A 118,989-nucleotide genomic window follows, 5' to 3' on the forward strand; every position below is an offset into this window, starting at 1 on the left:
GGACGGTCGGCACCGGACGTCTTCAGAAGAGCGCGGACCGGCCTTGCGGCCTCAGAGGGGCTCCCTTCCGCGCTTCCTGCCACGGCACGGGGCCCGTGAGTCACCGGGCACAGGTGAGGGTCACACTGCGGCCTCGTGTCAAACCCTTGTCTTACCATCCTTCAGAGCCAGGAGCCGAAGGGGCAGTCAACGGTGCCTTGCCTTGGGGTTTGCCGGAACGAACCGCGCTTCGGCGAGGTTTTGGTGCACACGGCCCATTTGACTTGTGTGTGTGTGTATGTGTGTGTACGTGTGCTCACGCACACGTCACGCAGAATGTCCCACAGTGACCGCTCGTGATCGTATGTTCACTGGCAGTGACCACATCCACGCTCTCGAGCCACCATCCCCACCGCCCGCCCCCCGAACGCTTTCATCGTCCCGTGTGACGATCACTCTGAGCCGCTAAATGATAGCTCCCCGCCCCCACCCGGGCCCCGGCAGCCACCATGCCGCCCCTCCCCCCCCCGTCCCCGTGAGTGAGCGGCGCTAGCCCGCCTCGTGTACGTGAACCGGTTCACGTCCCGGCTCACGTCCCGAGCGCGGTGTCCTCGAGGTTCATCCGGGCCGTCTCCTGTGTCACAACCGCCTTCCCTTTCAAGGCTACGCGGTATTTCATCCCGTGTGTAAACCACATTTTGCGGATCCCCTGGCTCGTCGGTGCACGGCACCTCGCGTGCGCCTTCTGGCCGTAGCGGGAACCGCCGGTGTGCACGTGGGTGTGCAAGTATCTGCCGAGTCCCTGCCGGCGTTCTTTCGGACTCACGCCTGTCGGCGGAGCTGCGGGCTCGCGTCCATCTGAGCTCGTGAAGGACGTACCGGTTGCGAGGGAAGGAGAAAGGGGGGGGCGGAAACGAGGGCTCGTTACCCACAGTCGCCGAAGGCAGGCTTTGGTTTCGGGATTGCTCCCCCTCTGCTCACACACGCCTCGGGGCACACGCTCACGTGCTCCCACACATGCACACACACGCGCACCGACACATCACACACGCACACTCACATACACACACACACACATACACGCACGCTCAATACTCGCACATACACGCGCGCACACGTGCACACGATGCACCCACACCACACATACACGTGCTTACGCATCACGCTTACACTCGCTCACATGCACGTATACACGCACACGCTCGTGCTCACACATACGTGCACTTATGCGTCACACTGACACACACACACACACACACACACACCCCTGCACTTACACACACACAGCCCCTGTGAATGTGCTGGAGCCTGACTGTGAACCAACCGACTGCAAGAGGAAAATGCCCGTGACCAGAACGTCAGTCACGGGCGACCCCTGCTGGTGCTGCCGCCTGGGACCCGAGGGGACCTGAGGCACAAGCCAGGTTGTGAGGACACTGGGATGGAGGGATTGACGGCGTCTGCACTTTGCCAACTTCTCTGTGACTGCGCTGTCCTCGATCCCTGTGACCCCACTCCGTGATCCCTGTGACCTCACCGTCCCGATCTTGGCCGTAGGAGGGGAGCGCCACGAACTGCTGTGGTTGATCGTCAAACTAAGGATGAAATACTGAGGGCCGCTGGACACGTGGACGCCCTCACCAGGCCCGGGCTCCTGCCTGCCCCTCCGTTCACGCCCGGGCTCCCCTCCCCCCGCCCCCGTTCACACCGTCACCGGGCCGGCACATTCCGGCACTGCCTCCCCCCGCCCTCAGGACGCCGCTCCAGCGGCAAGAAAGGCCAAGAATCACTCCCATCAGGCCCTTCATGCCCAAAGGCTTCTGGAACGCTGTGTCCCTCAGTGCCCACGTGGTGGGGACTCCCCGCGCCCTGGCCTGAGTCAGAAGCCACCATCGTGTCACCAGTGTCACCAGTGACCAGGAGACTGGATGTCCCCCCCTTCACAGAGGCACCTGCCGCCTCCAGCAGGGACCCGACCCGGTAGAGAGAGGGGCCCGGGCTGCAGTGACGTCCCGCCTGCTTGGAAACACGACCCCAGTCTCTCAGGGAAGCACAGGTGATTCTCAGCAGGAGGACCCCCTGTCGATGCGAGGTGCTCCCCCACTCTCTAAGGACTGGGGGTGCCCCCGAGTTCCCCCGACACCTTCCTCCCTCCCAGCGGCACACGGCAGCTCAGGGTCCTGACCGCCTGGAGGGAACGCTCGGACCCGGACGCTAGGCCCGGCGCAAGCTCGGGCTTCCTGGGCCCCTTTTCCTCTCTGGACCTGTCTTTCCACCTGTCACCCCCTCCCCTCGTGGACCAGAAGAACATTTCCAGATTTTCTCCCAGCTCCCCAAAGACACGGAGAGCCAGCAGGGGAAGGACAGAGAGGGAGGGGGAGAGAGAGAACCCCCAGCAGGTTCCTCGGGGTCAGCGCAGAGCCCGACGTGGGGCTCGGTCCCACGAACCGTGAGATGGTGACCGGAGCCAGACACTTAACTGACTGAGCCCCCCGGGCACCCCTCCCCTCAGGACTGCTTCCACTTTAGCAAAGGGAACGCGAGGTGCGGAGCAAGACGGAATGAGAGGGGCAACCGGTCAGACGCTAGTGACGAGTCGGGGGCGCCCGGCGGCCGTCCACGCTGCCCCATCTTGCAGGTACGAAAATTCCTCCCGGGCACGAATGTTTTGTTAACAACAGAAGCTCGGTTGCATTGGACTGTCTTCGTGACCTCGTTCTAATCGTTCTAATGAAGGTGACTTCCAAAGGAAACCCCCCTCCTCTGCCACCCCCGGAGCCCCTGCCTCCGCGCCTGCCACAGACAGCTTCTAACGCCGCGCCGGCATTAGAAAAGCTCGGGGGAGGGGGGTTTCCAGAACCTTCTCTTCCCACTTCCCATTTCTCGAGTCATTTGAACTATCACATATGTAAAGAAAAATGTCACGGGCGGGGAAAACACAAGCTCTCGGGGCCTGGAGGAGGGAAAGCCCAGTCCCCGGAGTTGAGCCCCCCTCTTGGCACTTGGTCCTGGGATGGAGGGGCTGGTGGTCAGAGGTACGTCCCCGTGTCATTATGGGGACCGTGCCCGGTGGCCCCGAGAAAGCACCAGGGCTCCGGAAAGTGGTCTGGAGGCCACGTGGCCTGTGCTGCCTCCTCACTGCTTGAGAGCTGCTCGCCAGTACAGGGCCACCTGCGCAGGGGTCCCCCCCCACCACAGGGAGCTTGGGGCCACTGGCGTGGACCCTCTAGGGGAGATGCCTGCACCCCTTTCCCACAAGTAGAGGGGCCGGCAGGATACAGGGACTCAGAACCCCAGACAGAGGGGCCCGGTCCCAGCCCCTGCCCTCTCTGGCCCCGTCCCCTCCCTGCCAGCCTGCTGGCTCCCGCCCACACCAGTGAGGGCTTGCACCCCGAGGGCTTGTGCTGGTGCGCACGGCCGGCCGGTGGGTCCCCAGCACAGGGCCGCAGGCCGCCTGCCCGGGGCCCCTCCAGGCTCCGGACGGTGCGTGCAGACGGGAAAGCCGCTGGGGTCCCTGGCAGCGAAAGCGCCAGCTCCGGCTTTGTCACGTTTCCCCGGTCGTGAGTTTGAAGCAACGATAGCCAAGCACGCAGACCTGGGCCATGTGGGTTTTTAACAGGCCCAGAAGGAGGCCCTCCCGAGGAGGACCGCGGGCCTCGCAGGAGCGGGTGCCAGGGGCAGAGGAGAGTCAGGTGCTGGCCCCAGGGACGTCCCAGGCTGGGATGCGGGCGAGACAGAGAGAGAAGCCACCGGAAAACAAAACAGACAACAGGGACTGTCAAGGACTCTGAGGGGATACAGGCATGTTTGAGGGAAACGGTATTCGCTGTACCCCCGCGTGGCCGGCAGTAAGAGGTACACCTCCTGTCACCTCGGTGTCACGGTGTCCCCTGGTGTCCAACACCCAGGACTCGACAGGCCTCACAGCCGACGCAGCAGAGTCGGAATTAAAATCCAGGACCGTCTGACTCCAAAACGCATAGGTGAGATGCTGTTTAGACTTTTTTTAAATTCACACGTGGACACGAGTCATGCAAACATTTGTCAGCTCTGTTCACCACGACCCACGGGCAGGGTTTCGGTGTCACCGCTGACCGTGGTCACGGGGGCTCCCAGAGGGCACCCGTCGTGCGGATGACATGCCTCGGGTTCCCCAGTGGGACGCAGCAGAGGCAGGAAGCCCTTCGTCTGGCACCTGCTGTCGGGCCGAGAGGCTGACGCTCAGACAGGCTGCTGGGCTGGGCGAGGCCGCTGGTGGGTGGCAGGGGCGTCCCCTCCCTCTGCGGCCGCCGTGCACCCCGCCAACGCCCCTCGTGGGTGAGGGACCCCCTCGCCTGCGACGCCTCCTGTGAAGCTCGGAAGTTCCCACGGGGAAGACCCGCCTTCAAGTCGCTCACGGCAGTGACAGTGACGGGACGGTGTGCCGTGTGCGGACAGACGGGGACACGGGCTGGGCTGGAAAGCCTCCCAGATGAGACGGTGACGGAGCTGACACTCCAGGCTGTGTGGAATTTGCCCAGAGAGACAGCCAGGCGGAGAGCTGGGCCCGGGGATGGGCAAGGTGCGGGGGCTGCGAGCAGCTCGGCAGAAACCAGCGTCCCGCAGCCGGGGACCGAGGCAAGACCTTATCCTGTTTGCGGGGGGCTTGAAGCAAGGCACCCACGCAGTCACATCTGCATTCTGGAAAGAACATTCCGGAAGCAGGGGCGAGTCCGGGCGAGAGAAGACCAGCGTGATGGAGGTGGGGTAGGATGTGCCCGTAGCCGGTGACACACGCTCAGGACCCAGACAAGGCAGAGACCACTGGGTGGAGAGGAGCAGGCGGTGGACGAGAGGACTCAGGGAGCAGAGGCACAGTGGCCAGTGGCAAGGGCATCGGGACACTGGAGGGTCACGTGGGTCAGGGACACTCGTGCTGCAGTGACACCCAAGAAAGGAGGGCACGTTTGGTGGGGAGGAGCAGGTCTGCCTGGGGCACGGCGCGGGTGACGCGTGGACGGGACACTCACGGGGGGCAATCCGGTGGGTCCGTGGCTCAGGAGAGACGTCGCGGCTGGACATCGGGACGCAAGGATTTGGGGGTCATTAACGCACTTCGAGTTCCAGGGTCCTGGGAGCCGCGGAAGTCACCCAGGGAGAAGGGGGCTAGAGAAGCGGTGGGGGCGGTGCCCACGGGAGCCTGACGCCGTCTGTGAGCTTGTGGAGCCCACGCAAGACCGAGAAGGCGCAGAAACCAGGGGCGACTCACGGACTCTCCAGGGTACCTGAGGGCTTCCCAAGGGCAGCCGGGCACCGAGCTCCAGGGGGGACCCTGCTTCATGTGCGCTCTTTGCCGAGGTCTCCTTCCCCTCCTGCCCCGCACCCCGGGCCTCCCTCGGTGGCGCGGCCCCCAGGGGGTGCAAACCTCCAGCAGAGCGACAGCTCGCAGGGTTGGTGTCTCTGCGGAGAAGGTGCTAAGAAGAAACCAGCCGAAAACCTCCACGTTAAAGACAATCCGAGGACGGATCACTATGTGCTTTTGGCGGATTACCGACCGAATGTCATTTATACAACAGAACTCCTTTCGCTCCTGCCTCCTTAAACAGTAACAAAATGGTTCTCGGTGCTGACGGCCGTAAAGGACATAAAATGAAAAGGCAGTTGGGGAGGAACCCTCGCAAAAAGGATAGTCATCCACGGGTGTACAGCGAAGATGAAATGATTTTTAAAGCCCTATTCGATTAAGAGATTTCCAATGGAAGGGCACACTTTTATATGAAGATTTATAGTATGTTTACGTTCTTTTGGGTGCTAGTAATTGTAGTAAGGAACACAAAAGAGGTTTTCCACACTTCGGATCCCAGACTTGCAAGAAATGCAAGAAGTCAAGCGTTTCAGTGGTTTTGTTGCTGACCTCTCCGTCAGAGGGTCTCAGACCAAAGTAGAGGAAGGAAGCCAGGCCAGAACAGGGCGCAGGGCACGGGTGGGTGGTGCAGGGTGTGGGCAGGTAGGCGGGCCGGGCACAGGGTGCGGGCGGGCGGGTGGGCCGGCGGAAGGTGCAGGGCCCCGGGCAGGAGCAGTTCAAGAGGAGCAGCCGGCTGAACGTTCAGGGTTCGGACAGAGCACAGGAAACGGGGTCAACATTTGACGCCCCCACAGGAGAAACGCCACCCGGGAGCTGAACGGGACGCACGGATGTTCACAACGGCACAAGTGGGGACCATCGTGGGATGCTGGTTGGACCAGCTGCCAGCCTCTGTGCCCATTTCATAGACGGGGAAGCTGAGGCCCCGAGAGGTGTCCCGCCTGAGCTCAGCGCTCCTCTCCCTGTGCCGCCCACTCCTCACAAGCACAACCACTAACTCACGGGGCTGCGGCCTCGCGCCTGGCTCGAAACCGGCCGGACCGACAAGGGGGACAAATGCGGGTCAGCGGGTGGTCATCAGGGCCATGGGGTGTTGGAGAGGCGCCACCGGCTGCTTCGCTCCAGCTGAGCCCGCGGCTCGGCGTGACCTGGGGCTGGGCCTTCCTCCCATCCGGCCTCTGGACTTGCTCTGGGAGAGGTGGTGAGCTGGGGACCCCCTCGAGGTCTGGGGAGCTGAGGGATGGGGCTCTCTGCTCCCAGCACCCCCACCTCCGCCAGAGCACCTCTTCTTGTCTGTGTGCCTGCTGGGCTGGGTGCCGCGAAGGGGTTCCTTCGAAAAAAGTGTTTTGTCACTTAAAAAAAAAAGCCGATATAGAACGTAGTGACCCCTCGGCTTTTCCTGTTCTGCTGCTATTTGTTCTGCCTGAAGGATTTACTAATTCAGTTCACTGAACACTTACTGAACACACACTACATAATGACAGTCTCTATAAACAGAGAGATAAGCACGATGTGCCCCTCTCCTCAGTGGGCTTAAAATCTGGCAGGGGAACTGCAGGTGGGAATGCAAGCTGGTGCAGCCGCTCTGGAAAACAGTATGGAGGTTCCTCAAAAAACTAAAAATAGGGGCGCCTGGGTGGCTCAGTTGGTTGGGCGTCCGACTTCGGCTCAGGTCACGATCTCACGGTCTGTGAGTTCGAGCCCCGCGTCGGGCTCTGGGCTGATGGCTCAGAGCCTGGAGCCTGCTTCCCATTCTGTGTCTCCCTCTCTCTCTGCCCCTCCCCCGTTCATGCTGTGTCTCCCTCTGTCTCAAAAATAAATAAAACGTTAAAAAAAAAAAATTAAAAAAACAAAACAAAAAAAAAAAAACTAAAAATAGAAGTACCCTACGACCCAGCAACTGCACTACTAGGCATTTATCCACTGGATACAGGTGTGCTGTTTCGAAGGGACACATGCACCCCGACTATCGACAATAGCCGAAGTATGGAAAGAGCCCAGATGTCCATCGATGGATGAATAGATGAAGAAGATGTGGGAGATACACACACACACACACACACACACACACACACACACACAATGGAGTATTACTCTGCGATCAAAAAGAACGAAATCTTGCCATTTGCAACCACATGGATGGAATTGGAGGGTATTATGCTAAGTGAAATTAGTCACAGAAAGACAACAATCATATGACTTCACTCATATGAGGACTTTACGAGACAAAACAGATGAACGTAAGGGAAGGGAAAAAATAATATAAAAACAGGGAGGGGGACAAAACAGAAGAGACTCGTAAATACGGAGAACAAACGGAGGGTTGCTGGAGGGGGTGTGGGAGGGGGGATGGGCTACATGGGGGAGGGGCATTGAATAGGACACTGGTTGGGATGAGCACTGGGTGTTATACGTAGGAGAAACATCAGTGGCATCTACTCCTGAAATCATTATTGTACTGCATGCTAGCTAACTTGGATGTAAATTCAAAACTAAATCTAGCCAGGGAGACAGAATGAGAAGGGATGATTATGCAGATCATGAAGTAGGGAAGGACTTTAAAGAGGAGGTGACATTTGAGCTGGGCTTTGCAGACTACATAGGAGTTGGAGCTCCATGCCCAGCGATGGTGCACTGAACGACCCACCAAAGCCCACTGAACGCCGGCTCTGTGGGGGCAGGGAGGTAAGGAGGCAGGAACCACGACTGGGCCCAGATACAAGATGGGGACAAAACCGGGGAGTCTAAGCATTTGGGCCCGTTTCTCGCAGGGGAGCATTTACCCTTCTGTCCTGTCTCAGGACAGCGGAGAGGCTAAGCGTCACTGTGATATCCACACGCGGTGTGAAGCTGAGCTCACCCCGGGAGTTCAGAGTCGGTTTAATGTTTTTAAAATCATTCAGAATATTTTCCCAAATGGACGTAATAAAAGGAGCAGTTGTGCGATCACGTCAGTCAATGCAGGAGAACCTGTGATAAAATGCAGTATCCGTTCTGGATGTTCTGAACCGTCAGCTAATAATAGAAGGGACGCTCCTTGCTCTGATGTAGAGCGTCGACACAAATAGCCCCGGCGGACGCGGGACGATGCCAGGACCCGCACTTCCGCCCCAGGTATACACTCAAAACAGGCGGGACGGGTGTCCAGACAAAACCGTGGTGCGCCCAGCAGCCGAAAGGTGGAGTCACGACAAACGTCCGTCAGCTGAGGCGCGAGCAGGAGAAACGTGGCCTCTCCAAACGGTGGGGCATCATTCGGCCATCTGAAGGAAGGGGGCGCGACATACCCACACGGCGACCCTGGGAAACACGGAGCCTTCCGGGCGGAGAGCAAGAAAGCAGGTGGGGTGGGCCACGTAGCATGCGACTGCCGGGCGTTGGGGGAGGGAGCACAGTGGCGGCCGCCTGTTGGGGAGGAGTCTCCATGACGGGTGGCGAGGTGTGTGGAATTGAGTCCTGGTGACGGGCGCAGGGCGCTGCGGGAGCACGGAGCGCGCTGAGGTAAGTTTTGTTAGGTGCGTTTACCGCACAAAAGTTAGCGTGACCAAATGTGGGCGAGAAGGGTAACGGCCGGGATTGTGCGTCGCTGGCCAGACTGTAACACGGCGTGGCCACTCTGGAAGGCAAGCTGGGCGCTTTCCTTCGACGGAAAAGGGCACACGGCTCGCGTTCCCACTCCGCCGTGTGCACTCAAGAGGAACGACGGCGTGTTTCCACGAAGTTTCGTAAAGAACATTCACAGCGGCTTTTTCCATGACGGCCCCAAACCAGACACGGCGCGGGGGTCCTACTGAATAAACAAACTGGAGTCCACAGACCCATGGAGTACCGATCAGGGATAAAAAAGGATGGTCGGCTGAGCCAGTTAACGACGTGGATGGATGTCAAAAACATTAAGTGAACAAAGCCTTCGAGGAAAGGGAAATGCCGTATCATGCAACGCACAGTTTTCACTGTAAAAAACAACAACGGAAAAATTGTCTCAGAAGAGCAGACGTACGGAGTGATGGTAACACTGGGGTGACAGCAGTGGGGTCTGGGTTACTACGCATTGGTCGAAATTGAGCACAGGTGCACACGTCAGGAGGAATCTCGTGTGCACTTGACCGTCTGTAAATTCTACGTCGAAAGGAAAAACTCTAAGCAAACACTGAATTCTAGTTCATAACATGCAAGCTGCACCATAGGGAAGGAGTGCACTGGGGTCTCCAGTCTACTGGAAACAAAATGGGTTCGTCGTAGCCAGAGGGACAACACGACGGACAGCTGCGTGACAAAGTTAACAACAGCACGCACACACTTGCTCCCGTTTCCCTTAAAATGCTCTCGATTCTGTGTACACTTGGGATTTTTCATAATAAAATGTTAGGAGGGAAAATCCTCTGACCCAGCAATTCCACCCAAGGTATTTACGAAGGAAAAATGAAAACGTATATCCACAAAAAGGTCATCCGCAAGGCCATTCGTAACAGCTTTATTCGTTTCAGCCCAACGTGGCAAACATCCCAGACGTCCACCAACAGAGAAATGCACGGAGCGTGGTGTATCTGTACGACATAAGCCAGTCAGCAATAAGAGCGATCGACGGCTGGTACACGCAGAGGAACTTCACAGACATTCGCCGAGAGAGAGAGAAGCGGGACGTGCGGGAGTTCGGAGGGCGCCTGGGTGGCTCAGTCGGTCGAGTGTCCGACTCTTGATTTCAGCTCGGGTTATGACCTCACGGTTCGTGAGTTCAAGCCCTGCATCGGGCTCCGCGCTGATAGCACAGAGCCTGCTCGGGATTCTCTCTCTCTCCCTCTCTCTCTGCCCCACCCCGGCTCGCACTGTCTCTCTCTCTCAAGATGAATAAGTAAACTTGAAAACAAACAAAAAAAGAGTCTGACAATACCAAGTGTTGGTGGGGACGTGGTCTTTGGGGCGTAAACTGGTACAGTCACCGTGGGAAAGGTCTGGTGCTCTCCACCATCAACACCACGACCCGGCCGTCCCGCTCCTAGGTATGCAGCAAACACCCAAGAGAGACCCGTGCTCTGCCCACCAGAACACATGTGCCAGAATGTTCACAGCAACGCATCCGTAGAGCCCGAGACCGGAGTCTGAGGCTCAGAAGTCCAGCCACGAGACAAAAGAGGAACAAGCAGAACGGTGTTTGTCTTGGGGGAGGGGGCCGTACCTGACCGGACACGGAAGCCGTCTGGTTCGCCAGAAATACCTATCTGGAGCCGAGTGTGCCGACCGGAGCGTATACCTGTGTGAAAATTCACCGGGCTGCACAGTTAAGCTCGCACGCTTTACACACTTTACACGTGGTACACCTCGATTTAAAATAGTTTTCAGGGGCGCCTGGGTGGCTCGGTCAGGTGAGCATCCGACTCTCAATTTCAGTTCAGGTCATGATCCCAGGGGTGTGGGATCGAGCCCCGTGTTGGGCTCCACACCGAGCGTGGAGCCTGCCTGGGACTGTCTCTCTCTCCTTCTCTCTCTGCTGCTCCCTCACTCGTGCACAATCTCTCCCTCTCTTTCTCTCTCTCTCTCTCTCCCCAAATTAAAAAAAAAAAAGATCTGATAGAATGTCTCTAAAAATGTGATGCGGAAGAACATATCATAAAAAATAAAATAGTTTTTAAAAGCTCCTACTAGATACTATCAATAATGTATTCATGACAAATACTTTTTAAAAATTTTTTTAAAAAATTTTTTATGTTTATTTCTGAGACAGAGAGAGACGGAGCACGAATGGGGGAGGGGCAGAGAGAGAGGGACACACAGAATCCGAAGCAGGCTCCAGGCTCCGAGCTGTCAGCCCAGAGCCCGACACGGGGCTCGAACTCACAAACCGCGAGATCATGACCTGAGCCGAAGTTGGTCACTCAACCGACTGAGCCACCCAGGCGCCCCATGACAAATGCTTCTTAAACAGGACATCAAAGCACTACCAATCAGGAAAAGATGGATACATTTGACCACATAATAATTAAGCACGACTCTTCATCAAAGGATCTGTTAAGGGAATGACGGGCCTGAGTGGTGATGTTTGCAATACTGGTAACGCAGAGCATCATATCCGTGTTACACAGAGAACCGATTACACGCGTATATGCACACCTTACACACGTAAGTATAATAAAATGCTTATATATATAGATGCATGTGTATACACGTATAAGCATAAAATAGAAGTATATTTTATTATACGCGCCTTATGTATACGTATTTGTATAAAATACGTGTACGTTTTCCGTACGTACGCATATACATATACAGGTGCAGAATATGGAAAGAAAAGGACAGCACGCACAGCAAAAAATGAGCAAGAGCCTAACCGTCAGGGAAACGCTGGGTGAGGCCACTCACGCCCCCCAGAGTGCCGAAAACGTAAAAGGCCCACAGCGCCAAGTGTTGGTAGGTGCAGACAGCGGCGGCTGACTGGTTTGCGGACGTGTCAGACCCTGAACCCGAGAATCCCACCCCGAGGCCCACACCCGGCGGGACGCCCGTACGCGCCGAGCGGGAGACAGGCTCCGGGCTCACAGCGGCAGCGTTCCTAACTGCCGGAAACTAGAAACGATTCCATGTCAAGCACCGTAGAATAGGTCAGAAACAGGGGGGTCTGTCTATACAACCGGAATCTACACAGCGGTCTACGCGAACCGCCACAGCCACGCACAGCGACCCATATGAGTCTCACAAACGCAAAACTGAGCCAAAGACACAAAACACAAGGGTGCACGCTGTGCGAGTCCATTTACAAACGGTTCAAAACAGGCGACGCTAAGCCGTAGAACTCAGGCTGGCAATCCTGTGTGGTGAAAGGAAAAAAGCCGGGAAGAAATTTCCCTAAAAGTCGGCATGATGGAGACGACTGTAGTCAGAGAAGGCTCTGAGGGAAGGGAAGCGGAGGGGGGAGAAGGCCCGGAACGTTCCATCTCCTGCGCTGATTGCTGGTTGCTTGGATATCTGCTTCATAATAATTTACAGAACCGGGAATATATGTTTTCTACGCTTTTCTGAGGGAGTGTTACATTTCACAGTATTTTTTAGTATTTTTTTATTTGAAAACATTTTTTTAATGTTTATTTTTGAGAGAGACAGAGCATGAGCAGGGGAGGGGCAGAGAGAGAGAGGGAGACACAGAATCCGAAGCAGGTTCCAGGCTCCCAGCTGTCAGCACAGAGCCCGACGCGGGGCTTGAACTCACCGGCCGTGAGATCATGACCTGAGCTGAACTCAGACGCTCAAGCGACTGGGCCACCCAGGCGCCCCTCACAATATATTTTTTAGAAGAGGCTTAAAAATTACCGGGTCGGGGTGCGGGGCAGAAAATATGTTGGTCCTCCCGGGCAGCGCGGGGGAAGCAGGAGAGTCACAGCCGGGAGAAGGGCATCAGAGGCCGAGGATCCAGGCCCGGTGGGGGCGGGACGGCCGGCTGCTGGCCCCGCAGCAAAGAGGGGGGTGACACCAGGAGGAGAATTCCAGGCCAGTTGTGAAGGCCCGTGAGCCACCACGCGAGGCCCTGAGCTGTGCCCAACGCGGGCACCCAGCCCAGAGGGCAAAGGTGTTCACCCCCGCGCGCGCCGCCTCTGCGGGAGGAAGGGACGCCCCTTCTATTTTGCACAAAGCTCCACCTCCTGGAGGGGGCAGCATTTCCCAAATCACTTTTCCCTGTAACTTTCAAGTTAAAAATATAAATATACTTACTGTAGGGACCCGGGACTTTATCCCGGAGACGTGCGCGCTGGCAACGTCAGACTCGAGCAACGCTTCCTTCCGCCCCGATCGGAGGGCCCCCAGGGGGCGCCACTACCAGGTCTCTGGCTTCTCCGCCCCGCCCCCAACCGTCCCGCCCCGCACCCCCACCCGGTGCCGGGCAGCCCCGAGAGCGCGCTCTGCCTGGTGAGGGTCCCTCACGCGTCCCCGGCGGACTGGCTCCACGCCCCCACCGCAGTCGTTACTGAGTCCGCGCCAAGGCTGGCAAAGGCTTGAAGACATTTAGGGCCGTTGGCAACAGGACCAGGTGATGTCGTGGGTGGGGCAGGTCCCGGCGGCTGCCAAGCGTGAAAAGGCCAGACCGTTCAGGGCTTCTGCCAGGTGGGCCCGGGGACGGTGGCCCCAAGAGGGACAGCAGAGGGGCACGCTGGTGTGCCAGAGGCCTGGGGCGGTCGGTGCCTTCCCCTCCTCCCCTGCACCTCGGCCCCTCAGCACGGACTTCCCGGACTGGCTGAACCCCTCGGAAGGCTTCGTCTCTCCGTCTCCCGTCATTAGATGAGCAAGGAGTGTAAACAAACACCCTTCAAAGTGGCTGGAAGGTGAGCACACACCTAGGGGCAGGAGCCGGTAGTGTTCACCATTGTCTAGAGCGTGTCAACAACCGCCAGGCTCCCTGCTGCCTTCCTTCCCAGACGGGGAAGGCTTGGGGGCCCCAGGGGCCTCGAGGGGCTTCAGAACAAGGCGGTCTGGCTGCTGATCCCATATTCCAGAGTCCCTGTGTCACAGGGACCTGACTCTGCCTGGGCCCCAGCTCTCCTAGAACCCGTGTCCTGCCTGGGCCTCAGGTAGTGCCGGGTCCCACCTTCCTCCCTGTGCTAAAGCCCCCGTGAGGACTTGGGCGGTTTCTTGTGGGCTCTCCCGGGCCAAAGATGACGCCCTGGCTTTGTCTTTGCTTTTGGCCTTCATCCCGACTGAATACAAGCAAAACGTAGAACAACAGACACTCGAATCCAGCCGCACAGCCAACACGGCCCATGGCGCATGACGTCCTCTTCCGTCCCTGCCAGTGCCTCCCGCCCCTGCTCTCGGGGCGTGGATATTGGTGTGATGTGAGTACATGAAGCTGTGATGTTGGCAGGGAGGCACGTGAGGACATGTATGGAGACAAGTGTCCCCAGTCCACACTGTGCCACCGTTCCCAGGGCCGGCCCCTCCTCCTGGCAACACCGTCTCCGGTCTCCACGGCAGGTGCCCTGTGGGCGCATCCAGCTGCAGGCTCTGGACCCTTTCCACCTGCTACATCCGCTGGGACATCACTGTGCCACACTCAGTCGTGTTTCGGGGAAACCCGGTTCAAAACTGGTAACTCTGGTTCAAAAGCTGGGCCTCCCTAACTTGACGCCCTGAAACGTTCTGCGTGACATTGAGGAAAATGAGGCATAAGTGGCTCAAAATGGAATTCGGTCACTTATAATTACTATGTAATAAAAAGATCATTTGAAACGATTAAGTAAAAAAAAAAAAAAAATTGCCCACTTTGAGAGTTAGAGATCATCCATTAAGGATGAATCTTCGTGAAGCATATGGGTTATGATGGCCTGGGGTCTCGCATCAACCTCACCAAAGGGGAGTCAAATTGAAAGTTCACCTTTAGCTTCAAACTTTAGCAAACCCTTGAATTCAGGAGTGTTCTCATTAGCTCACGTCTCTCATTTCGAGCCTTCGAGCACCATTACAACTAATTGCCTGCTGACTTTGAACCTCTTGAAAGCTTTCTTTAAAAAACCTTTCGATCCTTGGAGACAGCAGTATTTTAATTATACTTAATAATTTTTCAGTGCCCATTTTCCAGTCTTTTCTCTGTTACATCGACTATTTACTAGCAAACGCGTAGACACGGCTGTTCTGCCTCTGATGAATCAGCGAGGTACTGTTCTGGCACTGTGATAGTCTCCACACGTACAGGTTTTCCTCGTGACTTAAAAAAGCGAAGTGGGAAAAAAAATTTGTCTCTTTGAGCAATCTTTGGAAACACGTTCAGTCTGGACAGTGTTCGCGCATCATGACAGGGCGTGGCCCGCGGCTGCACCTTCCAGAATGGAGGCGCAGAGGCCCCATCCCTCCCCGCCGTCAGCGTGCGGGCCTGAGCAGGCAGGTGGTGGGGTTCCGAAGGACGTCCTCCCCCACCCCCCGAGCCGGGGGACAGGAGGGGCCAATGGACAGATGGCATAAAAAGGCTGGAGGTGGAGGAAGGGACAGGGCGTGCTGACAGGAGGGGCTGCCCGGGACTGAGGGAGGCCCCGAGCAGGGACGGAAATGGACTTCAGATCGTGGGAGGCAGGAGGCCGGACCCCAAAAGAACGTTCTAGGAGCAGTTCAAGAAGCAAGATCAGAGGCGTCGGGCCTCCCTACTCTGTCTGTGGTGTGCGCTCTGCATTTCTGTGTGCCAGGGAATGCTGATGCAAACTGGTGGAACCAGAAGTGTAGGTGGGTTCCCTCCAGGGGGGGGTGGAACAGCTCACTGGGGCAGAAGCCTCAGTGATTCTCCAGTGAGGGTGCCATCCTGACATTGGAACCTCCCTCCTAATTGTTTCTCCCTCCCCGGGCCCCCCCAAATTCCTACCCACATTTCCTTGCCCCATAGGAACCAAAGACCTTATTCTCTCATTTTTTCTTACAATAGCCCTGGAGTTCCTATCAGAAAAGCATGATCACAAAGAAGCCAGAAGGTCTCATAAACCATTAAAAAAAACCCTGATAAACTGGGCCCCATTGAAATTAAAATGTGCAAAGGACGCTGTTAAGAGAACAAGACGACAAGTCACAGATGGAGAGGGGAAAAAAAATTGCAATACATCACATATCTAACAACAGACTTGTACCCAGGATATATAAAGAGCTCTTACCATTCAATAACAACAAGTCGACCGGCCCACCCCTCAACACCCACTAGAACACCTGCAACACAAGAGACAAAGCAGACTGAGCGCAGGTATGGCGAGGACGTGGGACAACTGCGTTCACAGGGCCGGCGGGAAGGAGAGAACAAAGTAGGGCAGTGTGAACCTGCAACCTCAAAATTCCACGGTTGTATTTTGGTCGAGAGAAACAAAAATATATCCACCCAAGGAAGTGTGCTCAAATGCTCATGGCAGCTTCATTCACAACTGCCCCAAGCAGGACACAACCTAACGCCCCCATCAGGGGGCCGGATACACAGAATGGCGCATCTGTGCCAAGGAATGCGTTACTAATACGCGCAACCCCGGGGGACGTTTTTAAAACATTATGCTAAGTGTAAGAAGCCAGACACCAAAAAATTACCTGCCATATGATTCTATTCACAGAACATTCTTGAATAGGCAAAGCCGATCTCGTAACCGGAAAGCACGCACATGGGTGGTTTCCCGGGGCCCGGAACCGACTGCAAAGGGCACAGGGAACTTTCTGAGGCGATGGAAACATTCTATATCCTGATCGTGTTGGCTGGCAGTTACATGGTGTTGACACTTGTGAAAACCCACTGAACTGGAAAAAAAAAAAAAACCCACAGCAAATTATACACTTTAAATGGGTGCATTTTATTGTATGTAAATTTCACCTCCGTAAATGTGCTTTTTAAAAAAACAGCCAGCTTTGTTTCTCGGGCAACAGAAAAATTAGTTCACCGTGCAAGGGCTGGCAGGGGGGACGGTAGCTTGGCGGGGCAGGGGGGGGGTGTCTGTGTTTTAAAAACAGGATTACCAGGGGGCGCCTGAGTGGCTCAGTCGGTTGAGCAACCAACTTTGGCTCAGGTCGTGATCTCATGGTTTGTGAGTTCGAGCCCCGCGTCGGGCTCTGTGCTGACAGCTCGGAGCCTGGAGCTGCTTTACAGTCTGTGTCTCCCTCTCTCCCTGACCCTCCCCCGCTTGCACTCTGTCGGGCTCTCAAAAATAAATAAAAACATTAAAGAAAATAAATAAATAATAAATGACCCCGATGACCTGATTTGTACTCCCTGGAGAGAACATGTCGTATTGGTCCTGGAAGTAGTTCTACCCTGCCTCCCCACTCCCCAAAGAGGGGACATGACTCTTTCAAGGAGCATTAAAGAGGGGGAAAGGAGAAAATTCGTTATCTTGTTACCCTTCTGCGGGAGTCAGGGCAGCTGAGGGCAGCTCCGGGCAAGGTCCCAGGTCCAGGGCAGGGAGAGGTGCTGGGCCAGAGATGCCTTCACAATGTCCACTGGCAGTGCTCACCCCCCCGGGAGGGAAGCTGGGGCAGGGGCTGGGCCTGGGGCTCGTCTGGGCAGGGCCGGTTACGGTTACGAGGAGAGACCCGGGCTGTCTGGACCACAAGCCCTACCGAGGTCTAGACGGCAGCTGCACGGCGGCCTCCACCCCTCCCTCTCCACCACCCCTACACCCAGCCAAGGCCACAAACTTCAGACACAGTTCAGACTCACCCCTTTCCCTGACCTCTTGCGCCCCCGTTCCCCAGCGCCCTGCACTCTGCCCCCTGGTGCCCGTGGCTTTTTTTTTGTTTTTTTTTTTTTTTGAGAGAAAGGACACAAATGAGGGAGAGGCAGAGAGAGAGAAGCAGGACTCCAATATGGGACTCAGACTCAGGAACCATGAGATCATGATCTGAGCCCAAGTCAGATGCTTAACCAACAGAGCCCCCAGGCGCCCCCAAGTGGTCTTTTAAAAAGTAAACTAGACATCTCTCTACAGACCCTTCAAAGGTGTGGGGTTACTTTTAGGAAGAATTCCAAAGTCCTTAAGATGCCCTTTGAGGCTTCCTGCCAGCCTCACAGGAGGTCTGAGGCCTGCGCCTTCTCACGCAGGGTGCGCTGGCCACCCCATGCCTTCTCCTGCCCCAGGGCCTATGGTACATGCTGCTCTGTCTCCTTAGATGTTCTCTCCACTCTTCACCCAGGCCCCCCTTCAGGTTTCAGTTTAGAAGCCACATCCTGCCCCCTTGTGCTCGCACGGCACCCTGTAATCTCTTCCTCTTTTTGTCTAACTTGTATTGTTTAATCATACACTTGTCCGTGTGACCATTTGTTTCACGTCTGCTGCCCCAACCGTACTTCACAAAGGCAGCGACGGTGTCTGATTTGCGCATCACTAGGTTATCGAGGCCTAGAATCGTTCCTGACGCCTGAGAGGCCTAAGGAGATATCCTTTCAATGGATGGATGAATGAACAGAGGAGTGTTTTAAAATACAGGCTTAATTATCTGTTAGGTATGGCGAGGCCATCAGATCAGGAGTCAACTGCCATTGAAAACAGTTTGTTATACTCATAGAAGCACCAGGGACGGTCAGGAGGCAGAGGGGATGGGGGGGAAATTGGGGAAGGAACAGGTGAGGCAGGGTGAGAAGGCTGAAGACAGGCTAGTTTGAGTCATCTCAGCCACTTCTGGGGGGACCTGGGGGGCTCAGGCAGTTCAGACTACAGCTCAGGTCATGATCTCGCGGTTCGTGGGTTCGGGCCCCGCATTGGGCTCTGTGCTGACAGCTGGGAGCCTGGAGCCTGCTTCGGATTCTGTGTCTCCCTCTCTCTCTGCCCCTCCCCTGCTCACTCTCTGTTTCTGTCTCTCTTAACAGTAAATGAACATTTAAAAAAACTTTTTTAAAAGGTCAGTCCTCTCTGGGCATAATAGGGGCTGTCCTTAGTTGTGTGGTACCTGGTCCTACAGGACAGGCGGACGGTGGCCTGCAGGGTGAGGGCACCACAGAGGAGGGAGATGGGAATGTGGATTCTGAATGTGGTTTGCACTGGAAAGGAGCTCTCCAGGTGCCTTGTTTACTGTCCCCAGGAACAGGCCAACCCTGCGAAGGGCAGTCCCCCCGGTGCCTCAAGACAGCAAGGCATCAGAATTCAGCAAACAGAAGCCGTGATCAACACAAGGGTCAGGCAAGTGCCTGTGGACACACACACACACACACACACACACACACTCTACACCCAACCAGGGCGTAATAAGATTGCAGACAGCAGCCCCTGGGTCAGGGTTATTGAAAGACGTGCTCAACGTATAGCTCACTAACTTCCTTCTAGAAGCAGAATGGACCCTTCCTCCTTCTCGTCTCCTTTCCACCAGGACTATCAGTGACGGGAACTGGAAGCTGGTATGACTCCCAGAGGGCATGGGCTTCTAGTTTAGAAAAAGACACTCGCTCAGCTGGAGCCAGGGCAGGGGCGCGACCCCAGTCCCCGGGGGAGGGCAGTGGACCTGCCCCAGGCTCAGCGTGCCTCTGAGTGACCAGCACGCATTCCTCCCAGGCGTGGGGCATCGGTCAGATTCTAGGCTGCAGACCACAGGATCCACCCCAGAAAGGTATTTATTAAGGGTTAAAGACAGATCACAGAGTCATTGGAGGGACTAAAGAAACAGACACAGGAATGCGCCTCCAGGAAGGACTCCCAAAACCACAACACAGAGCCGAGCGGCCACGGGACATGCGTGTGTGCGTGGGGAAGGAGCTCCTGAGGCAGGAAGCCAGCCGTCCAGCCGTCTCCAAGGAGCCACCCTGACCTCGGGGAGTCACCGGCAGCCACCAGCTCGGCAGTGCCTCTGCCGCAGTCCCCGCCACATTCTTCTCTCTGCACAATTCGCCGTCACACGCAGTCCATGGGGTTGGTAGAGAGTAACCCGCATCTTGTACTTTAGGGGAAAGGGAGTCTGGAAATGCCCTTTTTAGCTCCAGCCTCTCCTCGTGGGCTGGTGCCTTCGCTGGGCCTGCCGTCCATCCCTGAAGGACGAGACATGGCTGCTTTTTTAAAACCACGTGAATTGTTGGGGCGCCTGGGTGACTCAGTCGGTTGAGCCTCGGACATCGGCTCAGGTCATGATCTCGCGGTCTGTGAGTTCGAGCCCCACGTCGGGCTCTGTGCTGACAGCTCAGAGCCTGGAGCCTGCTTCGGATTCTGTGTCTCCCTCTCTCTCTGACCCTCCCCCATTCGTGCTCTGTCTCTCTCTGTCTCAAAAATAAATAAACATTAAAAAGAAATTAAAAAAAAACCCAAAACACATGAATCATTGAGCAAAATTCTGTCCTTAACTCTCAGTGGCCGTGGCTCTACCCCCTATGACCCAACCTTCCAGATGCTCAAGGTCTATCTTTCTGGACGTTTAAGTTCACTGACCTCTACCCCCCTGTGGGCAGATATCCACGGCTTCTTAGAACATAGAACCAACCATGTGCACAAACTCCATGCAGAGACTGGGAGTCTGCAGCTGCTTGTCTGGCCCATAATCCCATTTCCCAGCTGTTAAGGAGCCAGTGCGACCTGCTGGGCCATCCCTAGAGGCCCAGCAGCTGGTCCTGGCTTTCTCTGTCCCTTGAGATGCATTAGAAAGAGGTCTTTGTCACCTAGAAGACACACAGATAAGGAACACCTTGTTTACATCGAGATCCCCACTTTCAGGGCGCCTGGAGGCTCAGTCAGTTGGGCATTTGACTCTTGATTCCGGTTTAGGTCATGACCCCAGGGGCATGGGATTGGGCCCCACGTTGCTCCGCACTGACCTTGGAGCCTGCTTGGGATCGTCTCTCTCTCTCTCTCTGTCTGCTCCTCTCCTCTGCTCACGCGTGTTCTCTCTCTCTCTCAACTAAAAAAATAAATAAAAATAAAAATAAATAAAAAGATCCCTGCATTCAAATCCTGACTCTCCTGTGACATACATGTACAAACTGGGGCAAGTCGTTTAACCTCTCGAGTTACCGATTTTCTCATCTATAAAACACCGTGTGAACCGGCAAGCAGCAGGCCGCATCTCGGGAGCGAGCGCCCGTGAACGTGAGAGCGTGCTGAGGCCGTGCCTGGGTTCCGTGGGCCAGAGTGCCGTGGGGACGCAGGTTGCTGCACTGGGAGGGCGTCACCGACGTCACCCATTTGGTGCCATCGCTCTAGGTAAGTGGGTATTGTAACTGTCATCATAATGACAGGAGTCTTCTGGGGTGGCCTTGAGACCGCGGAGCTCTGGGGGCGCCCCGGGGGCTCAGTCGGTTGAGCGTCCCGACTCTTGATTTCGGCTCAGGTCGTGATCTCACAGTTTGTGAGTTCGAGCCCCATGTCCGGCTCTGTAGTGACAGCGTGGAGCCTGCTTGGGATTCTCTCTCTACCCCCCCTTCCCCTCCCCCATGCTCTCTTGCTCTCTCTCAAAAACGAATAAACTTAAAAAAAAAAAGACTACAGAACTCTGTCGTTAAAGAAGAACGAGAAAGTCACCATGAAAGACACCACGGCTTGAAGAAAAGACGGATTTATCTTCTTGGACTAGGAGTTGATTTCCCAAAGGGCAAACCCCCAGGCAGGGCCTTTGGGCGGGGAGGGGTGGGGGGGAGACCAGGAACAGAGGTGCACAGGCAGCTCCTTCCCTGCCTTGTGAGCTCCTAGTCCCTACTCATGTGCGGAGGCTCCAGTCCACGCTGTCTTCCAGCACGGTGACACAGACTCCCAGAGCCACCCTGTCCCCTCCCATGGCTGCAAACGCCTCCAGGGGAGGCTCTGGCCCAAGTCTCCCAAGCTCAGGGCCTCCAACTGGGCCTCCAGCTGCTACCGTATACTTACTCTCGGTCTGTCTGCTCACAAGCAACAGAAAACACCGCTGGCAAATGTACGCAGAAAAACTTTATTTACAAAGGTATTAAGTAGGGGTGCCTGGGTGGCTCAGTCGGTTGAGCGTCTGACTTTGGCTCAGGCCATGATCTCACGGTTCATGAGTTTGAGCCTCGAATAGGGCTCTGTGCTGACAGCTCAGAGCCTGGAGCCTGTTTCAGATTCTGTGCCTCCCTCTCTCTCTCTGTCCCTCCCCCGCTCACTCTCTGTCCCCCCTCTCTCTCTCTCTTAAAAATAAATAAACATTAAAAAATAAAAAGATATTAAGTAGGGGCGCCTGGGTGGCTCAGTCGGTTAAGCATCCACCTTTGGCTCACGTCATGATCTCGCGGTTCGTGGGTTTGAGTCCCGCGTCAGGTCTCTGCTGTCCAGGCAGAACCTGCCTTGGGATTCTGTGTCTCCCCCTCTCTCAAAAATAAACAAACATTAATAATAATAAAAACAAAAAAATAAACTTCTTTAAAAAAAAAAAGGCGGTAGGTAGCTCTCAGAGACTCCAGAAGGACAAGCAGACCACACAGCGGAGAACGGTGTCCAAGATCACAGCACAGAACCACCACCAGGGGACCCAGGCACGGTCTCAGGGCCACTGGATAGCGGGCGGGTGGACGCTGCAGCCAGGAGAGCCGCCACCACGGCCTCGGGCGCAGCCTCCCTCACTGGATGGGCTCCGCTGGGCTGCTGGTCAGGGTCCCCGTCGAAGTGTGGGGGTGGCACGCCTGAGTGTCAGAGCCTTGGTCCGGTGTCTGTGCTCCAGACTCCAGGAAGCCTGAGAAAGCAAGTCTGGACCTCTGGCTGTACGGTGTGAGGTAGGCTCTCCTCACGGGTGGTCCTCTGGGGCCGAGAAGCCGGTGAGTGCTCTCCTGTCTCTTCCCCTCAGCTCTGAGGCCCAAGGAGATGGTGGAACCACAAGATGCGAGGACCCTGGGTCCCTAAACCTCTGTGTCAGCACGTCATCAGGCTGAACAGGAAGACGGGTACCGGACTATCACAGGGACCGAAGAGAATGTTTTAAATAAAAGCTCGTATTGCGTTAGGCCGCTGGTCTGGTGGAGTTTCTCTCTCAGGGAAGCTAGTATTATCCTAACTTTCGCAGTGGCCAAAAAGAATTTAAAATGCCCACTTTGTCGCCTCAGCAGGTACCTCCAATTTGGCAGGACATCTTTGTCCCACACCTCCAAACCGGTTCTCTTTTATTTTTTTCATTTTTATTTTTTTACCGTTTATTTATTTTATTTTTGAGAGAGGGAGAGAGCACGTGAGCGGGGAGGGGCAGAGAGACAGGGAGGCAGAGACTCCCAAGCAGGCTCTGCACTGTCAGCAGAGAGCACAACGCGGGGCTCGACCCACAGACTGTGAGATCAGGACCTGAGCCAAAACCAAGAGTTGGACACTTAACTGGCTGAGCCGCCCAGGCACCTCTCTTTCTTACTTTCAGTCTCCCTAGCCTTCAGTCAGAATCCTGGTTGTCACCTTGTGTTCCTCCCTCTGCATTGCTCCTGACATTCAACCAGAGGCCAAATCCTGCAGATTCCTTCCTGTCAATCCTCTCCTCAACTTTCCCACTTCTACTACTCTGGCTTATACATTGATCCTCACCTCCTTCCTTCCCTGACTCCTGGATCAGTCCCCTAATTGGTCCCTGCCTTCACTATGCCTCGGTTCCAGTTCATCCAACTAACCATCCATCCATCCGCCCTTCAATCCATCCATCCATTCAACTGACTGACCATCCATTCAACAATCCATCCATCCATCCACCCACCCTTCCTTCCTTCCTTCCTTCCACCCACTTATCCATCCATCCTTCCATCCACCCACCTATCCATCCTTCTACTCACTCATCCATCCATCCATCCATCCATCCATCCATCCATCCATCCTTCCTTCCATCCATCCACCTACCCACCTATCCATCCATCCATCCACCCACCCACCCACCTATCCATCCTTCCATCCACCCACTTATCCATCCATCCATCCATCCATCCATCCATCCATCCATCCATCCACCCATCCATCCATCCCTTTCATCTACCCACCTATCCATCCTTCCTTCCATCCACCCACCCACCTATCCATCCTTCCACCCACTCATCCATCCATCCACCCACTTATGCATCCATCCATCCATCCATCCATCCATCCATCTATCCATCCATCCATCCTTCCATCCACCCACTCATCCATCCATCCATCCATCCACTTATCCATCCATCCATCCATCCATCCATCCATCCATCCATCCATCCATCCCTTTCATCTACCCACCTATCCATCCTTCCTTCCATCCACCCACCCACCTATCCATCCTTCCACCCACTCATCCATCCATCCACCCACTTATGCATCCATCCATCCATCCATCCTTCCATCTACCCACTTATCCATCCATCCATCCATCCATCCATCCATCCATCCATCCATCCATCCATTCTTCCATCTACCCACTTATCCATCCATCCATCCATCCATCCATCCATCCATCCATCCATCCATTCATCCCTTTCATCTACCCACCTATCCATCCTTCCTTCCATCCACCCACCCACCTATCCATCCTTCCACCCACTCATCCATCCATCCATCCATCCACCCACTTATGCATCCATCCATCCATCCATCCATCTATCCATCCATCCATCCTTCCATCTACCTACTTATCCATCCATCCATCCATCCATCCATCCATCCATCCATCCATCCATTCATCCCTTTCATCTACCCACCTATCCATCCTTCCTTCCATCCACCCACCCACCTATCCATCCTTCCACCCACTCATCCATCCATCCATCCATCCACCCACTTATGCATGCATCCATCCATCCATCTATCCATCCATCCATCCTTCCATCTACCCACTTATCCATCCATCCATCCATCCATCCAACCTCCATCCATCCATCCAATTTGTATTTATTAAACCATTACCATGTGCTAAACAGTGTAAAAACTGTAACAAATGAGTTTCTACACTGGTGATTGGGAGGACCAACATTAGTGAAATAGTCCCACTAAGAAATACATAATTACAGGTGCTATGAAAGGAAAATGACAGGTTTTTATGAGAGCATCATAATGGGACCTTAAACTGGTCAAGGGGGCAGGGAATCCTCCGCCGAGGAGGTGACCTTTGAACTGAGGTCTAAAGGGTGGAGGCAGTAAACCAGGAAAGGGGTGGAGGGTGGGACCGCGAGGGAGCAGTGGGAGAGGGAGCAGTGAAGCGGGGAGGAGAGGGGCGCGTGTGGGAACCTAAAAGTCCAGTGTTGCACAGGACAAATCTTTTTCATCGTGTATTCCCAGGACTAGCACAGCATCTGGCACATAACGGGTGTTCGGATAGCCTGTGAATGAGCCAATGAATAAACGACTAAGGGAAAGGGTGGGCGAGGGGACAGGCGGACTAGGCATGAAGCCGTAATGCATGGCAGGGTCTACACGCCAGAAATAGGGCTGCAGCTTCCCTGACGCCCTCCCTGACTCCAGGCTTGCCGCGTCCAGCCCCGCTCCAGCCCCGGGGCCACAGTGCTTACGCCCAGCACAGCGCGCAGCACACTGTGTATGACCGACCGCTTATTGTCCCACCCCTCGCCACGATGAGGTCCACAGGAACTTGTCTTGTTTGCCAAGGTGGCCCGCGGAGGAAGCACAGCATATAAATAATTCATGAGCTGGCAGGCTCAGAAGGCAAACGGCAAGCATCAAAGTCGGCGGGGCAGGAGAGGGCGGAGTTGGGAGGAGTGAGCCGGCTGCCAGCGTCGGTGGGCGCGGAAGGGCTGAGAGCCAAGTGGAGCGCACACACGCCCGCGGCGCTGGTGAGTCACGGCGGCAGCCGAGCCCGGAGCCCGCAGAGGTGAGCAAGGACACAGGGGCAGAGGACCCAAGCAGGAGGAGCCGCAGGGCGGCTCCACGTCACGGCCACAGCATGCCGCCTGCTCAAGCTTCCGGCTCACACCTGTCCGGTCACGCCACGGCCCCACCCCTGGCACTTCACCGGCACCCCCTGTCCCCTGCATCGTGGCTCTGCACGTCTGTGTGTGTCTCTCTGTGCCGAGTGCCCCCGGGGCACAGGCACCCCTGCGGTGGGGGACTCCCCGTTCCAGAGCCTCTGCGCCCTGCCCAGTGCCGTGGGGAGCCCAGCGCTCCCTCAGTGGGGTGCAGCACGTGGGTGTTGGAGGGACGAACGGCCAGCAAGAAAGGGAGAGGGCACAGGACCCGGCGGGCAGGCCAGCTGGCGGGAGGGGGCCCTCAACAAACAGAACCTTTGCCGGAACTCTAGCAACACCAACCCCACGGATGACCGTGAGGCCGCTTCCTTGCCTGAAACCAGGCTTCCTGTGGTGTCTGTTCCGGTCCTCTGGTCCTGCCTTTTGCAGAATGACCAGCTGCACCATCTCCGTCTGCCCTTCGGCCCCTGGTCCCTGCAACAGCGAGCCTGCATCTGTGTGCGTTCGCTCCGTAAACATTTACTGAGCGCCTCGGGTGTGCAAGATGCAAAGACACCAGACGGCAGATTCTGCAGGAGAATCCGGTGGGAAAGACGGTACGTGGTAAACACGTACAGTCACCGTGATAAGACGGCACCCAGGGGATTCTGGGAGCCCACACCCAAACCGAAACTGTGGAACAGTTGACCCTCAATGCCCTTCTGACTCCACTTCCTCCTGTGTAAGAGTGACCAATGAACCACCACTGGAGGAACTGGGGCAGAGATGCTACGAACTCTGCGTCCCCCAGGCTAGCTGTGTGGTCCTTCAGAGTGGCTGGGAACAAACAGGATCCCTGCAGCATTTGGACTCCAGGGGTCCCGCCTGGGGGCTCTGCCTTGGGGCCAGCAATTACTCCCTGGGTACACGGCCTCACTCGGTCCCTGGCCTCTCTGCATTCCCAGCTGCCCGAGGTCCTCAATCCTAGGGCCTCACCACTCTGTGCTGAGTGACCGCCTGTGCCCGTTTGCTGGGAGCGGCTCAGTCGTGGGTAACCCGGGACAGCTGGTCACCTACGGCCTGAGCCCTCTGCTGTACTGGCTGGGTCCTCACCCACACGCTTTCCTGGGCAGCTGGGCTGGCACGGGAGGAGCTCTGTGACTGGCAGCCTGCCGGCCCCAGCTGCCAGGATCCAGGCCATCAGACCTGCCACCTGCTGACTCAGCCACCCCTGGCCCGCCGAGGCCGTGCTCACAAAGGCAGAGGGACAGCTCTGAGCTCACGGGCGAGGCACATCCCGCTGCTCCCGGGCATCATTCCACCCTCAGCAGCTAGCAGGGCACTTCGTGAGGAAGGGGCTCCGTGATGAGGGAGCTGGCAGAGGTCCTGGGGTATAGTGTGAGCATGACACAGGCCATGCACCTCCTGTCTCTGGTCTCCTCTGCAGCCATTTGCACACAGGACTCCCAGGTCCCAACCGAGAACACCGTGTTGCCTGGAACCCGGTCCTCTCTCAATTTCCCACCCCATGGGGACTCTGGACGCTGCCCAGGCCCCTCGGCCAGGATCTGACAGCACGTCACCCCTGCCACCCCTTTGCTTCGTTCCTGCCGGGTTCCCCTGGCCCAGTGCTGTGTCCCCACCTCCCTGGCAGACCTCCATGTTCTGACCGCCCTGTCGCCAGGGTCTGAAGTCCTGCAGCGGGGGATCCTGCGTTACCCCACGCCTCCTCCGGGAAATCTGACGCTGACCTTCCCGACCCTCTGAGCCAGCAGCCCTGTGGGTTCTGTCCCCACCCGCACCCTGTAGCTTTGGGGTCAGTCCCAGCAGCCAGCTGATGAGGCAGGAGAAACGCTGATCTTTCCTTTCCTCCTTCCCGATCAGCACACTTGCCATCAGCATGTCCTGGGGACCCAGAGGGCCTGACGAGGGGGTCAGAGGAGCGGGGGCCATTTGCAGACTCGCAACCTCACAGCTGGAAGGAACCGCCTGGGTCACTGAGCCCAGCCTCCCGTGGCCAGGAAAGGAATCTTGCCGCGCTCTGCACAGACATGAGCCCCTAGCCTTTGCTGAAATCTGGGATTTCACTCCGTTTCTGGCGTCTGGTTCCTGGCCGGGTCATGCCTGATGGTGGGAAGGTCATCTCTTGGAAGGGAGCCCCTTGTCGTGTGTGCCACACTCCAAGATTGGGACGCCACGATGCTGGTGAGCTTAGCGGGCATCGCTGGGGCTGGGGCGACAGCTCTCCGGAAGGAAGCGACCCTTCCCAGCTCCATCTGGCAGGCTCCCAACAGGGGGCTCGCTCAAATCAGGACAATGTGAGGAAGATCTGTTTAGAGGACTGTGGACCAAGTTGTGGGCGGGGTATGGGGGAACCACAGGGACAGAGCAGTGACCAGCATAAGGAGTGGTGCAGATCTTACAGGGCAGCCCTGGGCGACGCCGGTGGGGAACTGGAAAGAGGAGTCAGGCAGAGGGCGTCTGTGAGCACGGCCGAGGGGCTTTCATAGACACTCTCCACCCCCAGACTCCCAATGCCAGGCTGCGGTTGGGCGGGGGTGGGGTCTTCGGGGGTCGCTTCCTGGGGCCACCGCCGGTGAGTGCGGCGGGACACGAGGACTCGCAAAACTGAGAAGCTGGATTGGGTCATCGGATCTGAAGGTTGAGCTTAGGTCTAAGACACAGCAAAGGCGGAGGACGCAGGGTTCGGGCGGCTGCTGGCCCGGACCAGGAAGGCTAGGCCAAGCGCACAGATGCCCGGGAGGGTCCCGGCAAACGGAATCCGTGCCTGACGTCTGCCGCAACGGTCCCGGCCTTCGACGTTTCCCAAGATGTCTTTGCGGCCCCGGACCCAGGGAGTGGGCCCCTCCTTCCTCTCCCTGCCAGGGAGCTCATTCTGTCTGACTGGACTCTACCTGACTCTACCTGACTGGACTCTATCTCCCTGTCGGTTCAGAAGGGTGACCCTGCCCCAAGCTGGTCCTGGTGGCCGGCGCTGCTCAGCTAAGGCTTCTTGGGGCCCGAGCCTTGTTCTCGGGGCCCACCCACATCCACGCTGCGAGTTTACGATCCAGGCTGGCACTTCCCCCAGTGCAGGTCACATAAAGAGATCTCGGGGTCTTGCTAAGGTGGCAATATGGAGCCAGTAGGGCCTGGAGGGTTGGAGGTGAGGCTTTAACCCAGGGTTCTCAAACGCAGACCACCCAGGCCCTCTCCTCCCTCGCGGGCCTGGGCCTCCGTGGGCCCGTGAAGTCTCCAGTGACTGGCACGCGGTCGCGGGCGTGGGGCCTGCCCACAGGTGCTCTGCTCCAGAGCTGTCCCAGGTGCTGCAGGCAGCCGCCCGACCACATTCGCTGCTTACCCCCTGCATTTGAGGCCCTGCCAAGGGCTCCTGGAGGGCTGGGCTTCCCTAAGGGCGGCTGTATGCTGTCAGACATAGCTGGAGTGGGGCCAGGTCAACCCCGAGCGTGACCAGGAAGTCCTCGGCTGGGACACAAATGACCATGGGGCTCATACTGGGCCAAGCTTTGAGGGAGTGATCCGTGCCCAGCGTGCGGAGCACAAGGCCAGGTCACGGCTCGTGAGCCCGTCCTGTGTAGCCTCGGTGACCCTGCCCTCCGCCTGGGGGTCTGCAGGTGCCTGCCTTGTCCATCCGTCCGCACACCGGGCCAGAGAAAGTTGCGAAGGAGTCCCAGACGCTGCTCCCACCTGAAGCGGGCTGGTAAACCTCCTGCCACCTGGAAACCGTTATTACGATTCTCGCCCGAGGGGAGACCCTGGGGACGTTGAGGAGGAGACGGTGCCGAGGGTGGCCCGGGGGATCGTGGCCACGCACCCAACACCCCGTCTTCCCCAGCCCTCCGACCTCGCTGGGACGCACAGAAGAGCGCTGGGCTGCTCTGGGACCTGCCCTCATCAGAGCAACGGCACCTTCAGGACCGGGCAGCAGACCTGGGATGTGGCCGGGCTCCGTGTGACCTCACAGGGCTCCTACCGTGTCCCCACACTCCCAACCACGGGGCCCCTGCTGCAAAGCTCCAAGACCACACTGCCCAGAGCAGGGTCGGCAGACTCCAGTCCCCAGGCCACTAGAACGCAGTCAGGCTCACTCATGTACTTCAACGGTGCTCAGTGAGGGTGAGGGTATGTCTCCTCTCTGCCCCCCACCCAGGGGACATCCTGGATTGTCACGCCCGACAGCTGCCATGGGCATCTGGAAGCTAGAGGCCAGGGAGGCTGCTAAACACCCTACAGTGCACAGGATGGCCCCACAACAAGGAGCATTCAGCCCAAAATGTCACCACTGCCCAGACTGAGATGTGTTTACATATTGTCTGTGGCAGAGGAATGGGGAGGGACGGAGACTGTACGACCCGCAAAGCCTAAAACATTTTCTATTTGGGCTTCATATTAGTCAGGGTTCTTCAGAGAAAGAGAGCCAATAGGGTGTATCTGTGTAGAGAGAGAGTGTGTGTGCAAGAAAGGTATTTTTTAAGAAATTGGCCTGTATGATCCTGGAGGCTGGTAAATCCAAAATCTGCAGGTGGGCTGGCAGGTTGTAGAGCCAGGGAAGAGCCTATGGTACAGTTCAAGTCCTAAGGCCATCGGCTGAAGAATTCCTTCCTGCCTGGAGGAGGTCAGTCTTTGTTCTACCTAGGCCTTCAACTGATTGGATGGGGCCCACCCACATTACTAAGGGCAATCTGCTCTACTCAAAGCATTTAAATGTTTAAATCCAAATATTCAAAGCAAGGAGCCCTGGGACCCAGCTGGGGGCCGGCCCCTGGTGGCACCCAATCCACTGCTGGGCTGTTAGTGTCTTCATCTTGAAAATGACCACCTTTGAGCACATCTAACTGTGCTATTAAGAAAACTTAAAAGATTATGCTTCCTTTTAGCACCAGAGTAATACTCATTCTTAACTGTAAACGTGGAAAATTCAGAAGAGGAAGAAAGATATTTAACATCCAATTTCCACTCAATTCTCGTTTTCCCCAGATTTTTCTCCATACACAAAGTTTTGCTTACTTTTACCAACCAGTGATCATACCATACAGTTTTGTTAGGTTTTTCTTTGTTCAACTTTTTGGTTTTTAGGAAATTCCCTTTCAGATTATAAAATACAAGGTCGGGGCGCCTGGGTGGCTCAGTCGGTTAAGCAACCGACTTAGGCTCAGGTCACGATCTCACTGTTTGTGGGTTCGAGCCCCGCGTCAGGCTCTGTGCTGACAACTCGGAGCCTGGACCCTGCTTCCGATTCTGTGTCTCCCTCTCTCTCTGCCCCTCCCCTGCTCACACTCTGCGTCTCTGTCTCAAAAATAAACATTTTTTTTTTTAATTTGAAACTATTGCATTCTGGTATTTTTGAGCCCCACACTGAATGGCTGAGTGTCCCTGACTGTGTCCTCTCCAGCTTTAAGTATCACTACAGCAATTTGCTCATTTTAGAGGCAAGACACGGTGTCTCACTGTTGTTTGACTCTGTGTTTGTTTGCTTACTCGCTGGGTGGGACGTGTTTACAACTTTACTTGCCAATTACGTTTGTGTGTTAATTGTCCTCCCTCATTACCTGTTGCACAAGGCCGTGTGATTTTAGCCATGCCTGGGTTAGATCACAGGTATGACTACTGTTTACAGAGCATTTATCTTTGTGCCACGCTCTGCGTGAATTGTTTCTCATTTAATCAACTCAGTGAAGACGACAGTACGACCCCACTTGAAAGAGAAGGAATCGAGCCCGGCCAGCTTCAACAGCTTGCCCCAGATCCCTGGCCTGGTCCCCCCAGAGGAGCCATCAGCTGTGCCCGGCGCCAACCGCACAGTCTTCTAACCACCGGCGGTGTGGCCACAAGTCACAAGGCTCTCGTGTGACTGCACCACTCCGTGATTCAGTGCCCGGCCCATTCGTCTGACAAACATTTATCGGGGGCCAGCATGTACGTGTCTGCTACCCAGGCATTGGTGGGGTCGCCAGGTGCCACCGATAAGCCCCACGCCCGTGGTGCCGAGGGCAGGCTGTGCTCCGGGCTGATAAGGGCAGGAGGGGAAGGCTGTTACCAGAACCGAGATGGAGAGAGCTGAACGCAAGAGGCCACGATGACAGGCCTTCCATAGACGCTCTCACCTCCGTGACCCAGCAGGGCTGATCTCAGGAACAAGTGACCAGGCCTCAGGGTCCTTCTCGCTCCCGTCTCCTGCCAGTGTTTCCCACACCTGGACGCTCCTGGGGGCGGTCCCTGTGGGGCAAACAGGAAACACTCAGCACCCGCCTCCGTTAGTATCGGCTTCTGGAGATGGCTGGGCAGCCCCCGTCTTACTCACTAAGTGGCCCCTAGTGAGGTCTCTTGGCCCCAGGCCCAGGCAAGACAGGTCACTGACGCCTGTGAGCCCTTTGGGAGGAAACAGGTTCTGGGCGCCTGGGGGGCTCAGTCGGTTCAGCTTCCAACTCTTGATTTTGGCTCAGGTCCTGATCCCAGGGTCATGGGATAGAGCCCCGCATTGGGCTCTGCACTGACAGTGCAGAGCCTGCTTGGAATGCTCTCTCTCTCACTCTCTCTCTCTGTCCCTCCCCTGTTCGCAGGCACGAACACTCTCTCAAAATAAATAAATAAACATTTAAAAAAAAACAGGTTCTGATGAGCGTCTCAGGGGTTACAGAGAGGTTTTCTTTTTCAATACAATTTTAAGTTTAGAGTCCTTTAGATTGATAGAGAAGACATGAAAACAGTGCAGAGAGCTCCTATCTACTCCACGCCCACCCCCCCCTGTTGGTAACATCTTACGGAACATGCGTCACGATCCATGAATCAATACGGACACAGACATTGTTACTAACTGCACTTCATACCTGATCCAGATTTCCTTGGTTCTGAGCCACTGTCCCTTATCTGTTCCAAAAGCCCGGCCTGGATACCTCGTTGTCTGTGTCCCCCAGACACTTTCTCAGACTGAAATGGGGTAAAAGAAGGGATACTCTGAAAATACAAACGAGAGGAGCTCTTGGGGGAGAGACAGAGCCGGCGTGGAAATCAGTGCGGGACCTGCGCACCACAAGGCACCGCTGGCCTTGGAGGGAAGTTTCTTCTGTAACTTCTGTATCAGAGAGAGAACAAGAGGACACGCCCACTGGGCAGATTCAGGAGAAGGGGGAAATGTCCTAAGGACACCACTAGGAAGTAGAGAATTAAGGTCAAGTATTTAAATCAATTAGCTATAAAAAAGAGTAGAACTGATAAATAGAAGATGTATATTTTTACTTTTTTCTACTTCCTAGTGTTTCGCAGTATAGACTTTTTTTTTTAAGTTTATTTACTTACTCTGGGGGAGAGAGAGAGAGACAGAGAGGGAGGGAGAGACAGAATGAGTGGGGGAGGGGCACAGAGAGAGAGAGAGAGAGAGAGAGGGAGAGATGGACTTCCAAGCCGGCTCTGCACCATCAGCACAGAGCCCGATGCGGGGCTGGAACCCACGAACCGTGAGATCGTGACCTGAGCTGAAATTAAGCATCAGACGCTTAACCAATGGAGCCATCCAGGTTGCCCCAAGATGGTGCATTTTTAAAATGAAAATGAAACCAGATAATCGTTTGAACTCTGGGGCTGTAGCCTGGTAATTACCATTAGAATAAAGGCAAGGGTACACAGGTGGGTTAGGAGAGTTCTAGGTGCAGAGAATGGCCCACGTCCGCTGTCACAGTGCTTGTTGGGACGTGGACTGGATGGGGCAAGTGGGACGTCCCCTGAGAGGCTGCCTGAGGCAGCATTCCTGCCCTGATGTGGTTATCACATCAGGCCCGCCTTGCATCTCAGAAGGCTGCTTTGGTCACGAGATTCATTTCTCAAGGCAGACTCACATTAGCCAAGGACACAAGCCTGATGTATAAATCCAAGTACCCAATTTATAAATTAAAAATGAGAAATACAGCTGAGGCCAGAAAACAGTCCAAGCATATTAACTCGTAACAAAGAAATTTTGTTATGCTCAATAAATTGAGCGTCGAATAATCAAAGTAGCCTTGTAAAGAATATAAACTAGATGTGATGTAACATAAATATAAACACTGTCTTTTATTTTTTATTTTAGAGAGAGAGAGAGAGAGAGAGAGCATGCAAGCAGGGGAAGGGGCAGAGGGAGAGAGGGAGGGAGGGAAGGAGAGAGAGAATTCCAAGCAGGCTCCACGCGGTCAGCACAGAGCTGGAAGTGTGGCTCGATCCCACGACCCTGGAATCACGACCTGGGCTGAAACCAAGAATCGGACGCTCCACTGACCGAGCCACCAGGTGCCCCACACTCTCATCTCACAGTCAGAACGGCCTTGCCAGCTGGACCCGTGAGGACGAAATCTAGCAGCTGACAACTGCCTGTCCCCTGGGACTCCTAGCTGTGGAGTTCAGGGGCACAGGCCTGTGGCCCACAGACGGGGTGTGGGAGGTGCGGGAATTTTCTACCCCAGACGGAAAAGCCTCACGTACAGTCAACGCAGTTTTCTAGGGAGAGAATCTACAGCTGCCCTCAGGCCCTCAGAGAGGCCCATCGACTAGAGCCAGTGACCCCAAGCTGAGTACGGCTCTACCGGGGTCCTCAGGAGTGAGGTCTGCGATTCTCAGTGACCTTACCCTCTAGCTCAGGAGGCGGCGGGACTCACGGTGCAGACGTACACCCGCACATTTGAAAATCTCAATGAAACAGGCCATTTTTCAATTAAAAAAGTTATCAAAACTGATGAAACGTGGAACGAGAAGCCTGACCAGTGAGTCACGGAGAGGCGGAGAAAGTTCCCACGAACGCCGTTGGAAAGGCCAAATATGAAGACTGTGCATCCTGGAGAAGGAAGGACGCCAGGAGCACACTCACCGTCCGGGTGGCCCTCGGGCTTGGGCGAGGTGATGGGTGCTCCTGCCCCATCAGCTCCCAGCAGGTGGACCTTGGGCCCCAGGGGTGGTGGGGGGAGAGGTGGGACCTGCTGCCTCAGTTTCCCCAAGGGCATCCTCCCTGCTGCTGCTGGGAGGGGAGTGTCTGAACGCCAGCCCATCACCGGGCAGACTGGCCCCTTCCTGTCTGCAGAGGGGAGAGAAGAGAGCCAACGTGGGTAAGACAGGACCACGGTGGGCACGGCCGGCCAAGACTCCTCTGCCTGTGCTCTCTCTCGGGGGGGTAAGCATCCTCTGGCCCAAGAGAGCCACCCGGCTCAGCACAGAAGGGAGCGTGTGCCACGGCCGGACGGCGTTTACAATCATTTAATGCAAGCCAACTTGACACCGATGATGAACTGGGCTAGGTCGGGTAGATAAAGGTGAAAAGAAAAAGGCAGTGTCAGTAAGCTTACTCATCTGCTATCGTATGACTACAGATCAGATGAAGGGGATCTTAGTGGGGTCTTGACAGATGTGGAAAACACAGACGTACATTCGACAGCCGTTTCTCATGAACACTACGTAGACACGTAAAAGTTATTTCCTTGGCATCATTGTTTTAAAAAAGTGTTTATTCCCAAGAAATCAGCATTTGTCAGAAATTAGTCCAGTGTCAGATATGGTCAATATTATTTAATTTGGCTTGGACAAATCTGGCTACAAGTTGTAAGACATAAAAAGGATACAAATTAGAAAGGAAGAGGGAAAGTATTATTTTGGTTAACAAAGCAACCAACTGAAAAATTATTAGAGTATTGCAAAATAAATTTTAATGTTTATTTGAGAGAGAGAGAGAGAGAGAGAGAGAGAGAGAGATGCGTGAGCAAGTGGAGGAGGGGCAGAGAGAGAGGGAGACACAGAATCTGAAACAGGCTCCAGGCTCTGAGCTGTCAGCACAGAGCCCCACGTGGGGCTCAAACTCACAAACCATGATCATGACCTGAGCCCCCCCACCAGGCACTCCTATTAAAGAGTATTTTAAAAAGATCAGTTAAGTGCTTAGATATAAAATAAGATATATAGAATTAAGTACCAATTATATCATCAATGACCTGTTTGAAAATATAAGAAAAAAACTGACAATTTATCCCCAGTATCAACAAAGCATTATATAAATGAGTGAATCATTAAGGAGAAATAGGACGATTGTGTGCATTTCTCTTTAATATTTCACTCACTAATATAAAATTAAGGAAACAAAATCTGTTGGGAGCCTTTTTTTAAGCCAAATAAATGAAAAAAGAAACCCCCTCAGACCTCTCGATGGGCCGTCCAAACTCTATGAAGATACACATTCCTCTCCCTGCTCCCCCAAACCCTTATAGGCATATGTAATCCCAGTTAAAATCCCGGCAGGATTGTTTCTTTAAAAAAAAAAAAAAAGTGGGGCGCCTGGGTGGCGCAGTCGGTTAAGCGTCCGACTTCAGCCAGGTCACGATCTCGCGGTCCGTGAGTTCGAGCCCCGCGTCAGGCTCTGGGCTAATGGCTCGGAGCCTGGAGCCTGTTTCTGATTCTGTGTCTCCCTCTCTCTCTGCCCCTCCCCCGTTCATGCTCTGTCTCTCTCTGTCCAAAAATAAATAAAAAAACGTTGAAAAAAAAAATTAAAAAAAAAAAAAAAGTTTATTTGTATTTATTTTGAGAGAGAGAGAAAGAGAGACAGAGGAAGGGAGGGAGGGGGAGGGGCAGAGAGAGAGACTCCCAAGCAGACTCCACGCTGTCAGCACAGAGCCTGACTCGAGGGTTGAACCCACATGGTGAGATCATGACCTGAGCTGAAATCAAGAGTCAGATGCTTAACTGACCGAGCCAGCCAGGCACCCCTGGCAGGATTATTTCTTGGAAATTGGCAAAATGATTCCAAAGTTAACCTGAAGACATGAACAGATCAGAACTTCTAGGAAAATTCAGAAGAAAAAGAGCCATAGTGGGTGGAAAGACAGATCCCACTGGACACTGAACCTTGTTCTGAGCCGATGCGGGTAACCTCTCGCGGGGCTTCGACAAAGCCGGAACCGGCGCTGGGGCAGAATAAGAGACCTGACATCTGTTATGCACAAAAAGTTAATACACGATAAAGGAGGCCTCAAGCAGAACCCGGAGGAAGGGGAGGATTGGACAGCTGGCAGGGTCCTTCATTAGCGATTTGCACATGGATCAATTTACAACCTTCAATTCGTTCTGATATGAAACGAAAAAACCCCGAACTTCAGAAAAATACCTTTCTGGCTTAACAAGAAGGCAAACATACAGACTGATGAATCTCAACTTAAGGAGGGTAAGTGTTACTGCAGACGGAGGGACAGAGTGTGTGAAAACACGTAAGGGAGGAGTCCGGACTTTGCCTAAAGGAGTCAAGAAGGCCTTCAGCATGTAGCATGCCTTTACAGTGGGTTTTGAGGGATGAGTAGGAGTTTGGTAGGGATAAGCCGAGAGTACCTACACGAGAGTAAGGTCATAAAAGGGCTGGAAAATGGATGTAATGAACGTTCATGGATGGGCAGAAGCACGTCCGAGTCAGGGAGTTGCGGCCTGGGCACGTTGGAACAGCCTGGGTGGTTCTTCAAGTGTGATCCATGGACCCCAGGGGTCCCTGAAACAGTCTGAGGGGGTCTGTGACATCAAAACTGTTTTTACTATAATGCTAAGTCATGATTTGCCTTTTTCTTATGAGCGTACAATAGAGTTTTCCAGAGGCTACGTGATGTGTGGTATTGCATCAGAGAGAATGCAGAAACAAATGAGAATCAGGCTGCCTTTTGTTAAGCCAAATGTTAGAGATGTTCACAGTGGCGCCTGGGTGGCTCAGTCCGTTAAGCATCTGACTTCGGCTCAGGTCAGGATCTCACAGTTCGTGAGTTGAAGCCCCGTGTCGGGCTCTGTGCTGACAGCGTGGAACCTGGAGCCTGCTTCGGATTCTGTGTCTCCCTCTCTCTCTCTCCCCTCTCCCGCTGATACTCTCTCTCTCCCAAAAATAAATAAACATTAAAAAAAAATTTAAAGAGATACGCACAAACGCAACACGGTGTCACTCTTTTTACTGACTCGTATTCTGGAAAACATAGCTAATTTCCATCTGAAATTTATTTTTATTTTTACGTTTTTAGAGACAGAGAGAGAAAGTGTGTGAGCGAGAAAGAAGCAGAGGGAGAGAGAATCTCAAGCAGTCTCCATGCCCAGTGTGAGGCCCAATGTGGGGCTCAATCCCATGACCCTGGGGCATGACCTGAGCCGAAATCAGGAGTCAGACGCTCAAGGGACTGTGCTACCCAGGCGACGCCAACGTGAATAACATCTAAACGAGTTGTTATTACTATTTTTTAAATAAACCAATATTTATTTTTTAAAGTGTCTTATTTTCAATTTCTAATACAATAAACATTGGTAGATATAACCAACATAAAAGTTATTTGGGGTCCTCAATAATTTTTTTTTAAGCTTATTCATTTTTTAAGAGAGAAAGAGAGGGGTGGGACAGAGGGAGAGAGTCCCCAGCAGGCTCCACGCTCAATGCCGAGCCTGACTCGGGGCTCGATCCCATGACCCCGAGGCCATGACCGGAGCTGAAATCAAGAGTTGGACACTCAACCGACTGAGCCACCCAGTGGTCCTCAATAATTTTTGGGTGTGAGAGGGTCCTGAGCCTAAAACGTTTCAGAACCTTTGGTTTAGACTCTGATGAAAAGTCACGAGAAGAGACATCCTGCTAACACAAGTCTCTGAGAAGTTTTCCTGGGGGTACTTCCTCCCCACTGCCCGGAGCCTCCGACTCTCGTCTGGCCCTGGCGCGTCCCCCACTGAGGCGACAAGGAGGCAGGCCCTTGGAGACAGCATTGAAAAGGTAGGCTGCTGGTGGATTAACACGGCCAAAGTCTTTGCGAGTCCCTTGCTTTAAAAAGTAGGGTCTCTTTCCCTACTCCTTGAATCTGAGTCTTGTGACCCTCTGTGATCAGCAGAATACGGCAGAAGTGGCATTCAAGCTCACACCCTTTGTATCTCCAAAACCTCCACACTATGAAACGCCCGTGAAACCAGAGACCCAACGGGACAGGTGCACAGCTCAGCGGTCTCCAGCAAGAGCCCGGGGCGGGGGACAGCAGGACTGCCCGGTCCAGCCACGGAATCATGAGAAAGAGTCAATTGTTGTCTCAAGCCACTAAGTTGGGGATGGTTCTTACAGAGCCATAGACCTCTGATGGAGTTGGGAACCAAGGAGGTTCCCAACTCAAACGAGGGTTCGTATTTTATCTCCTACAAACACAGCCAGGGCTCTCACTTCACCACGATTGACATTCGGGGCTGACGGTTCTCTGCAGGGCGTCACTGGGTGACAGCCACACCCCCTCCCCCAGGTGTAACCACCGAAAATGTCTCCAGACATTGCCAAATGTCCCCTGGGGAACAAAACCACCCCTGGCTTAGAACCACTGTTGTAGGCATAACTGTTCTGAGAATAACCCCCCCCCCCGGGGGGCTTATTAGACCCAGATGCACAGGTTCATCCCCTAGAGATTCCGATTCACGGTGTCTGGGTCACGGCCCTGCACCCCCAATGTTTTAAGTGCTTCGGGTACTCTTACTGGAAGAGTTCGAGACCTGTGCCAGGAGGAATGCGGAACCCGCAGAGGTCTGACCTGCTCAATTTGTGTTTCAGGGAGAGCCTTCTGGAAACAGCTGGAGGGCCATCAGGGTGGGGCCTAGAAGAGAGAATAGGACTGGAGGCTACTGCTTAAGTTCAGGCCAGAAATAATAAGGGGGTGTACAGGGCAGTGGGTAGGGGGGTACATTTCAGAAATATTTCTAAGGCCAAGTCCGTGAAATTTGTGACTAATTTGATGTTGCGGAGAGAAGGACTCAAGAAAAGGATAAGGCAAAATGAAAAGCTTCGACGCTTCAAATGATATCATCAAGCAAGTGAAAAGACAAACCACAAATGAGAGAAAATATTTGCGAATTATGTATCTGATAAGGCACTTGTGTTCGGAATACGTAAAGAACCCTCACAACCCCAAATAAAAGACGAATAACCCGATTTCAAAGTGAACAAAGGATGTGAATAGACATGTCTCCAAAGAGGATCCACACGTGGCCAATAAGCACATGAAAAGACACTCAACGCCATCAGCAATCAGACAAATGCAAATCACGACCACCAGACGCTGGTCCTCACTGGGGTGGGCTATATATAACCCAGGAGACAGACGGGCAGCAGTGTGGCCAAGGGTGTGCAGGCACTGAACCCTCACTCCTTGCCCCTGCAGACGTGACACAGCGCATCCCTTCTGGACGACAGTGTTACCAATTCCTCAAGGGATCAAAACAGAAGCACCACAACGGCCCAGTAATTCCAGTCCTAGGTACGTACCCAAGAGAAGTGGAGACCTGTGTGCCCACAAACACCTGTAGACAAGTGTTCACAGCAGCGGTATCCTACCCGGGTCACCTGCCTCGAGGCCCGTGTGCGCAACCGTTCTCAGTATGGAATGCTCTTCCCCTAGGTGATTTTCGTAGGTCACCCCCCTTACCGCTTACAATTCTGCTCAGACCCCACCTCCTCAGTGACACCTATGCTGACGGCCTGTTTAATACAACCTGCTTCTCCATCCTCAACCCCGCTCTACGTTTTCTTGTCTCTACCTCTTACCCTCTTTAAAAGAAAATTTTTTTACATTTTTATTTAGTTTTGATAGACAGAGAGAGAGAGCACACGTGGGGGAAGGGCAGAGAGAGGAGACACAGAATCCGAAGCAGGCTCCAGGCTCTGAGCTGTCAGCACAGAGCCTGACGCGGGGCTCGAACCCACGAACCGCGAGATCATGACCTGAACCGAAGTCAGACGCTTAACTGACTGAGCCACCCAGGTGCCCCACCATCATTTTTTTTTTTTAATGTTTTAACTATTTTAGAGAGAGAGAGAGACAGAACATAAAAGGGGGAGGTGCAGAAGGAAAGGGAGACACAGAATCCAAAGCAGGCTCCAGGCTCTGAGCTGTCAGCACAGAGCCCGACGTGGGGCTCGAACCCACGAACCGCGAGATCATGACCTGAGCCGAAATTGTACGCTCCCAGGTGCCCCTCTTACCACCTTCTAACAACACAAAACGTACGACTGTTTTGCTTGTATCCCCTCCGTTAGAAAGAAAAATCTTTGTTTTGTTCACTGATGTTCCCCAAACTACTAGAAAATTGAGACCCAGGGAGTTATGGGTATGGCTCAACATCACCGAGTCAAAAATGTGTCTGAGTGGGGACGTGAACCGTGGCCAAGACCCTAAATTCTTTGCATACAGTTCTCCAATGGCAGGAGGGCAGTGAAGAAGCCGAAAGAAAACCAGGCTGCAAAATCAGTCCTGGTCCCAGCAGAATCCACCAAATGGTTGCAATCCAGCATTTCCCTTTCTATAGTTCTTTTCGCTCTATTATGGCTTCCCGTTTCCCACCAAGTAAAGCGAAATACTCAATTTGGCTTCTGGGACTTTCTCCGATATAACCTGGTCTCCATTATCAGAGACGACACTCTTGGCCAAAATCCCCTTCTCATGGGTTAACCTAAGGTTTGTGTTTTTAAAATTTAACGTGAATGCCCACCCGATGAATACCTTTAGGCCCCGGGCAAGCTCCCTGCAGGTTACCGCCGTGCCCATCCATTCTACCGCTGACACCAGCCTCCGCTTGACGTGGGACAGACATTCCTTACTTCGCCCTGAAGCATCGGTCACCTCACAACTCGTCACCCTGTCCTTCAACTCCCGATTGTATCTTCCCGCCTCTTTAGGAGAGCAGGAAAACGCTGCTTTGGGATCCCAGCATGGCCAAGCCCTATGCACTCTGCAGTGCGCAAAGCCAATGCAGGCCACCTCCTCCTTGAAGCCTTTCTGGCCTGCATCTTCTCAATGGTTAACCACTTCTTATCCCCAAGTCCTGCTGCAGGAGGCCTAACCTTTGCACGGCCAGCCCCGCGAAGATCTGACTCCCCAAAGTGAGACCCCACTGGGGCGAAGACAGTGAGGTACTCACTTCAAGCTTTACATCGTAAACAGCACCAAAAAGCTCAGCAATCCAGATACCTAGGATTCTGATACTGTAGTTTTGAACATCAACAGTAACGCAAAAAGCTCGCGGAGAATAAAGCATCAGATCTGCAAATAGAACCCTCCGGCCTCCGCCGGTCGGCCCCACCCTCCCTCAAGGTGGGGCTGAAGGCCCTGGAGCTGTGATCTCGGGCCTCCCGCGGGGCTGCCCGGGAGCCTGGGGTCCGGGACAGTGCGGGGGCGGCTTGCACCGCTCCGCTGGGCGGGGTCTCGGGAGGGCGCGTGTGTCCCCGTGTGCACGTACTTCGGCCTTCGTGTGCAAGCGCGTCGAGTCTCGCTCCCCTCAGCGCGCCGGCGCCCCCAGACTTCGGACCCTGCGCTCGCGGGGCTGAGGGCACGCGGTTGCACGCGGGCCCGGCTCCGCGTCCCCTCGGGCCCAACTGGCAGGTGGAGCACACACTTCCCAGCGCCGCGGGCGGGGGCAGAACGGACCTCCCCCACACAGAGGGGGCCGCCGCCGGCCCCCGGCCCCCTCACTCTCCATCCCCGCCGGCGCGCCGGCAGCCGCCGGAGCCGAGTCCAGGAAGCGCCCGCCGGGCGGTAAGGGCGGGGGAGCGGCTCCGCGCGGGGCGCCGGCCAATCGCCTGGCGCCGCGGGCCCCAGCCCCGCCTCCGGCGCGCCAGGCCCCGCCCCCCGCGCGTTCGCCCCGCGGCCCCTCCCGGCCGGTAATAATTAGGCGGCGGGCGGGGCGCCGCGTCAGCGCCGGGCGCCGGCCAATCGCGGAGCTCGGGCCCGCGGCCGCGTCACAGGCCGAACAACCAAACAGAAAAGTTTAATAAACAGCGGACGGAGGGCCGGCGGCGGCGGCGGGGCCGGAGCGAGCAGGAGTTCGGCGGCCTCACCTGTCCCCACTCTCCGGCGGCGACCGGCGACCGGCGGCGGCGGGCAGCGCGGCAGGCGGGGAAGGCCGCCGCCAGGTGAGCGGCGCGGCGGGGCCCGGGGGGCCGGGGGGCCGGGGCCGCTCCCTTCCCCCACCGGCTGAGGCGCGGCCGCGGCGCTCCCGGGCGGGCGGAAGCGAGGGCGGGGGGCGGGCCGGGGGCTGCGCTCGCGGACCCCCGGCCCGGTAGCGAGCAGTTGGCGAGCGGGGGTCCTGGGGTCCCGGGGACGCGGGCCTCCACCTGCTGCGGCCCCGGGGCGGGGGGTCCCGCCTGTCACGGCGCGGGCGGGGGGCGGGGGTCCCGAGCGCCCCTCCCCCGCAGCGGCGTGTCGGGGCGTGCGGGGGGGGCCGGGCAGGGGCGCCGTGTGACACCCCGGGGGCGCCGGGTCGGTGGGGTGGGGAGGGGTGGGGCGGGGGGAGGCGGTTAGTGACCGTAGGGCCGCCGTCCGCAGCTTCCGGGGGGAAGCGCTCCGTTCCTGCAAAATGGGCACATCTGACTTTACCCAGCCGGCTGCCTCCACTTTTTTCCGTCGGCCTTTTACGGTGGAAGGAAGGCAGCGGGCGGGGAGCGGGGTGCCGGCGGCCAGCGTGGGACTGGAGGGGCTATTGTCTGGGCTTCGGTGACCATTTCCTGGGCGTGCGGGTCTGTCCCAGCTGCTCGCAGCCTCCCCGTCCCGCGTGGACGCCTCTCCGCACAGCAGTTAACGCTCAGGAAAGCCGTCTTCCGAAAAGCAAAGGGGGGAAAAAAAAGTATCGAAAGACATAGTTGCTGTCGCAGAAGAACGCACAGCCCCGCCGCGTATAAAGAGAAAAACAGAGTGAAAATCCTGGACTTGTCGCTCCCAAACCAGAAACCGGAATAAAACTTGGATCTGCCCCTGGGTTTCTTATCTGCTCTGTTCCCCCTCCCCCTTACGTAGGTCATCAATCCAGTCCAGTCAACTGGGTGTTTATCATTCCCCTGTTTTTTCCACCACGCACAGGTGTGTGTTCAAGCAGTGGGTTGTCCAGATTGCTTTTAAAAAAAAAAAAAAAAAAAATTGTTTTAATGTTTATTTTTGAGAGGGAGACAGAGCGTGAGCGGGGGAGGGGCAGAGAGAGGGAGACACAGACTCCGAAGCAGAGTCCAGACTCCGAGCTGTCAGCACAGAGCCCAACGCGGGGCTGGAACCCATGAACCAGGAGATCATGACCTGAGCCAAAGTCAGATGCTTAACTGACTGAGCCCCCAGGCGCCCCTCCAATAGATATTCCTTTTTTTTTTTTTTAATTTTTTTTTGATCTTTATTTATTTTTGGAAGAGAGACAGAGCATGAGTGGGGGAGGGGCAGAGAGAGAGAGGGAGACACAGAATCGGAGGCAGGCTCCAGGCTCCGAGCTGTCAGCACAGAGCCGGACGCTGGGCTGGAGCTCACAAACGGCAGGATCATGACCTGAGCCAAAGCTACACGCTTAATCGACTGAGCCCCACGGGCGCCCCCAGATTGCAAAAGAGCGGGTGGCCATCTATCACTTCTTCGCTGTACGATACTGTGTTCATCTAGAGTAGGGTTAGGCACTTGGAAATATTTTGCACCGTGCTTTGCTATCAGCAGCCGTGTTCTTGGGAGCATTTCTTGTTTTCTGGCTCCTGGTGCACGAGCGCCAGACATTCTCTGGAGTGAACGATGCAGGTAGCTTGCGTTAGGGAGTCTTAGGTGGTCAGGAGGAAAATAGGTGTATTTTAATGGGAGATTCGCAGCCGTAGCGATTGGCCAATAGGTTTTGAACAGGTGCAGGAGGAACGGAGATTCCCATCAAGGTGCGTGTAAGGACGCTTTTCCTTTGAAACCACACTGCGAAGTCGGGCACCTTTGCTCACTGCTTTCTCAACGCAGAAGTAAATACGGTAGAAAAAAAACACTTGATGGCGTGTGAAATGAAGCACTCTGTGCCACCCCGCTTTGTGTAATCTCTGGCAAATTCCTTAAACCTTCTCTTTTTCCGTAGCATACTCCTGGAAGAGAAACCTGTCCTCAGTTTACCCTCCTAGCTTTGCAGACTTCGGGTAAGGGAAGCACCTGTCAGATGGCAGAGCCTCGCTTTACGGGAGAGGATTGGGACCCGGGTGCTCTCCTGTGGGCTCACATCGTGTGTGTCCTGTGGAACGTTTTTGGAGAAGGATGTGTGCTCGCTGTTAGGATAAGTTCACCACACATTTGAGTACCTTTGAGTCCCTTTGAGTCCCTTATCCCCGGCCCTGCGGGCACCCCAAGGTGTACCCTCCAGAGCTGTGTGCCGCGCATCACGCCCCCGGCAGTGCGCTCAGGGGTAGGGGGCTATTCGGTTCCGGAAAATGGCGAGTGCGAGTAATAGGCGTTTATAGTAGCTTCGAGTAACTTGACTTCAAGGACCCAGTAGAGGGGGTGTGTGGTAGTTTGCCAGCATGTGTAGTTTGCAGAGAGCAGGGTGTGCTTTCTTGGTAGGGCTGTTACACCCTACCAAAAACGCATGTATCCTTAAAAGCTTTAAAAAGCCCTCCTTTTTGTGTTAAGGGCAATGTGTGTTTTCCCCCCAAACTTTCAGAAGAAATAGAAAGTTACAAAGAATAGATAACTGTTGTTAACGTTTTGGCCAGTGTACCCCCAGCCTTTTCGGTCGTGGACATTCTGGACGGTTGAGAGTGGAATCGTAAACCACACTAGACTGCCTCTCCCTTCACAACTCCCCCCAAAGACCATCTGTCTCCGCACCTCCGTTGTACACAGGATGCCACCAGTAGTCATCCGCGTGGTCCCCTCGCCCCAGTGCCCGCTCTCCTGTAGTCTGGGCGCTGCTCCTGTGGACGGCAGTAATTTAAATGTGTGCATCAGAGGCTCGGCACCCTCTGATGACTCTCCATACACAAAATAAAATTGAAACTTTTTACTGTGGCACCTAGACCCTAGAGCAGTAATGTCCAATGGGACTATAACGGGAGCCACGTAAGTAATTTAAAATTTCCTGATAGCCGTGTTAAAAAAAGAAACAGGTGAGATATAATTTGCTAAACGCAAAATATTAGGGTTTCTGTAAGTAATTAGCGTAAGAAGTTACCGAGATGTTTTACTTAACTTTTTTTAGACTGGCCTCAAAATCCGATGTGTGTTTTCCACGTGACATGTAGCTGGGACTCGTGTCAGGCTCTGTCGGGACAGCGTTGCCCCGGGAGGCCGGCCCTGCCTTGTCCCCGAGCCCCGCACCGCTGTTGTCCTGGTCTGTTTGGGCTTCCTGAGCATGCCGAGCTGCTGGCGTCGAAGTTGTTGGGTTTTCCTGCCTGGCACACTCCACCGTATTTCTGCTTGGATGCCACTCCTTCAGGGATGCGCTCACAGGCCGCAGTCCCTGCCCACTGGGTCACTCTGCCGCGCTTCTCCTAGAACCTGTCCTCTGACGTGGTTTGTTTGGTTCTTGTCTTCGACCTGAGGGCAGAAGTTAGAGCCGCAGGTAGTGACAGGGTTCTGCCAGGGCACATGCCATTTCCATCCTCCTGTGGTTCCTCACCTGCTGGGTGTGACTTGTTGCTTTATCTTTTTGTCGCCGTCACCCTGTGGTGAAGACGCTCTTAAGAGCTACATCTTGCTTAGGATTCGATCTGTCTTACAGAGTCAAAGCAAGTGAACGTTTTTTGTCTTTTTAGAAATATTGCCAAATCTTACTTTAAAAAATTTAACTAGCATTATAATACACAGTTGGCCAAAGCAGTATAAAGTTTACCAAAAAATGTGAGGCAATACACGTCTTCTCCTCCATATCCTTACCAACACTTGATTTTCTTTCGTGCCTTCCCTTTTCATAAGATTCATGATGTACTTCTTAGATCAATTATGATGATGAATGGAGTGGTGGGTATTGTTTCTTCTAATTTGTCTTTTACTCATCTGGGGTGGTGTTTTATCATTGCGATGCCTCTTTATTCTTTTATAGATTGAGGATAGCAGCGTTTTGTCACACGCTGAACATCTTTTCCCTGGTTCTTCATATCCCTTCTATTTGCTTACGGTGTTTTGTTTTTTTTTTAAACTTGAGTTTTTACCTTTTAAGAAATTTTACGGCTTCTCCTTTACTTTTGTACTTAATGGATTCTCTTGTCCAGATAACTGTTTTCTTCTAGTTCTTTTGTGGTTTCATTTTCACATCTACCTCTCTCTATTCACCCGGGGCTTGTTTTGACATAATATGTGAAGTGAAATAACCTCCCTTATTTTTCCTCAATAATTCGTTGTTTTAGCCCCATTAACAAAAGTCTTTTTCTTGTTGCCTTGAAATAAAGCTTTTATCGTATACTGAAAGCATATATATACTTGGTTCTTTTTAGCTTCTGTTCAATATGAAGGACTTGAGGCTGGCACGCATTGTTTAGTAATTGGGCAGAATAATGTATTTTTATTTTGTTGCTGTAAGTCTCCCTCCCTTTTCCTCCCCCAGTTTTTGGCTGTTGCTTTGTCCTTGGGATTTTTAGTTGATTCCTCAGGGTCTTCACTTTTGGGGGGGGGGGGGAGTTGAATTTTTACGTTAAAAACGTAAAATCTATTTCTACGCTTAATGGTTTGTGTTGTGTAATAATAAAAAAATTTAATGCTGTTAAATTCTCCTTTGAGAAGGGCTTTAGCTGGGATCCTCACATCCTGACCCGTGACAGATAGAAATATTTACTTAGCAGTCTTCCTGGCAGGTGCTCCGTGCTGGGGGTGGGGTGAGGTGGGGGGTGCGTGGTACTGAGGCTGCCAACGTGAACTGTCTGGGGCCTCTGCTTTCAGAGTTCACGGTCTTTGGGAAAGCGAGGCTGTCGACAAACCAATGAATAAAGAATTTTGGACTTTGGCAAGTACTAGGAAGGAAAGAAATGGGGTGTGCTGATAGAGATTGGAAGGTGCTAATTGGATGTCCTGAGAACGTGTTTGTGAGGATGTCACATTTAAGCCTGATGTGGTACCAAGGTTTGTTTGGGGAGTTTTGTTTAGCTTCCCCAATCTTCCAGAACATTAAAATAATAATACGATAATAATAACGGCGGCACACTGAATGTCTCTGGCAAAATTGTCTGGTAAGAGTTGCCTCGTAAATAAATAGTTTTGAGCCCAAAGCTTGTGCCGTGGAGAATTTGGAACTGTGACGCAGAGTTCTAAGATCCAGAAAGAGCTGGGGGAGGCTTCCAAGCACAGAGAACCGCTGGCACGAGGAGGGCCGCAGAGCTTGACCTGATTAGGGTTTGACGGAAGGTTGGCATGACTGCAGTTTGCTGAGCGGGCAGTGGGGCTGCTGGAGGCTACTTTGGGGGACTCACATTGTGTCCTAGACAGGGCTGCTTCCGCTCCCCGCCTTCCTGTCCTGTCTGCTTTCTGGGACCCAAGTCAGCCTCCTACAAGTTAGATTATCTCACCCCTTGCTTCTCTCCTTCATGATTTCTACCGTGTTTTCAGTTTTCCTCCACTCAAGACCTTTGCATAGGCTGTGCCTTTTTGCTTAATTGCGAGTTCCTTGAAGCTCCTTCCTTAAAGGTGCCAAAAGAGGTGTAGTCCTTCCGTTGGCTGTATTTACTCATTTCATATCGGACATTTCCTCTGCAAACATTTGTAATAATTGCAATTCATTAAGTGTGTGTGATTTGTCTTATTTCGTGTCTGTTTCTTCCGCTGGAGCTGTTGTTTCCAATCTGGTACATAGCCACTTGTGGCTATTTAAATTAAGTACAATTAAGTGATAGTAAACATTCAGTTCCTCAGCCTACTAGTAACATACCAGTTGCCTAGCAGGCACACGTGGCTAGTGTGGACAGCAGAGACAGAAATTTAAGTAGCTACTGGTTGTTGAAATATGGCAAGTCCGAGTTGGTCTGTAAGTATGAAATGTGAACTTGATTTGCAGCACAAAAAAAGAAAAGGCAACCTCAGTTTTAAAAATGATTACTTATCGAAGCAATGCCATTTTATATGGTTTGTGTTAAGTAAAATATATGACGACAGTTAATTGAACTATTTTAATGTCTTAACGTGACTCCCGGAAAGCCGAAAATTGCTGTGGTTCCTGTCACATCCCTGTTGGACAACAGAGCTGACTTGGACCCTGAGTCTCTCTCCAGGGGCGGGACAGTTTGTGGTGGCGTCTACAGCAGCTCGTGGTGCCCCGGGTGTAGTAGGGGTTCAGAATGTTTGATGAGTTAATAACCTTCGTATTGACTTTGAACATTACTTTATAGTCATCCGAGGATGTTACCTGTTCACCTTGTGCATTTCAAAATTGTTAGCTGTCTGTGAGTATAATTTAAAAATTTTTTCCATGCCTGTTGTAAAAAAACAGCTTTTTTTTTGACAACTATATAAAAATTAATCTTATTAAATAATTAGTGTGGATCATTTATCTTTTTATCTTTTATTTTTTTCTAGCTTAGGCTGCTAAGGAGAGAGGGAACCTACAAGTCGGTCAGTCTGTTTTCCATCATTTTTCTGTGTCTAGCAGTTTCCTTCGATCGTCTGTGGTATGTTATTTGGCACACGAAACGTTACAGTTATTCAGTCTTAAGAGTTGAGTACTGTGATTGCTTTTTCCTTTATTTATACTTTGGTCCTGATACTGTGATCCCTGTTCTTTTTTGTTTACATTTATTGGTGACCTTGTTTATCCCATTAGATTTAAAACAAAGCAATTTATTGTCTTCTAGAAAGACACCTCAGCTTGTTTTGTGCTTTTCTATCCTTAATGTTCCCTTTGTGATTAGTAGTTTGCTGAAGGGGCCTTTACCACTCCCTTGCTGCCAGGGCTCACCTTTTGTCGTTTTCCTCTAATGGACGGAAGACACACATCAGGAGTTGGAAACTCAAATACGGGCCTCACCTTTGTAAGCAGTGTATATTTGTCAGGGAAATATTTCTTTAAGTATACGTGTATATATTTTTTTCCCCCATTAGATAGTGGTTTTCAGACCATATCTTTAGTGACCCGGTCATGCTCTGAGAATGTCAAGCTGGCCCTTTTATCAACTACTGCATAAACCCACCTGTTGGTGTCCAGGGATCATGCCAAGGATTCATTTCTGTTGTAAGAGGAATAGTTTGAGCTATTTGCAGCCCTTTAAGAGACTAAGAAAGCTTTCACCCTATCCTGCTCTGTACCAGACCAAAAATTAATCTGGGCACTTCCTCTTTAGGGAGGGTGTTTTTAAACTGAGATGGGACCAGGTTGTTCTGGCTAGTTATCTTCCACTCTCTGGTCGGTTAATAGGTTTGGGGAAGCTTCTGAGCTCCTCCCCCACCAAGAATATACTGTGTATCCTTTGAACACTCAGTGTTCAAAAAGTGGTATTGTCACAGGCAATCAGGGAGCCTTGGAGCTTTCACAGGCCTCTTGTTCCTATGAAGCGATACTGTTTTCAAATAATCTCGGTCGTGGTATTGCTTTCCTTTTACTTAGTTTTGCTGTTTTCTTCTACTGATTGAGAAATGGAACAAAATCCTCGTATTTTTAAACTGTGAGCCACCTAAAATGGTATTTGTCACCATGAAGTTCTTCCAAGTAGGTCCTAGAGATCTTCGAACAATCCGGCATAACTAAGTCCATATCTCTTTACTGGTTACAGATCGAGAGGGGTCCCGGTATTATTTTAGTGTATGTGATAGGTGTCTATTTTATACAAATAATTAACTCTGAAGTGAAAAATTGATGTCAGAGCAAAGGTTTTTTGGTTCCTGTAACTGTGTACTAATTTTATGCCTGCCACATTTTAAGATTTAAATGTTTGCCATCTTTTTCTGTAACCCTATCAAATTGTGGCCATCTAAAACGTTTTCCTTTCCAGGTTTTATGCTGTAACTCAATCTATGTGCCCTTCCTGTACCTGCCCCTGTACCTCTTCTGCTTCCAGTGTTCTTTTGCAAGAGTGTGCACGCAGTGGGAAGAAAACCTGAACTTGACTCGTGAAGTACTGAGCATTCACGGCAGTGAATCCTTGCAAAGGATCTTGGGACGAGGCCTCTGTGAATTGGCTCTTTCAATTTGTCCACTTAAAAGGCATAATAGATGATGCAGCTGTTTGGGCTTCTGCAGGGTATTATTCCATATTCATGTCTAGTTGCAATTATGTGCATTTTCAGTTTCATACAGACTTCTCTTTGTATTCAAAACGAGTTTGTTGGCTTTGTGTTGTAGTATATGGGTTTTCTGTGAGGAATGACGCTTGCAAGATTCTGAGCTTTGTGAACCGTACATTCAACTTAAAAAATTGTTGTGGAAACTTACTGAAAGTATTTTTAAGAAGAACCACTTTAATTTGCCTTACTCTTTTGGTTTTTCTCATAAATCAGTTAAAATTTTTGGTAGAGGTGAAAATTACACTTTACTGAACAAGTTGAATGATGCTATTCGGTCAGGTAAGGATTAGTGACAGTAATAGTTGATGGGCCGAGGAACTAAAACAAAAGCAGTTCTAACTTAAGTAAAGATAGTAAAATATAGCAAACTTAGTAATATATAGCGTCATGGTCGGTCTTTTTGTTTGTTGAAAAATCCGAGTGCTTATGTAGAGACTGTAGAGTCTCTGGAGGTAACATTAATGTGACTTTTTCGGGGCGCATTTTCCGGGGCGAATATACCCTACCTGTGGCTGCACCTCGGCGCGCCCTTGCCCCCTTAAGTGAACGAATGCTCCAGTGGGCTGCAAAGTTTGGTCTACCTTTTTTAAAAAGGCAACCGTAATTTTAAGCGTAAGGCAACTTCAGTCTTCCTGAACTTTGTCTGTGGACATGTCTTTGGAGCAGGTTGCCTTTCCCTTTCGTGGGTGTCGGCTTGCAGTGGCTCCCTGTTGGCCGTGGCAGAGTGCTCAGGTCAGACCGCTAACCCTGCTAATACGGAAATAGTGTTTCTGCCTCCGTGTTTCCCTTCCCTTTTAAGTAGAGATGTCAGGGTTTGATGTCACCAAAATTTTCACTTTGTTGTGATGCTGAGAACACAGTATCAGTGAATTTGGTAACTTAGAAATATATATGGAAAAATATATTTTCCATACCTGAAATCATCGCATTTTTAAGTCCTAGAGGAAATACTGTTTTCTTCCTTTTAGCAAAATTGTGCCGTGGATTTTCTGTTGCCACTTTAAAAAATTCAGGCAAAATGTGAACTCTATTGAAAAAGGAGTCTGTCTTATAAAGTGTAACTTTACCTTCATGGCTCTGTAGAAATACAACATGATTTAGGCCAACAGCATTGCATTTTAAACAGTCGGTCACTGAACTGCAAATTAAAGCTGCTTCTGCCAGGTTTTCGTTGCCGTTACGTAGAGTATTTATTTTTTTGCCCAGACAAAAGAGTAAGCAAACAGGATGTGATGGGAAAACCGAAACACGACCTCCTGTTTCTTTAAGAAACCAGCTTATCAGGGGGTTTTAGTGTGTGCGGCCGAACCTGCTAGCAAGGAAAAGTTCTTTAAGATGATGGATGTGCGCCGCCTCCAATCACAAGGACGGGCCTGGCCCGCGGGGCGGGGCGTCCCGTCCTCGGCCAGTAGCCGCGCAGGAGGAGGAGCTTGCGGCCCAGGCTTGGTTGCGGCGGAGCACAGCTTCAAGTGAAGTTAATCTGAGGGGAAGCAAACAGAAAATTGTGCAGGTTTTGTGGGTAGGATTTCTGTTCCGATCTTTTAATAACCCTTTGTTTTACGCTCTTGCTCCTGTGTGCTGCTGTGTATGCTAGGTTCTGTCACGGTGGCTGTTTTCTGACGCAAACCGAACATTAAAATCAAGCAGGGGAGCAGAACAAAAGGGCTGTTTGCACAGGAAATAGGTGTTGAGAGAATCAAACTTGACTTTGTTTTATCGTGGTCTGTAGTTCAGAAACTGAGTGTCGCTGAGATCGTGGGGATCGAAGTCCTCCCCGGCGACAGGCTTTCTCTGGGGCTGGACGTGGGAGCAGTCGCTTGTCGGTTTTATAAATGACATCTCGAGGTGTGCGGTGGGTCGTTTTCCGTAAACTTGGGGCGCCGAGTGCCGGGAGAGGCACCTGCGGTGGGCGCACGTTTCTGGTGTCCAAGGGCCTGAAGTGCCAGCCCTTTGAGTTCCGTCTTTGCCCCCAGGGCGCCCCCTCCCCCACCAACTTCTGGGTAGTGTAAGTTTGCAGATTTAGTAGGCTCGTAATTTTGTTTTCGGAAAGCTCATCGAGTGCATTCTGTGTAGAACGAGGTAAAACTGCCTTCTCCTTCATTCAAACTTCCTTTCTTTGAAGGGTAGAGGTAAGAAACGCCCTTTTGAAACAGGAAATGGATGCGTTTATAGTTTCGAAGGCTGTAGGTAGGCGGTCAAAACTTTGTAAAAAGTATCTGCGAGTCTGTTGACACCGTTTTACTGATAAGTAATTACAGTGCTTTGGGTACCGGAGTGTTTTCTTTACCTCGCTGCCCTTTGGTCTAGAAATCGGGGTGTAAAAGTTGGTTTGAATGATCGCCGGCCGAGTGCCGGGCGGAGCCGGCTCAGCGTTTCGGCCACAGTGTAACTGCGTGTGCGGTACATTGCTGCACCTTCAGCTCCTGCAAAGCGTTTTTAATTAGTGCTTGCCTGTTCTAGCATTGCTTAAACCGTCCCAGAACAGCGATGATAAAATCAGACAAAGTCGCCCGCAACACCCGTAAGAGCGTTGTGTGGTGCTGTTATTTTTTCCCCTCTTCTGTACTTCACCAGGTTCTTGTGTTTTCCCCACGATGGTCGATTAGTGCGGCTTTATATTCTCTTTCACGAGACTCTATCATCCGTTAAAACTATTTTAATTTTACCGTTCTTTTAGGTTAGTGGGACCTTAATTCACCCAGTCTTTTGCCTGTACTACATTCAGACCGTTCCTAACTTTTCACCATTTTGAACAGTATTGCATTAAACACACTTCTGTGTGTACGTTTCAAAAGATTTCCTCTTTCCCCGTTCCGCCCCAAGATTATTTTTCTTTCGGAAAAATCCCCAGCGGGTTTACGTAGATGGAAGGATGCGAACACTTCAGTGGCCAAATTGCTTTCCGCACAGGTGATGCCAGTTTATGCCGCCACCGGCAGGATGTGCCTCACGATTTCTCTAATGGGACATGCCCCTTAAACGCTCTGTTAGGGTGCACCTCTGAAGCTCTCCGGTTTGGTGATTAGCTTTTGCCTAAACTGATAACCTACTTTAAGTCCCGTTTTCCAAGTTGTAGATGAACCTAAATCCATTTTCTGGACGTGGAAATGAGCTAAAGAAAACTGGGCACGTTTTTTCCCGCGTAAGTGAACAATTACATCGTCGTGGGGTATCGTACTTACGGTACGTGTCGCTGCCAGTAAGTACCAGGCTGCCGTTGAGACAGGTTTTGCAGTGGGCGCCCTGTCCCATGGGCACACGCAGAAGAGGTGCTCTCCCCCCAGGAGCTGTACGCAGACATTGTAGAGGGGCTGATGGGGGGCCGCCCGCACCCCTGCCTCCGGACGGGTGCGGACAGCCTTCGTCACTGCCTGTGCACCTCCGGGTTGTCGGTAGGCGAGAGAAACGGACTTGGCGTGTGTCGATCTGCAGCCTGAGATGGCCTGATGCGAGCGCCTTTCCGGTATCTCGTGGCTTTTCAGGTAGACGCCAGGACTGTGCGCACGCGGCCGTCCTCGACCCCGGTCCCGTCCGTCTCCGGGAGCCCTCTGTGTTGGGCACTAACTGCTGATCTTGTGCCCTGGGCAGCTCGTGTGCAGCGGGGAGGCCGTAACTGTTGGGGTTATGAACTTGCTAACCGACGTTCTGGGTTAAAGTGAAAAAGTTGTTTGACGGCAAAACTCAAGACAATTAAAAACACTGAGTTAATTGACAAATGGGAGGCAGGCTCTCACTCCCTGACGCGACAGTAGTTGACCATGTAGAATCTTCGTCTGGTTCAGCTGCAATTTAAATAATTTAACTCATTTTCTGTGAGTTTCTGTTTCAGTTGCCAATAACATCGCCTCTCCAACTTCCAGAGCTAGTCTGATGTCGCTGTGTTGGTCATTGTGTTTGTTTCGGGGCAAAACTTTTTTTAATGTGTCATTTCGTTTGTTACGGGTAAAGAGTTTTCAGTTTTCCAGACACTTGGGTTTCCCTAACAGTTGAGTAAAAGAAAAAAACTTCAGTCATCGGTTTTAATTAGTGAAAGAATTACCATCAGATGCATTTTTCTACGCATTTAAATTTTGTGGACGTGTCAGGGTTTACACAGATAAATACCTCATGAGTAGAACCATTGTTTGGGCTTCCCTTGAATATTTAAAATGTGTGTTAGTGCTTAAATACTTAGATCATGGATATTTTCTTGGTCTGAAAGCAATATACTACAAGTCTGCCCCTCCCTGGTTGTGTGAGGCCGAGGCCGGTAGATGGTACATGCATGGCAAAGAGGCAGATGCTCGTCGGTATATTGGTTTCATTCACAGGTAGAAGCCAGTTTTCTCGAGGGAGAAGAAGACTTTAAGGGATCTAATGTTGAGGCAAGATAAGAATAGTGATAGCTCCGTTTTATTCCTTAACAGTTGGGGAAGAAAGTGATCTAGAGGGGTTAATCACTACATTCAAAGTTTCTATTGTTAGTCTCCGTTCTGGGGGAATGCAGCATTTTTTTCCCCTCTGCTGACGTAAGGAAACAATGTTCATAGGCAGTAAGTTGGTAAAACTTGAAAGAACCTAGAACCAGTGGCTTAGTATCTATCGACAAGGCCTCCCTGTTCTGTGTGATAGGGGGACTTGGCAGTTTTGCAGCGTTTTCCTGTATGGCTTTTTTATAAAAAATGGGTCAGTGTTTTAGGAAGTAATTGTTTCTTGATAACTTTGCAGGGAGTGCTTATTAACTGATGTATCTGTGAACCTGTTGGACTAAATCTGAATTTTTGTGTTTGGATGTCATTAGAAAAAATGAACTTGAAACTTTTCGGTAAAAAGGAGCAGATCTATCTTTCTTTAGACCTTTTATATTTTGTCCCTGATATAAGCACCTTCCTCCCCCACCAGTGGATTTTTGTGGAGTATGTATTTAATTACCCAATGAAATTTAGCACCATTAACAACTTTTTCCTTCTTGAAACTCTTCCATGAGTTTAGTGATATTGCCTCAGCTTCTGTTTGCGATCTCTGCCTTTTGCAAATGTTTCTTCTTACAGCCATTAAATACTAAAATTTAATAGGATTCTGACCTTAACATTCTTCCCAGGCTATACTTCTTGGGTGACCTCCAGGACCATGGCTTCAGTTAACCGCCTGTACTGTATGTAGTAACGCTCCCAAGATCTGTATCTTAACTCCAGATTTTTTGGTCGCACTTGAAACCCGTATTCATCTGGCTCACAAACGTGTCTTCCAAAACTAGATGAAACTCGGCAAGCCTACATTTTAGCCGCTTTCTGCTTTTTGTAGCTCTCCCAGCAGTATCTTACAACCCTCCCTTCCCCTCTGTCCCAGAGGGTGGATGGTATGCAAAAGCTGGGTTTTGTTTTGATTCTTCCTTCTCCTTTACCCCCAGTGAGCCCTGACTTCCTATCAGTTTTATACATTTATTTATTCTTAAAGATTTTCTTTTAAGTAATCTCTACGCCCGTCATGGGGCTTGAACTCAGGGCTCAGAGATCTAGAGAGGCTGGCTCCGCAGGGGAGCCAGCCGGGTGCCCCTCCTATCAGTTTGAAATCCATTGTATTTCAGTCCACCCACGGTTTCTCTTCACTGTCTTTGCTCAGGCCACGCGGAGGCTTCTCATTTACATCGCTAAAGCCGGCTCTTCCCTAATCTTCATCCAGTTCCGGCTCTGCTGTACATTCTTCCCCGTTTTCTCCTCTCAGAGTTCTTTAGTGGTCCTCCTAGCTCTTTGAACTTCGTGAACTGCCTCCGGCGAATAATAATACCGGTTGATTCTGTGCTCAGCATTCTCTGAGGTAGTCCCCAAACAACTCGGAGACGTGGCGTTACCTTCATTCAACACGTGAGACAGTTTGCAGAGGCTAACTTACTTGTCGGAGGTTGACTCTGCTGGTGGGCGGCTGGCACACTTTGAACCCCGGTTTGCCAGACCACAGTCCTTTCTCTCAACCGCCAAGCCTTCCCAGGCCGGCCCCTGCTTCTCCATCCCCTTCTTTCCCAGCCGCTTCATTTTGTGCTCTAACCAACGACTTGGAGTTCCCCCTTCCAGGGCATCTCAAAACCAGTTGCCTGAGTCTAAAAGTGCTTTAAGGGTTTTCAAAAAAACATTTTTGACAATTTTTTTGAACGCTCCGAAAAAGATATGACACTTTAGCATCCCCAGGATAGAAGAAGATAAAAGAACGAGGCATACGAAAGATACAGGTAGTTTTCCAAAAGCAGCTGGTTTTGAATTTCAAAGCCATTGAAATCCTCACATGTAATAAAAGCTTGGGACCAAGCTGTGTCAGAGGAAGATGAGGCCAAGTGCAACAGCACCTTATCCGAGCTGTTGGGAACGCTAACGACCTCCTTAAATCGCTGTCAATGTAGACCTTGTTCATTTCCGCAACCCGGTGAAGGAAGCGTCCACTTGTGAACACAGATCCAGTAAGCCACCGACTAGTAGGTGTCACATCTGATGTTACGGCCTCAAAAAAGTTAAATACTGCAGCTGATTTGGCCTAGAAAGAGAATTGAGGTAAACTGAGACCTAGTTGATTTCGAATCATTTTCATTTCAAATATTTTCCTTCATATTCTATTTATCTCTACCACCCCCTCCAACATGTTTTAAGGCAAGAGGACTTTTATTCAATTGAAAAAAAAAGTGCCTTTTCATCTGTAGCTTTGAAAGCAACCTGGTGTTGAAAGAAAAAGGTCAAATGGGTAGGACTTTAGAAATGTAGGTAAATACTCCGTTTCTGAACGGATCGAATCTCTAACTGTAGTTGGGGCTTGATGTAATTATAAACTTTTAATTAAAATTCATAGTTGTCCATTATAAAAGCAGAAGTTTTGGTGGGTTGTTTTGTGTTGTGTTGTTTTTACCATTAAAGTATTTTAGAGACAGGAAATTCCATACTACTCTCAGAAGTTTTAATTTGCCATATTTTAGTATCCAAAATAATCTTTTGCTGTTTTCTCAAATAATAAACATGCAAGCTAATAGTTTACTTAATAGATTTTAAGTGTTACCTATTATAACGATTAAATAATGCATAATTCGAAAACGTAGAACTTAGTTTTGATGAATAGAATACACAACAATTTTTCTTAATTTTTTAGGTAATCGCTTAAAATGTATAATGTGTATCTCTTTTGTGAATTTTTTTAACCTTTTGTTTTTGAGAGAGAGAGAGAGAGAGAGAGAGAGAAACACAGTGTGAATGGGGGAGGGGCAGAGAGAGAGGGAGACAGAATCCAAAGCAGGCTCCAGGCTCCAGCCTGTCAGCACAGAGCCTGATGCGGGGCTCGAAGTCACAAACTGCGGGGTCGTGACCTGAGCCGAAGTTAGATGCTTAACCGACTGAGCCACACAGGCGCCCTTGATGTATCTCTTTTCTCAATGAATATCAAATCTCAGTCGCTATGCAACTTTATGAAATAGAATCATTTTGAGTGGGAAAAATTATTCTTGACAGATTATTTAATTGCCTAAAATAATAGCTTCACTAAGCAAATTCTTGCCAAGCTGTGTATACTGAGGCTAGTCTCTGAGAGGGACAGAGAGAGGGAGAGAGAGAATCCCAAGCAGGCTGTCAGTGCAGAGTCGGATGTGGGGCTTGAACTCAGGAACAGTGAGATCACAGCCCGAACCTAAACCCAGAGTCCGGTGCTTAACTGACTGAGCCCCCTCCCCCACCTTTTTCTTTCTTTATTTGTTGTTCGTTTATTTACTTATTTTATTTTGAATGTAGAGCAAAAGCTTTCTTCTCTAATCTGAAAAGGAACAACGCTGAACTGGTAAAGCAGAGAGGAACAGAGACTCTTGGACGACTTCCACCGAAGGTTTCCTGGTTCAGCGGGTATAATTTCCTGCTTGTCCAGTGAGCTCCACCTTCCTGGGTTCTTGGGGTAGTGCCGAGGTGTGGACAGCACTCTGGTTGTGGGGTTGGTGCAGCTGAGCCGCGGTGAGGTAGTGAAGGCTTCTGCGCAGAGAAGTGGTGACAGCAGTGTTGGGTCGGGGGGAGGGGTCGGAAAAATCACGTCTCCTTTCCAACAGGTTATCAGACACATCAGCTTTTTCTTTTAAAGAGGTAATTTTTTTAATGTTTGTTCATTTATTTTGAGAGAAAGAGAGCAGGGGAGGGGTGGGGTGGAGAAAGGAGGAGAGAGAGAGAATCCCAAGCAGGCTCCACGCTGTCAGCACAGAGCCTGACTTGGGGTGCGATCTCACGAACCGCGAGATATGACCTGAGCCGATATCAAGAGTCAGATGCATAACTGACTGAGCCACGCAGGCGCCCTGAAGATTTAATGTTTTTAGAGGAATTTTCAGTTCCCAGCCAAATTAAGGTACAGATACTTCTTATATACCTGCTGTGTCCTCACATAGGCATGTCCTCCGCGTCCCCCCCCCACCCTACCAGTATCTCCCCAGAGTGGTACATTTGTTACAGTTGATGAATCCAGGGGTGCCTGGGTGGCTCAGTTGGTTGAGCGTCTGCCTTTGGCTTGGGTCGTGATCTCACACCTCGCGAGTTCGAGCCCCACGTCGGGCGCTGTGCTGACAGCTCAGAGCCTGGAGCCCGTTTGGGATTCTGTGTCTCCCTGTCTCTGCCCCTAACCCCCTCACATTCTGTCTCTGTCTCCCTCAAAACTAAATACACATTAAAAAAAAAAAAATTTAAGCAATTGATGAATCTACGTTGATGCATCATAACTACCCAAAGCCCATCAGGCTTCAGTCTTGGTAGTGTGCATTCTGCAGGTTTGGGCAAACATGATGAGATGTGTATGTTAGTGTATAGAGTATTTCACTGCCTTAAATATCTTCTGTAGTCCTTCTGTTCACCCATACGCTCTCCTCCTCAGCCCCTGACACCACTGATCTTTTTATGATCTCCACAGATTTGCCTTTTTTAAGATGTCATATAGTTGAAATCACACAGTATATAGTATTTTCAGATGGTTTTTTTTCACTTAGTCATAGGCATTTCAGTTTACCCCACGTCTTTGCATGGCTTGATAGCTCGTTTTTTTTTTTTAGCCCTGAATAATATTCCATCGTGTGGATGGACCGCAGTTTATTAACCCATTTACCTACATCTTAGTTGCTTCAGAGTTTTAACAGCTGGAATAAAGCTGCCGTAAAACTCCCATGTTCACCTTTGGTTAAATACAAAGACTGTTGTTGCTGGGTTGTAAAGTAAGTAGTTAGTATTGTAAGAAACCACCGTACTGTCTTCCAAAGCGGCTGTATCATTTTGCATTGCCATCAGTGAGGGTTGAGAGTTCCGGTTGCTCCACATCCTTGCCGGCATTTTGTGTTGTCAGTGTTCCAGATTTTTGCCATTCTCATGGGTGTGTAGGGCTGTCTCATTGTATTTGTATTTCCCTGATGTATGACGTGAAATGTGTTTTTATACGCTTTCTTGCCGTGTCTTTGGTGAGCTGTCTGTTAAGGTCTTTGGCCCACTTTTTAGAGTTTTGTATAATTTAAAAAAAATTTTTTTTAAATGCTTATTTATTTTTGACAGAGAGAGAGAGACAGAGCACGAGCAGGGGAGGGGCAGAGAGAGGGAGACACAGAATCTGAAACAGGCTCCAGGCTCTGAGCTGTCAGCACAGACCCTGACGCAGGGCTCGAACTCACAGACCGCGAGATCATGACCTGAGCCAAAGTCAGACGCTCAACTGACTGAGCCACCCAGGTGCCCCAAGTTTTGTATAATTTGAATCAGTTCTTTATCAGATGTGTCTTTTGTAAATATTTTCTTACAGTCTCTGGCTTGTCTACTCATTCTCTGGACATTGTCTTTCTCGGAGTAGGAGTTTTTAATTTTAATGATGTCCATCTTACCGATTCTCTCTTCCATGGATCATGGCCTTGGTGTTGCATCTAAAAAGTAATTGCCATTCCCAAGGTCAACTTGATTTTCTCCTTTGTTATCTTCTAGGAGTTTTATAGTTTTGGGTTTTATGTGTAGATCTGTGATGCATTTTGTATTTGTTTTATGGAAGGGTTGTAAAGTGTGTGTCTAGATTCATTTTTTTTGCATGTGGAAGTCTAGTTATTCCAGGATCATCTGTTGAAAAGACCATCTTTCCTTCATCGTATTGCCTTCGCTCCTTTGTTAAAAGATCAGTTGGCTATATTTATATGCATCTTTGCTGGGTTCTCTGTTCTGTTCTAGTCATCTATTTATTTGTTCTTTGACTAATACGACATGTCTTGATTACTGTAACTTCACACTAAATCTTGAAGTTGAGCAGTATCAGCCCTTCAACTCTGTTCTTCTTCAGCATTGTATTGGCTATTTTTTCTAATGACTTTATTTTATTTATTTATTCAGAGAGAGGGGCGCCTGGGTGGCTCAGTCGGTTGAGGGTCCGACTTTGGCTCAGGTCATGATCTTATGGTTCGTGAGTTTGCGGCCTGCATCCAGCTCTGTGCTGACAGCTTGGAGCTTGGAATCTGCTTTGGATTCTGGGTCTCCCTCTCTTTCTTTCAAAAATAAATAAACATTAAAAAAAGTTAGAGAGTGTGTGCAAGTGGGGGAGAGTCGGGGGGGGGGAGAGAGAGAGAGAGAGAGAGAGGGAGAGAGAATGAATCCCAGGCAGGCTTTGCGCCGTCAGCTCGGAACCCGACACAGGGCTAGATCCGATGAACCGTATGATCATGACCTGAGCCAGAATCAAGAGTCAAGGCTCAACTGACTGAGCCACTCAGGCACCCCTGTATTGGCTGTTATAAGTCTTTTGCCTCCGTACATAAACTTGAGAATCGGTTTGTTGATAGCCACAGAATAACTAGCTGGGATTTTGGTTGGGATTTCACTATAGATCAATTTCGGAAGAACTGACCTCTGGACAATACTGAGTCTTCCTGCCCATGAACATGGACTATCTCTCCATTTATTTAGTTCTTCTTTGATTTTGTTATCAGAGTTTTGCAGTTTCTCTCCCATAGATTTTATACATATTTTGTCTTATCCTACCCAAGTATGCCATTTTTTTGGATGCTAATGTAAATGGTATTATTATATTTTTAATTTCAAATTCTGCTTTGGTGGTGTATAGGAAAGCAGTTGGCTTTTTATATTAACCTTACTCTTGCAACTTTGCTTAATCACTTACTAGTTTCAGAAGTTTTTCGTTGTTGATTCAGATTTTCTGCAAAGGCAATCACGTTATCTGTGAACAAAGGCAATTTTATTTCCTCCTTTGTAATCTGCATACCTTCTGTTTCCTTCTCTTGTCTTATTGCATTAGCTGGCACCTTCAGTACCATGTTGAAAAGGAGTGGCGAGAGGGGACACACTTGCCTTGTTTCTGGTCTTTGTGGGATCACATCAAGTGTGATGTTACCTGTACGATTTTTATAGAGATTCTTTATCAGCTTAAGGAAGTTTCCCTTTGTTCCCACAGGAACTTTTCAAGTGCTCCCAACAGAATCATGAACTGAGTGTTGTTATTGTCCGTTTCACAGATGATGATACAGAGGCGTAAAGAGTGCAGGCCACTTAAAAAGTCAGACAGCTGACTGAGTGGCAGAGCCTGTGTTCAATTTGGGAAGCCTGACACCAGCGCGTGATCTTGCCATTCAGATCTACTTGGAGAGGAAAAGATAGTCAAGGTGGGGAGACTGCCAGGAAGGTTTTGATAGCTCCGTGGCCATCTGAGTCACTTTTTACTAATCTTTGTGAGCCTTGGGTTTGTGATCTCGGGGTCACTTTCAGATACTGCCTGGGAGAGGTGAAAGGGAGTGCTCCTTCCCGTCCCAGTGAGTGTCAGATGGTGGCATTGGTCGGGTCCCAGCTGTCAAGGATCTTTGTAAGAACGGGACCATGCCTTCTCCCTGCCTTCTGAGGAGTTCACGTCTTCTGGTTCTTTGGTTTCCTGTGAGCTAAAAATCAGAATTTTTTTGTACAGACTTATTAATGAGTCACTCTACTTTCCTTAATTTTCCTTTACAAAAACTTCTGATGTGGCTATGGTGCAGATAAAAATGGGGGTGCACTGAGCACTGTGTTTTCTTCTTTACGTAGTTACCCATTTGTAAATTTCTAGCCCTGTGAGCTGTTGGTGGTGGTACCCACATTGACAAATATTTGATCAATATTGATCCCCCAAATTTCTTTAGCGCCTACTGGGTGCTATGCCAGGAACTTAGGATATCTTGGGGAAACATACACAAAGGATTAAAATGTTTAGTGATATGAAGAGAAAAGACATCAGGTTTAATAGGAGCAGAGAATGACAGACTTTACACGGGGAAAAAGTGCTTGTACTAAGGTTAAGAAGATACTAAAAGTTAACCAGAGTGCGTGAAAGGGATGGGATAGGGTAGGCCTTGTAGCTGGAGAGCAAAGCGTGGGCAAGATGATAATTAACAGCAGAGAAGCTGAGAGCTTCAAGACCCCCATGAAGCAGAAATGGATGAGAAAGAGGCCAGCAGAGCCTGTTCTGTTGGTGATGGAGAGCCATTGGATTATTGATCTGGAGAGTGGTCTGATCACGTGCCTTCGCGTTAGCGTTTACTTCGGCAGTAAAGTGGTGGCAGTGAGGGGCTCAAGGTTACACAGCTAGTAAGAATCCACTGCGGTTTGAACTGAGGTCACTCTGCCCCTCTTTAATAAAGTCTGTTCAAGTCTACGTCATTTAAGGTACCCAGAGTTCAGCTTCACTGGTTAGTAACACGGGCAGCAGAAGTGAGAATGGCACACGCGTAGCTACTGGAAGAAGACAAGAGATTTAAGTGAGACTTACCGTGATGATCGAGGCATAACTGGCAGAGAAGCGGGAAGGACGAGGGCTTAAACCAGGTGTAATTGCATAAAAGGTCGGGGTGTGAAATAGTAAGGACCTGACTGGTTTGCGTTTGAAAGAGAGGTCAGAAATCACTAAGGTGTTAGTTAAAAAGCCATGTTGGCAAAGCCGACGATAAAGTTCCCTTGAAAGAAATTACGAAGTCAGGCAAAGGTATTTTTTTGGAACAAGTTACTGAGCTGCGTTGAATTTTGAAGTTTAAGGGTGCTCTCTGCAAATCATTGAGGGTTTTTGATTGTATTAGCCCACAGACGTGGCTCTCTTTTAGACTCTGGGGACACAGAGATAAATGAGACATACTGGCCCAGCACCCGAGGACCACGTCACGGTTCCTCTTGCATCTTTGACCTTCAGAATACCTCCTCAGCTACAGACCGCCTAAACTTGGTGAAGAACTTTGAGGTCAGTCAGTTCCTGCCATGCCGTCTCACTCCCGTGCCAAGTGCCGTGTCCTCCGCCCCGTGCCCCACGGCTCTCTTCTGGGGGACAGGATCTAACTCCTCACGAGTGTTTTGTTCTTGCCTGCCCTCGCTGCAGATTGGCTCTCCCCAGAGGCCACCGGTTCTCGCAGTTGGTGGCTGCTGGCGCTGTCCTCCACACCGAGCAGCTCAAAGGGACGCGAGGTCTGTGTTCACTCGCTCCCTTTGCTGTTGGCGGATTGTTACTCTTCCAGGCAAAAACCCGGTGAGCTTGCGGGTCCGTCGTCTTGCGGGCATCACTCTCGTGTTTATGGGGGGTCCTGGCGCCGGGGTTCAGCTCTACTTGGTCTCGTTCAAGCATCCAGGTGACTTTCCACTTCTGTGAATGCGGGGATTTGGGTTTGTTTTATTTATTCCTATATCTCGGGGCCCCAAACAGTGGCTGGCACATAGGAAGTGCTTAATTTTTGTTGAATAAATAAATAAAAATTTTAAAACACTCTTGACTTGCCTCCATAAACCTTTAGCAACCCACTGCGTAGACCAAGCCTTACCCCTTATTGCCTGAGATGGCTCCACCTCTGAAGTTGTTTTCCAGTTGAGGAATGTAATACATGTTAATTGGTAAAAATTTAGAAAATGGACGGGCTAAAAAATTTTTCTCTCCTAATCTCGCTACCTAGAGGTGAAGGTTGATATTTTGATTTTATATCTTTCTAGGCTTTTTTTTTCCTGTGCACGTGCAAATGTTTTTTTAATTTTTTGAGGAATCACAATTTCATATTGCGAAATCTTTCCTTGTAATCTTCAGTCACATGAAACACGAACGTCTGCTGCGTGCTTGGGTAGCGTGTCGGTTGCTAGAGGTGCAACGTGAAAGGAGACAGCCCGGGCGGTAACCTGCGTGCAGAAGTCTAGTGACGGCATCACGGTTCACTGCTGTCCTGTGCCCTGTTAAATGAAGCACCGTGGTTTTTGAGCCAGCCCCCTATTCTTTTCCCGTTGCGATTAGTAGTTTTCCTGTTAGAAACAGTGCTGCCTGATTATGTCCCTAGGATGAATTCAAAGAAGTGGAATTTTGGGTCAGACTGGAAGCATTTTTAACCTGTTGTTCTGGAGAAAAGCTGCACTGCTTTATAGTCTCGCCAGGAAGCTGAGCTAGTTTGTATAAAATCTAGTTTATCTGCAGAAGGCGTGTGCGTTTTTTTAAGTTCTAATTTGGTAAATAAATTTTTTTTTATTGAGGTATAATTTACATGCCATAAAATTCACCCATTTAATAAGTGTTCACTTCAGAAATTTTAGATAAATGCACACAGTTGTGTGATTACTACCACACTCCACTTAGAACATGTCTGTCACTCTAGAAAGATCCCTCAAGCCTGTCTGTAAACGGGTCCTGTTCCCAATCCCGATCCTGGGTAACCAGTATATCTGCTCTCTGTTTCCGTAGATTTGCTCTTTCCCAACGTGTACGTGGAATCCCATATTTTAATGTGGACTTTTGAGTTCGACTGCTGTCACTGGCACGTTTTTGAGGTACACCTATGTTGTGACATCTGTCATTAGCTTGGTCCTTTTTTCTTTTCTTATTTTTTATTGTGGTAAAATACGCATAAAATATATGCATTAAATCACTTGTAAGTGAATGAACGCACGCTGGTATGCAGCCATCACTGTTGTGCGTCTTCAGAACTTTTTCCATCTTGAAACTCTGTGCCCATTTAACAGCAGCTCGTCGTCTGCTCCCCAGTAACTGCTATTTTCTTTGTGTCTCTGAGAATTTGAGGTTTTTTCTTTTCTTCTCTCTCTCTCTCTCTCTCTCTCTCTCTCTCTTCCTCTTCTCTGTGCCCAATGTGGGGCTTGAACTCACGATTCCAAGATTAAGAGTTGGATGCTCTACCAACCGAGCCAACCAGGCGCCCCTGAAGTCCTTTGTATAAGCGGAATCATACAGAATTTGTCCTTTTTGTACCTGGCTTAATTCACTTAGCATGCGATCTGCAAGGTTCATTCATCTTGTAACACATACGAAAATTTCACTGCTGTTAAAGACAGAATAATATTTCATGGTGAGTGTATAGATCACACTTTGTCTCACCATGTCTGTCCACAGACATTTGGGTTGTTTCTGTAATGCTGCTGTAAACATTGGTGGTCAAATAATTTCCAGGTTTTGCTTTCACAGCTTTTGCTTCTATGCTAGAAGCGGGATGTCTGGGTCATGTAGTAATTCTGGATTTAACTTGCTGAGGAACCGCCACACTCTTTGACAGAGGCTGTACCTTTTTACATTCCCACTACCGGTGCACAAGGGTTCTCATTTCTCCACATCCTCACCAAAACTTTTCTCTTTTTGAAAATAGCCATCCAGACGGTGCGAAGTGGTATCTCAGTGTGGTTTTGATTTGCGTTTCCTAATGATCAGTGATGCTGGGCATCTTTCCATGTGCTTATTGGCCTAGATGAGTATGTCATCTTTGGGGAGGTGTCTATTCAAGTTCTTTTAGGAGTTCCTTATATATTCTGGATATTTATCTCTTATCCAGTAATCACATTTGTACGTATTTTGTCCCATTCCGTGGGGTGCCTTTTTATTTTTACTCTGTTGATTGTGTCCTTTGGACAAAAGTTTTTAACTTTGCTGATGCTCAGATTATCTGTTGGTACCTTTGTTTTCGGTGTCAAATCCAGGAAATCATTGCCACATCCAGTGTCCAATCTTGTGCCCTGTGTTTTCTTGTAGGAGTTTTATAGTTTATACATTTAGGTGTTTGACTCATTTCAGTTAATTTTTGTACATGGTGTAAGTGTCAAACTTCATTCCTTAGCTTGTGGATATCCAGCTTTCCCACTACCTTTTTTGAAAAGACTGCCCTTTCCCCCATTGAATGCTCTTGGCTTGTCCTTTTTTATTGCTGGTTAGTTTTCATTGTGTAGATACCGACCACGTTGTATTTATTTATCCGTGTCCTGGTTCGTGGACATTGGGATCGTTGCCAGTTTTTGGCTCGTCTTGCCACTGTGAACATTTATGTACAAGTTTTTGGATGGCAGACATTTTTGTTTCTCTTGGGCAGAAACCTGGAAGGGGAATTACAGGTCATATGAGAACTGCAAGTTTAACTTTGTAAGAAACCACAATTTTCACAGTCCCAGCAGCAGCGCCCGTGAGGATTCCTTTTGTCTTCCCTGTCACCAGCACTTGGTGTGCTCCTCTTTGTGCTGGTGGCTCTTCCGGTTCCGAGGGAGGAGTGGCTGCGCCTTGTGGGGTGACTTTGCATCTCTTAAACAGCTGATGAGGTCTCTATCTGGGGGCGGGGTCTTGTGGCTGCAGCCCCACCCCTCCCGCCCTCCTCCTCTCCCCACCACTGCGTCTTCAGCTTGGTCAGCCCCAGTCTTAACACTCTTGTTTCTTCTTTCTCCCGCTGCCCGCCCCTCTTTATTTATTTCATTTAAAAAATTTTTAATGTTTATTTTTTGAGAGAGAGAGAGGGAGAGAGGGAGGGAGAGAGGGAGGGAGAATGCAAGCAGGGGAAGGGCAGAGAGAGGGAGACACAGGATCCGAAGCAGGCTCCAGGCTCCGAGCTGTCAGCACAGAGCCCGACGCGGGGCTCGAACTCACGAACTGAACTGTGAGATCAGGACCTGAGCTGAAGTCGGAGGCTTAACCAACTGAGCCACGGTGCCCTGGCAGACCCCTCTTTGATCACTTTCTTACTTTCTAATCTCGGACTACCGTTCCCATACCCTGTTTCTAAACCTAAGCAGCTAATGTTACCAAGCAGGTCATGTGATTTTGTTTTGCCACCATTGTGAGTTTTTCTGTAACTTTTTATTTTGATTTAATTTTAAACTTAGCATAGAAATTGCATGAATAGTACAAGGAACTCCTACTCCTTTTTTTCTCAGATTCTCAGTTGTTATGCTTTGTCCTATTTGCTTATCAATATTCTTTTGTTTCTTTTTCGGACTGTATATGTGTGTGTAGAAATATATGCATATTTTCTTCTGAGTCATTCGTGTAAGCTGGAACCTTACTCAGGTTGCATAGCTATGTAGTGGTAAAGCAGGGACTGGAGTCCAGACGTGTGTGTGTGTGTGTGTGTGTGTCCCCATCCGTCCGTCCGTCCCGTCAGTAGCTGGCACATACTTGCTGCTTAGGAAAGGCCTCTCGAATGGACCGGTGACCACGGCTCACCTGTCAGAGTCTGTACGTGCTCTCTTGGGCTGTCCACACGGCTCGGTGCTTGGGTTTCGCAGACTCCAGCTTGGGACGTGTGCTTTGCCACTTCTGGCTGTTTGCCCGGCAGCTTCCATCATGTCACTAAGGCTGTTCCCTCGTCGCTGGAGTGGAGGACAGGACAGTTCCTCCTTGTGACGGACGTTGTGAAGGTTAGAGGGGACCGCACAGGTGAAACGTTTGTCACCGACCCTCGCCCTTCCTTTCATAATTCGTCCCGTTCTGCTGACGTAGCCACTGGCTTGTCTTCGTCGTCCCCCCCCCCCCTCGTTTTTTCACCCCAGGATCTTGGTCCTGGCAGACTTGGTGTCTGGTCCCCAGGGAGGACACAGCTCCAGCGAAAGGTCTGGGGTGACAGCTGTTGGGAGACCCTGATCTGAGTCCCAGTCAGAGCTGTGAGGCCGAAGCTTTGATCACAAAAAGTCCAATTCCAGGTGCGGGGATTTCGAGAGCTGGTTCCAGGAGCCGCGCTGCCTTTGGCATCCCAGTTTTTGAGTATTTTTTATTTGCCCTTGTAAACTTGTGGAGTGTTTCAGAAATACCAACTTTGGTGCGCCTGGGTGGCTCAGTCGGTTGGTTAAGAGTCCAACTTCGGTTCAGGTCATGATCTCACGGTTCGTGAGTTCGAGCCCTGCGTCGGGCTCTGCGCTGACAGCTCGGAGCCTGCTCCTGCTTCTGTGTCTCCCTGTCTCTCTCTGCTCCTCCCCTGCTCACACGCTGTCTCTCTCTCAAAAATAAAGACTAAAGAAAAAAATTTAAAAAACAAAAAAGAAATACCAACTTTGTAGGGTCCATAAAATACCGGGTCACACCCTTGGAAGCAGTGCAGAAATTTGAGGTGGCCCGACACGTCCGCCCCTGGCCGGCACCCCTCTCAGAGGTACGTGTTTTTCCAGGAAACTGTGCCGTTTCGTTGCTGCATCACACGTTCTAGGTTTTTCTTTAGAAGATCAGGTCTCCGTATGCGCGACCCCGTCTGGCAAGTAGGGGGAAGAGAAAGCCATCAAACCAAATACTTCCAAAGTAAGAATTCTTGGGGATTGTCTTCTCGGTTGATAAAGTGTGTATAGCAACCTATTCGGTGATCGGGGTTTTCAACCGAGACCGAGGGAAGGGCGCACGTGGCACTGGAGAGGCTCTGCGGGGCAAGGGACAGCGTCCCGCCACGGGGTCTCTGAGGAGCCTGGGCGTGTATTGCTGGTTCGCGTGTGACTGGACTCCAGGCCGGATTTTGTTCTCCTGATTTGGACGGTTTTCTCAGAATAATTAAACATCTCTTTGGAGGAAATGGTTCCCCGCACCTCTTGCGTAACTGCCTTCACCAGATGAGTCTCACGTAGGTAACAGTTTTAATGTTGTCTCTTATAATGCTGTCTTAATGTCGCCTGAAAATCAAGAGTGAGCTATTTCAGAGGAGAACAGCACCGGGGTTGCTGGTTTGTCCTCGCCACCCTGGGTTTGCTCTTCAGTGTCTCTGCGAGGAAACAGGCCCCCTTTCCGTACAGCATTTAATACCTCAGCGTGACCACCCAGGTTAACAGGTGATAAAATTCTTGAATGTAAAATTGTACAAACAGCTTATTTCTCAAGACCAAATCCTTTACGGTGTTAATTCAGTGGACAGATGGGACTAGAAGCCATTAAATATTTTCCCTCCACCCCGAGCAAGCGGCATGGTCCCCTGTGTTCATCAGCGGCGAGAGAGCAGTGTTCTCTGGCTGCTTGTGGTCATTTGGTTTTTAAGTTTATGATACCCTTAAGACAAAACAGAAACTACACAGGAATTCCTTCAGGAGGACCGACATACGTCACCCTAACCAGAACTCTTGTGCGTTGCACGAGTGAGTATCTGTTGGGGTTTTTTTTAGCAGAGGGAAGGAAAGCAGCCGGACTTAGGTGGGAAGAGGGGAACGTTCTGGACTGCCGGAAAGCTGTCTTGTCTGTCGCCTGTCATTTGCTAGCTCCAGCTTCTTGCACAGCTCAAAGAGAAGAGATGGAAACGTATTTAGTGACGCACAAGGTACAGAGAGTGCAGGCAGCAAAAGGGAACTGCCCCGGAGCCCCGTCCCTCCGCCTGCCGTCAGCTGTCAGCCCCTTGTGGGCGGCCACGAGTGATCCCGGCTCCTCTCTCCTTTGCCTAATCAGAATATCTGCTCTGAATGGCTTTCCATCTTTTTGGTGGAAACCTTCATCGCATTGTAGTGGGTCTTAGAAGTTTAGGAAAAAAATAGGAAAAGAGTCCACGTTAACCATAGATGTTCTTATCCTGTGCAAAATGTGAGCATCTTGGAATAATGGAGGCACAGTCGATGTATTGTAGCTTTGTTTTGTGAAGTCAGGCATTTGTGTACATGTTGCATATGTTACCTATTTTATGAAAAAAGGAGGAAACCAGGGAAAATCTTATGAAATGCTCAGTTCTCTATGAAAAATAGCCCTCTTGGTCAAAAAGGGCCTGTTCGGTCTCTCGCATTCGTATAGGAGGGTCCTGTTGGCCATGTTCTTGAGTTCACTGGTCCTCACCTCCAAAATAGTTGAGGCACAGAGAGCGAAGCCGGGGGTTTCTTTCTCTCCAGAGTCCTCCCCCACCCCTCCCCAACTGCCATGGCTTTTCCACTGAGCGTCACAGGTCTGAAAGAACCTTCGTTTGCAACCACATCTGGCCCTATGTAACCACTTCATCTATAGCTGGAGCCAGGTCAGTGAGGACTGGTTTTGTCCTTCAGATTTTACGGTAGAAATTTTCCATAACTTAGATGAACTAAATGTGTATCTCCAAGATTTTGATGAGTGTATAGCACATCTATGCTTTAAGTGTGAGATGTGCCGAAAATCATAATTCCTTAAACTTAACAATCTTGAGATGTTAAATGCTTATTCAGTGCTTATTACAAAGAGGCTTTTAAAGAATAATGGTTTTTTGATCCTTCTGTTTACATGTGCTGTTTTGGCTGGGAAACTTCTGTTTGCAATTTGAGCTCTTGTGTAGGGGTGGGGTTGGTGAGCAGAGGGGAAATAGAAATTTTCTTTTCCTTCTTTTTTTTTTGTTTTTGTTTTTGTCTTTTTGAGAGGAGAGAAAGAGAGAGGGTCCCACGCAGGCTCCGCACTCAGCACAGAGCCCAACGCTAGGCTCAGTCCCACAACTGTGAGATCATGACCTGAACCAAAACCAAGAGTCTGACGCTCAACCGACTGAGCCACCAGGCGCCACCGTATTTCCATTTTTCTGACGACTTCCAGGTTTCCTGGCGGGGCAGATGGCCGTTATTACATCGAGCCCTTTCCCGTCAGCCCGTTAGGCTCTTCCTCCCTTTGCTAAGACCTCTGCCTCCCCCTCTCGACATGGTCGTAGACGAGTTGTGTGATCCAGGGTTACAGTCGGCTCGTGTTTTGCTGAAGACGAAGTTTGTGTTCCTGTCTCTCGTTCTCCTCGTTACTGCTTGGGTTTTGAGAGACACTTGCTTATTCTGTGATCTCGAAGTCGGAGGTCCCTCTGCTCATCTCCTCTCCTATCATGGTGCCTTTCCAGCAATTGAGAGGAGAGTGTATGCAACCATCAGCCCCGGGGTAGAGGACTATATTAGTTCGGTACAGACCATCTGGAAAAATTGTTCCTGCGTGCTTTAACCCTCTTCTCCCCAAAGTGTCACCGAAATCTTTTGCGCCAAATTCTGAGCAGCAAATCTCCGTTAATACCATTCTTATTTGAGTTATCAGGCTGACTGCCAAGTGGCAAAAAGCTGAACCCCTCGTTCCATACCAGGTACTGTAGTTAGTTGTAAACCATTGTTTTCTTACGTCCATCCAACAAAAAGCACTTCCTAAAATTTTAAGTAGTGGCTCTCCAAAGTTTATAGTGGGAAACCATTGTGTTTTGACAGACTACTTTTGAGATGCATCCTTTGACCTAATTTTAGTTGACCTAAATTATTCTCCAGTTACCATCTTTACAGTAATTTGAAACCGTTTTCTTTTCAGCTACGAACATGTATTTACTGTGTTCTGTGCTAAAATAATATTTCCCCATATGTATCTACAGTAGTGGTTCTCACACTCGAATCTAAGAATCCCTTGGAAGCTTAGTCTCAGTCTTGGTCTGCGTCTCCGGAAACTGATGTGGCAGGTGTGGAGTAGGACCTGGGAATTTGTAATTTTCTGAAGTTGTTAATCCATATTTAGTGATCAGTTCAGGAACACTCTTTAAATCTACTTATCTCTTGACATTTTGAGTCGTATTCTCGTTGGTCTTTGCTTTTGGCTGCCATAAAGCCAGGTCATTGGAACTTTGATTTCACTATGTTGAGGCCAGTGCTGGAGCCACTTGGACTTTTTAACATTTAAGACCAAGGAGCTATTATAGGACCCGTTGTTGATGATGAACAGTTTTCGGCTGAACGCTATATGGCTTCAAAGACTATGGTGCCTAGCAATTTATTTGATGTTTTTTAACCACACCTAGAAACAGAAGAGAAAAAAACGATCTTGGAGTTACTGATTCAGGCCTGCCTAACAATTTATATAAATCAGGTATCACGAACATAGGAATTTAAAGTTATCAAGATCTCTGTGTAATGTGGAAAACCAAATCAGTGCACATTCAGGGGTTGACTCCTCCTAAATAGTTTTCGAGCTAATACGCTTCTATTTTTGTCTCCCGTGAAGGGAGAATTGAAAATTAGTCCCGTTACTGGTGCTTTCTTCAGCAGAAGTAGTGAAAGTAAACGTGGGTATTTTAACGACGTGAGAAAGAGATTACTGCTTCGATGATGTCTGTACACAGTGCTTATGTCTGCAGTGATCTATGGGTGCCATTAAATTCCTGAAGAGAACGTAGTATAAATTAGAAAATCTTAAACACACAGGCTTGTCATCTGGCCTACTATTTTCAGATTGCTACAGATTAATGTGACCATTTACTGGCCTGGAAGGAGGAAAGTTGCTAATTTAAACCAGATTAGTATGTTCTACGCTGTTAAAGCATTCCTTGATCCTAAAAAGTAAAGATGAAAAGGACTGGTAATTTGATGTTTACATGGGAGGTTTAGTTTCCTGTGGTTGCTGTCTAGAGGCTCCGGGTTTGTGTCCGTGGTATATGGATAAATGCAGGCCAGATGCCAGTCTGCTGTCTAAGCGTGGGGCTCCTGGGGGTGCCAGTCCACTGTCCAAGCGTGGGGCTCCTGGGGGTGCCAGTCCGCTGTCCAAGCATGGGGCTCCTGGGGGTGCCAGTCCGCTAAGCGTGGGGCTCCTGGGACACCTGTTGTGTTGCAGGCGTGTCAGGTATTGGACATACGGTGATGAGCGACACAGATGGCTTCTAGTATTTAGTGTTAATCAGATCCTAACAGGCAGAAGGATGTGGTTTAACTTTGACCAGGAAAGTGATTCGTGTGTTAGTTAGCATGTGCTGTTTCTTAGCAGGGGTATTTTTGTGTTCATTTTTCTCCGTGTATTTATCCCATTTGCAACATAATATTTGTATGCAACATATATAACTGTTAACTGGGATTAATCAAAAAGGATTTATAGAAAAAAAGTTTAATGGTTGTTGGAAACTTTGTAAAAAGTCAACTCTAGGGGCACCTGGGGGGCTCAGTCGGTTGAGCATCCGACTTCAGCTCAGGTCATGATCTCACGGTTTGTGGGTTTGAGCCCCGCGTCGGACTCTGTGCTGACAGCTCGGAGCCTGGAGCCTGCTTCAGATTCTGTTTCCCTCTGTCTCTCTGCCCTTCCCCTGCCCGCGCTCTGTTTTCTCTCAAAAATAAATAAGCATTAAAAAAGTTTTTAAAAACATCAACTCCAGGGTCCCTGGGTGGCTCAGTTGGTTAAGCGTCCAACTTGGGCTCCGGTCACAACCTCACGGTTGGTGAGTTCGAGCCCCGCACCAGGCCCGCAGCTGTCAGCACAGAGCCTGCTTCAGATCCTCTGTTCCCCTCTCTCTGCCTCTCCCTTGCTCTCTCTGTCTCAAAAATAAATAAACATTAAAAAAAATTTTTTTTAAATCAACTCTGTATTCTCAGTGAACAGAATATAATAAACTGAAAATGGCATTTGAAACCCTAATGGTTATTCAGTATGTTTTTATTGGATAGGTAGTAACAATATATTCAGACTTCTAATTGTTAAGAGTTATAGGGGAAAGGACCCCACCTGACTTCTTGCTGGATTTGTGTCTTCTGTCGCGTCCCTCCCAGCTCTGCAGAGAAGTCAGCAAGCGAGAGAGCGGGTTCACTGAAGGTGTATGCATCTGAGCATTTTATCTTGGTAATATTGACATGACCATTATACTAATAGAATGGAGAAAAATTGTTTAAATTGAAAGGCTATTCTTAAATTGCTATTATTTTGAGCACTTGAACTTAGTGGTAAACAAGTTAAAAATGTTTGAAATGTGATTTTTCTTAAAAATACTTTGAAGTTCTGGCGCCTGGGTGGCTCAGTCAGTTAAGCTTCTGACTTCGCTCAGGTCGTGATCTCACGGTTTGTGGGTTTGAGCCCCATCCTATGTCAGGCTCTCTGCTGACAGCTCAGAGCCTGGAGCCTGCTTGGGATTCTTTGTATCCCCGTCTCTCTCAGCCCCTCCCCTACTCATTCATATTCATTCATTCATTCATTCATTCATTCTCTCTCTCTCTCTCTCTCTCTCTCTCAAAAATAAATAAACATTAAAAAATTGAAAAAACTTTTAAGTTCTTCTTAAGTTCCCTGAAGAAGTCTCTTGGCTTCAAATTACCCGGTTTACTATGAGTTTATCTTTAGGTTTTATATTTGAATGCTGGTTATTGATCTTTTCAAAAGAAGGATCTTTTTTAAAAATGGAAGCTTTTATTTGAGAATTGAAAACTCTTTAGAACACGGGTTATTTTGTAACATAACTTTAGTGATTAAGAAAGTATGAGGAAATTGCTTTCTCTGCATTTTCTGAAGAGTTAGGAAACATTCAGAAGGATGAATTCCTGAAAGGAATAAGCTAGGCTGCCTTTATTTGGGAGGTGTCTTTTGTTGAAATGCAATAAATTCATGTCAGTTACACTTTTTTAAAATATTTAGGACTAGGAAATCATACTTAGTAGAGTTTGTTTGAATTATAAGCCCCCTTTTCCCAACTTTAAAAACTGACAATAAGTATGTTCAAGCTCTCATTCACACTTCATGCTTGTCGTAAAGCAACACGTTAATTGTATAGCGGTCTGAGGGGCACCTGGCTGGCTCAGCCACCAGAGCCAGCGACTCTTGATCTCGGAGTCATGGATTTGAGCCCCATGTTGGGTGTAGAGATTACTTGAAAATAAAAATAAATGAAAAGCAATCCAAGCTGACCTTGTTCAAGGTACCAAGTCATTTTCAAGGCACTGTGGTGATAAAAAAAAGTAGATATAGAGAGAAGGTAAGAAAGGGAAAAGTTTCTCTGCTTCTATCTAAATGAGGGTAATTGTTTAGAACGTTATTTTAAGATATGAAAAATAAAACGATTGCTTAGTAGAACACTGGTACTTGGAGAAACTCCTAATCCTCTTACGTGCCACCTCCTGCTGTAACTCAAACTTGTAATAGTAAGATCCTCTGCCTAGCATCGCTGTGACTCCATCATGTTTCGAATCAGAACGGCTGTTTCTTTTGTCCTATTCTATTATTTTTAAAAATTCAGCTTTATTGAAGTAAATTTGCATACAACAAAATTAGCTAATTTTAAGTGTGCAGTTGTAGTTACGACGAATGTGGTTATAACCACGATGTGGAACGTTTCCGTTACCCCAGAAAGTTTCCTGGTGTCGCTCAGGAGTTCATTCCTCTGCCACCCTTGGTCCCTGGACCTGCATTCTGCCTGGTGGCTCTCTGTAGCATTTCATATAAATTGGATCACATATTATGTAGTCCTTTGTGTCTGTCTTCTTTTACTTGGCACGGTAATTTAGAGACTCCTCCGTGTTGTCATCGGTGGTTGGTTGCTTTTTATTGCTAAATAGTGTTCCATTGTGTGCACGCGGCCCGATCTGTGTATCCACTCGCCATCTGTTGGCTACTCCGGCTGACTTGGTACTTGGCCGTCACGAGTCACGAATGAGGCCGCCGCGAACACGTCAGCACAAGCCTGTGTGTGGACGTGCGTGTGAGTGCCTGGGAGTGGACCTTTGCTGTGGTACAAATGGAGCCTTTGTCTCGTAGTCTGGGCAGAGGAGGAAACCCATGTTGAACCAAGAGGATGAAACCTGTCCTGGGGAAAAAGCTGGATTGCCGACCGACCGTTAATTCTCTTCTTTGTACTTGTGTTTTATGTTTTGTCTTCTCCCTTTCCCCCCAACAAGCGCCTGCCTTTAATTTTAACTGTAAAACCTCTTCAAAAATGATATTCCTTATTTAAAACTCAAATTTGTAAGAAAAGCCTAAATTTTGAATGGGCTTGTTGAACCATGGCTGGTTTGTAATAGTTCCCGTCCCCTTCCCCCTAGTATTTCTGCCTTCTACTAAGTTTTATTTTTTTGGAGACTTTTTTTGTTTCTTTCTATATCACCGTTCTCCTCAGAGTTGGGACCTGCATGGTATGATCTGAGTTAAGGGAAATACATAAGTAGCTACAGATAAAGGTTTATGATTTGTAGTGTCATAGTTTGGGGTTTGCTGGAAACTCGGCTGCAGACTGTGTTGGTCTGACTTAATGATTCATGAAGCCTCTGAAGGGAGCTTAATTTGCTGACTCATGCATGTTATAATCTCCTTGGCAGTATAGGTAAGACTTGATTTAGAAACAAGGGATGCCTGAAAACTTGCTTCCTGCTCTCCTAAATGGATTATGTATGTATACTAATCATACATATTAGGGACTTTCGGTTCAAAATTGACTTAATTTTACATTGGAGTTCATCAGCTTTCTTTCACAGTGTGGATTATTCTGATTCTTGTATTAAAAGAGCATCAACCCGGGCACCCGGTTGGCTCAGGTGGCTGAACGTCCAGCTTCCCCTTAGGTCACGATCTCAAGGTTCGAGAGTTCAAACCCCCATCGGGCTCTGTGCTGACAGCTCAGAGCCTGGAGCCTGCTTAGGATCCTCTTTCTCCCTCTCTGTCTGCCCCTGCCCCCCCTGCCTTTGCCCCACTCCCACTCTCAAAAAGAAACACTTAAAAAAGAGGAGCATGAACCGGCAGCAGAGATTGGCATTTGAATTAAGATCAGAGGAAAATTTGGAAAGCTAGTACTTAGGTCCAGTGGGCAGAGGATCTGATCATGTCTGTCTGAGAAAATGGGAGAGAACACAGGAATTTTGGTTGGGATAAAATATCTTTGCCCGTTTTGCAGTTAGGCATTCTGCGATGGCCTGTTAAAGTGCCTCCTTTAAACAAGGTATGCCATCGGGTTAAAGAGATTAATCTGATAGAGAGCAGGTCAAAGAAGGCCGTAGCTGTGTAACGGAGCGGATCTGGAATTAGCTAAAGTACAGTAAATGTTGTGCCCCGGTGCTCATACCTGATGCAGAAGGTATTGCGTATAGGAGACTAAAATTCGTCGCTTCTTCCTGGGTCATCCCTGTTCAGCCTTGACTTTCTGATTTTGCTGGGTATCTACCCCTCCAATTCCTGTCTTTGTTACACTGTGAGCCAGGTGATGCGTGCTATCATTCCACTCCTTTCCAAAGGGAATTGTTTGCGCGCTTTTCCCAATAGAGAGACTATTGTTCTGTGCCTCTTGACAAGCAAAAAAAGGAGTGTGGGTATAAGATGCAAATAACTGTACAGCGGTCAAAGCTGTGCTCTACAGCTGTTAGTCTTGTAAAACCCCTTCCACTAGTTGCGAAGAGGATGGTGGAAGATTGAACGGAAGTTACAATGCGCAGGGAAGATGTGTGGGGCCGCTGGGGAGGAAGGGGAGCTGGGCATTAGTGGTGTGGCGGTGTGTGGCCATCAGGATGGTCTCCTTTCCCACGCCTTCTCTCGTTCATAGTCCCCTCTCTGTTTTCTTTCTTTTTCCCTCCAGCTTTATTTCATGGTTCCGTGCCACGGACGTGTTTGTGTATTAGCCGCTTGTGGGCCAGCTTCTCAGTGATGACATTGTTACGTTGTCTTTTCCAGGTGTTCTCTGGTAAATGGGTGCTTCATCAGCTCTTTATTGGCATTTGGAGTTTATTTGGGGAAGGGCGGTTTAATATTTTCCTTGCGTGTTGTTGATCACACGCCTCTTACTTTGGTTCTGCTTTGCTGCCTGGCATGAGCAGAAATTAACCTGATTTGGAAGGGACACTCCCCTGCAGCTGCACCCCCAGTTGGAAGATGGCAGGGGCTCGGGGGGTCGGGGGAGGACTGTCCTGTGACCGCGGCGTGGTTTGGGGAAGGTTGGGAGGAGGTGACGTGCCCTTGACTCCGATCCACTGAGCCACACCTTGTCATCAGTGTGGAATGGCATGTGTCATGTAGCACTCCGCCGGATGTTTGACATGAGAGCACTATAATAACTCACCAAATCGGAAATCAGGGATTACTGTAATTGCCGTCGGATTGGAGTTTGAGTGGACGGACATCAGACTGGAAAAATGATACTCTTTCTTGTTAGGTATTCAGAATCCTTAGAACATCAGCCTCGAATATTTATCTTTCTCAGGTTTTATTTTGAAATAATTTCAGGGCTGCCTGGGCGGCTCAATCGGTGAAGCATCCGACGTCGGCTCAGGTCGTGATCTCACAGTTTGTGGGTTTGGACCCTGTGTCGGGCTCTGTGCTGACAGCTCAGACCTTGGAGCCTCCTCGGATTCTGTATCCGCCTCTCTCTGCCTTTCCCCAGCTTGCACTCTGTCTCTTTCTTTCTCTGTCTCTCTCAAAGTAAACATTTAAAAATGGTTGGAAATAATTTCAAGTTTATGGAAAGTTACATTAATAATACAAAGAATTCCCATATACCCCTTGGCAAGGTTCACCCACTGTTAACTCTTTGCCACATTCACTCTGTCATTCTCTTATTTTTTCCTGGATGGTTTGACGGTAAGTTGCACGCATCATGTCCTTTTCCCATGTAAGGCTTATGCAGATATTCTGACAAGGCCATTCTTGTATTTTCGAAGACAGTTCAGTTATCGAATAAGGGAGATTTAACACCGATTAATAATAGAATTCTCTAATACATGGTCCACTTCCGAATTTCTCTATTTCTCCCAGAAATGCTCTTCATTAATTTTTCTCCCGGTCCAGGATCCAGCCTAGAATCATTTGTGGCATTTGGTCACTTTGTCTCTTTTTATTGTCCCTTCATCAGGAACGCTTTAGCTTTTACCTTCTTGACGTTGGTATTTTGTGAAGAGTGACCATTTATTTACAGAATCTCTCTCAATTTGAGTTTGTCTGATGTGTCCTTTTGAATACCTTTGGGAAACGCAGAGTCAGCGGGGACACCACGTTAGTGATGTGTGCTTCTCGGTGCATCGTGTCAGGGGGCACGTGTCCGTCTGTCCCCTCATCGGGGAAACTAACTTGTGGTCTTTGGATCAGTGTGGTATCTTCCAGGTTCTTCCACTTAAAGGTTTATTATTTTTCATTTTGTAGTAAGTCATCTGTGGGGAGCTGACTTTGAGGCTGCTCTGTTCCGTACCAGACTTTCCCTATAGACAGTGTTCCCTATCAGACTTTCATCCACAAAGAATTTCAGCATGCTTTGGTCATTTGGGCGGAGTCATTTATTACTGTGGTGGTTGAGGTTCAAATATCGAATTGCACACACTCAGTGCTATAGGAGAGAGCGTGTTCTAGCTGTTGGCTTCTTCGGCATTTGATGTAATTTTTTTAAATCTTTTTTTAATGTTTATTTATTTTTGAGACGGAGACAGAGCGCAAGTATGGGGGGGGGGGGGGTGCAGAGAGAGAGGGAGACACAGAATCTGAAGCAGGCTCCAGACTCTGATCTGGTAGCACAGAGCCCGATGCGGGGCTTGAACTCACGGACCGTAAGATCATGACCTGAGCCGAAGTCGGATGCTCAACCCACTGAGCCACCCAGGCTTGGCCCCAAGCATTTGAACGTGTCTTATGTTGAACTGGAACCGGTCTTCTGAGACGTCCACACAGTGCTTCACACCTGAACTCTTGTACCACCCAAGATAAGCCTGCTCCTGTTTTCTCTTTAGCAGCCCTTCAGAATGCATCCCTTTTTGAATTTTTTCTCTCGGTTCCTTCCATTTCTAACGGTCGTTTCTTGTTAAGAGATGGCTCTCTTGAGTTTGGGACCACCCTGTTGGTTTCATGATCACGCTCATTTACTAGTGTCCACACTTCACGTAGGAAACCCCATCTGCAAACAGTTCTAGGTATGTTTTTACCAGGACAGTGGATTGCCATTGCCTATAATCTGGCTCGATGCTTAAGAGCAGTAGGCCTGGGAGACAAATCTGGGTTCGAGTCCTGTCTCTGTCACTGATTAGCTCTGTGATCTTAAACAAGTTTCTAGCATCTCCAGACTTCAGTTCCACGATCTAGAAAGAGTTGGCAATAATTGCACCTACCTTTTTGAGGGTGGAATGAGGATTAGTGTGCGTGTAAAATTTGGGGACAGGGCCAGTGACACCATAATCACTCATTAAATGTTGATTGTTGTTCGTAGACAGAAAACACATTTCTGTTTTACAGCCCGAGATGGGTACAACTTATTTTTTAGCTGTTGTGTCCTGCTGTAGGCTCATTTAAACCTAAGGTGATAATCAGCAAGTTGAAAAGAGTTCTGAAGCACGGTTAGGTTCTCGGACAAGTACTTTAACTTGTGTGAAAGTTATTCCATCGGGTTCCGTCAGCTTTTATGAGGTGTGAATTATTTCTTAAACCGTTTGCATGTACGTATAAGTAGATTATAAACAAACATTTGTCTTTTGTAGCAAAGCAAACGTGCGGTAACTTACTTCAGCATTAAGTAATACTTTAAAAAGTAGCCAGTGAAACTGAGTATTTGGACGTTACTTCTCATGGTGTTTCTAACCATGTTGCTAATATAAATAGTAAGTTTACGCCGTGAAATGCTGAAGTATTAACTAAAATTCTCTGTAGAAATTTGAGGCCCATGTTTTATATCCAGGTATTCTAGGACATTTTGATTGAATGCAGTTTTATTTTCCAGACAAGCCTTCTAAAACGCTTGGTAAACCTGTAGCAGAAATGCTGCTATAGAGATGTGCATTGGTCGGTAAACGTGCTGCAGGCTTTTCATAGCAAATGTTAGAAATACGGCTCTTACTTCAGTCGAAACGGGACGCAGAATCTCATTCTCCCCACCCAGGAGGGTCCCAAGGGATATTCTTGGGGCACTGAAGTCATCCCCATTGACTGTCTGTTTGTAAAAGTCGTTCTTCTGTTGCTGGACGTTTATGCTAAATAAATTAAACTTTAGAGACACAAAAATACCTAGTTTTGCTTATTTGGGGGTATAAATGATCGTATAAAAAGTAATCCTTGCCCACCTAACCTGTGGCCAGGTGAAGAAAAATCTGTGTGGTAAAGTTGCGTATTGCTGTATTGCACGTTGGTGTCAAATACCAAGTGAAGTGTTTTTATTAATTTTCCCTCAACACCCTTTTTATGTAGCTATAAGAGTGAAAGCACTTCTTAAAATTTCAGACAATTAAAATGTACACAATTTTAACTGTCTCAACTCTGTTTCATGTTAAATGTGTTACAGGAATGAATCTGAAGTCTGCTGCAGTAAAACACTGAAGGCTTTAAAATGTTTTCTTGCATAAAACTCAAACTTTAAGTAGCTGCTTATGAGGATAGGGAAGGCAGGAAGCTAATGTCTGTCTCAAGATACAGGACAGCTGTTTGCCCATCAGCTTCAACTGTGTGAGTAGACTCAAGCCCATGACCCTGTGTGACCCTGTGTGACCCTGTGTGATGGGGGTAGTCGCTTAAAATGTTTAAATCTGAAGTGTTTGGAGAGACACCGAAGGCAGCATGATGAGACGTTTTTTAGGGTCTGTTTTTTTCTGGTGGGTAAGATACTAAGGGTGGGGTGGGTGGGAGATATTTATTTATAAAATATTTTTGGGAGTAACACTTAATAAGTAAGTATTATTAGTGACCATGCATCTTTTTTTCAGAATTATTTTAAGCATTGGAATCTGCATTACTTAATCGTATTATGGTGAAGCAAAAGGTCAGAATTCTTCAGATTGCTGTTTATTTTGCAATTGATTTCAGCTTTTTAGTATTAATGTTTTTAAGGGACAACCATAGAAATGTATTTTGGAAATACAGCGTTACATATCAATGTAGGAAATTGCTCTTGGGAATAATTTCATAACGTAAATTACAACTAGTAATTTTTGAATAGCTCTGTTTAACTAGAAAGAGCATGTATTTAAAAATAAAGGAACTCTTGGTCCCTAAATGCAGTTGGAAGTCTTTTAGACTTGCCAACTTTGTGTTTTAAAAGTGCTCTGATAATAATGTAAGTACCTGTTGAAGAAAAAACTTCTTAATCAGTCGGAGGCCAGCAGGGATGGGGGCTGATTTTTTTTTTTTCCTACTTTCCCCTAGTTTTGTTTGTGTTCTGTATCGGCCTTTTTCCTCTGCGGATTTAGGAGCAGGACTCTCAACGGGACGACCTCCCCGCTTAGGGGAATGCGTGGTGTGGACGGAAGAGGTGATTAAAATATCAGCCGTTGCTGGAAGCAGAGTGATGAGCGTGTAGACAAAAACGTGTCACGTCTTATTAACCGTTCAGGGAGGCTTCGGGGGAAGGGATGGCATTTGCAGTAAGGCGAATTTACTCTGCCTCTCACCTCACAGATGTTTTGGCTGAAGGAAAGTCACAATCGAGAGTCTCTGGAACCGGTGAGGTGGTTGCGAAGGCGTTACAGAGCCCGCAGAGCGTACCCCGGATGTGGGCACTCGGATGAACGTGGCTGGAGGGCCCGGGGCAGGGAGGAAGGGTGTGTGGTCCGTTCAGAAGCGCGGAACACGCCAGGTCACGGTGTGTCCTTCCCCCTGGCTTGGCCAGTGGATGCGCAGCTGTGGGGGACCCTCCGCGGGTCGTCTGATTCCTGATCTTCCAGAAGCCCTGAAAACTTAACAACCTCCCTGTTCTTAGTGCTGACGCGCGGTAAGGTTCGAGTCTGCAGGCCGAGCCCAGTGCTGCCTCGCGTCTCTTCCCTCCCATCTTCTGAGATGAGTGTCAGAAATAGAGAAAATTCAAGGTGAAGGAGGCCTTTAGAACATCCTCATGAAACTTGGATGTTGAAGACGAGGTTAGGCGGAAAGGACACACATGGGCAAGAGAAGCTTCTGGAGCTTTCTCTGTGTCCTGTCCTTGTGCCCCGGGGCAGGTGGAGGACAGGCCTGAGGGAGGAGTGCTGTGCGGGGGCCAGGGAGCACCCCCCTCCCACCCCACCCCACCCCCCCCCACCCCCCCCCCCCACCCCACCCCCCCCCCACCCCCCCCCACCCCCCGCCTCTGCCTCACGCACCCTCTACCTTGCCTTGTCACCGATCCCGCGCCCACTTCCGGAACAGAGTCCCACCCAGAATGTACACGCAGGTTTCACTTCTTGGGTCGTTGCGTTTTGCAGTAAGCGCGAGCACAGAGCCCCGGGGTTGCGGAGGGCCGCGTAACACGAGTCCGTTAACGCGGTTCGGTACTCTGGCCGAGAGTCTGGCTGCATGGGGTCACATCCTAGCTGTGCCTTCTCGCAGCATGTTTTATTGAGCATGTGATTTGGTCCGTGCCTCAGCGCCTGTCCTCTGTAAACAGACGTTATGATTTGATACGCGATCTCGTGCGGCCAGGTGTCAGCGACACTTGCAGGATATTGTACTGTTAAACTTCGGCTGCTGCTGTAGCGAGGAGGGAGCACCAGGCGGTGTGTTCCAGATCCTCAGTAATAGATTTTAAGGCTTTAGGATTAAGAATTTGGAATCACAGGGCTCCTGGGGGGCTCAGTCGGTTAAGCGTCTGACTCGATTTCAGCTCAGATCATGATATGGTTCGTGACATCCGGCCCGCCTTGGGCTCTGCGCCGACAGCGTGCATGCGGCCTGCTTGCGATTCTGTCTCCCTCTCTCTCTGCCCCTCCCCTGCTCGAGCGCGCGCACGCGCTCTCTCTCTCTCTCTCTCTCTCTCAAAATAAATGAAAGGAAACAAACATGGAATTTGGAAATCACAAAGTAAGGTATTTTCAGGTGGGTGTTGTGGGCAACATTTCTCTAGTAGTAGAATGGGAATCCCTAACTCTCCTGACCTCCTGTGCTGGTCAGCTATAGACACTAGCCCCATTTCAGATTCTCGGTAGCCTGATGTGGCTAGCGTATTTTCTAGGTTTCTAGATTTGAATCAGGTAATGCATTTACATCAAACGTGACCTGCCTGATGACACACACCTCTTACTGTCTAAGAGCACAAAAGATTGGCTCTTGCAGCAAATGTGACTCCACAAAGGAAGAGGGAAGGAAACAAAAATATTTCTTGCAAAATCGCGGTGCAGGTGAGGTATGTTTTCGCTGGGTTTTAGACCATTTACAAGTCCTCACAACTTCTCAAAAATAAAGGTGGGGACGAAAAGCACGTCAGACAGTGTTGCACGTCTTGAGTTCTGTCAGGAGTGACAGCTTCTGGGAGGAAAGTGAGCGTTCTGTACGTTCAGACGCTGGCGGAGTGCGCTCTGATCCAGAAGCCCCTTGGACAGCGGTGCCGTTCCGGGGGGTACGCTCATCTAAGGCTCCAGGGGACCGGGTATCAGTCGGTAGTTCTCGTGTACCGGAGTCCTCTCTGTGCGGGACGAGCCTACTACAGGCCAGAAGTTGTGTGGATTTCAGCCGGATGGTCACTCTTACTGTGTTTAGAGACAGTGCAGGAGCCAGGGCACCAAGAAGTAGAAACGTGACTTTCTGTTCCACGAGAAGTTACCAGCCACCACATTCTACTCGAGGAGCAGAACACATTTGGACAGACACCTGTCCTCACTAAAGAAAGAACACGAGAATGGAAACTCTTACGGAATTGCGAGAAGATTACGGCTTGGTATCTTTTTACGTGTGTGGTGTTGTACCTCTTCCCCACCCCGCCCCCGAGTTTAGATTGGGTCACCGGGTCGGGCGATCGCCCGGGTCCAGCAGGCTCGCCTGGAGGGGTCACCCGTGGTGCCGGCCGAACAGCGGGAGCTGAGGCCTGTGGGTACTACGGAGTGTATCGGAAGGGGTGTGGACAGGGAGGCAGTGACGGGCGGTATGATACTGAGCCCCCCTCACATCCGTGGGGGGGGGGGGGACCCTCGTGTGGCATTTTCACGGAGTGCTCACGAAGACCTAAGTGTGAGGTTTTCTGATGTAATTTGTAATTTAGGGAAGAAGTTTGGAGAACTTCAGACGGAACGATGACCTGTGCGCACTCGGGGCATCTCCCGCCAGAGGCGGAGAGGCCGCCTGATGGGGCTGGCGGCCTGGTTGTGCTCTAGGGCGTCGGTGCTGGTGTCTTCGGCCTTATCCCAGATTGGCTTGCCGTTGGGCATCGTACACTCTTAATCGGGAACTCAGACTGGATTTTCCATATCTGTTTTAGCCATTTAAACTCCTTACTTCAAATGAAGTCTTTCCCAGAAACCTGATCTGTAAGTCCTAAAAGGACCTGTTCTTGAAACGGAGAGGTTTCAGTCTTCCGCCTCCACTTTCTCCCCACCCTCGCCCTCTGCCTCCACCGTCGTTGATTAGAATTCAGCTTGGGGCGCCTGGGTGGCTCAGTCGGTTGAGCGTCCGACTTCAGCTCAGGTCACGATCTCGCGGTCCGTGAGTTTGAGCTCCGCGTCAGGCTCTGGGCTGATGGCTCAGAGCCTGGAGCCTGCTTCCGATTCTGTGTCTCCCTCTCTGTCTGCCCCTCCCCCGTTCATGCTCTGTCTCTCTCTCTCTCAAAAATAAATAAATGTTAAAAAAAAAAATTAAAAAAAGAAAAAGAATTCAGCTCTGAGAAGGATTGTCTGAATGGTTAGCGCGACGGGAAGATGCTTACCACGCACCCCCTTAGGTGCTTTCCGATTTTAGCTTTGACTGGCTGTTCACTGAAGCTGGCCACGATACTGCTGCTTATAATGAAAGGCGGTACCGGTAAACGACCCCAGAAACTAGCATTTTACTTTCAGATCTTGTCGGTCCTTTCGCATCGTGCTCTGCTCCTGAAACTATGGGAACAGCTCTTCCGTCATCCGAGTCCAGATGATCTGTACTTACGGGTAATTGAGTTTGTTTTTTTTCTGGGTACATTACCTCTTTACCAGTCCTGCCCTTCTGTGCATTATTAGCTACTAGGAGGAATAGAGCCAAGTGATGCCTTCTCGTTTGCAAATAAGCCCTTATGGACATGTGTTCTGTTTGTCGACAGCATACCAGACCTCTCCTCGTTTTTCTGCCATTTCTCCTTCTAATGTTGTCACACAGCCGTACCGGTAAAGTCTCCTGCAGTCCCTTTGAGAACAACAGGAGGTATGTAACGGGGTGGTTAGGGAGGTGTTCGCGAACCGCACCTGCTAAGCCTTCCTTCCCGTCCCTGTTGCCTGCGGACTGCCACTCGGGCTCCTCAGCCTGGCCGCGGAGGCGCTGCGGGTGAGGGTCCTGGTGGGAGTCTGCTCCCACCTTGCTGTATCCCAGGCGCACGGGGTTCGCCGCCCTGGTGAGACCACATACTGGCCTTTAACCTGCCCTCCCACCCCTCCCTCCCCCGGTCAATATGAAGTACACGCGCTTAGCAGGTTCTTTATTGGCAGTTATCTGGAATAAGCAGTGTGTCCTGTCGTGAACTTTTGAGAGGGGCATTTGGAAACCGTCCCCTCACACTTTTAGTCCCGAAGGTCTTATGGCCCCCGTCGGAAGTGACACGTATTCGGAGACGTGCTCGCGGGCAGGCGCGGTCTGTGGACAGGGGGCCTCCCAGGTGTCCGGCCTCTGCTGCCGCGGCAGGGACAGAGTCGGGTTTAGGACTGCGGCCTCTGCGCCTTCGGTGGGGTTCCGGCCGCCCCGTGGCGCTCCCTCTCCGTGTGAACTGCGGGTGTTTGACCTGAAAAAGCCACCGGGGCGGAGATTTCTGTGCCTTTATGGGTCAGGAAGTGTTTGGCAGTCGTCTCGCTTGATCCTCCCGAGTCCCGTAAATTAGAAGAGACACGTTATCGCTGAATTTTAATACGAGGAACCAGAGGCTGACCATTTATCTTAAGTCGAAGGTGGCAGAATCGGAACCAGCTTGAAGATCAAGCCCGACGTGTGTTGTTCCCACTGCGCCCCCGTGTCCCTGCGGCTCTGCTGGGGCCCACAGTTGTGCCTCTTTCCGCGATAGCACTTGTTACCCTTCTCCCCAGGGTGTTACGCTTGCGCCAAAAAAGAAGTCAACTTCTGGAATACCTTGCAGTTATCTTGGCCATCTATTTTTTTAATGCCCCTGTGAAAGTCGAGTCCCCAAACTGTATTTTTGGTGCCGCTTGTTAGCATTTTGTGTTTTTGTGCCAAGAGGACCGATGTAGTTTTGGGGTTAGATGTGCTGTCTTTGCAGATAGGTGAAAGTCACACATTAATATTCCTGTCCTTCTACGTCTGTTGATCCTTGAGAGCAGAGCTGTATCATAACTTCTGTCTTTTACAGTGCGCAGGGGATCGGTCAGCACCATAATCAGTGTATCAAACAAGGCACCCTTGCCGGGAGATAAAACTGACTCTGTTGAATACTTTTGCTATGTATTTCCTGATAATATTTCAACTACAACATTTTGGAAATCATTCATTCGCTCCCCCAACATCTATTTCAGTACTTGTTGCTATGTGCCTGGCATTGGATCCAGAACTGGGATTGGCAAGTTGTGGCCCACTGGCCAGACAAACCCACTTTGGCCACCTCTTTTTGTAAATACAAGTTTTATTGGAACGCAGCTCTGCCCGTCCATTTTTTCCCCCAGGATTAGACAATCTGACTTCAATAATAAAGATACATTTGGGGTACATTGGTGCTTAAGAAAACAACACATTCATTTTTGACATCGTTTACCATGAAAGAATTAAAAAAGCATTGGACCTTTTAGAAATAACTGGATTCTTGTTTCAGTTCTTCCACGTCATCCATCCATCCATCCATCCGTCCGTTCGTTCGTCAACCAACACAACTGCCTTCTGTTTGCTGGGCCCTGTGTCAGTCACTGTGGGATCATGACTCTGCCTTTGCAGAACAAGTGTAAAGGACAAGCCGTTAGACAAACCACCGAGGATAGCACAGAGTGCAAAGTACGGTGAAAAGTACGTACGGGGTGGCACAGCAGTACCCAGGAGAGGGGTCAAAATCCGATGGAAGAGACAGAGGGGTCACGGAAGGCTTCTTAGAATAGTAATCTTGATAGGGATCCACGAGGATAAGTAGAGACAAAATGTGCAAAAACTAGGGGGTGTGGAGTGAGTGGAAGGAAGGGTATTTTAGGCAGAATGAGCAGCCCCGGTGAAGGCATGGAAGGATGGAAAGTACCTACTGACATTGTTGCCGTTGTTTTTGTTTTTGTATCGCTTCTCATTTCTGAACTTGAGGAACATGCCACCTTTTTAACAGAAGAAAGTGTAACCAGTAAACTATTCAGAGGAAACACAGAGGCAGAGAGAGTAAGCCTCTCATCCGCAGCCCTGCCTCACCCCTCCCCAGAGGTCAGCGCTGTCCGGGTGCCCTGGAGCCCTCGTAGCCCTTTTCGGTGTATCCGCAGACAAGTCTGTTTGTAAACGCAGCTCATTTTCCTTCCTTTTGCCTGTGAACTTCTGCAGCGCTGGTCCTCACCCACCGAGGCTGCGGTGACGGCCCGCGTCGCTACGGACGCGCGTTTGCACGCACGAGCGGCGAGTATCCGAGCGCGGGACTTTCTGCGTCGAAGGGTGCTGTCTATTTTCTCTTTTAATAGCCAGTCAAGTCTCCTGCCAAGCAAACTCGCGGGTGCCCGTTTCATGCCGTCCGTCCGAGGCTTTCGCGCTCGCACGCCCGTTCGTTTTGATGACGACTGTGGCTTCTTTCTCACGACCAGAGTGGCGGTGAGCAGCCGTGACCCTCCACCACGCGGCGCACAAAACCCGGGTTATTCATGCCTCGGCCCTTTAGAAAAAATCGTTTGCCAACCCCTAATCCACAGTGCTGGGAATATATTCCTGAAGAAACAAGATAATTGTCTCGTGTATTTAGTGGTTTTTCCTTTTTAGGTTACTTACTCTCCGTCCTTACAGACCGTGTTATTCACTCGCCGTTCTTGGTTAATTCCTGTCGAAGGTCGGTGTCGACGATCACAGGTCGCCGTCAGTTCTTTCCCTCTGAACGTGTGTAGGTTCGCGTCCTTAGTAGGCCTGTCCCCGAGAAGAGACACCGGGTGGGAGCGGTGTGCCCAGGCTGTGTCCCCGGCGCACCTGAACCGGGGTGTGGGTGGGAAGCTAGGACGAGGACGACTTCGCTGTGGTGCCAGTGTGTCAGAATAAGCCCACGAGGAAGAGTAAAGTGACGTGTCCTCAGTATCAAGGTTTCATAAAATTAGTAATTTTATTGCTTCGCCAAGAACAGTCGTAAGTGAAAGCGGCTTTATTTATTTTTGGGCGGAGAGCTCCTCAGTGAAGAACACGGTGACGTCTCGTACAGTGTGGCTCCTGCTGTCCTGCTGGGGCTCCAGCTGTCTGGCCCTCCGTCGCTTTTATACCCCCGGTCAGCCTGGTAGCAGAGGCGGACCACCGGCTCACGCGTGACCTCCTGGGCCTCTGAGAGGGTCTCCGACGTCCCCACGGGTCCAGAGGGAAGCTTTGGGAGCTACTGATAGAGAGCATGGCCTGTAGCCGGGTTGCTTCGGGCAGCTCAGCTCCGTCACCCAATAGCTGTGTGACCTCCACAGCAGTTGACTTCACCCGGACTCCGTGCCTCCGTGTTCTCATCTGTGAAACGAGGGCGGCGACAATACCCACTTCACGGAACCGTCGTGAGTTGACGTTCACCCGGTCCTCACAACGGGGTTCGGTGCATGAAGCACTATGGAAATAGCGTTAAATACGATCGAATAGTAAAACCAGTTATGCTCCCATAAAAAGTGCCGTACAGAGTTTCAGCGGAAAAGAAGTGATTTGAATTTGGAGGTTGACCATATGACACGGAAGAAATCAGGGGGAGATTCATTTACAAATGCTGGATGTTAAATTGGAGATTTGCTTTGGGAAGAGTGTCCTTAAAAGGGGCTGAGACAGAGGACGAAGCCGGGTCCGCATGATTGAATCATAAGCTTCTGGGTCAAAGAATTAAAAAAAAAAACCGGCCGTGCAGGTGGATCTTGCGTATCTAGATCTTAGTTTTGAGAAGAAAAGTGAATGAAAAGCCATGAATGTGGGACCCAGTGGGAAAATATGAATGCCCCCCCTCCGCCTTTGCAGCCAAGAGTGTTGAGCTGCCTTGTGCAAACAGCTCTGTCTTGATTCTTTAAGGTGTGCGACACAGAGCTAGGCCGGTTTGAAAACATAAAATTGACTGCAGCAGAAGTTTAAGTATAAAGTTACTTCGCTTGGTGTGTAGACGTAAGTGTGAAGCCCTCTCTGAGTGAACGGAATCGGGAGACACATCCACGAGCTTAGAGCGCGAGGCCAGCCATCTTTGTTTGGTGCACCAACTGCACAGCCCTGTGTCGTGCCCCCTGCTGGCGGACCTAGGTCTCTTCTCAAACAGCAAATTCGTTTTTTTTAAAAAGAGTCCATTCCAGCTTCTTGCCTTGGGGTGAACACCTGAGCGCTGCAGGTTGTGTGCTGGCAAGGTGGCAGGGCCATGCCTTTCTTGCAGGCATCCGACAAATACTGAATGCCTGCCCTGTGCCGAGGGTATTTTCACAGCAGTGAACAGAATGGACGAAACCCCTGCCATGACTGAGATGTCATTGTAGTAGAGGGAATACAGACAAGATAAGTGTAATTCGACAGTAGATTGAGATTGAAATTAAGAGCGTTGAAGAAAAAACTGGAAAGGATGATAAAGGATGCCGGGACAGTTTTAAATAGGACGGTAATGGGCGTCCTCCCTGCAGGGGTGCCACCGGGACAGACCTGAGGGAGCTGAGGCAGCCTGGTCCTCAGGCTGTCCGGGGGGTGGGCGTTGCAAGCATGGAGTCCTGGAGAAGGGACAGACCTGGCCGGAGAGGAGATCGGATCACGGGGGACCGGATTGTGAAGAGCCGTTGTCATGGTGAGGAGTTAGGCTCTTACTCTTGGTGAGTGGAAAGCTATTGGAGGATTTCGAGGCGGCAGGCAGCGTGATTTGCTTCAGACCTGACGTGGTCACGGCCACTCTGTTGGAGATAGACCGTCGGAGGACAAGAACCGAAGGGGCTTCTGTACGAGGAACTCTACCAGCCGTCAATTTCCGCCTTACAGATTACCTCGAATCTCAAGGCTTGAAGCAACAGACGCATTTTTCCACACCATTTCTGTCGGGGTACGTGAGCAGCGGAGCCGAGTGGTCCTGGGTCCGTGTCTCGTGAGGTTGCGGTCTGCGTGTCTGCCAAGGCCACAGTCATCTGAAGACTTGAGCGGGGCCGAAGGATTGGCCTCCCAGTCCATTCACACAGCTCTTGGCCAGAAGCGTCAGTTACTCGGCACCGGGCCCGTCCTCATCGCATGGTGGCCGGCTTGCCCGGCGAGTGACCGAGGAGGAGGGAGCATCTTTTATGAGCAGGTCGGAGGGGTGTAGCATCGCGTCCACGTCCAGGTCGGCGCTGACCAGTGTGGGAGGGAGCCGCAGAGGGCCTGACTTCAGGAGGCCTGGGCATCGCGGGGGCCGCCTTGGGGGCTGCTGGCAAACAAGTAGAAGATGAGAGTTTTTGTTTTTTTTTAATGTTTTTCTTTATTTTTGAAGGAGCGAGAGAGACAGAGCATGAGTGGGGGAGGAACAGAGAGAGAGGGAGACACAGAATTTGAGGCAGGCTCCAGGCTCTAACCTGTCAGCACAGAGCTGGATGTGGGGCTCGAACCCACGAACCGTGACATCGTGACCTGAGCCGAAGTCAGACTTTTAACCGACGGGGCCGCCCAGGCGCCCCTAGAAAATCGGAGTTTTAGAGGATGCCACTCGGGGTCACTTTTCACAAGTCACATGTGCAGGAGTGTCTGACGAGGTGTGCAAGAGCTTCACGAACGCAACACACACTGGAAACTTGAAGGAGACCTAAGTTAATTGAGGCACGTGCTGTGCTTGTACGTCTGTAGGTTCAATATGATCCTCTTGGGTCATCTTTTTGTTTAATAGAAATTGGCAAACTGAATCTAAAATTTGTATGGAAACGCAAAGAAGCCACGAATAAGCAGCATAGTCTTGAGAGGAAATAAACTGACACCGGACACCCGAACCCGAGCTAACCCCAGATTCCTGAGGTCCGTAGTCCTTTCCAACAGGATAGGCAAATAGCCGAGTGGGCGAGGAGTGAGGGTCCAGGAGAGGGACGTCTGCACCTGGTGTCCAGCGCGTGGACAGAGGTGAGGCCGTGGTGCAGTAACAGTCTCTTTAGCAAATGATTCTGGACTAATTGCATATCCACGTGCGGAAGAACGCGAACGTGAATCCCTACCTCCTTCCATGCAAACACCCCGACTCCGGGTGAATTCCACATCCCCGTGTGAGCAGTGAGGTCACAATGTGGACAAGAGACGTAGAAGACGTTCCCACGACCGAAGTCACAATGTGGACAAGAGACACAGAAGACATCCCCATGACCGAGGTTCAGGCAAAGATTTATCGAATAACTAAACAGAAACGACAGGAAAAGTTTATCAGATTAGTTAACGATCAGCCCAGTAGCAAGGATGCACAAAAACCTTTACTAGACCCTTCACACGAGAGGACACCCGGATGGCCGGGAAGCACATGCACGTGAGCTCAGCTGCCGTAGTCTTCACGGCCGTGGAGATGACAAGAGGGCAGGGACACGTCACCGCACGCCCGTGGGAGCACTTCCACTAGAAAGGCAGATGTATGGATTCTTAGGAGGCTTAGAAACCCTGAGAGTTTATTCTCGAGGTTCTGCAGGCCCGGAGTCCGATATCCAGGGGTTGGCAGCACCCTGTCGGGAAGCCCCGGGAGAGGCCGTTTTCCTCGTGTCCAGATTCTGGTGGCTATGTGTGTTCCGTGGCTTAGGGCCACGTGGCTCCAGTCTCTGCCTGTCTTTCCATGCCCTTCTCCTCCGCGTGCTTCTCTCTTGTGAGATGTGACTGCATTTTAGGTCCACCAAGGTAAGCCAGGATAAGGCCCTCGTGCCGTCAGGTAGTATTAACAGGTTCCAGGGATCAGGACAGAGACGTGTCTTCGGGGCCACCGTTGAGCCCGGTACAGCAGACAGTGCTACCTGGTGGTCAGATACGGAGTAACCGAATGCTCGTCTGTTGCCAGGAGAGCGGAAATCTGTACGGCCGCTCTGGGAAGCTGGTAGTAACCCGCTAAACATGAACGTGCGTGCAGGTTGCCCCGCGATCCAAGAGTGAGCGTTCCTGTGAAACCTTCTGGAAGCTGAAATAGGCTAAGAAAGAAGCGGTTACCGTTAATTTACATGGAAGACTTTCTGAACGTTCCCAGACCCAGGAAGTGAGGTCGCTTAGGCTGACTGCTGACACGTGCACAGAATAAACCAAGACGAAGCACAGATGTGTGCAGACGCAGATCAAAGCCGGGACGGCTCGATGCCCGGGTGCCGAGTGTGGTCCCGGGGGGAGGGGGTGGGTGCCGCTCCGGCCGCGGGATGCGCGCTGCCTCTGAAACAGCTTGCTGCAAAGTAAGCACTCGGCACTATTTCCACTTTTTGCCTTTTTCCGTAAAAGCCAAAAGTCGTCTTCGGATTTCTCAAAGCAGGTACTAATGTAGATCTTTGGTGAAATCCAGGGACAGAACACAGCCCTGCGGAAAGCAGGGGATACTTGTGTGCCCGTGACCCAGCCCTGCCACTCCTCGTATAGACACTCGGCAGAAATGCGTATGCTTGTTGATCGGAAGACACATCCAGTAATGTTCAAAACCGCAATATTCGTCCTACTCAAACTGGAAAGTTCCCAAATTCCCGTCAGCATTAGAATGAATAGCGAGCGGTTTGTTCGTACAAATGTTCTAGAGAGAGCCGTGAGAGTGAAGACTGCAGTCAGGCACGTTGGCCTGGTTGCATTTCAAAACCAGTTTGAGAGAAGCCAGACGACACCGTGCGTGTGCACTGTGTGAGTGCGTCCGTGAAAGCCGGAGGGCGGGGAGGCACGCCGGGGTCTTAGAAGTCCGCACGGGGACTTGGGAGAAAGGGTGATAACAGGTGAGGGGTGTGAGGCAGCTCTGGGGGCTACTGCCGATGTTCTGTTTCTAAACGGGGTGCTGGTTACACAGTGTTCAGTCTGTGAAAATTTAGGCTTTACACTTGGGAAGTGTATATTTTTATAATAAAGAATGGGAACTGTTGGCTTTTTTCTGTAGGTTTCTTTATAGGACGTCGCGATTGAACTAAGGGAATACTTTTCATTTTGATAGACATTGACTCTTCTCTTTAATTTGAGAGTTTTATTAGTAGGACAACATTCCGTACTGGATTCCAACATCCCTAAGAACTTTGAGTTGCCAGTGACAGAAACCCAGATCAAACCACAGCAAAACCAGAGTCCGTCTCACGTAACTGGGGGGTCTGAGAGGTGGAGTGGTCCTCAGCAAGATGGGTCCAGGAGTTCTTGGCTCCCCCCTCCCCCTTCCCTGTTGTGCCTTTGTTTACCATTTTAATTGTCACGTGGCCACTCGCTGTGGCGAAGGTGGCCCCTGGTAGCGCCCCGGTTTACCCTGAACTGTCTCCCACGGCTGGTCATCCTGGAGCAAAGTCTGCCTCTTTCCCAGCAGCACCTGTAAAATCCTGGGACTACAGCCGGCCCTGCTGGGGTCGCGTGCCCCCCTCTGAGACCCGTCTGGCCCCGGGGAGGAGCCCTTAGGCCTACCCAGAGCAAATTCAGTGTTCCTCCCACGTGGAGGAAGGTTCTGTGGTCTGAGGAGTGAGGAAAGAAATGTGCTAGGCGGACCTGTGTCAAGAGTACGGTTATCTCCCCAGTTATCAGCTTCTAGGTGTTCCCGTACCGGGGATTTATTTAGCCGTGGTGAGTAGAAGGCACCGTGCTGAATAGAGGCGGGTTTGCAGCAAGAACATTCCTGTCATTTCTCACGGCATCGCTGCACTTCTCCGCATAAACACACCTGAGCATGCAGGCGTGGATGAGGGCCTGCCTTTTCTAGTCCTTTCTTCTTCCTGGGTGGTGAGCGTGGGTTTCATTAAGAGATGAGGCTTCAGCAAGAGCACGTAGTACTTAAAATTTGCATGAGTGTGGATTAGAGAGTGCCACGGTTCGTGGAGTACCTCTGCTGGAGTCCCAGACCTGCCTCGCTCCCCCCACCCCTGCCCCCCTGCATCATCTGTAGCGTTGACCACACGAGAGTCATTTGTTCATCTAATCGAGCAGTTGACAGATGTGCTTGTCACCTGCTTCTGTTTGGCCCGCGAGCGAGCTGTGAATGGTTTTTGTAGTGTAAGTGGTTGGGGGAAAAGAATCAAAAGAGTAACACTTTGTGATGTGGAAATTCTAGGAGATTCGAATTTTTGTGGACCTAAGGACAGTTTTTTTGAAACCCAGGCATGCTCGCGGGCTTACGTATTGTCCTGACGGCGGCACAGGTGAATGGTTGTGTGGGGACAGTGTGTCTGTGGAGCCTGTCTGGTCACGGACAGGGAGTTTGACAGCCCTTGACGCAGGGAACAGGGGACTGCTGTCCAGACAGCTCCAGAGTGTCCTCGGTCCAGTAGGAACCCCAGTCCAAAGCCCCTGTACCTGGTCAGAGCGAGTGGCATTCCTCCCAGGTATTTCGTATCAGGTCATGCTTTCTGATCTCCTTGCTTCATGAACCTTCCTGGGTTTTGTTTTTGTTTTGTTTTGTTTTGTTTTGTTTTTTTCGTCTCTGCAAAGGTTCTTGACCCCCCCCCCCCCCCCCCCCCCCAGAGCACAGATAAATTGCCCATTTGATAGCTGGTAGGTCTGCGTGCTCACAGCTCTGGCAAAGTACCACATGCCTCAAGAAGTCCTCACCGCGAGCACCCATGCCAGGATACGTGTTCTTCTGTTGATCAATTATTACTAAAACAGAAAAACAAAAAATACGTAATCTAGCATAAATCTACTTTGCCCTTTTCTGGAATCTTTGTTTGATACAATTGCAAAGACAGCCAATTCTGAGTGGTATTCCAGTGGTTCAGAAGGCAGAGGGTAGGGGGAAACCTTCTCTTAGCACTTGGTGCCTGTAGTACGGCTCAAAGTTTAGTGTGCATTCGTACGTAATCCCACATTCTCTGTCTTAATTTTCTTCTAAAGGTAATAGTAAAGATCCCCAGTTGAAAAGGTCAAAGTGCTTACCTAGGAATTAAAAACTCTCATGCTCGTAAGGCTCATCAGGTAACGGCAAGGGAAGGTGGTCTCGCATTGAGAGCGCAGGCTCTGGGGGGGGGCTCCTGGCCGGTGGGTTTTAATTTGGGGGACACGAGTCCACTGTTGTCGGGTCTTGCTATTTTTTGAGAGAAATCGGAAGTCTGGAATTTTTATGTGACACCCCCAATTTTTTATTTTAAGTAGGCTCCCTCCGCCCAACGTGGGGCTTGAACTCACGACACTGAGATTAAGAGTCACATGCTCTACTGACTGAGCCAGCCAGGCGCCCCACATCCCCTAATTTTCTAATACATGTAACTGTAAGAAAATTAATATGTGCTAGCAAACCAGACATGGCCGTGGGTCAGATTTAACGCATTTACCAGTTCACAGCTTCTGTGAACAAACTCCTCATTATGAGTTACGTCTCCAACCTATTTCTTTCAGGAGGAGGGTGAAAACAAGGAAATGAGGAAATGAACCTGTGTTGTATCACTGGCTTGGACCCCGACTGGTCATTGTTGCTGCATGACTCTTTCAGTATATAAATCAGGAGGACTCCGGTGTCAAACATTTTTCGTCTCTGTTTTCTCCCCCTTTCAATGGAAAATAACCATTTTTTGCCTGATGTGAATACTTCCAACAGTCATGGAATGTCTTGATTGGAGAAAATATTTTGTGGGATTCGTATTCGGCGTGAAGGGGGTTTGAAGAAGAAACTGCAGCTTAGCGGGGAGGTGGTGTGTGGGCCGTAAGGCACAAGGGCCCCCAAAGGGTGGGCGCTGCCGCAGAGAGGGGCAGAGGAGGATTGGGGTGGGCGGAGGCGGACCCAGAAGAAGTAGGATTAGAGCCGGTTCCGGAGACCAGTAAAGGTTGATGGAGGCAGAGGGCAGAAGCAGGCGGCGCTCACCAGGAAAGCAGCAGTGTGGCCAGAGTGACGGGGCTGGGCTCCCGGGGTCAGAGCCTGGGTGGAACTTCGGTGCCCGGCGCTGCGGGCGCCGCCTGTCTTCCCGCGCACTCGCGCGTCCTTAACCGGCTCGCGCACTGTGCACACCTGCTGGGCAGTCAGACTCGGAGGAGTTCAGTGACACAAGGCCCTTGTTCCAGGGAGACCGGGCTGCCGGGGGGGCCAATCACACCACGCTCGCACGCCGGGTCTCGTGCCCCTCTCCGGACACTTCTACGGTCACTAAGTCAGAAGGAATGTGATGGGAACTGGGTGATGCCGGAGAATTGAAATAAATGGGCTGGGCAGAGGGGCAGCAAAACTGAAAGAAAAAACTGTTAAAGTAGCCCGACTGTGAAGTGATGAGAATCAGAATTTAGAATGGGAAAGAAAAGCGCACGGGTCATTGCAAAATGAAAATTATCTGAACCCGACTCCAACTCCGGGGCACGAAGCAGAGGAAAGGAAGTTTAATCGACGCATTTGCAGTTAAGATGGAGACTGTGTTGCATCCGTTCACTGCACTTCTTTTGTCAGAATTGTAATAATTGGTCACGAATTTTCTTGCAGTCTTAAAACATTTGATCTTGAATTTTTTATGCCAGTCAAAATTTCCTAGGTAAAAAGAAACGGAAAACAAATTTTCTCAAGAGCTTGGTAGGTCAGGCTAATTAAAGCTGCATAGCATCTTAAGGTTGAATAGTGACTAAAAATTTAAATTATCTCTGAATGAAAAGAATTCACGAACACTCAGAGAGTTAAGGTTTGGTAGGGACTTGATGGACTTTGAAAGTCATTCTCTTTGTTTTTAGGAGATAAAGACACTGACTGACCCAGCTTCCTAGATACGTGGCCTCGGGCCAGTTGTTAAATCTCTTTGAGTAGCAGTTTAAAACGGCACCGGCGGCACCGGGTTCTGGGGAGGATTAAATGAGAGAAAGAAAACAGTGGGAACGGTTCTTGGCCCCCAGTGAGCTCTGAACAACTGCGCTACCATCGGAGGGGGAGAAAGCGGTTTGTTGAATTACACCAGGCTGATCAGCTTGTCGTTTGTCTGGCGACACTCTTTACTCCTTGGGTTTGTAGCTTTGTAATCCGACGGTGCGGCGGCTAAGGGGTTGTTCTGCCTTCTCGTTCCCTCCCGCTTCTCCCTCCTACGCGCCAGAGAAGTGGGCCCGCAGGGTCCTCCCCTGCAAGAGGCTGCAGCCGCGGACAGGCAGGACTTCCAGTGTCCGTAGCTTCTCTCGTCTTTGCCACATCGGGGTAAACTAAGGTAACCTGTTGTGGTGGTGGTTCATTTTGTGAATCTTCACGGAAGGGTACATTCTGTGGCCTACTCTATGTGCTGCTGAAGCGAGCCCACATTCTGTGGCTTAAAGGTGAATAAGTAAGGTTGAGTCTTTCTTTTTCTTCTTTATTTTCATGGTTTTTTACATTTATTTTTGAGAGACAGTGCACGAGTGGGGGAGGGGCAGAGGGAGAGAGAGAGGGAGACGCAGAATCCGAAGCAGGCTCCAGGCTCCGAGCTGTCAGCACAGAGCCTGATGCAGGGGCTCGAACCCACAAACCGTGAGATCATGACCTGAGCTGGACTCGGACGCTTAACCCACGGAGCCACCCTGGCGCCCCTCCTTTTCTTCTTTTCAAATAGCCTGTGAAATCTTTTGTGCTTTTTATCTGCCAAGATAATAGGTTCTTTTTTTTGTTTTTTAAATAAGAAAGCTCAGCTTCGGAAAATCATTGTTAACTGGGTGCTGTGTGGGCATTTTGGGGAAATTGCTGGTGTTCCATGTTTTTGGTATTTATTGTTCAGAGGCAATTGTGAATAAAAACTTGATGGTCATATTCTAATCTGTGACTGTTCACTTAAGTTTTTAATTTTTTATGTTTCTTTGTTTTTTAATTTTTGAGACAGAGAGAGACTGAGCATGAGCAGGGGAGGGGCAGAGAGAGAGGGAGACACAGAATCCAAAGCAGGCTCCAGGCTCTGAGCTGTAGCACAGAGCCCGACACAGGGCTCGAACTCATGGGCTGTGATCATGACCTGAGCTGAAGTCGGACGCTTAACCGACTGAGCCACCCAGGCGCCCCTATTCACTTAAGTTTTTAAAGAAATGGAATGAATATTTTCCCTTTTCTGCGTGCTCGTGGTTGCCACCCAGATGCTGAAAGGTTGGTGTGTGCCCTTGGGGAAAGTCCTTCTAATCCCCACCTTATAAATAGCGTTTTAATGTCCTCAATAGGCAACACAGGGTAGTTGTGATCTAGAACAGTGTTTCTCAATGTCTTTTTACTTCCTCCCCCCCAAAAGCCTTTTTATTTATTTATTTTTTAATTCATTCATTCATTCACTCATTTAAGAGAGACAGATTGGGAGCAGGAGGAAGGAGAGAGAGAATCCTAAACAGGCTCTGTGCTGTCAGTGCAGAGCCCAATGGCGGAACTTGATCTCACAAAACCGTGAGATTATGACCTGAGCCAAAATCAAGAGTCAGACATTTAACCGACTGAGCCCAGGCAACCCAACCCCACAAAAGCCTTTTTTAAATAGTTTTTTCCTAATTGACCTCCTATCTCCATAAAATTTTTTTTTTTTTTTTTTAATTTTTTTTTAACGTTTATTTATTTTTGAGACAGGGAGAGACAGAGCATGAACGGGGGAGGGGCAGAGAGAGAGGGAGACACAGAATCGGAAACAGGCTCCAGGCTCTGAGCTGTCAGCACAGAGCCCGACGCGGGGCTCGAACTCACAGAGTGCAAGATCGTGACCTGAGCCGAAGTCGGCCGCTTAACCGACTGAGCCACCCAGGCGCCCCAATAAAATTTTAATTCCATAGGTACACTGTATCTCTGTTTATGTGCACATGTATATCTGTGTTTCCTACATAGAGAGTAAGGTTTTTTTGTCTCCTTCTTTTCCCCAAAGAATCAATGTTTGTCCCCTTGAGGTGATGCTGCCTACAGCAGGAATGCATGGTTGACAGCAGTGAATTCTTGAAAGTTTTGGTTCTAGGGCTTTTATATTCTCTAAAAGTACTGAGTACCCTGAAGAACTTCTGTTTATGTGTGTTCTCTCTGGCGGTATTTATCATGTTACAAATCAAAGCTGAGAAAAGTTGCAAAGTAATTAATTTTAAAAAATATTTTGTTAAAAACATCCATCCATTCCCTCCCCCGCCATCACCACCAGAAAGGTTTAGTGAGAAGAGTGGCCTCGCTAGACATTTTTGCAAATTCTCTCTAAGGTCAGGCTTAATAGCAAACAGCAACATTCTCCTAGCTGCCTCTGTTACAGTGTTAGAAAGAAAAACCGGGATCCTACAGGTAAGTCGTTGGAGAAGGAAGGAGTGTTTTAATAACCTTTTCAGATAATAGAGGTTGCTTTCTTTTTTGATATTATACCCAAACTTGATAAGCTGTAGTTTCTTAAAGGGTTAATTGCGTTGTAAAATCTCCCAACTGTATATAAACTCTTCCTGTCCCGTTATTTGAGCGTTCCTTGGTCTCTCCCTTGGAACGGGCGATGGGTGTTCGCCCTTGAAGTGACAGGCGCAGACGCACGTTGTCCATTTTGGGGAAAATGTCTGCCGTGAACTCAGGTCGGAATAACCAGATTTTGTCGGCCGGGCCTTGAAGTAAAACCCTCCCCCAGGAGCAGGGACTGGGCGGCCTTGGTGCTTCTGCGGTCGCTTTCCACGTGCTTCCCCGCTCGGCCCACGAAGTCCCAATGAGACACGTGTTCAGCCTCTAGACGTGCCCGTCGATCGTGGGGCTGTGAGAGCCGTTGTGGGAGCGTGTGTCCCCAGTGACCGGAGGAGAAGGCACGTAACTCCCTAGCGTTGGCGTGGAAATGGTTTTGACCTCCCTAGGGCTCCGTGGAAGCACGCTTTGAGAACCACTGACTTGGAGCAAGGACTTCGAGCCGGACACGTGTATTGAGCCCGAGCTCCATCGCTTACGGGCCACGTACGTGATCCTGAGCGGTTACCCTGATACCGAAACCGGACAAACACACTGTCCCTCGGGAACACAGGCCAAAAATCTCAAAATGTTTGACCTGGCCCATCTTCGGCGTATCTTTCTATCCCGTCTTTGCTATGTATTTTTAAGTTTGATATGTGTACTTATAGAAGTACCCAGAGTAGGCTATACAGAGAGCAGAACGGCCAAGATTGGATTCTGAAGTGAGTCAGAAGGGTGTTTGCCAGAATCCCAAATTGTATTCCCAGGCTTACCTTCTAAATGGCCTCCGTGGTTTTGCGACAGTTCTTTTTAAAGACAAACGCTAAACCTGCTACTTTGTTCTGTACTCCTGTCATATGCCTTACTGCTCTTGGCTGTGAAGTTTGCATTAAGTGCGCCCACCCCTCGCTCCCCACCTCCCGCCCCAACAGTCTTTTCCAACAATTTAGGGGAAGAAAAAATCTGTTAACGGTAAACATTGAATGTGTGGAGGAGGAATCAGTCAAGGTTAGTGACAGAGCCTTGTCCTCCTCTGGTAGTTCTTATCCCTCAGGGTCTTGGCACAGACTCGTCTTTAAACACATCCACTTTGGAGTAACCTTCGGTCATTTGGGAGAGTTTTTTCTTTTTTTTAATAGCCCGTTACTACCTTCTGTCATGCTCTTCGTGCCAGGAATCCCCTATTCCTGCCGTCTGGGAGAAGGGCGCCTGGGGCCTTGCGTCTGCTGTGATTGATGACTCCTTCTCGTGTGCTCCAGACAGGCCCTCTGTCCTGGTAGTTTTTCATCTAAAATACTTAAAAAACGTATGTGTATTTTGCCCCAGTTAGGCAAGTTGTACCTTCATTTAAGAGGATTTTAAAAGTTCAAAAAATGTACAAATCCGAAAACACTGTTAGCCTTGCCGTCCTTGGATGCATTCTTTCCTGTCCTCCTCAGTGATTAATGGATTTGTCCTAATTGGCAACAAACCATATATACATTTCATATTGTGCCTTTTCGTTTGTTCCCAGCATTCTCCTCCATCAAAAAGTATTCTAAAATGTCTTAATGACACAGAACTTTTGAAAAAAACTCATTCTGATATTGGGCACTTATTTCAAGTTTATCAGCGTTACAAATGTGCTGCGAAGCACATCCCTCATATGTTACTCCTTGGTCTTTTTTCTGATCGTGCCCCAGTTATTCTGTCAAAGACCCTGTAGGAGAGTGACTGTTTCGGAGGGCGCGGTTTAAGCTCCTGCCCGTGAATCGCTCAGTTGTTTGCCAGAAAGATTGAGCGGGCTCCTCCCATCAGCAGCACTCTGCCCGTTTCTTCCTACCTTCACCAGCACTGGCATTCTGTAAAGTGCTTTTCAGACAGAATAAATTATACGAGTTAAAACATAAACTTTGAGCAAAGGTGTAAATGCTTAGAAATTAATAGTATAACACGAGGCAAAACGTGTAATGTGTATTTCTTATTAGGAGTCTAACTGAACTAGTCCTCAAGGGTTTTCATTAACGTTCCGATGGTGTGGAGTCTTCAGAACAGATACCGTGCCCAAGAGTTCTTTACTGTTTCTGAGCCAGTACGGACCTTCTTGTGTAGAGGGCTGGAGATAAAAGTTGTTCGTATCGTTCTCGTCTTTACTTTTTTTCCTAACTTAGCCCTAGGTCTTGGGACAGGTGTACGGAAAGATTTAGGGGGGAGTATATGTGGGTTTTTTTTTTTTATCATATAAAGCAGATTTGGATAATATACGACTGCAGTGTGCGTCTGCGTTCCTTACGAATTCTGTGTACATTTCAGGTGTGCAACAGAGAAACATGGCTCAAGAAACTAATCACAGCCAAGTGCCTATGCTTTGTTCTACTGGCTGCGGATTTTATGGAAACCCTCGCACAAATGGCATGTGTTCAGTGTGCTATAAAGAACATCTCCAGAGACAGAATAGTAGTAATGGTAGAATCAGCCCACCTGGTAAGTAATCCTGTTCACACCCAGCAGTGTTCATAATCGAGATACGTCGGGAGAGCGCGACGTACGTGATAGCGTTTCTGCTCTCACACCGCACCTCCGTCCCTGCGTTCGGACCAGGAAAATTCCTCTTTCTGTGTTGTCATCATCACCGGTGTCCTCACCCATCGAAAGTAACTAGTATAAATCTGTTCAGCCTTACTTGCCACGCTTGCTCTTACTTACTTGCTCTGTTATCTTAGCTAGAATGCAGGCATCCTTCTTCGCGTACACGTATGCGTCCAGGTAAGACGTAAGGGAGTGAGGGTTACGAGGACCCGGGTTATTTTATCTGGGATGACCGCTGAAGCCGAGATGGCTGTAGAAGGAGAGAGTGGGTTCGAGGAGGCCACGGCTGACTTGAGAGAGCCCGCCACCGTCAGGAAGCGGGGGGGCAGCCGCGGGGCCGGGACCCAGGGCGCTCGGCACTGGCTCACTGTGCTTGTGCGTCACCCTCTGTGCCCGTGGACTCTTCCGGGGTGTGGGGGTGTGTGTGTGTGTCCGTAGTTACCAGAAGGATGGGGAGGACTCTGAGTATGAGCTTTGCGGAGGTGGGGTGTTGATAGTGTCATCTGGGTGGCTGTATGGATCGGTGCCTGAGTGTGGGGTTTTGTGGTTAACGGAGGTGCAGGCAGTTACTTCGTTCACAGTTTTGTAGGGGGTCTTTCTCATCATCGTTTCGTGTTCAAGCCAAGAGCTGGAAGCATGTAAACAAAATTTCTCTAAATTTTTTCAAGGCTAAGACCAAATGAATATAGATTGTTGGGGTTTTTTTGTTTTTGTTAGAGAGAGAGAGAGAGAGAGAGAGAGAGAGTGTCTGAAGCAGGCTCTGCACTGTCAGCGCACAGTTGGGACACAGGGCTCAACCTCACGATGCATGAGATCACGACCCGAGCCGACCGAGATTGAGTCGGACGGTCAACCCACTGAGCCATCCTGGTGCCCCAGAAATTGTTTTTAACATGAAATTGTCATCTACATTTCTGCTTTATGAAGAACCGTGGGAGGGGCACCTGGGTGGCTCAGTCGGTTAGGCGGCCGACTTCGGCTCAGGTCATGATCTCGCGGTTCGTGAGTTCGAGCCCCGCGTCGGGCTCTGTGCTGACGGCTCGGAGCCTGGAGCCTGTTTCAGATTTTGTGTCTCCCTGTCTCTCTGCCCCTCCCCCACTTGTGCTTTTTCTCTCTCTCTCCCGAAAATAAGTAAACATTAAAATTAAAAAAAAAAAAAGAACGGGGGGAAAATGTAGCCTCATGTGCTGAGCACAGATTTTAGTTCTGGACTTCTATCCACTTTAACTGCTGCAGCTTTGATCCTAAATCCCTCCACGTATACAGCAGTGCTTGGAAGAGTTTGTGGATTAAAGGATCCAAGTGACATGGAGTCCTGAGAAACGGGAGTGTAGCTTATTAATATATACAGTTTGTATATGGTTTTTTTCTTGGTTGAAATTAACTTTTTTCCAATTGGTATATTACTGAAACATTTTTAACGGAAAGCAACGAACCAGCATACTCTATACTCAGTAAAACAAGATTTCTAGCTGTTTTGCGGAAGATGGGTGGTGGTTTCTCAGGGAAGGTGTGGGGACGCCCAGAGTGCAGGGTCACTGACACCAAGCGCGGTTCTGTTGCAGCGGCTTCTGTCGGCACCCTGTCCGAGTCTTTCCCGGTCCAGTGCGCGGACGGCAGCGTCCCTGACGCGCAGTCACCCCTAGACTCCACATCTGCATCCGTGCAGCCCAGGTAAGACTCTGTGTCTGCACGGTGCTGGGAAAGCTGCCGAGGAGCAAAGCGTATCCTCTCTACGTGCTCGGGTCTCCGTGGGAGGACTGGGTCAGGACTTCGGGGTTAGCTGGCCTGAGAACAGCAGTTAGAAAGTCACGTTTACCTTGGGAAGCAGTGGGGAAGGTGTCTTCTCAGTTTGCATTTCTTTTTCAGACGGCTTTTCCTTCACTTCCGCTCATCCCATGTCCCGCCCCCGACATCCTTGTGAATTCAGGCGCCCAGTCCTGCCCCCCGCGGCCCCACTGTGCGCAGGGCGGCTTTCCCTTCTCGCTCTGGGAGCACAGACCTACTGGCGTCGTCCTCACTCTGCTGATAGGAAGCGGGGACCGGGTTTCCACCCTCTAGTTCTTTCTCCGCTTCATGATCGGAGACGCCCGGTGCCCTTCCCACTGCGGCATCAGGGCCCCCGGAGCCGGTCATGACCACCGCGCTGGTTTCCGTGGGGTGCCTTTGTGCGCGGAGGGCGCTTGCCGCTGCTCTGAGTTCTGAAGCCATGAACTCCAGGCCAGACCGGTCTCCAGTTTCATGGTCTCTGTGCTAAATGCACAAGTCATAAAGAAGGATCTCTGTGTGTGTTCTTGCTGTGACGACTGCTTAGATATGTTGGACGCATACTTACTACATCATTTTAGGTACTGTTCATGCCTGGAAATCACTTTTAAAATCTCAATATTTTTGCTTTTCTAGCCCTGTATCAAATCAGTCGCTTTTATCCGAATCTGTAGCATCTTCCCAAGTGGACAGTACGTCTGTGGACAAAGCAATCCCTGACACGGAAGACCTGCAAGGTTTGCACGTGGGCTCGCGCGGGTTCGGTCCTTTGCCCGACAGCTGGCTGTTACAGGCCGGGCCTGTCCGAGGTGCCGCTGTCTTTAAATTGCCAGCCTCAAATATATAGTTTGCTGTTTCTTTTCTTTATGAGCAGAACGTTTTAGGTCTCCAGGTATTTAATTGACTGAACTGTTGGGAGCCATTTCCCACTTCTGTGTAATTATGTCATCAGTATAAAGTCGAAAGCCGTAAATGTGTTCAGTTGAGAGTTGTGAGTGAGTGAGTAGTGGGATTATATTCTCCTGTCCTCTCTTACTCTTATTCTTACCAGTTTAACCCAAATACTAGTTCCCCTCCAAGTACCCGGGGATCTCTTGTTTCTGACCTGGGCCGTCGAGCAGACCATTGAATTTGACCGGCAGTAGGCCCTGTCCCGTCGGCGACCCACTGCGGCGTCTTGCTCAGTGCCTCGTGTCCTTGCCCGTGCTCCGCACGCCCCCCTTGTGTGGGCCACGGTGATCTGGGAGGGCTTTCTCTGTAGGCAGCGGTCGCAGGGGAGACGCTCAGGAGGCTGGGAGCAGACTGCGCTGGATGGGTTCTGTTCCACCAGCACGGGGACGATGGCTTTACAGAAGGAGGACGCTCGGGAAAGGTGAGCCCAGGGTGACCATTGTGCCCCTCTGCCTCCGGCACAGCTCAGAGAGACAGGCTGCCCTGACAGCGACCCCCTCCACGGGACATCGTGCTCACGTGACAGCGAGAGAAACTTCTGGCGGCGTTAGTTTAAGCTCTCTAGTTCAGATGTAGTTGAGCTGGCTAATTTCTCTCGCTCTGAGTTTATGCCCAATAAACGTTGGCATAATTTTGCCCATCGTGGATTTCGCTATAGCAAGGATATGTACTATTTGGCCAACAGAAGCATTATAAGTATAAATAACTTTTATTTCTTGGTTAAATAGAAAAACTTAAGGAAGGGCACAGATGAGGGATGGTTTCAAAGCAGAGAGAGAAGAATCCCTGAGATTTAGTTACGCATGAGACGCGGGGAATAGGAGCAGGGCAGTAAAGCTTTCGGTTCCGCGACGGTGGCGGTGGCGGGCTGCTTCAGACCGGCGCCGGGAGAGGTGGCACGGCCAGACCAGGTGTGCGCGGGGCGTGATCCCGTTTCAGAACCGAAGAGCTCGGCTGGAGGTTGTAGGTCGAGCGTTGGTCTTTAAATGTGTGATCGGTGTCACGTCTGAGACTTGGAAGTCCTTGGCACACTTTGAAAAGTGAGAGGCTGAGATTAGGGGAGCAAGTCGGATAACGACTCAGCAGAGGGAGAAGTCATCTGGGCCCTGGGTTATTGCAGCCCCCAGGTGCCGACCACTAGAGAGTTTGGAGAAGCAAGGGTTGCTGAGAGCGCAGGAAGGAAAAATGAACACAGGCTGCTGACCTCGCTTATGTTCTGTCTCGCAGTGGCACGTATTGTAGACTGTGAGCGAAATGGGTGCTGCGGGCAGACGTGGCAGCAGTTGGTGTCCACGGCCACCGAGGATGAAGACAGGGTGGTGAACGTACACCATGCGTGTGTGGAGGACGGCGTGGCTTTCTGCACTGAGTGGCCCTGGCAACAAGAGTACCAAAGGTGGCCTTGAAGCCACATTAGGAGAAATCGTAAGGCGTGTTGAAAATCTGTAGACTCCTTTTTTCACGTACGATTTCAGTGACCTTGGAGGTTAAGCCAGTAGCAGCTTCTAAGTACCTTTTAAAAACTCAGCATTCGTTACCTTAGCGTTGCAGGATCTCCGAGGAACCAGGTGTAAGTTTTCATTTGAGTTTAAGAGGATTCGTTTTCAGTATTTTAAAAACGTCTTGCCCACCCCGTTGAATTAAGACTGTCTTCTTTTATGAGAAACGTGTACCCGAGTGCAGGTGTCCCCCACTGTCCAAAAGTAGAGCGTTTCTGTCAAGCCTTTTGTAAACCAAAACGGGATAAAGAAGCAATTGCCATTTCATAAACACGGAAATTCTCTTTGGGTATCTACTGGTTAGCAAAAACAGGTCCTAACGTAGGTTTTTCGTAAAAGTGAAGGGGCACGAAGCAGACTCGCAGAGAGCGGGGCCAGGCGTGCGTGAGCACGCGTGCGTGCATGTGTACACGCACACTCCTAACACCGAGGTACTTGTGTTTTCCCTGGTGGTAGGAGTAAATGCAGAGAACGCTTTTCTCCGTCTATTTAGTGGATGGACGAAAACTCGCAGAGAAGAAGTCTTGGACTCCAGCCCTACGGTGTCTGAGCTGGACTCCGGGCCAGAGTTGTGCCCACGGCCGTGGTGCTTCCTAGATTAGGAGGTGGACGTGGCTTCCTGTCACCAGGGGCAGCCCTCCGTTGCCAGGGCAGGCTCCTCTGCTTTGGTGACCTGCCAAGTGTCTACTCCGTCTGTGTCCCTCAGGGAAATTTATCTAGATGGGAAGAAAATCCCAGATGGAAGAGGGTACGTGAGTAGCAGCTGTGTACCCAAGCCAGGCTTTCCTGATGTTTTTTTGTTTATTTTTGAGAGAGAGAGACCGAGTGCGAGTGGGGGAGGGGCAGAGAGAGAGGGAGACACAGAATCTGAAGCAGGCTCTGAGCCGTCAGCACAGAGCCCGATGCGGGGCTCGAACCCACGTACCGTGAGATCATGACCTGAGCCGAAGTCGGACGCTCGACCGACTGAGCCCCCCAGGCGCCCCTCCTAACATTCTTCATTGGAGTTTTCAGATTAGGGTTCTTGAGACAGCTTTGTTCTCTGTAGGTATTCTGCTGATAATTACGATTTGTTGCCACCAGGTGGGTAGTACGCTTTCATTTTGTCCCCGTGGCTCTGAAGAATTTTTCTCGCGTTTAAATGAGTATTTAGCGTATTACAGCACATTTCTCGTCTCATTATTCTTTTTACTTAACGATTGGCGATACCACACTCACGTGGTCTCTAACTTAGGAATGTCGGATTTTCAGTTCACAAAAGGTAGCTTCAAAAATTCTTTTAAGCGTTTTGGTGCACTTTCCCTGGAAAGTAGGAAACCATCCTACTTGATTGTCTGACGGCACAGCATTGCCTCCCCCCCTTCAGTTCACCTGAGTCTCTCAGATGCTGGATCTTCCCCAAAAGAAGCGGCATTGGGGTCCGAGGTTCTACTACAGCGTGTGGACCCGACACCCCACTTCTCTGAGCCATATTTGTGTCGTAAAGGAGAGGTGCCCCAAGCCCACAGGATAACGGGCTAACCGCACAGTCTTACTCTGTGTGACGCCGCTTAAAACTCAAAGATTTCTTCTGACTGGAGAGGGTGGGCGAGAATAGCCGAACGGTCCTGGAAAAAGTAGAGGAGGGTTCAAAGCGTACCACCTGCTGCAGCCCCAAGACCGCGGGACAGGCGAGAGGACACTACCGTCGGGCCCTGGAGTGACACCGGGCGTCCGGAGATACACCCCGCGGTTCGCGGGCAGCTCATTTTCCGCAGGGAGCCGAGACCATCCAGTAGGCGAAGCCTGGGCTTCAGCAGGTGGTGCTGGGACACTGGAAAGAATGAGACCTCTCCTTCCCCTTTTACAGACGTTTGCCCCAAAACACATCAAAGACCCAAATGGTAGGAGCTGAAACTGGAAAACAGGCATAACTCCTCATGGCCTCGGGTGAGGCAGTGCCTCCTTGGACGGGACGCCTAGAGCACAAGGGACCGGAGGAAAACGGGCGCATTGACCTACAGCAGAGTCAGGACCCGGGTGCTTCACGGAGCGCCGTCGGGAGCGCGAAAAGGCAATCCAGAAAATGGTTAAGAATATTTGTGAATCCTGTATCTGATAGGAATGTGTAAAGAGGTGTCATCATTCAACAATAGAAAGACCAGTCTTTTAAAGGGCAAAGGAGAGGATTTGAATAGACGTTTCTCGAGAGAAGATACACAGATGGTCCACGTGTTGAGGATATGGAGGAATTAGAACCGTAATACATGTTTCTCTTGAATGTGATCATCCGTGTGGGTAGTTGAACGATAATTTTACCTGCCCTGTGCTTTTTAAAATGTTTTTTAAGTTTATGTTGAGAGTGAGAAAATGAGTGTGAATGAGGGGGAGGAGCAGAGACAGGGAGAGAGGGCGAGAGAGGGAACCCCGAGCAGGCTCCGTGCTGTCAGCACAGAGCCTGATGCCGGGCTCACTCCCACAAACCGTGAGGTCTTGACTCGAGCCGAAATCAGGAGTGGGACGCGTAACCCACTGAGCCCCCCGGGCGCCCCTGCCCTGGTGGTTTTGAAGCATCTTGAAGTCACTGGCCAATCGACTTTGTCTAGTTGAGATTCCCGTTAAAAATGAAGTTGGTTCCACAGCCTTAATGCCATCGCACAGGCGGCCCGAGTAGACCTTCGGTCGTGCAGATACGACGCAGGCAGCTGCCGGTCGCTAACCCTTAATGAGCAGGTGCCCTCTTGTCTTCGGTGCTCATTTCAGATTGCGAAAAACTGCCCAGTTCCGAGCAGACTTCCTATTTTGGCTTCAGGTTCAATATGAGTACGGCCCTTTTAACAGACTGGATTGTTTCCTTTTACGTAATCATGAGTTTGATCGGGCATGCTTTGGTCGTAAGTCTCATAGAAAGTAAGGAAGCAGAATCTCTGGGAATCGTAGACTTACGCCAAACACCATATCCTCTTGCCCACGAATTGATTTGTGAAATGTTTCAACTCTAGCTGCCGACCACTAGTTTGAGGTAAGCTAAGGTCACCTTCGTCCCCTGGGGATCTAGTGGACAGTGATCAGCGTCAGATGCTCGCCCCAGCTCCTGAGCTCTTAGATTCCTTGTGGACTCTTAGCTCTACAGGCTGTGCGTTTGCTGTAGATGGACCTTCAGGGTCCGTACCGTGAAACGTCTTCTTGAGACGCTTCCGTGCAACAGCATTCGTGTGTGTGGCAGGCGAGTGCATTTTCACGTCTCTGTTTCCACATACCAGAGTTTGTGCCTCGGTAATTAAAACGGTCTTGTTAAAAAATGTTTTCTTGTGGTAGTGCTGTTACTGCCACTAAAGCATTGTTTATATGTTTATTTGAATATCACGGTTTCTTGGGAGAACAGGTTAGATATTACGGCTTACAGATTTCAAAGACAATAGATACATTCTTTTTGGACTGCAAGTTAAACTATTTTTGAGCCCTTTACACATAGAGGGACGTTATCTGATACTGTTCCGGGGGCTGGGGATACAACAAGTAAACGGCACTCCGCCCCTGCCCCCCTGGAGCTCGAGTCCTGAGGCTGTTTGTTGATTGATAATAAAAGGTTTTATGTGTCCATGATGTGTTTCAAAATAAAACGTTCGTGTTAGTAGAACTGTCTCCCATCTGGCTTCAGAATTTCTAGGTGGTGTGATCACAGAGTTGTTCATTTGTGCGTGTTCACTTGTTGGTCTGTGCTGTTTGGTCTTCGTCGTGTTTTGTTAAAATAGGAGGTCATACGGTTAACATAGGTTAGAATCCATGACCTCACGTGACCGAGTGCCCGCTCCGCGTAGCTCACTGGACGGGAGCTGGAGGTGCGGACGGGAAATACGATACCGTCCCTCCTTGGTGGGCTGACCCCGTAATTGGGGAAACCGGGGCACGTGATTACAGAGGGCCAGTAGTTCAGGAATGCGGTTCGGGTCTCTGTGCGGCGCCAGCTTGCGGTCGGGGCTCGAGGATCGGCACCGGGAGCAGGAGCGGGAAGGACGAGCCCCCGCCCTGGAGGAGCTCACCGGACAAGCTCCCACCCTGGAGGAGCGCACCGCTAAGCCAGGTTCAGGCAGACAGGCGGTTCCCACCGTGTGGGCAGCACCACTGGGGCGCACGGTAAGCTTCCTAATCCAGGTCGGTGCGTAGGGGGTGGGGAAGAGTTGATGGTAGACGCTTAAAAATGAGAGTCAGCCCCGTGAAGAGTGGGACCCGAGGGCCGTGGGCAAGCATTCCACACGGAAAGGAGGCCGACGAGACCAGAGGCCAGAGACTGTGTGTGTTCAGAGAGACAGGCGCTTCGGGGCGGCTGTAGCAGGGGGAGGGTGCCGCCGGGCCTCCAGGCTTTGTCCTGGGGGTGAGTCACATCGCGGGGCGTGGGTTCCGTGCCGTGTCGAGTGTGGCCCGGAGAGGCACGCACGTGGCGGGCCCAGGATTTGGTGGGACTGGTCAGGGAGCCAGGGGTGATGAGTGAGCCTCGTGGAGAGGTGGGATGGCTTCTGTGGAGGAGGGGATACCCGAGCTGCTCCTGAGAAAGAAGAGCAGGTGGACCCAGGTGTGAGGAGGTCGAGGAAAGGGCCCTTGGGTCCCGGCCGTGGGTGGCGTGAACACAGGTGCCTGGCCCCACGGCGACCGTGGAGGGTCACTGTTTCGGAGCGGGATGGCGCGTGTGCTGGGTCACGTGACCGCCCCTGCCTGGTGACCGCGTCCCGGAGGGCTCAGTGAGGTAGGGTTTAGGTGCGGGAATTGGAATCTTGGTGCAGCCGGCCTTCGCTTCACTGCCTAAATGCGTCATTTTGTTATCCCGTTTGTAACATTCTATCTACTACATCGACCTTGCCAGCATTTTAAAGGTTTTATGTGAAACATTCTGAGACTTTTAAACATGGTGCTCTACCCGGTCTTGCTTTCAGCCTTTTTTTGCCCTGGTTCTGAGAAATCTACATAGTTCGGGCCCCAGCAATATTCAGAAGTTGGCCTGTGGCCATCTCCTGACACACTCCCGTAGAAAATACCCCAGGAGTATTTGTGTGCGTGCGTGCGTGTGTGTGTGTGTGTGTGTGTGTGTATGTGTGTGTATGAGTGCTTGCACCTTTTATTTCAAATACATAATTTAAAAAACCTAGGGAATGCCGTGCTAGATCTTGAGTCAGTGTTAACATATCGATACATGTTCTTCCAGATTTCCTGCGTGTGCACATCCACACGTACGTCACATGCACACATACATTTGAGGAATAGGGGGTCACGTTATGTAATCGGCTTTGTAACTCCGTGTAAGCCTCTTTCCGGGCTAACGGAGTCCTCAGTGGCCCTCACAGGAACAGACTGGTGGGGTGGGAGGGGGACGGCCACCAACCAGTGTCAGAACCTTACCGAATAATTAAACTGTACCTCCTTCCTGTTTTGTCAGCTTCAGTATCAGATACGGCACAGCAGCCATCTGAAGAGCAAAGCAAGTCTCTTGAAAAGCCAAAACAGAAAAAGAACCGCTGTTTCATGTGCAGGAAGAAAGTAGGACTTACTGGTAAGGGCCGAAGTGCAGTGGCGTCAGCCTCAGAGTGTTCTTTAAAATACCGCGTGCCTTACTGTTCCAGGCCCCAGGAGGTTCACGTGTGTTCCCATGAGAGCTAATCCTGGATTCATTCCCGCTTCTGGGTTTTCTTAAAGTAGCTTTAATTGTATACCTGAGAGTGACATGAATAGATGCTCTTTTACTGGTCCATCCCAGCAGAGTCTTCGAATGTCAGACGGGTCGGGCCCGGGCGCCAGGTGCTCCGAGGGCCAGAGAGTGCACACGGGAGGGGACCCAAGCTCGGCCGGCCCCGCTGTGAGACACACTGTTACTCGGGGAGGGAGAAAACGTAGAGAGATGCCACTTGGGTGTGGAGCAGAGGAAGCACAGTCAGCAGACTGTGGGGAGTCGGACAGGTGCCGCGGTTCATCCGAATGGAAGAGGGGGGTGTAGGAGCCCGTCACGGAAAGTACCACGACGGCAGCACGTTTGAGGCAGGCCCTGAAGGAGGGCTGGGACCCAGAGCTGATGGAGTAGGGGCGTTTCAGACAGAAAGAACAGCTCGACCAGAAGGTCGGAGGAAGGAAAGAACGGGGCCTCGTCAGGGGCCGCGGATGGGGAGTGTGGCCGCGGCCCGGAGCGCGTGAACGGGGGCGTCGGATACGCGGTGAGACAGAAACACGGACAGGCTCACGATGTGCACTGTGCTTCCTGGCGGACGGCGGTCACAGCTTCTAAACAACGACCATTTCTCGCTGTGTGCGTGCCGGGCGCCGTGCTCTGTGCTCCGTAGCATAAGAACTTGACGTACAGAGCTGACAAGACCGGATAAAATCGGATGCTTTTTAGGAAGGGTTCTCCCGCCAAGGAGTAGGTTGGAGACCAAGTGGAAAGGGGATTATAATCTGATGTCAGAGACACTTAAGACTGGCCCGTACTTGGGCAGATGTGTTTATTTAGAGAATACAAGCACGGACAAATAAGACATTTCGAAATAGACGTATTTAGTGTCAAATACAGTCTTTCTGAGTCTCAGAAACACTCGGGCTTCGTGATGGGAAGGTGGAGACTCAGTAATTTTCATCTTGTCCGGTCTGTCGGTCTGGCGTTAGAGTTGGCTTCATTTTCCATTCATTGTCACGAGGGGACAGAATGTGTTTCTGAAACAGACAGACAAAAAGGTGGTAGAGGAAACTTCCATCAAATGTCAGTGTTCAAAATGTCGATTCCCGTGCTCCGTTTCCAGCAGCTCCGTCACATCAAAGCACTCCGTTATGAGAAGCAGGACCGGTTTTCTATAAAGGCCCTCCCCCCACACTCGAGATCTCTCTTTCGGCTTCAGCCCTGTGGGCATTTCCCTAAAATTAAATCGCATTATTGAACGTTTACCGTGTGTTAAGTGCTCACCACGTCCCCCATTCGGTCCCTACAGTAACTTATTCCAAAGTTACAGATGCAGAAACTGAGGCTCGGAGAAGCTCGGTAACTGGCCCGCGTTAGTCAGCGAGCGGATTCACGCTGAGGCGGCCCTGACGCACCCCTGCTCCTGCTCGCACCCCTGCTCCTAGTCGCGCTGAGCCGCGGGAGCCCTGCCCCCACAGGGGTCTGCCGCCGGAAGCCAGCGTGGATCCAGGCCTCCCAGAAGTTTCCTTACACCTTCTTCACTAAATTTTAAGGTTGCCTCTGACGGTGTGCTTTCCTGCACACTTAGAATTTGGATTTGAGAACCGTTTTACATTCGGTGCAGCGATCCCGACTTTGGTAGGAAGTAACTGTGGCCACGTCCCAGGTGGAGACCCGAGCGCAGGGCAGCGGTTGTGATTTGCCGTGCTACGCACCTGCATTTGTAGGGTAGGAACGAGGAAGGAAGCGATCAGCTGGTGCAGTCTGAACCGAAACCGTTACTAGGTCCTGCACCTGCCCAGCGTGATTGTTTAGACGCCGCGCTGCGTAGCCGATGCTGTTAGTGTTGACGGTGCTAAGGCACCGCGCCGTCAGTCCCTCCCTCCCGCTCACGCATGTGTACTGATCCGTTTGCAGGGTTTGAATGCCGGTGTGGACATGTGTACTGTGGTGTACATCGTTACTCAGACGTGCACAATTGCTCGTACAATTACAAAGCTGATGCCGCGGAGAAAATCAGAAAAGAAAACCCGGTAGTTGTCGGCGAAAAGATCCAGAAGATTTGAACTCCTGCTGGAATACAAACTCCTTTGACCATCTGCAAACTAAAAGTTGACTTGAGGTCTTTTTTCCTAGTCCTGGGGAGTATAGAGCAGTGTGCGTGGCACAGACCTTTTAATCATGCATGTCAACCAGAAGAATAGATTTTTGGTTTTGTTTTGAAAATGACTCTGAACATTTATTTCCATTGCAGTTTCTGTGGCTGAAAAGACTTAAGTAAACTTTACAAGTATTATCCTTCTAAGATCATTTTAATTTTAGTTGAGCGCAGAGGGCTTTTATAACAAACGTGGAGACCTTTCGGAGGGCTGTGATTTTTCCAGTATTAAACATGCATGCGTTGAACTTGCAGTTTATTTTTCTCATTGTGTGTGTATATAGAGCTTTTCTCTGCAGCACGATTTCTCTTTTGATAACGCCCGTTAGGGCACAACTAGTTACCAGTAACTGAATGTATCTTAATCATTATGGCTGCTTCTGTTGTTTCATTAACAAAGGTTATACCTGTGTTAGCATATAGTTTCTTTGCACCCACTATTTATGTCTGAATCATTTGTCACAGGAGAGTGTGTGCCGATGAGATTCTACGTCTGTGTGTTTCTGAATTGTTTGAGCGAGGGAAGGAACGGCTGTGTGCGTTTCATCGCCGACCGCAGGCTTCTTTCGGTAGCGTTCACCGGTCTGGGTGTGTACACGATACGAAGAATGATCTGGAGTAATCGTGCTGTGTTTATGTTTACCCCACCTGTCTGTGATTAAATAAAAAGGAAAACCATACGCTCCCTTGTTCTCCCGTTTCTCTTACTCTTGCTGGCGGCTCACCTTGACCTGTGGTGCTTTCGTTTCTCCTCCGCTGACTCCGCGCAGCTGCCGCCGCTGCCCTCGTCACGTCCGCTTGCGACCGATCTTGCCACGGTGAGTGGCGATCTCCCGTCGCTTTGCGTGGAGGACCTCAGCGTTTCTTTAACGCCAAGGACTGCTTTCAGTCGCTCAGAGATCACATTCTCCAGCTCTGCTCCTCAGCCCGTCACGCCGAGTTAGCGTCTGGTCAGGAAGGAGCTCCTTTTTCTGGTCGAATTCGAAGCGGAAAGGGCCTAAATCAAACACGGCAGCTACAGGATTGTGGACGAGAGAGACCGTCTGTCCCATGGGTTTCACACTTTATCTGCCAGCCAGCCGTTTTTACCCATGAAATACTACATAAAACAGATGAAAAGCACTATTTTACAATACAGATTTCTAGGTTTAAGTTCGTCTACCACTTCTTGGATGTAATGATGGCTTAGCGTTAAAATCTGTAAATGTGACGTATTTAAATGTAATCTGTCAATTTACTACATGAACAGATTCAAGAGAGAAAACCGTTCTGACTAGCTCAGCAGATTCAGGTTAAGCACCTAATAGAATTCAACACCCACTCATGATGAAAACTCTTGGTAAGTCAGAACCAGGAAGGAATTTCCTTAAGCTGATGGTTTCTGTGTAAAACCAAACAAAGAAATGAAAAGCGGCCATCTTCCAAAAAGAGGAAGCTCATTCCCTTTTAAAGTCAGGAACACAGGGCTGCCTGCGGGGAGTTGGAGATCTGTGTTCAGTAGAGTCAAAACAGAGTCAGTCATAGGAAGCAGGAAGGAGGAGACGCTCGGTATTTGCATGTTAATCTGTTTGTTCTTACAGAAAGTCTAAAGGAATCTAGAGAAAGTACTAGAAATAGAGGGTGTAGTTAGGTAGCGAGGTGTGGCATTACCTCTCAGAAGCCAGGTGCATTTCTTTATGGCAATAACTAGAAAGCCAGAAGATACCTTTTATGGCAGTATCATCACCAAGTACCTAGGATGTTAGCAATACATACTGAAGGCCTCTTTAAGAAAACCCTAGGGGCACCTCAGTGGCTCAGCCAGTTAAATCTCCGACTCTTGATTTCGGCTCAGGTCATGACTTCACGGTCCATGAGTTCGAGCCCCCTCGTGGGGCTCTGCACCAAGAGTCTAGGACCTGCTTGGGATTCTCCCTCCTTTCTCTCTCTCTCTCTCTCTCTCTCTCTCTCTCTCTCTCTCCCTCCCTCTCTCTCTCTCCTCTCCTCTCCTCTCTCTCTCTCCTCTCCTCTCTCTCTCAAACTTCAGAACTTTTTTCCTTTTTTTTTTTAAAGCATTATTAAGAGACAATAACTAAGACCTCAGTAAATAGGAAGACACACGTTAATAGCTAGGAAGACAATAGAAAGTTGTCATGTGTCCCCAAATGGACCTATAGATTCAAATATATTCCAATCAAAATCACACCAAGTTTTCTCATGGAACTTGTTAAAGTGATTTCAAAATAAAAGGTGAAAGATCGCCAAGGGCTACAGCGTTTCAGAAAAGAAAAGGCAGGGCGGGGGACACTTGTCCTGTCGGATGTTAAGACCTGTTCACATGAAGCTATGTTAACGAAGAGAGCTCGGTGTGAGCCAAGGGCTGTACACGTTTCCTAGTGGAGCAGCCCAGGATGCCCAGAGAAGGGCACAAGTGGACTGGACTTCCGCGTAAGAGGTGGCACGTCACATTGGGGAAAGAATGATAATTGGAGCTGAAATGACTGGGTATGTATCTGTGGGAAAGGGTGAAAGTTGATTTCCTACCCCATGCCATAGGAAGTTAATGTCTTAAATGTAACACAAAATTTTAAGACCTGGGGGAAAAAAGTAAAGATAACTGCTGCTTTGCCCTTGAGACATGAAGCATGAGCTGAAAGTTCTACTGACAAATCTGGCATTAAAATGAGGTGTTTTACACCCAGGGATACATTTAACCAAGGAGGAGAAAGACCTGTACACAGAAGACCTGGGTGAAAAAAATGGAAGCTGGTAACGAACAGAAAGATCCTCTGTGCTCACGGATTTGAAGAAATAATGTCGTCAGAATGCCCATAATACCCGAAGCAGTCTACAGACTCCATGCCGTCCCTTTCAACACACCAATAGCATTTTTCACAGAATCAGAATAAATGATTGTAAAATCAGGAACCACGAGAGGCCAAGAAACCAAATCAGTCTTGAGAAGAACAAAGGTGGAGGTACCACGTTCCTGGATGTTAAACTATACTACGGCTACGAGAAAACCAGGGCGACAAAAGCAGAAAGAAACAACTGGGGCTCCATCAAACTAAAAAGCTTTCACATGGTGAAAGAAACCATGGACAGAATGAAAAGGCAACCTATTGAATGGGAGAAGAGATTTGCAAATGACATATATGGTAAGGGGTCAATATCCAAAACACGTAAAGAAGTGCAGCTGAACACCCCCCAAAAATACTTGATTTAAAAAAAAAAAAAAAACAGGCAGAAGACCTGAGTAGAAACTTCTCCAAAGAAGACATCCAGGCCAACACACACATGAAAAGATGCTCAACGTCACTCGTCATCAGAGAAATGCCAATCAAAACCACAACGAGGTACCACCTCAACAGCTGTCAGAGTGGCCAACATTAACAACTCAGGAGACACAGGTGTTGGCGATGCGGAGAAAGGGGAACCCTCGTGCACGGTTGGTGGGAATGCACACTGGTGCGGCCGCTGTGGAGAACAGTGTGGAGGTCCCTCGACGAAAAGTAAATATACCATACGATCCAGCAGTTCTACTTTGGAGTGTTTACTTCAGGAAGACAAGCTAATTCAGCAAGATAAACGCAGCTTCGTTGT

The 118,989-nt window shown here is 50.2% G+C and overlaps 1 protein-coding gene and 2 long non-coding RNA genes across 9 annotated transcripts; 2 read left to right on the forward strand and 1 right to left on the reverse strand.

Annotated features, from left to right (window-relative positions):
* Positions 1-1,903: 1,903 nt before the first annotated feature.
* On the forward strand, positions 1,904-5,759 carry LOC109273567 (uncharacterized). Its single transcript, XR_002083138.2, has 2 exons — positions 1,904-2,035; positions 2,492-5,759. It is a non-coding gene; the product is annotated as an uncharacterized LOC109273567 (long non-coding RNA).
* A 29,684-nt stretch (positions 5,760-35,443) lies between these two features.
* On the reverse strand, positions 35,444-42,133 carry LOC109273564 (uncharacterized). The gene is made up of 3 exons (XR_008416832.1): positions 41,817-42,133; positions 39,116-39,178; positions 35,444-35,848 (listed from the first exon to the last, which is right to left on the reverse strand). It is a non-coding gene; the product is annotated as an uncharacterized LOC109273564 (long non-coding RNA).
* A 204-nt stretch (positions 42,134-42,337) lies between these two features.
* On the forward strand, positions 42,338-116,087 carry ZFAND6 (zinc finger AN1-type containing 6). Of its 7 annotated transcripts, XM_019460462.2 has the most exons (8): positions 42,338-42,489; positions 48,854-48,945; positions 50,329-50,511; positions 103,122-103,292; positions 104,963-105,071; positions 105,801-105,901; positions 107,343-107,540; positions 113,025-113,100. In XM_019460462.2, exons 3-7 carry the CDS (start codon positions 50,484-50,486, stop codon positions 107,519-107,521), a joined length of 588 nt encoding a protein of 195 aa, XP_019316007.2. In that variant the 5' UTR covers positions 42,338-42,489; positions 48,854-48,945; positions 50,329-50,483; the 3' UTR covers positions 107,522-107,540; positions 113,025-113,100. The 7 variants fall into 7 exon arrangements, with proteins under 7 accessions (XP_019316007.2, XP_019316005.1, XP_019316002.1 ...); XM_019460460.2 differs by lacking the exons at positions 50,329-50,511; positions 107,343-107,540 and adding an exon at positions 115,167-116,087 and having other exon boundaries at positions 42,344-42,489; positions 113,025-113,138; XM_019460457.2 differs by lacking the exons at positions 48,854-48,945; positions 50,329-50,511; positions 107,343-107,540 and adding an exon at positions 115,167-116,087 and having other exon boundaries at positions 42,345-42,489; positions 113,025-113,138.
* Positions 116,088-118,989: the final 2,902 nt, after the last annotated feature.

This window comes from Panthera pardus, unplaced genomic scaffold, assembly GCF_024362965.1.
Source record: "Panthera pardus isolate Hobbes unplaced genomic scaffold, ASM2436296v1 HiC_scaffold_23, whole genome shotgun sequence".
NCBI lineage: Eukaryota > Metazoa > Chordata > Mammalia > Carnivora > Felidae > Panthera > Panthera pardus.

Coding starts and splice junctions, on each gene's coding strand:
- ZFAND6 (XM_053888605.1), top strand. Junction 103,293..104,962: donor TGGTAGAATCAGCCCACCTG/GTAAGTAATCCT, acceptor GTTCTGTTGCAG/CGGCTTCTGTCGGCACCCTG. Junction 113,139..115,166: donor GAAGAAAGTAGGACTTACTG/GTAAGGGCCGAA, acceptor ATCCGTTTGCAG/GGTTTGAATGCCGGTGTGGA.